This window comes from Pelodiscus sinensis, chromosome 22 (genome assembly GCF_052426305.1).
Source record: "Pelodiscus sinensis isolate ZL-2025 chromosome 22, ASM5242630v1, whole genome shotgun sequence".
Lineage (NCBI taxonomy): Eukaryota > Metazoa > Chordata > Testudines > Trionychidae > Pelodiscus > Pelodiscus sinensis.
Genome location: NC_143073.1, coordinates 11,395,116 through 11,499,801, shown reverse-complemented (window position 1 = coordinate 11,499,801; position 104,686 = coordinate 11,395,116). Strand labels below are relative to the sequence as shown.

The following is a 104,686-nucleotide window of genomic DNA, read 5'->3' as shown; positions in this document are numbered from 1 at the left end:
CCCCCCTCCATAAATCCAAGTCGGGAGACAGGAACCTACAACTTTGGAAGAACTGCAAGGAATGACAGCACAAGATTTGGTGGCACTAGATGGCTGAGCAGCCAAAGCCCCGGTGGACTTCTGGATACACTGCCTTCGCATTGGACACTGTCCAACCCTCTGACAGCGATTTCAGGGGGAAGGTGTGACAGACACCGCTCCATGCTTTACGAAATGGACTAATGGACATGAATATACATAACTCAAAGGTGCTTTGAACAAATTATTTCATGTAACCCAGTGATCTCCCCCGATGATCCAAAACACGTGGGGGTATAGCAGTGCCCCCCCCCCCAGAATGTAGATAGCACCGCCTATCCATATGCACGTCTTTGTATTTAGTCACCATTGCTGTGAGGCAGGGTGCCTCAGTTTCCCCTTCCAAACAGCCATGCAAGATAACTGTGCCTCTGCAGCTATGCCTAGCTCTAAGCCCATGCACAGTCAGTAGCTTAGAAGCTGCGTGATTCTGGGATCCTTTTACCCCTGTCCTGAGGCTAGACAGCAGGAGCAGCCCGTGGCTATTGGCGGACTTGGCCGCCACGTAGGGCGCCGTCGCCCAGGGCACCCGATGATGACATCACAGGGGTGCCCGCCGATGATGTCAGTCCATTGACGGCCCTGCAGGCGGGGGCACCAATCGTGCATTCCGCCTGAGGCGCCAGCTGCTGCAGCCGGCTTCAGGCCGCTCCTGCTAGACAGCCAAGAGAAAAATCACCCCTGTGTTCTATTCTGAAGCTCCCAGTTTTTAAGACAATCTTACGATTCTGGGGGCCTGCTCTTAAAACCCTTTTCCTCAGTTGAAGTAACAGTTTGAGGCTGCAAGCTAGTGAACAAACTAAACTCTTCCGATTGGCTAGAGAGATGCATAAGCCCGCCCACTTGCCATATTTAACTTCTGCGTTATCCTTGCAGAAGTATGCTGCTGAGCTGTTCCTTGGAGATGGGTCTGAACTCGCACGCTGCCTATCTTTCTGTCCCATGGACCAGCTACCTGTTTCTCCTGACAGCTGAATACTCCAGGGTGAACCCTACAATTATTCTCACAGGACCACAAGGTAGGAGCACCCCCGGCGGGTTGTCTGTGACTGCACCCCATCACATTCTCTTTTTTGATCAGTTTCTTAATTTTCACAGAGGCTTCTTCTCTTTCTCGACCTTAACATGGTTTTTTATTTCAGCTCCTTTTCAAGCGACACAAATAAAATTTAAGACGGCTGCTAATGCCCAGTCCCTGGGGAGACGCTGTAGCAGACGCTGTAGCAGACACTGTTCCTGCAGCAACACACATACTGAGCAGCTGAAATGCCTTGTAAAACAGTTAGCTTTCTGTTTGTTAGAGTTACCTGGCCTGCTTCTCTGTGCTAGTTTGGCGCTATGCAGAACATTTACTCCTCCATTCTCCTTGAGCAGGATCTGAGCCCCGAAGGCAAGAAAAAACCCTTAATACAAAGGAGCCGTGTTGCAGAGGAGGAAGCGTATGCAATGTTTCGGTGGAGCCCATGTGACTGTATAGAGCAGATTAGCTTTTACGGTGTCCCTTTCTGCCACACCCCCAGCTGCCTGGTTAACTTTGTATAGGAAGGCATTCACAGAAGGTGTGACAGCATTTCGGACTGATACATTATTCCACGCTATTTGCCTGAACCACACAGACAGCTGGGCTGGAAAGCTCTTGTCAGCCTGTGTGACAAGTAGCTTCTCTGTACAGGATACTTTTTCCCCTTTGTTGCGGGCACATTCGCCCCCAGCTCTGGCTTAGCTTGGCTGCTGTTCTTCGGCCGTGCAGCTCGGAAGCAGATGTTGAGGGCATTGGGGGAGGGCACCGAGACAGGGGAATATTCAGGCCTCAGAAACCTTTACATGGTTTTTTATTTCAGCCCCTTTTCAAGTTGCAAGGGTTTTCCACCTCCCTCCAAAGCCTCAAGCTGAAGCGAGGCTCAGGTGGTTCATGGGTGACCGGTGCGGTGAACTTCCTCTAGCGCAGATACAGGAAGTTGTAGAATTCTGGAGTGTTGCCAAATAGCCTCTCACTCAGAGATTTCGAACACCTTGTCACTCCCAGGCCCCCCCCCCATTGAGTGCAGAAGGAAGTGTCTTCAGGCGGTCTCTTGCTTTGCTTGCACAGAACTGAAGGCTACTCTGCCAGGCTATGCTTTAGGGTTAGGAACATTTGGCTCCCACACTGAGCTCCGGCGTATCAAATCAGACCTGGCTTTACCGCAGGGTAGGAGAGTAAGAGACCAGTGTGACTTCAGGCTGTGTGTGCAGAGGAGGGAGGAGGGAGGCACCTCGTCCACCACTCTGGAGGTGGCTGCACCTGGAGCCTGGCATTTCGGTCTGCGTGCTTCCAAGGCAGGGGCAGTCTGGAGAGAAAGCAAAGGGAAGCGATGCAAAGGGTGCACAATGGGGTTGGTCCTGCTTTGGGCTGGGGGCTGGACTCATGATTTCCAGAGGTCTCTTCCAGCCCTAGGCTCCTATGATTCTAAAGGCTGGCAAGCAAGCCTGCTGTTGGGTACCAGAGGCTTGGGGCCATGCTGCCTGTCTTCCCAGTGCTGGGGCTGGTGGATCAGCTGCGAGGAGGGGAGTTGTTTCCTGGTCAGGGATCTGGCCAGCATGCCCGGCCCAGGGAGGCTGGTGCTGCACCTTCCAGTTCTGGCTCTCCACTCTGGCGCTCCAGGGCCAGGGGAAGCTGGGGCCACACTGCCCACCAAAGCTCTGGGGTCAGGGCAGGCTGCAGTCATGGCACATGCTGGCTTTCCAGAGCCCCAAGGCAGGCTCCAGTTATGCTGCTCACCAGAGCACCAGGTAGGGTTGCCAACCGGGCCAGACAGAGCCATGGGCGAGCCGGGCAGCTGCCCAGGGTGCCAACCCACGGGGGGGGGCACCTGATGGCAGCTGTAAGGGGCGCGCGGTGTCCCTTGCAGCTGCCATCAGGAGCCGCGCGCCCGGCTCCTGCAGCGCCGGCCCCGCAGCGCCGGACAGCAGTGCCCTTGCCTCTACAGCTGCGGGGCCATGCATGGCCCGGCACGTGCGCTAGCAGCACTGGCTGGGCCGGGCTCGGCAGCACATGCGCCGTGCGCCCCGGGGGCGGGCCCGTGCATGCTGGGGGACGGGGACGGGCTCACACCTCACAGGTGGGCCTGCACATGTGCCCTGCGCCCGGGGGCCGGCCCTGGTTGCCAAGAGTCTGGTTTTGAACAGGACAGTCCAGTATTTGAGGGTTCTGTCCAGGAAACAAATTGAGAAAATACCAGACATAAAATGAGGCTGCAGCAGGCGAAATGCTCAACCTTGCCTGGGGACTCAGCTGTGCCCACCAGATATGCCTGGATTTGCATTGTCCAAGCACATGGACTAAGGGCATAAAACAGAACACAGTGGCTCCATGCTGTGTATAAGAAGCTGGATATGAGTCAACAACAGTGGGCCCTTATAGCCAAGAAGGCTTACGGCATATTAGGGTGCATTAGGAAGAATATTGCCAGTAGATCTAGGGAAGTGATTGTTCCCCTTTATTCGGCTCTGGTGAGGCCACATCTGGAGTGTTACAGCCAGTTCTGGAGCCCCCATTATAGTAAGGATGTGGACACATTCTTCCTTTTCTAATAAGGAAAGTGTGGGAGTTCACCTATAATGATGGGAGAACCTCTCACAGCCCTGATCTTGGCTGAAAATGTCCAATGCTCATGATAATGCATGGTTCTGCCACATATTTTCCCCCAGATCACGAAAATAACTAATCTCTCTGTGGTGTCTATAAACTAGGGGTGAGCGTAACAATTCTACCACCCGAGTGTTGTGAAGCTCAGGAATCCATGTATAAATCTTGTAACAAAGGGAAAAGTATTCTGTATTTTTTTAGCTTGTCTGTCTAGCAATGACCATCAGAGGTCAGCATGCCCTCAAGGGTCAATTTGCTCTACATCCATAAGTTCCATTGTGTTCAGTTTACATCTATTTTTACTGAAAATGCCCTGGATTTTACAAACAGCATTATTCTTTTTTTTCTGACTCCCACTCTACTTTTTATCATTCCAATAGATAAAAACTTGTTTTATTAGAAAAACACAATATATTGCATTATCAATGTATATTATGATCAGACATTAGTGGGTGTATATATGCAAAGCTGCCTGTTGAAGTAAGGCCTCAGAGGAGTAGCCGTGTTAGTTGGTATCTGCAAAACAATGAGCAGTCTTGTAGCACTGTAGAGACTAACAGATTTATTAGGGCATAAGCTTTGTGGATAAAACCCGTGTCATCAGATATGGGGTTTACCCATGACAACTTATTCCCTAGTAAATCAGTAAGGGTATGTCTACACTACCCCCCTAGTTTGAACTAGGGGGGGTAATGTAGTCATACGGAGTTGCAAATGAAGCCCGGGATTTGAATTTCCTGGGCTTCATTTGCATAAAGCCGTCCGGCACCATTTTTAAATGCCGGCTAGGTCGGACCCCGTGCCACGCGGCTACACGCGGCACGGACTAGCTAGTTCGGATTAGGCTTCCTATCCGAACTAGCTGTACGCCTCGTGGAATGAGGAACGTGGAACGAGGTGTACAGCTAGTTCGGATTAGGAAGCCTAATCCGAACTAGCTAGTCCGTGCTGCGTGTAGCCGCGTGGCACGGGGTCCGACCTAGCTGGCATTTAAAAATGGCGCCGGCCGGCTTTATGCAAATGAAGCCCGGGAAATTCAAATCCCGGGCTTCATTTGCAACTCTGTATGACTACATTACCCCCCCTAGTTTGAACTAGGGGGGTAGTGTAGACATACCCTAAGTCTTTAAGGTGCCACAGGACTCCCTGTTGTTTTTGTTGAAATAAGAGAAAGTGTAGTAGAAGATGCACACAATAAACAGACAAGCATGCACACAAACTCTGATATGTATGTGCATCTGAACAAACCGCTGAATCTCATGTCCTTCACGTACACATTTCAAACTAATAGCAGATAATGATGTAACACACTAAAATGGGAAGAAAATGAAAATCTGTGTTGGAATACGTTTCAGAACCCAAGGAAGCAGTGGGAAGAAGAAGTACGTCCTTTTGTTTGTTTACACCTGCTTCCTATTCATTTCATTGGGTGATCCTTGGTTCTTATGTTATGCAAAAGCACTTGCCCAACACTATTCCTGGTTTTATAGGCTTCTATCATATCCCCCCGTGATGACGTGTAGGGGTTCCCCAACACTGCACCCCCGTAGCAGCAAGAACAGACTCCGCCAGCTGGTAGAATAGAGGGGATTTATTGCTTCTCCAGGATTCAGCACAGCATAGACGTGATGAGTCTTCAGGAGTCTGGGCCAGGATGCCTCAGACCCCTTGAGAGGGGGTCCCTGGGGCCCTAGATTCCAGCCCCCTCCTTAGACTGGTTCCTTCATGATTCCAGCCCAAGACTGACCCTTCCCCTGAACACTCACTTCCCTAGTTTCCTGGCTGCCCCGACTCCTCTGACTGGTTGCGTCTTTGTCTACCTGACTAAGCAGCCCACCTGCTGGGCAGTGTTCACAGGCAGAGGCTGGTAGGGGTCATTCACAGCCCACAACCCAAGCACAGCAACCAGCAAGGTACTGACACTACATCACAACATGTGGGTGAGTCAGTGGGAATCACACCTCAAAGCACAGAGGGACCCCGGGTTACAGAGCAGACAGCACCCCCACTACGCCACACTCCCTTATTTATCTTTTCCAGGCTGAAAGGTCCCAGGTTTTTAAATCTTTTGTCATACAGAAACTGTTTCATACTGTGATGGAATGCACCTCTGTAGTCACACCCTACACACCACTGTAATAATCTTTTTACAGAGTATGCCTTGTGTGGTGTCACCTGAAAACTCATAACTGTCTGGTTAGTACTGACCGGGTGAAATGTATATAGCAACATGGTGTGTGAGGTAACATGATTCCCCTAAAGGATGTTATCAGGACATGTTCCAAAGCTCACTGCCCTGCCCAGGCAGAAGTTGGCAAACAGGTCTGTCCTAACAATATGTGTTTGCCGTAATTTGTATTTCAGCTGTAAACAGAGTCATCAAGTAGAAAGGGGGGAGGGAGGAAACAAAAGGATACCCTGCATGCCATACACAGGGGATAAAACCTATGGGTATGTCTACACTGCACGGCCATCCCGTGTCTACACAAGCCACCCATTATGTCAAAATATTTTTCAGAATAATGGGCGTGCTATTTTGGCATCCTGATAACTCACAATAATTCACAATAACTCACAATAATTTCACAATAAGCTATTTTAAAATAGATTTGAAATAAGATACGCAATTTGCATAGTGCAAATTGCGTATTTTATTTCACGTTTAGGGTACTCTACCAGGGTATTTCCTTCAACACAGCCTCTTTGTCTCCAGGTTCTTAGCTGGAAATATTTTTCAAGAAGGGGACTGCAACTATTAAAAGGAGGAACCAACATCCCTAAAACACCCCATGATTACTTTGCCCACCTCATTCTTTGTGTCTCAGACAACAAAAGAAGCAACCATTAGGCTGGGGGAGGGGTCCCAACTTGAAGAGTTTGGTCAGTAATGCTATTGGAAGCATGTGGTGAGAAACTTTGCTTTAAAGCTCATATATATCGTGTTAAGCACTAGAAAGCATTTTATTATGTTTCTTCTTGTTGTTCCTGACTCTTATGCCTTAGCGCTTGCACTCAAAAATCTCTTTGGGTATGTCTACACTACCCCGCTAGTTCGAACTAGCGGGGTAATGTATGCATACCGCACTTGCTAATGAAGCCCGGGATTTGAATTTCCCGGGCTTCATTAGCATAAGCGGGGAGCCGCCATTTTTAAATCCCCGCTGCTTCGAACCCCGTGTAGCGCGGCTACACGGGGCTCGAACTAGGTAGTTCGGACTAGGGTCCTATTCCGAACTACTGGTACACCTCGTTTCACGAGGAGTAACGGTAGTTCGGAATAGGACCCTAGTCCGAACTACCTAGTTCGAGCCCCGTGTAGCCGCGCTACACGGGGTTCGAAGCAGCGGGGATTTAAAAATGGCGGCTCCCCGCTTATGCTAATGAAGCCCGGGAAATTCAAATCCCGGGCTTCATTAGCAAGTGCGGTATGCATACATTACCCCGCTAGTTCGAACTAGCGGGGTAGTGTAGACATACCCATAGTAGTTAATAAACTTGTTTTATTGTTTTATCCAATCCAGCATGTTTAAGTTAATATGTCTGAGTAACTCCATTTAAGGTGGCAAGCTGGTGTACATTATTCCTTTAAAGGAATGGCAAACAATATATTTGGACTGTCGGAGAGGGCTACACAGTATAAGACCTTTATTTCTGTGGGAAAATCTGGCACTGGGAGCATGTTGTGACCCTCCTGTGGTATAACCAAGGCCGGTAAGAGCCAGTGTGTAACCCAGATGTGGAAGGCAGGTTTCAGTTACACACAGACACTCAGGCTACGTCTACACTGCAGGCTTCTTGAGCAAGAGTGCGTCCACGCTACAAAAGCACATCGGAAAAGCAATGCACTTTTGCGCAAGAGAACATCCAAACTGCATGGATGCTCTCTTGCAAGAAAGCTCTGATTGCCATTAACAGAATGGCTACCAAGGCACCTGTGCTTCTTCCGATAGGCAAAAAAACCCCGTTTCTTGCCCACACACATCTTTCTGCTCAAGAGCTCTTGTGCAAAAAGGAGTTATTCCTTGTAGAAAAAAGGAATACTTGTACCGCAATAACCCCTCTGTCCTGTCGAGTCACTGTAAAATTTTCTTCTGCAAAAATGCTCTTGAGGTGTGGACACTCCGTGGGTTTTTGTGCAAAACCCCTGTAGAGTAGACTTAGCCTGAGTGTGTGGCTTGAATGCAGGAAGGCTGTTTGTAACTAGCCCATATGGGAGGTATTGCAATAAGGTGCTGTAAAGCACTCAGGATTGCAGGGTGACACAATGCCTCACTGATCTATTGAGTCCTGGTACGTCACACTTACCCAGTGGTGCAAGTGGAATCCATTTCTTACTGGATGGGGGGTAGTAGCTAACGGGGGACATGTGACCTCTGCAAGTGATCCTTCATGTGACTCCTTCCTGCCCCCTACCCTGGGGCTTCCATGCTCTCCCCGTCCCCACCTCAATGATTCACCCCCCCCCCTTATCTGGGGAGGGGCAGCTCTGCCTTCCTCTTGCTGTGCTGGGGGTCTCTGAAATTGCAGCAGTGAAAGGAGCAAAACTCCCATCCACACTGCTTCTTTTTGCACAAAAACCGGGTGTGCAAAAAGAAATGGCAGAAAATATGCTAAGGAGATTGTGATTTATGCTAATGAGGGACTCGTTAACATATTTTCTACTGGAAGAACTCACTGTGAAGATGTAGTCAGAGAGGAAGACACACAATCAGACAAACTTTGTCAAATATATAGTAGATATTTTGAGGTGGGTGACTGGAACTGAAGACCGTGTTAAATCTTTCTATTTGTTCTTAATATTCTGTTAAGTTTCTTCACTCCTATGGCACATTTAGGGGGCGTTTTCAGATTCCAAAATCTGTTGTTTGAATGGTAGCAGCTAATTTAGACCTAATCATTGGTTATGTAGGGTTGGGATTATATTTTCCCATGTGCATCACTTTGCATTAATCATACTGAATTTCTTTTGCCATTTTGCTGTGCAGACTCGGTGAAGAGACTTTGGAGGAAGGGAAGGACTGGCACAAACAGCCAATCATGACAGGGCAGAGAAAATCCAGACAAAACAGCAGAAAGTTCTCTGAGGGTATGTCTACACTTCATTCCTCTTTCAAGAGGGGAATTCAAATGAAGACATCTGAAATTGCAAATGAAGCAAGGATTTAAATATCTCGCTCTTCATTTGCATAATCGTGTACAGTCACTATTTCGAAATAAGGTATTCTGAAATAGCGGCCGTACACAATTATGCAAATGAAGCACGGGATATTTCAATCCCTGCTTAATTTGCAATTTCGGATGTCTACATTTCCATTCCTCTCTTGAAAGAGGAATGAAGTGTAAACATTTGGCTGATTATACCAATTGGCTGATTCTCTGGCTGATTCCTTTGTGCAGTCCTCCCCACCCCCAAGATTACATTGTGGGGGAAAAGGAAAGACTTGCACACTTAGTATCTCGCTGGGTATTTATACACACTCACTGCTGTTATATGTACCTTACATATTTCTTTATGTGTTACATACACACACGCATACACACGCTTTTCCTGTGAATGTGAATTTGTGGTCCTGTCCAACATTCCCCAAGGACTCTCTCTACTTCTCCTAGGGCTTGTTACAGTCTCCCTTGCCAATATCTGAGTGTTTGCTTTGTGTTACATGGCAACAGCTAAAATACAGGCACACCATTTCCAAGCACATGTGAGGCCTCCCTCAGCACATACCCCAGAGACCTAGGGAATGCTCTCCAGTCTGTGAGATGAGTGAAGCTTCTCCCACAAGCACTGCGCAAAGAGCACGCAAGTCTCTGACTTGGACTGCACCAGCAAATGCTCCCACACAAAGCAGCATTTGTAAGCAAAATTCTCAGAGTTCCCTCGGTACTGGGGGATCAGCATTTTTATTTTGATTTGGAAAGATGGAGACAGAGGACTTGTCAAGAGTAGGACAGCAGGTGTGTTGTTAGCACCTGTCATCTAAAGTTTAGTGTACACTAGACAGTGTAGATTTTAACAAGTACTTACACGTAGGGTTCACCCTAGGCTTTAACTTGAGCAGTTTAGCTTGAGTCTCAAGTTTTTGAAAATCATGAGTCAGGCTGAAAAAGGCAGAAGAATGGCTTAAAAATCGTAAGATTTTTAAGATACGTTTTAAATTTGCCTTGTTTTCTAATAATTTATTTTCAAACTTTTCTCTGCAATTGTGATGACTAGAAACTTCCTTTTTCTAAAAAAGTGCTCCATGATACAACCTCAGAAGTTGGGGCTTTAAGAAGAACTTCATATCCTGAGAGTAGAGCTGGGTAAAAAAATTTCAGAGGAAATTTCTGTTGGAATATGCAGTTTTGTCCAAATCAAAATGTTTTTCAGAAATGTATTAAATTCCATTATATTTTCAATGTAAAATTCATGTCGAACCTCTCTAATCCAGCATTTTCTGGATTGGCAACATCCAGGGTTCTGGCATGATGTTAGTTAGCTGAATGTCTGTTTATCATGGGTGTGGCCAAGTTTCCCTTCAGTCCCATAAACTTTGTTTACAAGCACCAGTTCTGGCTCTGAGTGTTCTGTGCTGTTATTTAGCTCTAATTTACACCTAAAATGTCTTCTGACATCCCAGCAAGCAGCGACCTCCTGTGGTCTGGCAAATTCTCTGGTTCGGCCAAATTATTTCCCCATACCTATAAAATCTGCCCATAAATCCCTGACCTCATTGCCATGGTCTCTATATAGTATCTGTGTATGTGACATATTCAGTGTGTTAGGTTACATAAAGATGATTTGTCAAGATTGACACATTTCAAGGTTCCTGAAAAGAAACCTTTCCACTCCGCAGGTAACATTTCCTAAATGTCAAATTTCCTTCCCCAGGGGAGGGGAAATCTGTTTCTTTTGCACATGTGGTTACGCTGCTGCTGCTGCCACCTGGGATTTGTTTGCGTTGGCTGGCTCAGACCCGCTCTTGGCGTCTCGAATTGAGATAGGGTCAGACTGTAAGAAAGAGGGGCTTCTCTCCAACACCCAGATCACCCCTTCTCTCCCCCTCCCCTTCCGCCATCACAGAGAGGCAGAGAGAGGGGTTGGGCTTGGGAATGAGATTCCACAGGGGAGGAAAAAAATTAAAAATCAGCAATAGACTACAAGCACCTTAAAGACTAACAAAACATGTAGCTGGTATCATGAGCTTTTATGGGCATAGCCCACTTCTTCAGATGACAGGAGTGTTAGAAGTCCAGGGGGAGGAGTGAGTGCAGCAGAGCGAGATGTTGGGGCTGGGGAAGAAGGCTGGCCAGTGTGGTGCAGGATCACCTGCCCAGACAGCTAACTGGGCCACAGTGGAAGTGGGCAATGAGCCAGATTAGGGGACCTTGAGCTACAAGGGGATGCAAGGCCATGGGGGAGGTGGTTGCGGGCAAGATGAATGGGGTGACCAGTAGGATTACGAGCTAGGTGCAGGGCACTCTGGGGGGATGAGAGGGGCGGGGAAGAGAAGGTGGGTGCAGGGCACTGTGAGGGGGAATGAGCTGGTCGGGGGGAAGGGAGAAGGTGGGTGCAGGGTACTGTGGGGAGATGAGCTGGGTGGGGGGCGAAGGAGGGTGCAGGGCTCTGTGGGGCAATGAGCTGGGTGGGGGGAGAAGGAGGGTGCAGGGCTCTGTGGGGCAATGAGCTGGGTGGAGGGAGAAGGGGGGTGTAGGGCCCAGTGGGGGGAGGAGCTGGGTGGAGGGAGGGGGGGTGCAGGGCTCTGTGGGGGAAGGAGCTGGGTGGGGGAGAAGGAGGGTGCAGGGCTCTGTGGGGGAGGAGCTGGGTGGGGGAGAAGGAGGGTGCAGGGCTCTGTGGGGGAGGAGCTGGGTGGGGAAAAAGGTGGGTGCAGGGCTCTGTGGGGGAGGAGCTGGGTGGGGGAGAAGGGGGGTGCAGAGCTCTGTGGGGGGAGGAGCTGGGTGGGGGAGAAGGGGGTGCAGGGCTCTGTGGGGGAGGAGCTGGGTGGGGGAGAAGGGGGGTGCAGAGCACTGTGGGGGGAGGAGCTGGGGGGAGGGAGGGGTGCAGGGCTCTGTGGGGGAGGAGCTGGGTGGGGGAGAAGGGGGGTGCAGGGCCCAGTGGGGGGGAGGAGCTGGGGGTTGGTGCAGGACACTGTGTGTTGGGGGGATGAGCTGGGCTGGGGAGGGGGGGGCAGCTTTTTCCCACAGCCTCTCTGTCGTGGGGGCTCAGTCCCTGGTGCAGCCCCGCCCCCATAAGCGGCAGCGCTGAGCGGGGGTCGTGTCCTGTGGGACAGTTCAGTCCAATAGAGCAGAGGGAGGCCTCTGTCACCATGGCAACCGGAGAAGCAGGGCGTAGGCGAGTAAATTCAGGGGGCGAGGCTATAGGCTCCCAGTAGCCAATCAGGGTAGAGCTGCAGGCGCGAGAGCCAGTCATCGCACACGGTGAACGACCTCCTCTGTGAACCGCATTTGGAGTGGGGCGGGACCGCAGGGGGCGGGTGGGCGTGGGCCGGGATCCAATGGGGCTCCGGGGGCGGGGCCTCACCTGGGAAGGGGGCGGGGCCTCACCTGCGGGCGGTGGGCCGAGCCGGGCGGTGTCAGTGAGGCTCTGGCAGCGCCGGGTGGTGTTTCTCGGAGCTCGCTGGCACAGTTGGGAGCGCGGCGATGGCTGGTCTCGGCAAGTGGGGCCGGTGGCACCTCCTGCTGCTCAGCGCCGCTTCCTGTGAGTGCCGGGCCGGGGGGCAGTGAGACCGGGGGGGCGGGAATAGGAGGGCATAGAGATAGTGGGGGGGGTAAAGGAAGGGGGCTAGAGACAGGGACAATGAGCGGCGCCGCCCGGGCAGAGTGGCGGGTGGAGGAACCGTGGGACGGAGGGGAAGATGGGGCGGGGGGAGAAGGAGGGGGCAGGGGCGGGGAAAGGAGGGCGGTGGGGCTGGGGGGAGAAAGGAGGGGGCAGGGGCGGAGGGGGGGAAAGGAGGGGGCAGGGGCGGAGGGGGGGGAAAGGAAGGGGCAGGGGCAGTGGGACGGGTGGGGAATGGAGGGGGCAGGGGCGGAGGGGGAGAAAGGAGGGGGCAGGGGCAGTGGGACGGGTGGGGAATGGAGGGGGCAGGGGCGGAGGGGGAGAAAGGAGGGGGCAGGGGCAGTGGGGCGGGTGGGGAATGGAGGGGGCAGGGGCGGAGGGGGAGAAAGGAGGGGGCAGGGGCAGTGGGGCGGGTGGGGAATGGAGGGGGCAGGGGCAGTGGGGCAGGTGGGGAATGGAGGGGGCAGGGGCGGAGGGGGAGAAAGGAGGGGGCAAGGGCAGTGGGGCGGGGGGGAATGGAGGGGGCAGTGGGCGGGGGGGAGAAAGGAGGGGGCAGGGGCAGTGGGGCGGGTGGGGAGAAAGGGGGGGCAGGGGCAGTGGGGAGAAAGGAGGGGGCAAGGGCAGTGGGGGGGTGGCGCCCGGGGCAGCACGGCGCCTGGCCGGACACACAGCGGGGCGGGGGAGTGGACGAGACAGGGGCACTGGGAAGGGGTAGAGGACGGGGCGGGTCAGTGAGGCGGGCGGGGACGGAGAGGGCAGACGGGGAAGTGGCAGGAAGGGCGGGGTGCGGGAGAGGACAGTGCGGACGCGTGGAGGAGGGGCAGATCAGACACTTCTTTTGGTTGCGGGAAGTCGGGGTGTCTGCATTGTATGGTCGGGGGTGGTGGCGTTGGGGTCTCTACACGGAGCTGCCTGTCTCTGGTGCTGGGACCCCAATCTCTTGGGGCGGGCTGCCTTTGCTCGCGGGTCTCACTCCTTGCTTCACAGCTCGTTTGTTTTGTTGCGGAGCCTTTTCTCAGCTGAGACCCCCACCCTGGCTGGCCTGTGCTGCTGTTGCGCTTTGAACGTTACGCTAAGCATTTTGGAGCATTTAGTTTGAACCTGTGTAAAACACTCCTGGGCAGATAAACGGCCCGGGAGAGTAGAGGGGTGGATTTTAGCGATGCTTCATTCTGAATTTTTGCTTGGTCTGAAATGAGAGAAGAAGTTTCTTTCTGTGTGAATTAAACAGTCTGTAAAATACTAGTTCTTTCTTATCGTAATCACTCGGAGGGGCCTGTGCTAAGATACCCAGTGCAGAAGGTCCCTTATCATGATAGTCAGAGACCCGACAACACACAGATACCTCTAAGAAGTGTTAACAAGAACAGCCGGGATTCTGGAAACTGGAAGCTCTCTAAAAATCCAGTGCAGTCTTCACCCTTGAGGTTACTCACTTCTTGCAATTGAACAATGAAAATAGGGCGATTGGGTTGCAAGATTTGGTTTTTTTTTTATTGTAGCCTTTCTGTAATTGTTCCAGTGAGTTAATGCACTTCCTCATGTTTGGATTGCAGATACTGCTGGGGAAGCTTTGTTTATTTAAAACTGACCTGCTGGGAGGGGGTTGTTCCCTTTGTGCTGCTTTGTGATGTGTAACTGTAGCCTGAACATTTTAAGGTTTTATTTGCTTTCTGTTACCTTATAGTTAGGAATTTCAAGCTTGAGATGTGAATTTGGACAGAGGGAGACTGATCTGAAATACTGAGCTGGCAGCATAGATGGTAGTTGAACTTCTTTGCAATTTAGTTTACTTGGCTATAAGGTATAGATGAAGAGCCCTATACAACTTCCACAGAAAGATGGAGTGGGGATGAGGATTTTCAGAAAGACCTATTGATGGAGGATTAGAGATGTAGGAGAATCAGAAGAGAACAGTTCACTGCTGAGGAAAAGGGTTTTAACTCATGCTCACTAAGGCACAGCAATTTAGCTTTAAACTTGGGTTAGCAGTGCTAGCTCATCTGAGGCTGCCCTATAGATTTTAACAGTATACGAATAAGAGTTAAATGCTGTGTTGCTGTAAAATGCAGGACAATGTAGCACTTTAAAGACTAACAAGATGGTTTATTAGATGATGAGCTTTCGTGGGCCAGACCCACTTCCTCAGATCAAATAGTGGAAGAAAGTAGTCACAACCATATATATCAAAGGATACAATTTAAAAAAATGAACAAATATGAAAAGGACAAATCACATTGCAGAACAGAAGGAGGATGCGGGGGGGTGGGAAGGGGGAGGAAGGAAGGTAAGTGTCTGTGAATTGCTGATATTAAAGGTAGGGAGAGTGGGATGTTTGTGAGTTAATGGTATTACAGGTGATAATTGGGGAAACTGTCTTGATAATGGGTGAGAAAGTTCAAAGACTTGTTAAGTCCTTGTCGGTAAGTGTCGAATTTTAACATGAATGACAGTTCAGAGGATTCCCTTTCAAGTGCAGATGTAAAAGGTCTTTGTAGCAGAATGCAGGTGGCTAAGTCATTTAGAGAGTGTCCTTTCTGGTTAAAGTGGCAAGAAACTGTTTTCTCTTTGTGATCTTGTCTAATATCTGTTTTGTGGGCATTAATCCTTTGGCGAAGTGTCTGAGATGTTTGTCCAATGTACATAGCAGACGGACACTTTCGGCACATGATAGCGTAGATTATATTTCTGGATGCGCAGGAATATGTGTTCTTGATCTTATAACTCACTTGGTTAGGTCCAATAATGGTATCAGCAGAATGAATATGTGGACAAAGCTGGCAACGGGGTTTGTTGCAAGGGAAGGTACCAGGGTTGGTATTAGTGTGGTATGTCCTGTGGTGGTTGGTAAGAATCATCTTGAGGTTAGGTGGTTGTCTATAGGAGACTATGGGTCTGTCTCCCAGAGCCTCTTTGAGTATGGTATCCTGTTCCAATATAGGCTGTAGTTTCTTGATAATGTGTTGGACAGGTTTAAGTTGGGGGTTGTAGGTGATGACAAGTGGTGTTCTATTGTTGGTTTTCTTGGGTCTGTCTTGAAGTAGATGGTTTCTAGGTATTCGTCTGGCTCTTTCAATTTGCTTTTTTGTTTCTCTGGGTGGGTAGTTGAGATTTATAAATGCTTGGTAGAGATCCTGAAGCTTCTGGTCTCTGTCAGTGGGGTTAGAGCAGATGCGGTTGTATCGAAGGGCTTGGCTATAGACGATGGATCGTGTGGTGTGTTCTGGATGGGAGCTGGATGCATGTAGGTAACTGTATGAGTCAGTGGGTTTTCTGTAGAGAGTGGTGTCTAATTTTCCATTGTTGATTTGTACGGTGGTGTCCAGGAAGTGGATCTCTCGTGTAGAATGGTCCAGGCTGAGGTTGATGGTGGGGTGTAGGTTGTTGAAATCTCTGTGGAATATCTCCAGTGTTTCTTGGCCATGTGTCCAGATCATAAAGATGTCATCGATGTACCGTAGGTAGAGGAGGGGTGAAAGGGGACGGGAGTTGAGGAAACGTTGTTCTAGGTCAGCCATAAAGATGTTAGCATACTGTGGGGCCATGCGTGTACCCATGGCTGTGCCGCTGATCTGGAGGTATAAGTTGTTCTCAAACCGGAAATAATTGTGGGTGAGAACAAAGTTACATAGGTCTGCTATCAGGTTGGCAGTAGTGTCCTCTGGGATAGTGTTTCTAATTGCTTGTAATCCGTCTTCATGTGGGATGTTGGTATATAGAGCTTCTACATCCATGGTGGCAAGGATGGTATTATTGGGGAGGTTATCGATGTTTTGTAATTTCCTTAGGAAGTCAGTAGTGTCTCGGAGATAGCTGGGGGTATTGGTTACGAAGGGTTTGAGAAGAGTGTCTACATAGCTGGATAGACCAGTAGTGAGCGTGCCAATACCAGAGATGATGGGACGTCCGGGGTGCCCAGGTTTATGGATCTTGGGAAGTAGATAGAACAATCCTGGTCGGGGGTCAGAAGGTGATTCTGTGAGGATTTGTTCCCGAGTAGCTGTGGGGAGGCTTTTAAGGAGACAGTGTAGTTTCTTTTGGTAGTCCAAGGTGGGATCAGAGGGGAGAGGTTTGTAAAATGTGGTGTTCGAGAGTTGTCTGGTTGCCTCCTGGTTATAGTCGGCCTTATTCATAATGACCACAGCACCCCCTTTGTCAGCTGGTTTGATTACAATGTCCAGGTTGTTTTTGAGACTCTGGATGGCATGGTGTTCAGCGCGGCTAAGATTGTGATCTTCACTGTTTTGTCCTAAATTAGCTACCCTTGAGTTAAGCATACTTTTTTTATGTAGACATACCCAAGAGTGGTGAAAGGGCAGCTGGGATTGGAGGGATAGATGGAGAAGTTGAGTACTTCATGGAGAACAGGAGAGAATGAATTTGAAATGGAGGCAATCAGCCTGGTCATGAAGGTTTTGTCAGATCGCTACTGTTCTTGTATTGTGGACTGAGATGCTGGGGGGGGGGGGGGGGGCGGGGGGGAGGGAGGGAGAAGGGGGGGAGGAAGGAAAGTTGACAGGACAGATCTTCAAATGGGGGGGAGGGGGAGTCTAGGGTGGATAAGTGAAGGGAGGAGGGAATCAACTAGGAAAGGGCTGGAAGCAGATGACTGTCAGTAGTAATGAACAGGAAGTCCCGGAAAACAATATTTCCTTCCATTAGCTCTGGTTGATGTCAAAATCTAGTTAATTCTCTAGTGAGTCAGTGTGTTCAGCAAAAGCTCAAATCTCTCTCTCATGGAAAGGGGGGGGAGCAAAAACACAATTCAATTTAGGCCTTTTTTGTTTGTTCTTTAGAATGAACATGTCTTCCCCTGTTTGCAAGTTGCTTAAATCAAAAACCCTACCCGGTTCCATTGAATTTCTAAAAATCAATGGCAGATGTGACTTCTGGTTTTAAGTGTACATTTAGCTTTGAATACACTTTCTAATAATTCCAGAATGCGTGTGTAGCTCCTGCGATCAGGCTTTGGTTTCTACCTTCCTTTTTTACTTCTAGATGGCATTCTTGATAAGCCAGGTAAATTGACCACTTCTCTGTTCCAAAACATCTTGGTTCCTTTTAGCCATCTCTTTCCTGTCTTGACAAATCAAATATTTTTTCTTAGACTGTGAGCTCTCTGGGAAAGGGGTCTGTCAGAGTTGTTTGTACATTGTCTAGTACAATGGAGCCCTAATTCTGGTGGAGGTGCTTTGGGGCCCCCACAGTAGAAATGACAAATGCTGACTGCAGAAAGCTCTAGCCAGTCCATAAGGAGGATATTTCTATACAGATTGAACCCCCTAAAATCTGGGACTGTCTAGACCACAGATATTGCTGGACCAGAAAGCCTCGGTTGCCCAGTTTCTGAAGTGCATCCTGAGCTAGGCCGGTGGTGGTGAGCACAGTCCTGGCCAGGGCTGGTGGGTGGGAGCGCAGCCCAAACTGGGGCTAGAGGCAGCAGGACCCGCAGTCCTCGCTGGGGCTGGTGACAGAGAGCACAGCTCCGGCCAGTGCTGGAGTCAGTGGGGCTGGCCCCACAGAGGGTGCAGCCCTGGCTAGGGTTGGAGGCAGCGGAGCCAGCCACTGTCCACAGCTGCTGCGGTGAGGGACATAGCTTTGGCCAGGCTGGCACAGTGGGGGGCAGGAGGCTGTGACAGGGAGCACAGCTCCAGTCGGGAGCAGAGCCCTACACCTGGGTAGGAAGCCTTGATCTCCCCTTGTCTGGCAAACTCTGTGGTCCAGGTCTGGAGGGAGCCGAACAGGGGAGGTTCGACTTGGACCTCTGAATCCATGGACTGTGAACTGGCTGGATCAATGGACTGTGATCAGTTCAGTGGGTGTTGATTTGAGCCTGTACTAGACTCAATGACTCAGCCACTGATCAGTACTCTATTTGAATGTGACATGAAAGATGAGTCCATGGGAAAGCATCTCCTGTTGACACACACCACAATTTAAAGACGTGGCAGTAAGTAGATCTAAAGTTATGCAAATTCAGCTACGATATTAACCTAGCTGAAGTTGTGTGACTTAGATCTCCCCATGTAGTGCAGACCAACTAAAAGAATCAACAATAATTTAAAATTGGCTCCCAATACAGGTGTTTCTTTAAATGGGTTAAGCAGCAGTCATTTTTCCCATAAGTTGTATTTACAGATTTAATCTCTAATAAAATTAGTAGTAAGAGCAATATGTTTGATGTAATGGTATCTGTAGGGATTGAGCCAATTGTGCAAAGGGTAGGACTTGCAGAAGGATTCAAGAACCTCTGGGGAAGCTGCTGGTTTAAACTAAACTACTATTGACAAGGTCCTGTCAGAGCAGAGATCTTCCCTTTCTCTCTCTGAGCTTTTTAAAATCACCAGCGGGAACATGTCTCTTTCATAAGCCTGAACTCTTCATCCCTGAGGGATGCAATGACAAAGTGACTGCTGATCCAGATGCTGGAGGGAAAATCTCCTTTACTGGAAGCACAAAGATCCCAATAATGCAGGGCAGCAGGATAAGGCATCTGAATGGGAATGCGGAGACTTGAGTCAGTTCCTTATTTTGCCACAGGCTTCCAGTGTGACATTGGCAAGTCACTTAATCTTAGGGATGTAAAATAATTGGTTAACCAGTAAATCATGATGTTTAACTGATTTGGAGGGGGAGGGGCATGGCGCGGCACGGCACGGCAGATGAGCTACTCTGTCCATAAACAGGTGCTGCTCTGGCACCCCCACCCGCTGTGACTGGGTTGGAGAGGCCCCTGCCTACAAAGTTTCCAACCTCGCTGCAGATGGGGGCTGCTCTGTTACCCCCCCCTCCACTAACTCCTGCCTTTTATCTACTCCATCCCCCACCACTTAAACATCACCCTTCTTACCAGTTCTGGTTATCAGTTAACCTTTCATATCCCTCCTGAATCTACCCTGTGCCTCAAGTATCAGAGGGGTAGCCCTGCTAGTCTAAATCTGCAAAATCGGTGAGGAGTCCTGTGGCACCTTATAGACTTCAGTTAGTCTATAAGGTGCCACAGGACTCCTCGCCCCTGTGCCTCAGTTTGCTATCTATCAAATGAGGAATAATACCTATCTTCATAGCAGTGTGTGGTTAAAATCCCTTGGTATTTGAGGTGCTCAGCTATAACTACCTACAATGCTTTTGCTCGATAGGATGTTTGTGTTCAGGGTTATGGCTTTTGAAGAATCTCTGTAGTGAATCTGGGTTCCTAATACATAATAGCAAACAAGCACAACGTTGCTGTCCCCAATGTGGGATGGGGATGAATTGACTGAGATGCAATCCTAAATCGGTTTGCCTTTGTAAACGGATACATCTCATTTACCAGCATGGTTGTGCTAAGGTGTAAAATCTATTACTGGACTTTAACCTGCTGTTAAACATGGCCAGAAGAGTACCACAGACAGGTATAGACACAGATTGTTGTTGGAAAAAGGTGATCAGTTGAAGGGGCTATTTCTCTGGGATTTGTGTTTTCCGCTGAAAAGGGAGTGGGGGGAATACTGCTATGGCTAAGAAAATCCAGTTCCTTGTTGTGCTGATGGCTGTTATGTTTCATCATTCAACAAGTACCCAAACTTGCTTGAGTTCTGTCAGGATGTCCATTTGAGCTGGATGTTCTTAGTAATGCTCAGATGTTAATTTTGGTCCATCCGGATGCTGGAACAAACAGCAGGTGTGGAATTCTAACATGGAGACATCAAGTAATTTGGGACCCCTGTAGCAGAGGAAGAAGAATGTTGCTTTTTTGGGTGTGAAACCTTGACAACTTGCTGCTCTTGAAAGGAGCTCTTTCAATGCAAAAGGTACCATTAATGATTAGACCATTGTTGACTTGTGGCCGAATCCCAGTCTAGGGCAGGGGGAAGAGGAATACTCAAGAGCTCTGTGTAACAGTGGTTCTCATAGGTTGGTGTGGTCATAATGATTTGTTTGGGGATCAAGTGTGCAAAAGCTTTCAGTTGACAATCTAGTGACCCAAGTAGGGTTTGGCAGGGAGTTGGAAGGGTGTGTGGCTTTGTCTACACTTGCCTTCTTTGGGAAATCCACCTTTGCATCACTAGTCTTGGTAGCACTTGTATAGACCAGTCTTTAGTGCTTTTGCTGCCATGCTATCTAGACCTTTACTGAGCAGAGTTAGACAACAGTTTAACCAAGTGTTTAAAAGCCCTGTGACCAGCCCATGCTGATGTTGCACTGGTGTTTCTAATGGCATTAGCCCAACTGAGGCCCTTGTTTGCTGAACTATCAGAATTTAATTTTTCTGAAGATGAATTTTTGAGACAATCAAGTTATGACCCTGGGGAGTGAGGGGTGTGTGTGTGTGTGGGGGGGGGGAACGGCTCTGTGTGAAGTCATGATAATGGGACAGATTTCCCCATCTGTCCTGCAACAATCAAATGGGCACAACTATTATCACGTCCATACTATTATCTAGCCCAGTATATTGTCTTTCTACAGTGGGCAATGCCAAGTGCATCAGAGGGAATGAACAAAAAGCAAGGTGATCACTGAAGGATCCATCCGTTGGCTCCCATTCCAAGCTCCTGGCAACAGGGGGATGTTTCAGAGCAAGGTTTGCATCCCTGCCCATCCTGTGTAATGGCCATTAATGGACCTATCTTCCATAAACTTACTTGGTTTTCCTTTTGAACCCTGTTAGAGCCGGCATGCTGTGATATTTATGTTGCACTGTCCAAGAAGCCTTGACTATGTTTGTCTAACTGATATTTTCCTTTCTGCACACTTGAGGACGGAACTTGGCATTATTGCCTATCTCATCTTCCATAAGATAAGTATGACTTAGCTCTCAGTACTGCAAACTGGTGGCTCTTCTCTGAGTACCTTGCGGTTTGACAGTGTACGTTACTATGGAGAGGTCTCCAATGTGCCGAAGGGCTGCTTGCCCCAGTAGACAGAGGGAGAGACTGACTTGTTTACACAGGTTCTCAAATGACTCAGTCTTGTCTGGCTTCTGAATCTGTTTGGCATCCAAGCTGCTTTGCAACTTCTGAGCTATTCTGAGCTCTGCCTGCTGCTGTCCAGTGTCCAGAAGAGGTATCAACCCTCTCCAGTCAGGTCTGGCTATTGTAATGATCATTGGAATGGCTTTAGAATCCAGCAGAGCCAGACACGCTCTGGTGCGGCTTGGTTTGTGCCCTGAGTGCTCCCCTTTGTCCATGCTCTGGCCCTAGGCTGTGGCTGTATTCCTGTGAGTTCTCCATATGCATGCCATGCCCGAAACTGAGACACAGTAGCAGGGAGGCTGCTCCCAGAACAGTGCATGCCTGGACAAAGGTGAGTATGGGTGTTAGCCTTCAGTTAGAGCAACAGAAGGCTGTCTGCAGAAGCCTGCAGAAGTTGTGGCATTGCTTACACTCTGGCTATATTTTTATGGCTCTCTTAGAGGGCTTAGCACCATTAAATAAAAGGTGCATCACATGAATGGGTACCAGAGCCCATGGCATGTAACCGTGGGGGGAGTGTCTATGCCTCTATCCGGTTCTGAGCAGTGTGTTCCTTTTCTAATATAAATAGAAACCATGGGAAATGTCTTGCTAGTGGAGCACACCGTGGGCTTTGATATAGTTAGCAAACATGTCACTACTTATGGGGGGGGAGGGGAAGTGGGGCAGAGGTGACCCCTTACAAATCAGGTAACAGGACATAGCCAGATGAGGTTAGGGTTACCAGATGGCTTTAAAAAAAAAAAAAAACCAGACACAGCTGATCTCTGAACGGGAGGGGGATTGATCGAGGGGGGAGGGGGAAAGAACTGGCTGGCTGGGAGGGGGTCAGGGGAAGCAGGGCTGGTCTGGGGGGAGGGTGGGGAGGGCTGGCCACGAGGGGGTTGGGAGTAGCTGGGCTGGCCGGGGGAGATTGGGGGAAGGAACTGACTGGCAGGAAGCAAGGCTGGCCAGGAGGGAGTTGGTGGGAGTGGGGCTGACTCAGGTGCACCCAAATCCTGGGCAGGGGGCATGGGTGAGTCTGGCCCTGAGGATTCCATCCTGCCGCCCTCCTCTCTACTGTGTACTGCCTGGCTGGTAGACACGCTCATGCAGTACGCAACTACGTACTGATATTCATGATAACCATAAAACTTACTTAATTAGAAAATACGGAACATCTATATGTCCGGTATTTTCTCAATTTGTTTCCCAGGCAGAAAGCTCAAATACCGAACTGTCCGGTTCAAAACTGGACACCTGGCAACCCTAGATGAGGTATCCTGCTCGCTGCTAGTGCTTCACTTGCAGAGCATGTGGACAGGCTTTTGTGGATGTGGAAAGAGGCCCTAAACTTCTTGGACTCCCTGATACACCAGTTTTTAAGAGTGTCAAGGTTACTGTTCCATTGTGAGAAGACATCTGAGCCCCTTTTATTGCAGATTCTGTTAGCTACTGCAGGGAGGCAGCACAGCATAAGGTCCCTTAGTTTGCAGCCATGAGGGATCAATACTCGCAGTAAATGTGTTCCTGGCACCACTGAGATTGGTGATATCTGCAAACACTAGGGTGCAGTGGTTTCCAAACTCTCTGTGGCTCCCAGCCCCCGCCATTCCTAACAGGCCAGGAGATGGGTGGGGTGCAATGGGTGGGGATGGGAGAGACCTGTGAATATAATTTCACAAATTGTAAGGGGCTATTGTAGTTCTGTTAAGAACTGAAGAATAGTTTCTGAAGATGTGAATAACCGTGGCCCTTCCCATAGCAGGGATGCTTCCTCCTCTCTAAGTAAGAGCACTTATTTCTAAAATAGTTATGTTGGCACATGGGGAAGAGCTGGTTTTGTTAGCTCAGGGCACATAGGAGCCATAATCTGATCTGCTTTGGCCAGGGCTATGTGCAGAAGGCTTTGCCAGTGTAGCTGTGTTGGTGTTCTCTCTTGGCAAAGTGTTCCTCATGTTCATACAAAAGTGGGCTTATGTTGGTGTAGCTGTTTCTCCTTGAGTGAAATAGCTGTACCAGTAAAAGGGTAGTTGTACCAGTGTAACTGCTTTTGCTGGCCCAGCCTGAATTTGGTGCATGGCTCCAGGCAGTGGCCAGGATATAAAATCAGAAAACACTAGAACTGGAAGAGACCTTGAGAGATCAGTCCCCTGCCCTCACGGCAGGAGTAAGTAAGCATTGTCTAAAGTAAACCATCCCTGATAGATGTCTGTCTAATCTGCTCTTAAATATCTCCAGTGATAGAGATTGCACAGCCTCCCTAGGCAATTTATTCCAGTGTTTAACCACCCTCACAGTTAGGAACCACATGACACTTAAAGGGAGGAAAGAGCTTCTTAATGCATCTCTGTTGTTGTGAAATGCTGCTCATGGACTTGGGAGGGGAAGATAGGAGAGGTGGCTTTCTTAAGCTTCAAGGGAACAACTTGTCAGCTTGAAAGGTTGAGATGTCCTTCATGAGTCACCCAGGAGGAGAGCTGGTAGCTGGCAGGACAACTCCAGGCTTGAGTAGCTCTGAGGACTCTGCACTTCACCATTCAATACAGCAGTGGTCTCCAACCTTTTTAACCACAAGATCACTCTCAATTTTAGTGCAATGTAAGATCTACCTCAAACCCAAATACCCTTGCCCCGCTTCCTTCCCACCCTTTCTTTGAGGCCCTGCCCTTGCTCCATCCCTTCTCGGAGGCCTTCCCCTGCTCACTCCATCCCCCTTCCTCCACTACTCAAAGAACTACATGTTCATTTCTCTCTTATGCTTACATTATGAAATGCACCGATCAGTCAAAAAACCAAAATTAAACCACTTTGTAAGCAGTGGCAGAAGTAACCGCAACCCCCACCTGTGTGTTTGAGAGAATGACAGACACACACACAGTGTATGAGTGACAGATTTGCGTTGCCAAGCTCCCTCCACCCTTTCTGTGCCGAGATGGGGAGGAGGGACACCCTGACATCAGCATCCCCTTCTCCCTCCCACATCCTGCACAGCAAGTAGGAGGCTCCCAGGGGCAGCTCCAAGGCAGAGGGAAGGAGCAGCATGACAGTGGGTGAAGGAGCAGCTGAAATGCCAGCGCTTGATAGATTCCTGGCCAAACCAGTCAGGATCACCTGTCAGAGCTCCAAGACCTACAGGTAGATCCCCAACTGCTGGTTGGTGACTACAGTATCTGTATGCAGAGCACTTAAAAGGCAAAAATGTCTGACTAGTTATTCTCCCCCAAACTGTTCTTAGTGGGACTGTCCTAGAGTTGCAGGGAGTAGTGACATTTTTAGTAAGCTGCTTATCCCAACATCTTGGGTTAATATGTAGCTGCCCCTGGCCTCACTGGGCCAAAGTTCAGTTGTTCCTCTGAGGCTTTTAAATAGCTGCTCCATGATCAGGCTCTGGAGAAGGTGCTAGACTAGCTGTTGTAAAACTGTGGGCCATGACCCCAATTTAATGGAGTCACCAGGGCCCATGTTAGATGTGGAAACCTGAACTCTGCCATCTAGGCTGAAGCCAAAGCACAAGTGCTTCAGCCTTGGGCAGTAGGGCCTGGGCTATATTTCAGCCCTGCATGGGGTTCATGTAGTAACTTTTATTGTGAGGGAGGGGTTGTGGTGTGATGAACTTTGAACTGCTGAGCTAGAGCAAAGGACAGATAGGCCCCATCTACACCAACTGAAAACATTTTCCACTGCTGGTGATGGCACTAGACCTCTAGTGTAGATAGGTTGCTGAGGCTTTTAATACCATGTCAGTTATCTCTCCTCTGAGAGGATTCACAGAAACAAGCTGTGGAGCAGTTGCAATGGGAAGAAGTCTGGTAAAAAATATCCCTAATGTTCACAGGGGCCCCACAGCAAGCAGAGCAGCTGCTGCTGAACAGGGCAAAACCGAGGACTTCGGTAGGTAGAGGGAGCTGTATCTTGAAATCCTGACTGTTGGCAGAAGGTGGAAGTAGCTATTTGACTAGTGATCCTTTCTTTCCCTGTTGCAGTGATGCAACCCATAAGTGTTCTGGGGCGGAGGCGATTTCTTGCTGAAGGGGAAGAGGCTTGTAAATTGGCTCTGGTGGCTGATGAAAGAAGCCTAGGTTATTAAGTGTTTGGGACACTGCATTCCCTTAAATTCATGGAAACTGAATGCTGTGTTTGAAAGAGTTGATCATTTCAGGTGGGCACTTCTCACTCACCTTCAGTAACAAGGGGTAGCAGAGTTAGTCTGTTACCCCCCCCCCCAAAAAAACCCCAACAAATGGTCTAGAAGCCCTTTATTGACTAACAAAACATGTAGATGGTATCATGAGCTTTCGTAGGCACAGCCCACTTCTTCAGATGACCGGAATTACGAGTAGGGGATATGAAAACTCAAAATAAATAGGGAAGGGGAAGGAGGAGAAAAAGAAAAAAGGAAGGAGTGTGTGAGACAGAGCATCATTAAGTATCTGGAGAATGGGTACTTAAACCTAAGCAGATAGATTGCTAAGACAGGACGGATACATACCCCCACCTAATGGGCCTAGTGGGTTGCAGCTGTGCATGCTGTTTCTTGATGGCTGGCCTCTGCCCCTCCATCCCAGTAGAAGGCCTCCCACTTCCTCTCCAGGAAGTTGTGGAGAACACAACAGGCTGACACCTCCTCTGGAATGTTGTTCCCCCACATTGACATGGGTCAGGAGGCATCTGAACTGCACCTTCAGGCGCCCAAAGGCACATTCCATGTGGATATGGGCCCTGCTTAGGTGGACATTGAATTGGTCCCTGCTGGGGTCCAGGTGGCCGGTGTACGGGTTAATCAGCCACGGCATGAGAGGGTAGGCCGCATACCCCATGATGCACAGTGATATCTTCATGTCCCCACCCCGAAAGTCACAGTGGGGGAAGAATGTGCCAGCTTCTGGTACAGGCTGGAATTCCTGAAAATGCGGGCGTCGTGCGCCCTGCCCGACCACCCCACGAAAACGTCCGTGAAATGTCCACGGTGGCCGACCAGGGCCTGCAGCACTATCAAGAAATAGCCTTTGCATTTTATGTATTGGACCGCTCAAAGTTGTGGTGCGCGGATGGGAATATGGGTTCCATTGATGGCTCCCCCACAGTTGGGGAAGCCCGGGGAGGCAAATCCGGCCACGATGGGGTCCAGGTCTCCCAGGTGGATGACCCTGCACAGTAGAACAGAGTTGATGTCTTTTGCAGGTAGTGAGGGCCAAACACACAAAACAGAGAATGAGAGGGGGTGGGTGCCTGAACCCTTGGGAGGTCCCTGAGTAGTCCCTCCTTCCCCCAAACACCTCAGGAGCCACCCCTATGAGCACCTTTCTTTCCCTCCCCCCCTCGCAGGGCTGTGAGGGTGGGACAGCACAATGCCCTGGGGACAGGATTTCCCTCCCCACTCCCAGGGCAACCTCTGCACTCCCACCCCCCTTTCCACTACTTTCCATCCTGACTGCAGGCACTGCAGCCCGAGAGTGCCTTACCTTCATGAGGAGGGCCCTGATAGTGGACTTTCCCACGCCGAACTGGTTGCTCACAGATGAGTAACTATCTGGGCTGGGGGGCTTCCAGATGGCAATGGTGACCTGCTCCTCCAGGGGTTGGCAGATGGTATCTGGGTGTCCTGTTGTCAGAGGGCAGGGGCAAGCCAGGCACACAGCTCCATGGAGGTGGCCTTCCTCATGTGAAAGTTTTGGAGCCACTGCTGGTCATCCTACTGCTCCATGACCAGGCAGTCCCACCAGTCAGAACTGGTGTCCAGCCTCCAAAACTGTTTTTCCACTGTGGGGTGCAGTTGCAAGGCCTAGCTCGCACACAGGGAGAGGATCTCAGTGATGAGCTCGGAGTTGAGCTCATGCAGGGCCATGAAGGCAGCCTGCACAAACTGCTGCAGAAACTGCAGCTTGGCTGCAAGGGCAGTTTGGGATCCATAGTAGGGAGTGCTGTAGCATCCAAAAGCTGAGCAACCAGAGCATGTACTGCAAAAGCTTTGCTGTCCCTCGCAGAGGCAGGCAAGCCAGAAGCAGACAAAGGGCTGTCCAGGGGGCAGTGCCTTTAAGCACTGTCTCAGCTAGCCTTAGGCAACAGCACCCGGAAGCAACTGCTGATCTAATGCCCTGCCTGAACTGGTTCCAGGTGGCCTTAAATGCAAAATAGCATCCAGTCAGTGTGGACACTATTGTTCGAAAAAGCACCTCACTTTTTCGTTGTGCTTTTGCATCTGGATGCACTCTTTTGAAATAAGCTTGCAGTCTAGATGTAGCCTCGCTAGTGGGCTATGTGAGCGCAGGAGCCTTCGGCACCTGAATTCCAGTTCTGCCTCGGACAGATTCTTCTGGCCCTGACTGGAATCAGCCACTGATCAGTTTCAACAGCTGCTGAATCTGGATGCCAGTTCCAACTTACATACAGATTCAACTTAAGAACCCCAGGCGTCCCCAAGTCAGCTGCTGCTGAAACTGATCGGCGGCTGATTCCAGGAAGCCCGGGGCAGAGCAGCTCTGCCTCGGGCTCGGGCTTCCTGTAGTCAGCGCTGGTCAGTTTCAGCAGTGGCTGACTTGGGGACGCCTGGGGCAGAGCAGCTGGGGTGCTGCTGGGTTGGTCCAGTAGCGCCCAGAGTGGCACTGCGGGACCAACCGGCAGCGCCCCAGCTGCTCTACCACAGGCGTCCGGAGAAAAGCCTGGTCTGCTGGGGGGAGTGGGGGGGCGTACTAACTGTCCCCCCCCCCCCCGGAGACCAGGGAGATGCGGGCGGCGGACCAAGACGCACCACGGTCCCGCCGCCCGGGTCCTCCGCGGCTTTGCTCCGCGTCTCCCTGGTCTGCTGGAGACCAGCAGACCAGGGAGATGGGGAGCAAAGCCTCTGGGGACGCCGGCAGCGGGACAGCCCAGATGTGTCGCGGCTGTCCCTCTGCTGGCATCCTGAGAAGCTTTGCTCCCCGTCTCCCTGGTCTGCTGGTCTCCAGCAGACCAGGGAGACGGGGAGCAAACCCCGTTCGTAACTGCGGATCCGACGTAAGTCAGATCCGCGTAACTCGGGGACTGCCTGTATAAGTGCTAACCTGATGCCCTGCCGGCACTGGTTCCAGCCAGCCTTAACTTTGGTTCAGGGTCCACTTGTGTGGACGTGCTATTTTGAATTAGCAAAATGCTAATTCGAGTTAATTTTTAGGTCTAGATGCACTAGCTCGAATTAGCTTAGTTCGAATTAACTAATTCGATTTAAGTTAGTTCGAATTAGTGCTGTGGTGTAGACATACCCCTAAGTATTTTACAAAATTAAAATGAGTAGAAAACAGAGCTAATTCTAATCCATTAAGAAACTTGTTGCACACAAATTGTTAAATAAGAACAGTTGTTTAGGGTAAGGGCTAAGCTTCCAGTCAGAGTTGCTTTACTCTGAGTTGGGTCTGCAGCCTGCCTCAAAGCTATTTTGTATCCTCTTAGGGCAGTGGTCACCAACCAGTAGATCTTGGAGTCTGCGACATGTGATCCTGACTGGTTTGGCTAAGGAGCTATCAGGTGCTGGCACTTCAGTTGCCCCTCCACTCACTGTCATGCTGCTCCTGTCCTCTGCTCTGGAGCTGCCCCCTCTTCCCCAGGAGTCTCCTACTTGCTGTGCTGGGTGTGGGAGGGAGAATAGGGGTGCTGATGTCAGGGTGTCCTGGCTCCCACTCCTGTACCCGGTCTCCACATAGAGAAGGGGATGGAGGGAGCTTGGTAATGCAAATATCTGTATCACTCATACACTCTGTGTGTGTCTTCATTCTCATAAACATACACTTCCCTTCCCTCTCATCTCCTGACCCAACCTGTACATGGGGGGTTGTTACTACTTTTATTGCTTGCAAAGTGGGTTAGTTTTAGTTTTTGACTTGTCTGTGCATTTCATAACTTCCATTTCTCTTATGCTTAAATTTAATTTTTAAAATGCCTAACCTGTCATGACTGGAGTAATTATCCCTGTGGCAATTGTGCTCCTGGAGGTGGCTGGCATGTCCCTACAGCTCTGAGAGGGGCAGAGCAGGGGTGTCTCCATGTGCTGTCTTTGCCTGCCGGCACCACTTCCTACAGCTGCCATTGATCAATAACAGAATGGTGGCCAGTAGAAGCGGTGGGGTCAGTGCCTGTAGATGAGGGGCAGCACATGGAGCCACTGCTGTATGTGCCAGATGCTTTCAGAAGTGGTGCAGGACCAGGGCAGGAGTAAGCTTGTCTTAGCTCCACTGCTTCATCTCTGGGGCAGCTTGTGTTGGTTGTCTGGATGCTCCCAGAGTGGGTGGGACTCAAGCTCACCATCCTGTGTTCCTCAGGTGACTGCCCTATCTCTTAAGCTACACCAGAACCCACCCCACCTCCCTATCTTCAGGGAGTCCCTTATCCTGCCTTCCTAATTGTGGGAGCCTGAGCTCCTGTGCCTGGTCCTGCTCCTACAGCACACCATGACCCCGCCCCACCAAACCCCCCTTCCACAGCACCATCCCTTCCCCCCTTGTACCTCCCTCTCCCCAGCCCCTCTCTCCTCCTGGCCGTCCTCTCTCCCAGTCCCAAGAGCACCTATGCTCTGTTGTCCAGCCAACGGACAGTCGCCCCACCCGATCCCATGGCCATGGTGGACCCCAAACACGAGGCCCAAGCAGGAGACTGCGAGCAGGCAAGCACCGTGCAACCTGATCCCCTTCCCCCCTCCAGGTTTCAAGCACCCCCATCACCCCAGTTAAATAACAAGGATTGTGTTAAAGAAAATGTTTATTGTACATAGTTTGTCATGAAAGTATATTTTATACATCAAAAATCAACAAAAGCTTTTTTATGTTTGCAACGTTATACAATTTTTCAGTGACTGATATTTATAACAATAAAACAGAACTTATTCTTTTGAGACAAACCCTGGTGTTTATTATTTCTACCAGCAGGGTCAGGAGATGGGTTGAGGAGGGAAGCTTTTATTGGGCCAGGGCCCAGTCCCCAGGCAGAAGCCCCTCAGTAGAGTCAGTGGCCTCCAATTGAGAATCGCTCCCGTAGGGCCTCCCGTATGCAAACAGCAGACCGGTGAGCCTGGCAGATGGCAGCTGTCCGGGGCTGGGCAAAGTGCCTCTCCTGACCATCAGCACCTGTACCCCACCCCGGTAGGAAGGCCTCCCCTTTCCTCTCCACCAGGTTATGGAGAACGCAACACGCGGCCAACACCTCAGGGATGTTGTGCTCCCCCATGTCTAGCCGTGTGAGCAAGCACCGGAATCTCCCTTTTAAACGTCCAAACACACATTCCACCTGGTTGCGAGCCCAGTTAAGGTGAGCATTAAACTGCTCCTTGCTCGCATCCAGGTGGCGGGTGTAGGGCTTCATCAGCCACGGCATCAGGGGGTAGGCGGCATCAGCCACTATGCACACTGGCATGTGCACATCCCCAACCGCAAAGTCGTGATGCGGGAAAAATGTTCCTGCCTGAAGCCTCCAGTAGAGGTATGAGTTCCTGAAGATGCGGGCATCATGTGCCCGCCCTGACCACCCAACACAAATGTCAGAAAACTGGCCACGATGGTCGACCAGGGCCTGGAGGACCACAGAAAAGTAGCCCTTTCTGTTAATGAATTGGGCTGCTCGATGGGGCGGTGCATGGATTGGAATGTGTGTCCCATCGAGTGCCCCTCCACAATTTGGGAAGCCAAGGGCAGCAAAGCCGGCCATGACGCTGTCCAGATCTGCTAGACAGACGAGCCTGTTGAGCAGCTCAGAATTGATGGCCCTCACCACCTGCAGAAAGAGACAGACAACAAAATTTTAGAAGGGGTGCCTTATCTCTTAGGAGGAGAACCCACCTTCCCTCTCAAACACCCTGAGAATCCCCTCCTCAGAACTCCCCCCCTCCCCTCCCCCCAGCAGTTCAGGGTGAGTGGAGTAGCTCCCTCCCACTCACACTCCACTTTGCCCTTCCTGACAGTCTCCCTTCCTCCCACCCCAAACTGTGACTGTCCCCAGACATTGACTTACCTCCATCAGGATGTATCCAACAGAAGACCTGCCCACTCCAAATTGGTGTCCCATGGAGCGGTAGCTGTCGGGGGTGGCCAGCTTCCAGAGGGCAATAGCGACCCTCTTTTCCAGGGGGATAGCGGGCCGCAGGTGGGTGTCTTGCTGTTGCAGAGCTGGGGCGAGCCAGGTACACAGCTCCTGGAAAGTGGTCTTTCGCATCCGGAAGTTGCATAGCCACTCTTGGTCATCCCAGAGCTCCATAACGAGCCGGTCCCACCAGTCACAGCTGGTGTCAAGCCTCCAAAAATGCCTGTCCACAAAGAAGTTTGGAGGCAAGGGCAGTGGGGCTGCATGACGGACAATCCCTTCGTACCTCTGGTCTGGGTCCAGATGGGGAAGTAGCCTCATGACTGTGTCATGCAGATGCAGCAACACTTGCAGTATGATGACGTGGGGCCATCACCTGCCCAGAGGCAGCTCTGGCTCCATGCCAAAAAAACGGGTCTAAAACAGAAAAACCTCCAAACAAAAATCCTGCTGGGGTGTCCCAGGAAGCTGAGCACTCCAAACAAGCACTGCAATACCTTGCTTACCTCCTAGAGGGACAGCAAAGGCAGCTGCAGAAGCAGAGCAACGGGTGTTCAGGGGCGTCCCTTTAACCACGCGTTTCTGCAAAGGGCAGGCAGCAGCACCCGGAAGGAAATGCTGCCCCCATACCCTGGCAGAAGCGGTTCCGGGTGGCTTTTCCTTTCGAAAGAGCGTCCAGCAGTCAGGACGCTCTTTTTCGAAAAAGCGGATCGATTTTTCTGATCCGTGTATTGTAGTCTAGATGCTCTTTTTCGAAAGAGGCTTTTTCGAAAGTATCTTTCGAAAAGGCCTCTTTCGAAAGACGCTTGCAGTCTAGACGTAGCCAGGGTGTGTCAGGGAGTTTCAAAAGCCAGCTGGAGACCAAGGGGCCCATTGCTTAAATAGACTTCCTTCAGGGTAGTCTTTTGTTTGGCATCCCCCCTTCCCATGGAAAGATACCAGGTTCAAAATGGATTCCAGTACCAAGTGGCATGGTCACATGTCTTTATAGGACCAGCCACCGTTTGGGCTTATGGGAAAACAAGACTATTTACAGGTCGTTGAGTTGATCAGAGTCATTAAGCTTCCATGGGACAATAATGGATAAAATTGGCACATTTGGAACTATAAACAGGTCCACACTGGTTATTTTTAACTTCACATAAAGAATGATTAATGCACAAAACGAGGATATACAAATCCAGCAGATTGTAACATTAAAATCGATAGATTAAAGCAGGGGTGGGCAAAAGGGCCTGTGCGGGCTGGATCTGGTCCCAGGCCAATCGGGGCCTAGGGACTGGGGAACGTGCGGCACTTAGTCATCCCTGGTGGTTGACTCTTAAGTGCTGCATGCCTGAGGGCAGAGAGGGAGAGACTTCTTGCATTCCCCCCCACCCGCAAGCTCTGATTGGCCTGGAGGTGGGGGAGCGCACGAAGTCTCCTCCTGCCCTGCTAGGGGTGTGGCGATTTTAATCATTACGTGCTCCTTGCAGAAAGGAGACAGGGTGGGAGGAGATTTTGCATGCTTTCCCCCCATGTCCCCAAACCCTGATTTGCCAGGGGCTGTGGGATGCATGCAAAGTCTGTTCCCACCACTGCCAGAGGCACAGGCGCCTAGAGGGAACCGCTAGCTGTAGCTGGGTCAGGGAACCTGGTGCCTTTCACTTTGTGTTCAGAACAACAGCTGGTGGTTCTGTCTGCAGGAGGAAGGGGGCAAAGACTTTACGCGCTCTCCCACACCAATCAGGGTCTGTGGGTGGGGAAGCATGGAAGTGTCCTGGCTCCACCTCTTCCTGGGCAGCGCGGGGTGGCCCAGAGCCACTTGGCAAATTTCTGAAGTGGCCCTAGGTCAAAAATTATTGCTGACCCCTGGGTTAAAAGCATCTTTGGGTTATGCATATTCATAAGCCAGTTCTCATGGGAGTACAGTCACAAACCTTGCTAAGTGATTAGTATTTGGGTCAAGGGGTACAGGGAGGGAGAAAAGGAATGGGGACAGGACCAATATTCCTTCTGATTTTTCCATCTTTGTGTAGATTAGGTCCATCAAGGCATGTGCAAATGTGCACCACCAGCAGAAACAAAAAATCTCGTGGTGGGATGTAGGAAAGGAGGGAACCTACTGAAGACCAAAATTGAATGTGAAAGGTGGTGGAAATCTGGTATTCGCATACAAATTGTAAACTAGAGGGATCTTTTGGGGTAGTAGCTAAGAAGAAATGTGGGATAAACGTGGTGGAGGTGGGAGGTGTCTGGGTCAGGGAACCTGGCGCCTTTCACTTTGTGTTCAGAACAACAGTAATTAGAGAGCTTGGAAATGAATATAACACTGGGCTTTCAGCTATGTTCTATTGCCATGATGTCCAACCAGGTCTGAAGCAGTAGGCACTATAGTGGCTACTGCTGTAGCAAGCTAGCCACACTTAACCAGCCAAATAGCCACATGTGGCTAGCGTGTTGGATACCACAGTTCTATTACAACCACATGAGCAAGGAACAAAGCCTAGTTCTAGTTGCATGGGAATTTCGTCCTACCTCAAAGCTCTCAAAAAGGGTTTAAAAGCTAAGGCATTGCATCAGAGCAAGCTCTTACTGGGTGAAGCTGTCCTGAGGGCAGGACACTGTTACCTGGGAATGTCTGAAACCAGCTGGTACTTCCGGAGTGGATGTCATGAACATGTTGTGACCATCATATGCATGGTCCAGATCTTTAGCAACTGAAAATCATTCTCTTCCGCCAAATGTCCTTTGGGGACTTACTTAATGTGAAAAGATTTTGGTGCCTCAGGCAGGTTTCTAGTGGACAAGTGTCGACCTCAGGAAAACCCAGCACTACAACTGGCACAGCTTAATATCCTTAATGGAAGACTGAGTAGAGACAGAATTGGCCATGAAACCTGAACTTCCCTCTCCTCCGTTGAGGGAGAGGCCATCATGGTTGTATAGTAGTGGGGGGTCATACACTCTCACTGCCTGAATTGATTGCCCTTTCTTGCTGTGAGTAGAAGCCCACTATAGCTGTCATCTTGCATTTCTGCTCCTTAGCTGAAGTTCGTTGCCAAGCTTTTGCTTTTTACTAATTTCTGAGTGGATCAAACATGTCAAAACTTCTAGTTTTCCTGCCAAAACCACTTGTTCAAGAAGCAAGAAAATCACTTCCAGCCAATTCAAAGAGAGCGCTTTTCATTTCCATGTTGCCCAGGAGCAGTCTAGGCCTGTGTTCCAGAGATCATGCCATACGTGATTTGTTGTACGCCAAGTGGAAAGGACTTCCCCAGAATTTGTGTTTCTTCACAACTTCAATTCTGGTACAACTCTGTGCAGAGCTTGCAGACTTTTTTCCTCCCTACCACAAAGTTGTGACCATGCACTATGGGCATTTTGCTCTTGTCAAGTCCACTTAACCTATGCAGTTATTTCTAATAGCTTTTGGAGACTCATAAGTCCTTTTTAAAAATAGATAATTCACAAGTTTATAACATAAAAAACATGCATAAAATTCTGTTCCTCTTCAGAATAGAGCCAGGCCAATGTTTGTAATGAAACTAGAAAGCAAGACACTTGTAGACTGAGTCTGGGTTTCACAGCTGGCTTGGAGAAAGGAAAGTGGTCAGTGGTTTGAAAATCAAAGCCAAAATAAGGGGTAGTTCTTTGACTCATCTCTATTAACAGTATTATGTGGTAATACTAGGAGGCTAGTAAGCCATTTAAGCACTCTACAAACACGAAGGGCTTACCTACCATCTAAGTCAGGGGTGAGCAATAAACAGCCCATGGGGCTGATGTGGTTCACCAGGTTAGCTCCTGACAGTCTGCTAGTGCTTTATTTACCAGGCATGGCCGCTTGCAGCTGCTGGTGGCTATGGATTAGGAATGTTAAGAGGCGTGTAATTCGTTAATTGTGTAGTCGACAATTTTTGTCAACTACATGATTAAACAATAAGGACTGCAAGCACTCAGTCCCGACTCAAGCCGGGTCCCAGGAGTAGCTCTGCATACAAAGTAATTTAGGAGCCAACGGACAGGCAGCCAGGCTCAGTCCTGGGTGCTATGTGCACATTTTTGCAGAGCAGCAGTGAGGTATCTCCCAGGACCCCATGCGAGCCGGGACTCAGCCAGGCTGCCTGCCCACTGGCTTCTAAAGCACTTAGCCTGTAGACCTGCAGCTGGGGCAGCTCTCAGGACCTGGTGCAAGCAAGCCTGCTTAAAAATGTACTGGCAGAGCTGTGGGGGTGGAGTTGATGGAGAGGTGTGTGTAACTGGTAGCATTAAGCAGATGCTTATCAATTAATCATTTAACTAGCTACACTATTATATTCCTAACCTGGATTGCCATGGCCTGGGACACTGCTTCCCGCAGCTCCCATGGCGATCTGCTGGCAACGGGAAATGCAAGTGGCCATACCTACTGAAGTGCAGGTAAATAAAGTGCGGGTATTACCCACTCCCCTTGAGCTAACCTTGGTGCACTGCCTCCAACTTATTGCCCACCCCTGATCTAAGTGAATCCCAGTGAGATGACAAAGGTTGGCCTAGGTTCACCAGTAAAGTCATCCGCTTTCAACTCCTTCACCTGCTGCTCATCAGGGCAGCTCCTTTTCCCCATACAGCACCTCAGACCCTGTTCCTTTGGTGCCTTATTAGGTGGCCTATTCGTTCCCCCCACTCCAGTCTTCCATTCAGGTGCCTCCTTGAGAGACAGTCATTTCCCTATTAAGGTCTTTGGGGGTCACAGATAACTGCTTGCCACCTTGAGGCTGCCAAGAAGGTTCTTTGCTCCTGTCAAGCTTATAAGCAGGAGCGGCCCTAGACGAACTGCTGGCAACTGGCGCCCTAGGCGAAGCGTGCGATCGGCGCCCCCGCCTCTAAAGCCCTCAATGGCTGTTTATCTTGGCGCCCTATGCGACCACCAAGGTTGCTTGTATTCACAGGCCATCACTGCTTATAAGGAATCTTCCTGGATGACCCAAAGCTGGGTTGCCTACCCCCCCTCACTTTGGTTCAACCCACCAATTCAATATATTCATAAATTACATGGAAAAACAGGAAAATTGTGAGGTGGCAAAGTTTGCAAACAATAGTAAATTATTCTAGATGAAGTCCAAGGCTGACTGCCAAAAGTTACAGAAGGTTTCACTCAACTGGGTGGCTGGGCAAGAAAAGAAAATGGCAGATGGAAATTCAGCGTTGATAAATGCAAAGTAATGGGTGCTACAAAACCATAACCCCAGCGATACATACACAGAGGCTATGTCTACACTGCAGGGTTTTTGTGTAAGAACAGGTGTTCTTGCGCAAAAACATTCTGGGTGTCTACACTTTACTTGTGTAAGAATGCAAGTGCATTTATAGTACAGCATCGGGACAGAGGGCTTCTTCCGGAACAGTTATTCCTCTCCCCAGGAGGAATAAGCCCTCTTGAGCAAGAGCACTTCCACAAGAAGGCAGTGTAGATAGGCAACATGATTTTCTTTCACAAGAAACCCCTATGGCTAAAATGGCCATCAGAGCTTTCTTGCGCAAGACAGCATCTACACTGTCATGGACGCTCTTGCGCAAAAGCACGTGGCAGTGTGGACGTGCTCTTGTGGAAGACCTTTTGCACAAGAACTCTTGTGCAAGAAGCCTGCAGTGTAGACGTAGCCCAAGTGATAGGGTCTTCTAAATTAGCTGTTACTATTCAGGAAAGAGATCCTTAAAGTCATTATGGCTGAAAACATTTGGGCTGTGTCTAGACTGGCAAGTTTTTCCGGAAAATCAGCAGCTTTTCTGGAAAAACTTGTCAGCTGTCTACACTGGCCACTTGAATCTCATGTAAAATCATCAGTGCTTTTCTGGAAAAACTATGCTGCTCCCGTTCGGGCAAAAGTCTTTTTCCGAAAGACTTTTGCCCAAAAGGGCCAGTGTAGACAGCATAATACTGTTTTCCGCAAAAAAGCCCCGATCACGAAAATGGTGATCGGGGCTTTTTTGCGGAAAACCGCGTCTAGATTGGCCACAGACGCTTTTCCGCAAAAAGTGCTTTTCCGGAAAAGCATCCTGCCAATCTAGATGCGCTTTTCCGAAAATGCTTTTAACGGAAAACTTTTCCATTAAAAGCATTTTTGGAAATTCATGCCAGTGTAGACGTAGCCCCTCTGAATGTGTAGTAGCTGTCAAAAAATAGGAATCATTAGAGAAAAGGATAGTTTGTAAGATGGGAAATATAAGCTATTATACACATTTGTGATATTCCCCCCTCTTGAATGCTGAATGCAGTTCTGGTCTCCCATCTTATGTATACAATTTGGTACAGAAAAGTACAGAGAAGGGCAACAAAAAAATGAGCAGAGGTTTGGAACATCTCTGAGGAGTGACTGAAAAGGCTGTTCAGATTAGGGAAGAGACAACTAAGAGGGGGTTGGGGCGAACAGGATATCATGAATGATGTAAAGAAAGTGGATGGGGGGGTTATTTACAGGTCACTGGGATAGGCAGTCTTTTAGGGGAGGTTAAATTAGGAAAGTCAGAGGACTTTAGGGGGTGAAAAAGGAGGCTGATGACAGACTGGAAAGCCGGACTTGAGTCTAAAAAAGTGGGAAGAAAAAAGAAATGAGTTTCCTTCATAAACACTCAGGACTGGATTTTAATGGTGTTTTGCCTGTCACCCTACCCCTCCATGCCTGGCCAGCTGAACTTACAGATGACAGTCTGGCTGAGTACAGTTCGTGCCCCCAGAGGATTTTCCAACAAGCCTGTGGCATATTGACACTGTCCACCTCTCACCCTGCCCTCTGAGGCCTCCCTCTGAGCGTCACTTGGAATCCACACTTTGGAGGAGTATGCCTTCCCTTTCTGTCCCCTCTCCCCCCTGGCATGTCCTTATGGGCTCCACCAAAATGTTTGAAAACCTGGCTCCCCAGAGCAAGGCCTGCTGAAAGCACTGCTCCTCTTCTGTTCACACTGTCTTGTCTGAGAGAGGGCTGCGAGCAGGGCAGCGTGAGAGGCAGTCACTAAGGTTCGGGTCTGTTTGAAAATGGCTAGGTTTGTGTCATGATTGTGTCACACTATGGACAAGACCTAAACCTGTTCTGGAAACTTAGCGTTGCTGCACATTGCAGAGGCAAGTCATTGCAAGAAGATCAGCTGGGAGGGTGTTGCTCCCTGGGCGTAAAAAACAGGCCTTGTAATTAACTCACCCCACCTTTGCATGTCAACAATAATGTGCAGCAGTTATGGAAATCGTGTTCATCTGCATAATGGCTGCTCTGGAGAGGAGGCGGGGAAATGAAAATGGTTTAGTACTCCTTGTGTGAGCAGAAGAAATGCATTAGTGCAGTGGTCCCCAACCTTTTGAGGTTGTCGGGCGCCAGGGGGCGGGGACACTTGCGTGCCCGGCGGCGGCCCGCCCCCCATAGCCGCATGCCCGGAGGCGGGGCCCCTTCCAAGGGCTGCGCGCCCGGGGCCGGCATTCCCCCCCCCCCCCCCGCGCGCCCAGGGCCGGCGCTCCCCCTCCAAGGGCTGCGCGCCTGGGACCGGCGCTCCCCCCCCGCAAGCGCCGCACGCCCAAACTGGCGCTCCCCCTTCTCCCCCCGCAAGCGCCCGTGCTGGGGACCACGGCATTAGTGTCTTCCAGGACTCAAACGTAATCCCAGAGCATCCTGTTTCTGTCTGCAGAGATGCGACAGACACGTTATTAAGCCACACTTAATAATGGATAGTGGTGAAGACTGAGCTTGAAGGCAGTGTAGGGATGCAGAGAGAATCCTGGTACCAGGCTCTGGGGTAGGAAACATCTGCCAGAGCTTATCAACAGCATCGGCTGTGATTACGCTGGCAAAAACTTGCAATTCACCACTTGTACAACTCCAGGAGTGTTAACAGTAGCAGGAATCATTATCTCATGGTGGAAAAACTGCCTGTCCACAGTCTACAAAACAGCTGATGTCACTGCTTCAACATATGGTGAACTTGGAGGTACCAGGTAGGGTTGCCAGATGGTTGAAACAAAAATACTGACCCCCCCCCCCCCCCAAAAAAAACCCCAAACAAACCACCGGGTTTGTTTCAAAAAATTCTGTTGAAGGAAAAAAAAAGGGGGGGGGGGGGAGAGACCAAAGTTGTTGAGCCAAAAAAAAAGGACTCCAAGACTTATTAAGCAATAAAAATAAAACAGCATGTCCCCTTTAAGAGTGAGTGCAGGGATAGAAACAGGGGAAGAGTTGAGTACTAAGACCTGGGGGAAGCAAGCTTCCCCTTGGTCAGTAGCCATTTTGTGCTGGCAGCCTTGCGGAACCAGGTAACCCGGGGGGGAGGGCGGAGGCTGGGGATGTTGGGAGCCAGGGGAGCTCTCGGGGAGGGGGGGGAGGCTGGCACTGAGTGTGTCATAGGGTTGCCAGGTGCCTGGCATTTTCGTCTCCTGGCTGGGGGAAAAAAATCAGAAAATACCAGACATCTCAGGTGTCCGGTATTCTCTGAATTTTTTTTACCGGACAGGAGGTGAAAATATCGGACTGTCCGGGTGAATACTGGACACCTGGCAACCCTAAGACTTGTTTGTGCATCTGACAACTTACTTTGTACTCTCCTTTGCTGAATGTTGGCTTTTAACTGGGCCATCCGGCCATTCAAATGAACACCTTACTGGGGGAGGGAAGGGAGGTTTCATACCTTGGCTGCTATTTGGCTGGAGGAAGGGCTAGATACCAGTGTGCATTGTGTTTTTTTCCATTGCAAAGATGCAACATTCAAAAGGAGATGTGAATGTGTACAAAGTTCATTGCAGAGAAATCCTAAAATCACAGGATCTGACTTATCCCAGTGGTGGGATGTTCTTCTGGCTTTGCTTAGCTACGGATATATTTGGAAATGTCTCCTTCCTCCCACAATCCTCTGGAGAACATGAGAGAGAATTCCCTTCCTGGTAAAAATGGCTCCTCTCCTACCTGCTGATAGCTTTCGAAAAGGAAACCCCACTTTTTCCTTTTTAGAAAACAGGAGGCAGGAAGAAGGAGATACAGTAGTTTATCCAGCCCAGAAGAGCTCTGGATAAGCGCCGAAGTTTCTCACTTACTAACATAAATGATCTAACAAAAAATACTACCACACCCCTCGTGTCCCTCTTGTAAGAGGAAGCTTTTTTTTACCTTGACAAACTTGTCAGGGGAGTGACTTGTTGACCTTCGTTCTGTCTTTGTCAGCCACAAGCTTTAGTGCAGAGGCTGCTCCACTGCCTGGGACCTTGGGGTCTGTCCCCTCACTGCTGTGGATACCATCTACATCATGGGTTCCCAAACTGGGGGGCCTGCAGAAATTCTGGGGGAGGGGGGCGCAAGGCAACCTAGCCTCCCTTCCTTCCTCCCTCCCCCCCCCCAATCAAGTTTTGCTGTCCCGGTCAGTTCCTTTTTGCTCAACAACTTAGAGAGAGAAAGAGAGAGAATATTTTTCAAAAATCATAAAGGGGGTCTGATGCCGAAAAGTTTGTGAACCACAGATCTACATGTTTTGTTAGTCTTTAAAGTGCTACCAGACTATTTGTTGTTTTTTGAGTGAGTCATTCACTCACTGCTGGCTCCCTGGCTTTCAGCTATGAGTTATCAGCCAGTTATTTCTGCCATGCCCCACCCATCTCACCGGATTGGTAAATTCAAATAAACACTGGGAAGCATGTCAGGGCAGGATGAATAATTCTCATGTTTATCAGGTGGCCCTTCTGTGATGTCATGTAGGCAGAAATGCTTCCTCTCTGATTTAACCCCATGCATGTTCCTTCAGACTGCACACTTGACAAGAGCCATGTCATTGTGGGACAGATGAGATCCCTTGTCAGCAGATCCACAAAGGAGAGAGGGGAGAGCTGTAGCTCGTCAGATCTTATTAGGGCACCTGGCAAAGCTGCCTCCCTTATCTTCTGGACTGGAAGTCACAACTCCTGCATTCTAATCCTGGCTCTGCTACTGGTCTACTGTGTAACCTTGGGCAAGTCCTTTCCTGTGCCTGTAAATGGGGATGATACCTACACTTAGTATCTATCCAGCCCCCCTTTATAAGGTCTTACACTGCACTTTATCTGTAGACTGTAAGTGCTCAGTTGCTGGTTCCCCTCCCTTTGCACATCCTCTGTGGAAGTCTCTAATTCAGATCAGAATTGTATAGCAGTCCACCAGCACTCTTCAGGCTCAGTTTCGTTAGTGTTCTAAGTAAAATATAGCCATTAAATGGCACGTGGTGCTCTGATATGCCAAAGCCACATGTTCAAGCCTTGAGGATGTGCAGGTTTTGGTGGGGAGGGTTTCCAGATTGACTCTGTATTAGGCGGAGAATGAGTGACAAGTGCAGGAGGGTGTGGGAGTCTACCCCTGGAGTGGAGTTAGTCCAGCCCAAGGTGAGGGAAGATTATGCAGTCTTTGTCTCGTGTGATCAGTCCAATATTGAACTATTCCAGCTCCGCTTTTCAGAGGCACCTGCTGGAGCAACCCTGATCCTTCAAACACTTTCAGGGAGCGGTAACTAAGTCCATTTTAAACTCTTCTCTGAGACATGGGGCTGGCAATGCTGAGAACCCAACCATCCAAAAGCAATGGCTCAGGTCCCCCCGACCACAAGAGTGTGTTAAAATTAATCATTGGCGCGATCTTTATTGGCATTCTGGCTTTTGAAACTTGAGCTCTTCTCTGGACCACTATTGAGAACTGAAAGTGGAGGGTCCCTTGTAACCACCAGGCTGCAGGAGCTGGGGCTTTAAGACAAATAACAAAGCTCATGAGACTTGTGGTAAAATTGCAAGAGTCAGAGATACAAACCTTTTAATCCAAGGGCAGATCCCACAGTTCAGACCATGGGGGGGGGGGGTCGATTCTGTTGCCCCTTGAATGTGGAAACCAATTGGGCCGTGATATCACTGGCTGGTTCGGAGCAGTCACAAGAGCTGCTTGTGAAGTACAATCCAGGTGGGGTTTGGCATGATCCTCATGTTGAAATGTCTACAGGCTGGCCTGCTGTCTCCATGCACAGCTTGCTCTTTCCTTCCAGGTAGAAGTTTCTCTAGAATGGTGCCAGAGCAGCAGTAGTGTGGGCTTGAGTGTAAATATGTTGAATCTTGGCATTTGTTATGCTGCAGTGACTGATGGGAAAGTTAGACACTGGGCTGTAATCTCCTGTCCCTGGGACACTAAATAACACCTCAGTGCATAGGAGTGGTGCTGTGATGACATGCAGATAAACACAGCAGCTGTTTAATACTCTCCAAGCTGTCCTGTGTGCTGGCTGTCCCTGTGCAGTGGTGTACTCCCTCCTTCTACCAGCCCAATACTGTGTTTGAGCTGGTGTTACTGAGCGAGATTAGGATCTTAAATACATCTCTGTAGAATACACATGCCATCTATTGAATCGGATTTTATCTTCAGTGCAGAGTGTAGCAACCCAAAACAGTGTGTATTGTGCCAGTACATTATGAAGCTTACATCTCAGAGAAGGGGATTGGAGGGGGGTGGGGTGTGTGTGTGTGTGAGAGAGAGAGAGAGAGAAAAGAGCTTTGGCGCATGGAAAGTACCCAAGTCCAAAGTACTGTATTGGTGGTTGTCCCTCACCTTATCTAGAGGGGAATTCCACTCAGGATTCCTTTGTGGCTTGGAGTCCTTCCCAGCTTTTCCTCCAGCATTTCAGAAAGCAGCATGGCAACGGGTCTGGTTCCCTGGCTACCCACCTGCCTAGCTTGGAAATGAGTCTGGAAAGGTCCCAGGAGTCTCCTTTTGCTGCCCTTGCTGGGAAAGCATAGCTGCATTTTGTAGGTCTGTGTCCTTACTTCTGCTTGGCAATCATTTGGGGTGGAAAGTTAAATGACTGTGTGACCTGAAACCATGGCAGCTTTAATTTTTTCAGCATGGCCTTTTCATTATCTGCTATTTGTAGTTTTAGAGCAGAATGACTCACCTGACCCTTTTTGGCATAAATATTTGTGGCTGGACTCTGTTACCACCTGGAAGGTACGTCTCTCCCAGATGACCAAAAGCACCAGCTATTGGCACTGCCTGTGAACAAGCAAATACCATCCAATAGCTTGGAAGTGCTGTCATTTATCAGGTGTTTATAATCTCTCTCGTGGTGGAGCCTGTCTTGAATGTGTCATGTAAGTATGACAGTGGTATAAACAATAAAAAGCAACAGGTGTCTGGGAGGGAAGAGACAGCTGGCTACTTAGTTTTTAAGTGTATGAACCACATAGTCTAAGGATCAGAGCCCCAATGTGCTGGGTGCTGCACAAACAGCATAAGATGATGTGCCTTCTGCAAGAACTTTTAGAAGCATCTCTGATTCTGCGGCTGTCCGTCTGTGGCTATCATTAGCTCTCTGTTGCATGGTTTAATGACCATGAGTCTCTGGTCTCTGCACTCTTTCCTGCCTTAGTAAGCTCCACACCATCTCTTTCCAAAGCAAGTTGGCTTGGTTGATATGACTGGGCAATTGTTTTTTTATGCACTAATGTGTTGCAGAGAGATGTGTAATCAGTAGCACTGGGCAGGACGTGGAAGTTTTAAAACAGAGTGGGAGAGAAGTTTTCTTTCCTACTCCTATTGTAAAAGAAACTGGTTTCCCTGGCAGGTGTGTGCATTGAGGAAATTCATACTTTTGCTCTGAACAATTGTCCTCCATTTACAGCAATATGCATTCACTTGTCACTCAGCCTCACTAGTTTTTCACCTCCCTAGTGTGCCAACCGTGCTCCGGTTCTGGGATGATGCAGTGAGCACTGAGACACTGTGTAGGACAGAGGTTGGGTCCTAATTTTTTATTTTTTCCCTACCAAGAAACTGGGAAATTTGGCTGGGACTTCTGGTCCCAATTCTGCAGCTTCAAAGATTCCAATATTGAGCTGATTACAAAACCATCCCCTATCATGCTGCTCCTAAGGAGAAGCTTTCCCTGCCCCATGGCAAGAGGGTAGAGCATGTGATGAAAGATCACAGCAGTGGAATGGTAACAGCCATAAGGGAGACTGACCAAAGAAGACACATGTACCAGTGAGAGGGTTTTGCTGGAACAATCTAAAGCTGACACCGTGCCCTACAGAGTTGCTTGCCCATGGGACATGCATGAGTATTGCCCCACTAGTGTAAAGTTGCGGCAGCCTGCAGATTATGTTGTAGGACCTGGAGGTCCCTCTCGGGATGGGGGATGCATTGTACTAAGTGCAGTGCATGAGAGGTAGGCAGGAAATGGTTTTCCTGTTCTACAAAAACTGTTTGAGACTTTTTCTGTTCTGCATCCAGTCAAAACTGAGACCTTCCTTTTATAAGAGAGTGACTGATCCATTCCAGCCAGAATAGCCATTAGCCCGGTGGGCAGGGCACTTCCCCTGAAATGTACGAGACTCAGATTCACATCTTTGCTTTGCCATTCTCCCACATCCACAGTGAGTGCGCTAACCCCCAGGCTTTCGGGGCTTTTGTGTTTTGACCAGATATCCATCCTGGCCCTGGGAAACCTTTCCTATCTAAAGTTTCATCAAGACTTGTATGCTCCCACAATACGTTTATGGCAAATCAGAATATTTGCATTAGAAAACAAGTTTTATGGAAAATTCCAATCAGCTCTAAGGATGTAAAATCTGGTGTAATTGATTAACTGGTTAAACATATTTAATTGTTTGACTGATGGGGGGGGCGCCTGCTTGCAGGGCACCCCAACCTGCCAGGGACAGAGGCTGCACCTACCAGGATGGCGGAGCAGCCCCTACTTGCAGGGCAGGCTGGGGTGCCCCACAGGCACTCCCTGTCTGCAGCGCCCCCACCCCACCCCCCATGCTGCACGGTGCTGGCATAAGCACCTTTAACCACATCCCTCATCAGCTCTACTTTGCCTGAACTGATGTCTGGCCAGTAGTTGGCTGATTTGGCCTGAATTGCTGAGGGAATCATTTGCCATTGTGTGTTCTGCTCATGAGCTTGGTGTGGATGCATTCTTGTCCTCCCCTGCCGACTCCCCCAGATATGTCCCAGGCCAGGCTGTCAGTTGGTTCCATGTCATTAGTTCTTTTCAGAGGCTGTTAAACAGAGGTGGTAATTTGTGTCATTCATACCCTACTTGTGAGTTGAAATGGTGCCAGATTTAAACGTGCCAGGTAAGGATTAGGTGAGCATGCGAGCGCCAGGCATTTATCATACAGAGATGTCTGTCGCTGATGCTGAGTTGTTATAGCTGTTGTGCTGTATTACAAAGATGCCCGGAAGACTTCAGAGGTTTTCTCCAGCAGCTCTGTGTAATTCCCAGGGAATAGGCTCAAATATTTGCCTTTCAGAAACCGAAAATCCTGTTGGGTTGAATGAAACTCATGGCTGGCACAGAAGCAAAGCGCACAACCTACGCTCCTGACCGCCTAGTATTTAAAGGTCAAATCTGCTCAAGGGCACTTCCACTCTTCTGGAGCAGCTCTGACTTTCCAGCCCCTCCCGGGAACAGGTCAGTTTGTGATGCATATGAAGGGTGAGGTCTCTAGGAACTGGCTACTAGGAGTCCTTTCAGTTACTGAACAGTTAAACTCCCTGGTAAACACGGGGTCTAACATTGGAATGTGGGGAGGAAACTCTATGAAAAGCAGTTACTACAGTACTTGGCTTTTTTGTACTGCTGTAATGTCCAGCGGTCCCAACCAAAACTAGACCCCTCTTGTGTTAGGCACTGCGCATACAGAGTCTGCTCCAGTGAACTTAAAGTCTACACAAAAGGGATGGGAAATAGAGAAGGAAGGTAACTTGCTTGAGGTTTAGAGCAGGTCGGCAGCCCTGCCTACTATAACCATGGAGTTCTGATTTCCGTTTGAGTCGCTGTCTACTAGACCGTACTGCCTCAGAGCTAGTGCATCAACACATGTCCTGCAGAAATGCTGAAACCAAAACAGCTTGGGTACCTGGACTCCCTCCTTCCTGAACTCATTTGTGTCGCTGCTGCTGATCTGCAAGACATGGGGTTAAGTTGGCATTTCCTGGTTCAGCTAGCCTATTTGTGTTTAAAAGAAAAAAACAAAGACTATCCCAGTTTGCTGAGCAAACAATAAGACTTCCAGGGGGGCCTTCCTTTACACTTGCAAATCATGGCCTCTTGCATTATGCTTTCTCAGCAGGCTGCCTCTAATAAACTGGGCTACCCTTGATTGCTGAGAGAGATCTATCTTTGTGTGATTGGGGCTTGGTTCTTCCTGGGAAGTGCCTGAGGGGGGAGAGATTAATTGCAAAACAGGACTTTATTCTCTACCTTTGTATCAGCTGGAATCTGGATGCAGGAACTCTGAAGAACACCAAGTAAAATCTCAACTCCTTTATTTTCCTCCCTCTCCCTAGCTTGCTGAAGGATTGTCCCTTCACCCTGTACTGATTACCCTCCGTTCATGGTAACAGCTGACTTTTAATTAGCTGCCTCTTATTCTACATCCACAATCAATTCTTGGCACAGCTGTGTTGGCAGTTGCCTGGCTTGTGGGTGGAAATGAGTGTGCCTGCACTCAGTTAATCTTGTTTCTTCCAGGGAAAATTGGTTGAGGCCCCTTTGAAAATTTGCCGCTCTCCCTCCCCCCCCACAAGATCGTCATACCTGAAGGGATACAGCACGGTGGCAAGCTTTCATTTTCTCTCTTGAGTGACTTTTTAGGTGACTCTTTGTTCTCTTGTGCTGGAGGGACAGGGACTGCAGTTGTAGGCTATTTTAAACCTTGGAGTTTAAAATACCTACTTCCTGGAACCACAGGTTCAAATTCTTGTGATGGGGTCAGTGCAACCTCTTGTCCTTTCAAGATCCTTAGAGTTTCACTTGGACCTAGTGTTTCTTCACTCTCAGTGCAAGAGGAAGGACATATGCTGTCCATGCTGCAGTCTGTTATACTGTCACTATTGAGGTATTGTGAAACCTTTCTTGTAGAGCCAGACTTGAAATATCAAAGATCTCAATCATAAAAAAAAACCCTGCTGTTCTGAAAAGCAGTAACTTCTTTGTGCAGGGGAGTAGCAAGGGGCAAAAGCAAATCTCCTTTTTCACATCTCACCTTTAAAGTTGAGTTGTAGGTATACTGGTGGTAGAACAGAAGGTATAAAGAGCTGGTGGAAGTAACATGTCATGGTGCCTTAGTCAGTGCTGTCCTCTTCTGTCCTAGAAAGTTGCTGCATCTCCTAACTCACTAGGAATTGCACTCCAAGCTCATCACCAGCCTGTGCTTCCAGGATTAACCCCCCGGGAATGCTCAAATCAGTGTCCAAATGCATCCAGCGCTGTTCCATTTGCTTAGAGCAAGGCTCACTGCCATATGAATCTCTGCATTGGGTCACTTCATTGGCTACAGTGCTGGTGTAAATGGAAGATGCTAGCAGCACAGTTAAGTCCTTCCAGTTGGTTCTTCCAGTGCAGAGGTGGGCAATAATTTTTAACAGGGCCACTCCAAGAGTTTGGAAATTGTTTGAGGGCGGCACTCTTCTATAATATTAATGGAGGAAGTGCAGAGTCTGGGATGGAGGTTGGGTGAAGGAGGCAGTTGTGACCTAGGACGCAGTGGTCTAGATCAGTGATCCCCAACGCAGTGCCCGTGGGTGCCATGGCGCCTGCCAGGGCATTTATGTGTGTCTGCAGAGTGACCAGGGACGGCCCAAGTCATTCTTGCGCCCTGGGCACGCGGCTCATGCGCAGCCCCGCTCCTGGGCACATGAGCAGACCTGCCCCCGGCCGTGTGGTGCATGCGTGGCCCCACCCCCGGGCACATAGCACACAAGCGGGCCCGGCGCACGAGCGGCCCAGGCGCCCGGCAGCACCAAAAGATTGGGGACCACTGGTCTAGATTGTAACTTAGGGCAGGAGGGGATTGTGATGGATCTGGGAGGGGATATGGGTGCAGGAGTGGGGGAGGAGGCTTGGGTATGTGGAGGCAGGCTCTGGCCAGGAGACTTACTAGGGTGACTGCCTGCCTGCCCGCCCGCTCTGCCCCCGCACAGGCTGCGCGTGTGTGAATAACCAAGGCTCGAAAAACTATACAATCTACTCACCTGTGGCGAGTAGATTTCAGCCACGCGTCCTGTTCGCGGCATACGCAATGCGGTTCTTGCACATGCGCAGTACGGGGCTGGCGAGTGGTTTTCGCCACCGTTTGTCAAGCCCTGTGAATAACTATAAGCTGGAGGGGACAGGGCGTGGTGCCTGCGGCAGCCTGTTCAAACGGGCAGCACCCGTTGGCCAGTTTCTGGCCAAAAACCAGCCAACGGGATTGTACCGGGTGGGGGCAGCTCATGAAGCCTTTTCCCCCTCTTGGGACTCTTGAAAGAAAAATGGTTGACAGCTGGTTCTCTGAGTGGCATGTGGGTTGGGCGAGACAAGCAGGGAGCCTACCTGGGGCTCCCCACTAGGTCCGTGGGCCGGATCAGTGGCCTGGCGGGCCGCATTTTGCCTAGGCCTGTCCCAGTGCATTCATGCAATGCTCTTATACGCCCATCAGCGATCACCCCACATAGTCGCCTGTGCATGTGACTTGGGCTTCTGCAGCTTCTATAATTTTAAGTGCAATAGAATAGATGCAGTCTATTTAGCTTCTCAAAGAGGATGTTAAGTGGTAGCTGCATCACAGTGTATATGTGCCTGTCATTAACACTAGCCAGGCAGATGCTCTTTACTGTAACACCCCAAAGCAGAATGTGAGTTCTCATGACTAGAAAGTGAAGGTTGAAAAATTCACACTGGAAACAAGGGGCACACTTTCAACAGGGAGAGGCACCCCCTAAGCCACTGAACCAAGGAGTTTGTTCAGTTCCCCGTCACTTGAAATGTTTAAATCATGATTGAGTGTCTTTACAATCTATGCTGTCGCTTAGTTAGTGGTTACTGGACTTGAGGCAGGAATTGCTGAGTGAAATTCTAAGGCCTATTGTATGTTGGAGTAGTTGACCACACTGGGCCTTCCAGCACTTAAAAATCCAATGTCCAGCATCTTGGCTTTCAACGAATAAAGACTCTCTTTTATGCTAGACCGATTGCTCTTAATGTAGTAAGAGATCTGCTTTTGTGTACTCTGAAAAATTCCACTTCTGTGGTTCATGTTCCGAAATAGGCACAGTGCCAACCAGCCATGGATTTACCCCACATCTGTTTCTCTTGGGGAACTTTGGAGTAAGCCCAGCGCTCTGGTACCGCAGTCCTTGGAGGCTGTGTTCTATATCAATGTTTCTCAACCAGTGGTACGAGCACCCTCAGGGGTACTTAAGAGAAGTCTGCGGGGTATATCAACACAACTGAAATTTGAAGAGAACTGAATTTTTGTATTCAGTTTTACAGCGCTTTATTATTTTTGAACTTTTTACACCCAAAAATTTCATCTCCTGCCCGGCTACAATTAAGTTGTTGAAACAAATGTGTTGCAATGGTAGAAAAAAAATTGTCTGAAAACTGTAGGACAGGTATTGGGGGTACTTATTTTTTTTTTTTTTTTTTTTTTTTTTTTGGAAAAGGGGGTGCTTTATAAAAAAAAAAAAGGTTGCGAAACACTGTTCTATATGTTGTAATTGGGCTCTCAGCCATGGTGGTGCATCTTTACATGGTATTAGGGATGTAAACCCCCATTTAATTGGCTAACCAATTAAAGGGAGGGCTGGGTGGAGATGGCTGTGAGCGGGGAGGGGTGGGGGCCTCTCTGGTTAACCGTGGGTTAACTGATGGTTAACCATTACCCTTTCACATCCCTGCATGTTATAGCTGTTTAATTGCGAAGTGGTGTCTTCCTGTGGCTCTGTAGGCTTCAGACTACTGTTCAGTCTGAAACTCACTGACTCAGAGCTGTTAGCTGATTGAGTTTTCCATGTGACTAGTATTGCATATTACTGGCTTTCACTTAACTGACTCTAATCAATGACTAATTTGATTTGGCTCTTTTCCAACCTGTTGCTGCCACTTAGCCATTTTTTATGGGACTGCTGCTTAGTTCTTTTCTGTCTGGCTTGATTCATGGTCACAACATCCATTAGCACTTCAGATTTCAACTTCACACCTCACTTTTCCCTTTTCTTTCCTGCCTGGAAAAGTACCAGCATGCTCTCTCTCCTCCCTCCTCTTTGTCCCTGCAATATCACTACAGTTAAATTCATTTGACTTAAAGTAGAGCAAAGAACCAAGATAGCGAAATTTCATCATACAACCTTAAACTGTATTAACCATTGTCTTCTGCTTCCTCTGATCACTGTTCTGCCATGGACCTGAACGCTGCAAGAACCATAGTTAGTGGCAGCTGTGAAACATACAGCTTGACTTTGTGGTCAGGAAAAATAACAGGATACAGCTGTTATGGGGGGCTGTTTTAACCTACCATCTAAGAGGATTAAGTCATAATTTCTTAGCAAGACTGATATAGAAGGAAATGTCCAATGTGGGTGGCTCATCACAGATTTTTATGGCTGCTTAAATTGGTTATAAGGCCCTTTCTACAGAGCAGTCCTCTCATGGGTCCTGGTTACAACCTAGCTTTCCCTCAGAATAATCAAAGCATGGTTTGCATTTGGCATACAGCAGTGGTTCCCATACTTTTCGGCATCACGCCCTCTTTCTGATTTTGAAAAACCCTACCCCCCCCCCCCGCCTTAGCAGCAAAACTAATTGAGCCATCCTCCCACCCCCCCCAAGGAACTGACCAGGGCTGAAAAACAAAAATAGCAGCAAAACTTAGGGGGGCAGGATTGACTGGCGGGGGGGGGGGGGGGGGGGCTGGGTTGCCTCGCACCCCTCCCCCCCGGAATTTCTTCATGCACACACCCCAGTTTGGGAACACATGGCATACAGCAACTTTGGACGTTCCCCATGGGTTGCGTAAGAGCATTCAGATAGGGCTGAACCCTCAAAGACCCATCTCTATGACAAAGCTGTCACACCTGGTGGTGTTGTGAGGGCATTAGCTTGTGAACTTTTAGGGGAAGAAGCTGTCTTGTAAACCTTCCTCTTGTGAGAAGGGATTTGAATACTTACCGCTGGGGAAACTGAGACCCTTCAGTGAGTACCTCAAGGCAGAGCCAGGACTAGCTCTTGGTAGTCAAGCATTGAAGATGACTGCCACTGTAGAAGTCTCCTACCCATTTGAAGTTCACTCTAAATGCCTCAGGATTGAGGAGCACACAAGATCACTGGCAAATCTCAACTATTCAATGTGGCTGGCAGGTGGTAACTTGCCTGCCAGTTCTAGGCAGTGGTGCAGTGGGGATGTCATGCACACAGAGGCAAAAGCAAAATTTGCACCCCCCCAAGCATTTGCTCCCCCCCCCCAAACTCTGGAGCAGCTGGACAGTTATGTGGCTGTAGCCCTGGGAAGTCAGGGATAGCAAAGAGCTGACCTGCTGAGCCTTCCCCATCCTGTCCTCCACTCTCAGCAACAGCTCACCTTCCATCAGTATGCTGCTGCACAACTCTGCAAAGGAGGTGAGCAGGCAGAGAAAAGTTAACACAATTTTTAGCAGCTAAATTGGCTCCCCCCTAGTGTGGCACTTGTGGGTAACTGCCCTTCCCATCCCTCCTCGCTACGCCACTGGTCCTAAGTATCTGGGGAAAAACAACCCCACAAGGAAAATGTCTGTCTGGATCTGTGCAAGTGTTTTCACATGAAAAAACTTCCACAAGGAAAATGTAAAGTAAATGGGGAGGCAAGTATCATTAAAAACCTAGCAAAACAGCATGGGAAGGGAACTAAGAATTCCTAGATATGGGGCCCTCTATAAAGTCCTGCCTGGTGTAATCTGTTCTGAACAGAGCAGGAAATGAGGAGCCTGATGACTGACTACTGTGTATAGGAAGGGGGTGGTGCTAAGCTGAGAAACACCAAGCAAAGTTTCATTTGACTAATAGGGGGTCAGTTCCCTGTGAAACTCTTGAACAAAGAAGGGGTTGCGTGGGAGGTAGGGATGCAGAACAGGAAATTCCACTTGGCAGCTCATAGAAACTAAATGCAGGACAATGTAGCACTTTAAAGACTAACAAGATGGTTTATTAGATGATGAGCTTTCGTGGGCCAGACCCACTTCCTCAGATCAAATAGTGGAAGAAAGTAGTCACAACCATATATACCAAAGGATACAATTTAAAAAAATGAACAAATATGAAAAGGACAAATCACATTGCAGAACAGAAGGAGGATGCGGGGGGGTGGGAAGGGGGAGGAAGGAAGGTAAGTGTCTGTGAATTGCTGATATTAAAGGTAGGGAGAGTGGGATGTTTGTGAGTTAATGGTATTACAGGTGATAATTGGGGAAACTGTCTTGATAATGGGTGAGAAAGTTCAAAGACTTGTTAAGTCCCTGGTGGTAAGTGTCGAATTTTAACATGAATGACAGTTCAGAGGATTCCCTTTCAAGTGCAGATGTAAAAGGTCTTTGTAGCAGAATGCAGGTGGCTAAGTCATTTAGAGAGTGTCCTTTCTGGTTAAAGTGGCAAGAAACTGTTTTCTCTTTGTGATCTTGTCTAATATCTGTTTTGTGGGCATTAATCCTTTGGCGAAGTGTCTGAGATGTTTGTCCAATGTACATAGCAGACGGACACTTTCGGCACATGATAGCGTAGATTATATTTCTGGATGCGCAGGAATATGTGTTCTTGATCTTATAACTCACTTGGTTAGGTCCAATAATGGTATCAGCAGAATGAATATGTGGACAAAGCTGGCAACGGGAGAGCTCTCTTCCTTGTTCCCCTCCACTCCCTCCCTGCTGAGAGTGTAGCTGTCTCCTTGCAGATAACAGGTTTTGGTTCTGATAGTGTTCTTGCTCTTTCACTGACAGCTTTTTTTTTTTGGTCATTTTGTGGGGCCACTCCCTTCCTCTCTTTCGGTAACAGCTTTGCTGAATTGTTTTCTTGTGACAGAACAGTTGTGGAATGATGATGTCACACTTATTGGACTGTCTCCTACTGCAATATGTTCAAATTAGCTTCTCTATGCACCTTGTGCTGTGGATTGAAAATTAGCAGGGTAATGACTCTAGTGGGACAGACTCCTGGGTAATACTGATACGGACAGACACCTAGATAACTGTTTCAATGGGTGCCACTGGGGTGGGTCAGATCTCTAGAGAATTGTGTAGTTCAGCACAGGACTGGTGGCCTGTTGTATGGATGGTGTCTGGCTTTGTTACAAACTTGTTTGTGCAAGCTTAGGTAAGTCACATTGGTCTGGGATATTGGGGATCTGTTTTAGTAACGCCCCTAGGTGCTAAGCTCTGTACAGACTAGGGATGTTAAATATCAGTTAACTGAATAGTTGATAAACCTCATGAATTCTTCTTGGTTATTGGACTATATTCTATAGTATCCAGGGGTGGGACCCGCAGCCAGTGCTCTCCAGCCCGACTCCCAAGGAGCCCCCCACCACTCTGCTCTGCTGTCTCTGTATCAGATGCAGCAGCGCAGGCAGAAGCTGGTCCACAAGGGGAGCCAGTTTAAAAGACAGTCCCCTTTGCGGACCAGATGCCTGTCACCCCACACTGCTGCTGCCTCTGATACAGAGGCAGCAGTGCTCGGTGGCAGCAGCCCCCCTGTCCACGGTGGGTGTGAACTCCTGGACCCAGTGCGAGCCAGGCTGCTTGCCTGCCTAACACTTTAAATGCAGAACTGCAGAAGCAGTAGGTCCTTGACCTGGCATGAGTCAGGACTGAGCCAGGCTGCTGGCCAGCCTGCTAAAAAAATTTCTGATGCTGGGGGGTGGAGAGGAAATGTGTATAGTCTATAGCAGGGGTGTCCAAACTTTTTTCAAAGAGGGCCAGATTTGATGAAGTGAACATGCGTGAGGGCCGACCATTTTGCCTGACATTCTTTGAACCATTAAAATTAAATGCAAATTAACTATTTTATGCAAAGTTTATTGCAAACGGCATACTTTTCATTTTGTCACATGGATGACAAATCTAAACAGGTGTTAAATCACTCTGCCTTTCATATCTGAAGGCCAGATGAAAAAAAATCCAGGAAGCTGAAATATATGTCAGGAACATTGTAAAGTACATTACATATTATTGGTAATAAAGGTTGTCTGTCAACTTTTAAGTTAAAAAAATATGAACAGGAACATAACACCAAGTATACATGTTGTGTCCAAATATATTTATAACTGATTTAGACCAACTGACATTAACTGAGATTTTACAATGTATTCATATCAATACATATGGATTTGTTGGGGGCCATAAAAGATAGATATTGCCAAATAACCTGGGGGGCCGTATTAAACCGGAACACGGGCCACAATTGGCCCGCGGGCCGGACTTTGGACATGCCTGGTCTATAGCATTAACCTATTGGCTTTTGCTTTTTGGTTAAATGGTTAATTGACTACACTGTTACTTCTCCAGTACAAATATGGAAGAGACTATTCCTGCCCCAAACACCTGACGGTTGATGTACCTCTCTGCCTTCATTTCTGCCACTTGCTTACCCCATTCCAGTGGAGGTCCCCATCTCATTTGGCACTTGCTCGTCTTTGGAGCCAGAGACTCAGGCTCTCAGAGCATAATATAAAAGTGTGTGTGTGGGGGGGGGTGTTCCTGGCAAGACTCTGCCATTGGGGCTGGAAGCCATAATGCCCATCATACTGTATTTATAGCTCTGATTACTTTTCAAGGACAATAGGCACTATAAAGGTGCAGTAACACCTCTAGAAACTGTGATTGCATCAGCAAAAATGACCGGTACTATGACAAAGTGCAAAGATGACTGGGTGGAGCTATGGGCACAGAACAAACCTCCTCCCTGCTTTGCTATTCCTTGGAATATTTTATATCAGCCACCTCATGCTTCCTCAGTTAGGCTTCCTGCGTCTGCCTGCTGACTGAATAGGTCACTTCCAGAGATGGATTCCTGTTCTGTGCCTGGCGATGGTGCTTAGGCGAACAAGGACTCTGTTCCCTTTCAGAGGCAAAGAAGAGTCAGTGGGGCTTGCAGGGAAGCTAAATGGCAGCAGCCTCTGATACTTGGCCCAGTCAGGTCAGATGCCGGGCATGTTATCTGCTGCAGGAATGGAAAACCCTGCGAAATCTCAAAATTGAACTATTCTAAAAATAACTTGGAGTGGTCATAGTCGCAGGCCTGCGAGTTTCTTTGAGGCTCGAAATTCTTGCTGTTAGGAACTCTGACTAAGACACATTGTGTCACTTCATTCAGACACTCATTCTTCCAGAGATCAATCTGGCTTGTTGCTTAACCATGCCTCTGAAGCATTTGAGAAATCTGGGCTTGTGACACTCTTTTCTGTATGGCATATAAAGCAGGTCTGGAAAGATCTGTCTTCCTCCAACCCCCCCCTGCTTTGTACTTTTACCTTACTTAGTTGGGGATGTCAAGTATCGACCCCCTGCCCTCGGTTTTGCTGCAGGACTTTTAGAGGTCTCAGGCATTTGCTATGAGTTGTGTTAAGTGCAAGGCTAAGAATGTGGAACCTTTAACAGAGGCATCCTTTGTCCAAAATATTAGTCATAGATGCGGTGGGCCATGTGGTCTGCCTGCCTCCTGTCTTTGGAGATTCCCCTCCCTGAGGCAGAACCACTAGTTTGAAGACACTTCCGTTTGTTTGGGCTCTCTTTCCATGCATCGGAGATGAAAATCAGGGGTGGGCAAATTCCAGTCTGCAGGGTTATTCCCTGGCGGGCCACCGCTGCTTTGTTTACCTGCGGCTTTGCAGGTATCGGATGATTGTTGCTCTCGTTGGCTGCAAATCGCCATTCGCAGCCAATGCAAGTGTGGGAAGTGGTGCAAACTGGGTCGCCGCTTCCCACCACTCGCATTGGCTGCGGTTTGCAGACCGTGAGAGCTGCGATAGTCTGATACCTGCAGAGGCCCAGGGAAACGGAACGGAGGTGGCTCCCCAGGGACTAACTCTGGTGAACTGCCAGGGGTGAATTCTGGTATCTTGTCTTTCTGTTGTAACTGCTTTGGGGTGGGGATGTTAGCAGGTAAGATAAGCATCACCCTTCTGGTTAACCAGCGATGCAGCCTCCCCACCCCTGGGCCCTCAGTGCAGTGTGGTGGAGCCTGGCCTGGTGCAGTTGGTTCGGCTCTGCCGGGCCAGAACAGCTTCTGTTTGTCGGTAATGTGGTGGGCCTGGCCTGCGCAGCTCCCTGTAGGGTTGCCAGATGGTTTCAGCATACCAGACACACTTGTCATTACATCACAATCTACATTACATCTTATTTAGAAAATACCGGACATTTATATTTTCTCAACTTGTTTCCGGAACAGAGAGCTCAAATACTGGACTGTCCGGTTCAAAACCAGACACCTGGCAACCCTAGCTTCCTGCTCACAGCAGGGGGCTGCTGCAGCCCATCCAGGCTACACTGACCCTGGGCCCTGCCCACCCACTGTTTAAGCAGTTAATCGTAATATTTAACGGTTAACTGATTGAGATTTTACATCCCTACTTTGGGGCAGGGACTGTCTTCTGGACATGCATGGTGTCTGGTGTAGTGGAACTTTGCTCTGGCCTTAAGGCTACCGAATGCAAGCATTTAGCTTTTGTCTTAATAAAAGCCAAAGCTCAAAGCAGTCCGACTAAAAACCTCTTTCCCATAATTGCGTGTAGGCCCTTGACAGCTACTGTAAGCTTATGATTTTGAAGAAAATGAAGTAGAAAAGAATGTTTTGAAGTTGCTGCACTTTACTAGAAGATCTGAGGTTTAGCTTAACAGCTGGTCTGCTGGTTCTGGATCACGGGCTTACGTGGTTTGTAAACAAACATTTTAATGGCATGTTTTTTCCTTCTTCTAGGGTCCTTGATATCAGCCCAGATGAGCTCCAAAACCATTCAGGTCCCTGAGAATGAGGGTAAGTGGGGAGTGCTAAATTAATAGATTCATAGCTCTTCCCTGAATTAATTCCTGCTCAAACTAGAGCCAATCTTCTTTTAAAAAAAATCCGTTGACTTTAAAAATTGCCAGTGATAGAGAAGTTGTGTTGGTTGCTGCCCTGTGCAGTCAAGATGCAGTTTTGCCCATTGGGCTTTCCCAGTTGGAGAATGATCTCTGGATGAGAGCTGGTCAACACTGAACACTTTCCCCTGCTGTAGCTACAGCTCTCTGGGGGTGTGAAAATCCACTTTTCTGGAAGTCCTAGTTATGCCAACAGAAGTCCTGGTGTAGGCCCTTGATGGTTCCAATGATTAATCACTCTCTTAAAAACACACATACTGTGAACAGCTCTGGTTTTTTCAGCCATTGGTGCTTGTTCTGTCTTTCTTTCCCTTGAGTAAAGAACCATATATATATATATATATATATATATATATATATATATATATATATATATATATATATATATAAAAAATAAAAGAGAGAGATGTATGTATACACAATGCGCCAACATCTTGTCACCTCCCAAGTTTTCTCTTCCGTGAGTAAACCAGCTCTTTTAACCTTACACCGTTAGGCATTTTTTCCCAGCTTCAGGAATGATGATCCTATCATACTACCATGTAAATGGTTCTGGGTATATTGGAAACCAGACTCCAAGTCCCTTTTTAAAACAGATATATTAGTGCCTTAGCTCTGCTAGCTGTGGCAGCTTGTACCTTGGGGTGTTGTGCAAACGCTGACTTATTGCTGCTTCTTTCCAGGCGTTGAAATACCTTGTGATGCATACGTCTCACAAACCGGACCACCCAGAGTGGAGTGGAAGTTTGAAAAGGGTTCTTCAACTGTGCTGTTCTATTATGATGCCAAATTTACAGGTATGTGACTCCACTCTACTGCACCTCTGAGGCCCCTTGATGGTCTCTGGTTGTACCAGCTGGTTGCAGCATCTGCCACAAGCTGGGTTGCTTTAAATCAATGGTTCCCAAACTATTCGGCATCACGCCCCCTACTTGATTTTTGAGAAACCCTCACATCCCCCCTCCCAAAAAATAGCAGCAACACTTGGAGTGGGATTGACGGGGATGTGTGTGGCTGGATTGCCTCGCGCCCCCCCTTCAATTTCTTCACACTCCCTCCAGGGGAGGCATGCCCCCAGTTTGGGAACCCATGCTTTAAATCATCGATTTTTATCTTACTTGGAATTTGTACTTTTTTAGGTATTTTCTTTGGTGGGTTTAGCATGCGTAGATGGGTTCATTTGCACTCACAGAAATCACGAAACCAAGGGTGCAAAACCAGGGAAAATGTATTGTTTTGTAGCTGGTTGTGAATGGGAAGCCAAAGGGGGCCTGCCTTATGTCAATCCTGCAACGTCAGCTTCTGTGTCTCTGCTCCTGGTGCTGTGGCCTGGTGCATGGGATAGTGGCATGGCTCAGATTTTGCCTTGTCTAAGGGAGGAGCCAAACTTGAGTGATGCAAGAATTCACACACCAGGTCACAATACCTGGTGTAGGAAGCTGGGCTCATCCTTGTGGGACAGCAGTCACCACTGTGGGTAAGGTTGCCAGCTGTCTGGTTTTTGACCAGACCACCTGGTCGAAAAGGGACCCAGGTGGCTCCGGTCAGCACCACTGACTGTCCCATTAAATCTGACTGGCAGTGCAGTGCGGCTGGCTGACTCCCTGCCTGGCTCCGCAGTGTGGCTCTGGATGGCATGTCTTTCCAGCTCAGAGGCGGCCTTGCTGGCTCCCCAGCTCATTTTTAGCTAGGGACTGCAGCCAATGGAAACTGCAGGAGTGGTACTGCTGGTGAGGGACAGCACACACAGCCACCTGGCTGTCCCACAGGGGAAGGGACATGTTGGCTGCTGTCTGGTAGCTGCCTGAGCTGAGCCTCACCTGGAGCCTGCACCCTGAACCATCTCCCACTCCTTCCCAAGCCCCCTCCTGAAGCCCGCACCCCAGCCTTCTGCCTGAGCCCTGAATCCACTCCCATAACCTGAATGCCTCATTTCTGGTGCCACTCCCCAACCTCTTACCCCAACATGGAGCCCTCCTGCATCCAAATCCCCAGCCGTACCCAGGAGCCCACACTCCCAGCTGGAGCCCTATTCCCCCCCTGCATACCAACTGCCTGCCCCTGGCCAGTGAAAATGAGCGAGGGAGGGAGGGGGGATGGAGTGAGTGGGGCCACAGCCTCAGAGAAAGGGCTGGGCCTCAGGGCACAGGGTATGGCAGGAGTATTCAGTTTTCTGCCATTAGAAAGTTGGCCACCCTGGTTGTGGGGATGAGCGGGAGGCATCACCTGGGCCAGAGTTAAGGTTTCAGTGCTGGGGAAGGGGTGCTGCTACAGCTGGTTGGTGCCTCTTTAGCTTAGTATGGTTCACCCATTGAATTGGAGACTTAATCAGTATTCATTAAACATGTTCATTTGCAACTAACTCCAGCAAACCTAGGGTACAGGCAGTCCCCGGGTTACATGGATCCGACTTACATCAGATCCCTACTTACAAATGGGGTGAGGCAACCCTGCACTAGCTGCTTCTCCCCCAGCAGACCAGGGAGACGCGAAGCTAGCTATCCATATTTGGGTCCCGACCCATAGTTTGGGAAACCCTGCTCTAGATAAATAAGAAAAGTCTGAGAGTATGTTTTGCAGTAAAGTGTTGTGTAGTTCAGTGAATTGAACTGATTCGTTTGTGGTCACCATGGCTCTTACTCCATTTAAAATGCAGAGGTGCAGCATCCCAGACCAGCGTGAGCCAGGACTGCTTGGTCCCGGCTCGCGCCAAGTCTAGCAGCCCCTGTTCACGGCGCCCAGGGCTGGCTGCTGGCAGAGGTTGCTCAGCCTTGGCTGCTGTGAACAGAGGCTGGTCCGGCAGCAGCCCCTGTGCGCAGCCAGCCCTGGCTCCTGTGAACAGGGTTTGTTTGGCGGCAGCAGCCCCTATCTGTGTGGGTGCCCAGTTCCAAACTGGGACCCTTGCGGATAGGTGTTGCTATCAGAGCAGCCTCTGTCTGTGGCAAGCTTTGGCCTGCTGTGCGCAGAGGCTGCTTTGCAGCAGCTTCCCCCCTGCTGCCTCTGATGGAGGCGGGGGAGGAGCAGGTGGCACTGCTGACTCTTCCCAGCACCAGCTCCTGTTCCCCCTCCCCTTTGCTGCCTCTCATACAGAGGCAGCAAGGGGCAGGGAGGGGGGGGGAACGACAAGTAGTTGAGTACTCCACTCAGCTACTTGCTAACATCCCTAATTCAGATGAGATGATCTAGTTAATATACTGACTGAAATGGGGTGGGAGGGGGGAAGCTCTCTGCCTGTACTGAAGAAGCTACTGCTATCCACAGCTGATTTAGCATGTCAGTAATCTCTGGTTTCGGGGTCTTAGCCAGTGACCTCCACCAGTTCAGTGATCTAACTTTAAAACTTCAGCAGCGAACAGCCTGTTCATTCTGTAAGATTTAATTCAATTGATTTTAATGGACTACAGTAAGTTTGCCCTTAAATTTAAGTTGCAAGAATTTCAAGTTATTAAATAAGTCTACATCCAGTTTAAATGAAAAGCCTTTTTTAATCATTTATTTGTATCCACCCTGATCTGAAGTGAGCTCTTTAGCTCAGGTCCTTTTGAACCAGTTCAATATGGGCAGGAAGCAGTGGGCATTGGCAGCAGTTACACGGATTCATTTGCATCTTCCTGCAGTGCTTCACACCTGGAAATTAGCCAGAAACTCCTTCTCCTAGTAACAGCACTGGACCCTTTGGGGTAGAGGCTCCCAGAATCCCAGCATGCATTGCTGCAATCCTAGCTGAGCTGAACTGTATGGATATGCTACAGTATTATAAAAGCAATGAGAACAAATCAGCCATTTTGGGTCCCCTGTCCTGGCTTTGGCTTCCTCACATTCTGTAGACCTCTGTTGCTCAGACACGTTAACTGAACAGTTTGAGAACAGTGTTTTTTTTTAACGTGGCTGGTGTAACCTAGGCTCTGAGACACAGCGTTCTAGGTGTGTGTCTCTCGAATCAGCTCTGTCCCTGCTAACTCATTTCTTAAAAGCACTGAGCCAACAGCATAATGTAACCACCCACCCCTTAAACCCTGCAACAAACCCCTCTGTCCCCCAGCCAGCTCTGACTGGACTGGCTTGGCTACTGGGTATGGGGGGGTGCCTCTACCCTCTCCAGTGGTGAAACTTGTTGTTGTATTTGAACTGAACCCCATTAATCAGCTCTTTTTCTTACCCTGCTTTGAGGCTGGTTCTTGGGGCTTCCCTTCCTCTCCTTCACACTGACAGCCTGGTCTGATTCTTACTTGTGTTCCTCCACCTCCAAGTGCACTCAGCCTCTTGCTGTCTTCCCTCCCTCTGCAGACCCCTACAAAGGCCGTTGTCAGTACACGCCCACGGGGATTCGTTTCAATTCGGTGACTCGGAAGGACACAGGGAAGTACATCTGCGAGGTCCTCGTGGGCTCTGGTCAGCTAAGCAAGTCAGAAATTGACCTCATCGTCCAAGGTACTAATGCCTTCCTGTAATTACACCTTGGGGCCGGTTGTCATGGCTAAAAATTCCATGGCTTTTAGTCTTGACAAGGGGCCCCTTGAGGCCTGTTACCAACTGTAGGCAAAGGGTGTGGTTTCGCTAGTTTCAGATGAGAAGGGAGCACTATGAACTTCTAGCCCAGGGATGAGCAATCACCTGGCTTCTAAAATTCTCACCCACATCCCCGAGCATGGATCTGCAGGGCCAGAACAGCACATGAATGAAGCTGTAGGGCCTTCCTGAGAGCAGCATAATTCCTGCTGGAATAGAGCCGTGGAATAAGGCTGCTTTGGGCAATGGCAAGTATTCTGTAATCAGATCAGCTAACCAGGTTTGAAGCGGGGCAGCAGGTGGCTGGGGAAAGCCAAATGCCCAGATTATGCAAAGGTTTCCAAAGACTCCCCATGGCTCTGCATCGTCAGGAATGTTAAACACAGCCCGTTATCAAGGGATGCCTCCCACAGGTCAATACGTGGCCCGATATGTGTCAATAAAGAAACAATCGGAGCTGTACAAGGGCACTGTTATTTCCTTAACGTGTTCAGGATTCTGACACTTCAACTGTTCCCCTGCTGCTGATTGAGGGGTACGTGGGCAGGTCCATGCTGAGGTTGCATGACCTCCTAATGACATTTAAACAGAGGCCCCTTCAGGGAGGCACCAGTCTGAACCTTGGGTATGTTGTCTGCGCAGACCAATGGAGACTCACCATTCTCACCCCCAAAATGGTCCCTTTGTGGTTTGGCTGAAGCCCCAGCAAAGACTGGGGAGGAAGATGGCTCTGCTGTTACCGTGCTTGCTCTGTGGCTGTACCATTCACAACTGTTGTCAGTCTAGCACCTTGCAAAATCAGTTCCCAAAAGGGGGCCTGGTTTCAGACTAAACTGTTTCCTTCTTTCTGGTTCGCAGCAGATGCGGTCCGACATTTTGTGTTGACAAGCTGCTCTGTCAAAATGAGGAGGTTGACTCCCTCCCACAGCCAGCCTTGTATGTTTCCCCTGCCAGCCAAGATGGCTTCTGCCAGCAGCAGGGCGCGGTGTCAGAGCATTGATTTCCACACAGTGTTGCTCCTCCCCACAGACACTTGCCACTTATGTTGAATGCCATGAACCTCATTTACCTTCTCCTGCTCCTCTTACAGTTGTGTGCACCAGTGGTGTAAATGGCCACGCAGGGCAGTGGAAGATCTGGCCCAGTCAGTGCCATTAATCTTTTACTGAATTAAATGTCGCTAGTTCAGAACCCACATGGGGAAATGCTGCTTTCTGTGGAATGTGTCCCACGCAATCTGGGTGGATTTTAAAGAAAGGTCCAGTGATCGTTGCAGTTGTGCTGACATGAGTGTAATGAAGCTTCAGGGCAGCACAGGATCTAAGGGTCAGGGAGAAACTACTGTTCTCTCCTGTCCCTGCGCAATTAGAGGGGTGTGATCGGGGAGTGACAGTCACACAGGCCAAGACTTGGAACGTCACAGATCAGCTGTGGCGCAGGAAAGCCTTGCCAATGGAAGAGGGCCCAGCCGTTGACTTGGTCTGTCTCGTGAACTATCCAGCTGGATGTGGGCGCTGCTTACCATTTACATCCCTTACGATGATCTGGCCGTTGGTTTGCCGTCGTGTCGCTGAGCAGGCCCTCTAGTCTGATCTGCACAGTCATGGCTTAGTAAGCGCGACGTTGCAAATGACTATTTCTGGAGTGTATTTAGGGCAGGGTGGATCCCAAGCTCTGGATGGTCACCTGTAACATGTGCCTCTCTGCCTTCTCCGTTGGTAGTGCCTCCCTCCACACCTGTTGCCAAGGTGCCCACCGCCGTGACCATCGGCAACAAAGCTGTGCTGACATGCATGGAAACAGATGGCTCTCCACCCCCTACCTTCGAGTGGTACAGGAACAACATCCTGATGCCTTCCAATCCCAAGTTGAGTCCAAACTTCAAGAACTCCTCCTACACGATCGACCCCAAGACAGGAGTGCTGGTACGTGCTGGGCAGGCAGGGGTGGGAGGATGCTGACTGATACACGGGGCGTTCGTGCCTCACGCTTTCTTTCCCTCTCCAGACGATTGAGCCTGTCACCAGCTTCGACACTGGCGATTATTATTGTGAGGCTAAGAATGGCATCGGGACGGCTCAGAAATCGGAAGCCATCCATCTGGAAGCCAGTAAGGAACCGGTGGCTTGCAGAGTTTGCATGTGGGTGGGGGCATACGCACATCTGTACTGGGCTCTTTGAAAGTCACTTGCAGACTGACAGTGGCCAGTGCTGTCACCTCCATCCCTGGCCTCTGGTAGCTCCTCCTTGCGCTGGCTGGAAGAGATTGAAAACAGGACGGTGCCCAAGTGCCTGGACAGGAAAATGGGCATATGCTTTGCTGGAGGGGTGGGGAGAGCCTGCGGGAGCCAGTTGGGCTGCCATGCTAAGTGATCCAGCTTTGGATTTTCCTGAGGGCCAACAAGTGGCTCTTGGCATGTCCCACCGAGCCAGGCCCCAGAGGAGGCTCCCGCCCCAGGCTAGTGCCCCCTGGGATTGGGAGTGACTCGGTCTGGGGATAGGTGTGGCCAAGCTGGTCATGGAACGTTGCTGTTCTCAGACGTCGATCTTCCTGATAGATGGCAATAGCTAGGACCAAACTCTGACTTCAGTTGTGTGGCCGGGGCTGGTGACCGATAGGCCGGAAGAAATGGAAGTGGAGCAGGCTGGGAGCTGCCGGAGCATGAAGCGAGTCTCTCAGATCTGTCAGTGGGACAGCAGCAGGGTTAAAATGATAGAAACCTCCCTTGAGTTAACTAGCCCAGAGCTGCTCCGTCTGTGACCCATATCGTGCTGGCTGGGGAGCTGGTGGGTCCCTGGAGCAGGCTCCTCACTCCTGCCAACTTAAATCCATTAAAGGCAATTGGGGCAGGGTGATGGGCCCTTGAAGGAATCTCCCCGGTTATTGCACCTAGACAGACTAAATCGTCCGCTGGTGCAGTTCTCCCATGTTGCAGATATGAGAGCATTTGGGATCCTGTGGCTTGCAGGGGGGTCTGTGCGCATTAGATCGCCGCATGCCACACTGACACCCTTCTCTCACCCAGCTGAAGTCAACGTGGGCGGCATTGTGGCGGCTGTGGTCGTGCTGGTGATTGTGCTGGCGCTGATCGCCTTCGGCGTCTGGTTCGCCTACAGCCGTGGCTATTTCAACAGTAAGTATTAAGCTACCACTTGGGGTGAGGACGTGCCTCTCCCTGCCTTCCTCTTGTGCTCAGTCACTGTTGTGAGCCTAGGGGGTCCCTCTGAGCCCCTGCCAATTCCTTTGCGGAAGCTGGGCTGGGTCCTTGGCCGACAGCTGCTGGTTAATGAGCTCTGGCGGCGGCAGCTGAAGATGCGATTGGGATGAGCCATTGCATTGCAAGATGTCGCTCTTCCTGGCACCTTCTGTGTGAAGGGCATGTAAGCCGTGGGCTGGCTCTCCTGCTTGCCAGGGCTGCCTGTGATGCAGCAAACCTCCGCTGCCGTCCCCCTTTCCCTACTGAGATGCTGACCCAACTGTACAGCTCTCCGTCAAGCCGCATTTGACTCAAGATGGAGCAGTGCATGCTGGGGATTGTAGTTCCTGCCTGCTGGCTGTCTCTCTGAATTAAATGGGAGCCCCAGGCTGTGGTGCTGAGCTTGTGTGGCTACACCATGGTTATGTCTGTGGCTCCACCCGCATGAATCTCTCATGTATGGGATGGGGAGGCTTGTCTGCTCTTGGCACAGCCATCTGAATGCACTCTGAAAGCAGCATGGCCCTGCGGAAGTCTTGGTTGCTGCCTGCTGTAACTGTGTCAGGTGCTGCCTCTTGGAGAGAAATGTTGGCAGCTGAGCAACATGTTCTAACCATCCTGCTTCTTCTTTTTCCCTTCCAGAGAGAAGAGGGTGAGTGGAACCTTGTACTTGTTCTCTGTACCCCCTCTGAGCCTCTTCTATCCCTCTTGTGCCCCTGGCCTGCTGAGATCCTTCAAGCACTGCGATGTGGGTAGAGTATTCCCCAGGTCTAGCCAGGCTCCGACACCTGGAATCTCTTCCTTGCAGCAGGTAGAATGCAGGGTGCCAGTGTGTATGCCAGACGTGACCGCTCACCCTGCAGTGCCCCATCGGAGCTGCTGTGTAGCCTGTTGGTACCCTCCCGCCCCCAGGTGGGATCTCAGGCTCAGGAGCAATGGGGAGGTGTGTGAGACTTTGGCCTTTCCTCTTGGACTAGGCAGGGCACATGTTTCTGCTGTCCCCACCATCAGTTGCTCCTATCCCTAGGTCAGCAAAGCCCCCATCCCAGCCCAGCAGCATCCTCCCGCTGAAGACAGGACCAAGCCTACAGCAGTGGTTCCCAACCTTTCGGACCCCTTTTCAATCTATTCAGATTTCACGGACCCCCCTCCCTGGGGGAGGAAAAGAAAAGCCTAGAGGATAGTGTCCCTGCTTGTTATACTTGCCAACCCCCGCTTCTTCCCTCCCCCGGGGGTAGGCAACCCCAGCTCTCCTCCCTGCCACCGGGGTAGGCTGGGCTGGGTTGAGGCTGTACCAGCCCCAGCTCTTCTCCTCCCTCCTGCCTGGCTCAACTTGTGCCAGCCCCAGCTCTCCCCCCCTCCCCACCCACCCCATGCCAGGGCAAGGAGAGATGGAGCATGGAGCTCCATGGCCCACAGCCCATCCACCTGCTTTCATCCCTATCCCCACCTCCATCCCTACACCCCCCCATTCCCCTGCCTCCACTATCCTCCCTAACCCCCTCCCCGACCCCACAGTGCCTATCCCTACCCCCACCTCCTTCCTGCATTCCTACACCCCATCTTTCCCTAACCCCTCCTCCATACCCCCCACCACCCATCCCCCTGCCTCTATTGCTATATCCTCTTCACCCCCACCATCCCCCTTTACTGCACCACCCATCCCCACATACACCCGATCCTCCTTCCTGCCTCCCTATGCACACCCAGCCCACTCCCACGAATGGGCAACCTAACTAGCAAGGAAACAGCACCAGTGGTTGGCAGCTGCTTTGACCGCTGCTGGGCTGCCCCTTTGCTGTGGGTTCCTCCCAGATGGCTTGGGGTTGGGTTCAGCCGTGTGGAACGTAGCAGAGGATGGGGCAGCAGGTGGCAGGGGATGCAGGGCACCTCACCCTGCACTTGGCGCTTGCCAGGTTGAGAATAAAATAATTCACATCTACAAGCCTATTTCAACAGCAACATTTAACAACAGCCACTGGAATGATCAAAGGAGCCAAGGGAATTAAACACCCTACCATGCTTTTAATCGGTTCCGAACATCTAATTAATGTTCAGACAAACATCCCAAGCACTGGGGAAGCAGCACAGCTCTTGGCCCACTGCCCTTGTGGCCCACCGGGGAGGCAGCGGGATGGGGAGTGTTTTTTCTCCACGATCGAAGTTGGGGCTTTTTGCTCCCTCCCTCCGCATAGCGCAGTGGTCTCCAACCTTTTTACACCCAAGATCACTTTTTAAATGACAGACCAAGCCAAGATCTACCGCCCCGCCCCTTCCTTGAAGCCCCGCCCTCTCTATTCTCTTCCTCTCCATCACTTGCTATCCCCAATCCTTATACTGCTACTTTAAAAAAAAATTCCCACCATTTCTCGCAGCTACTCACCTGTGCTGTTGCTCGGTGAGTAGCTGCTCCTCAAATGAGGAAATCTAATGTAAATGCACTGCGCAGGCGCGCAGTTCAGAGAGGGCTCAAGAGCTACTCTTAGAGCCTCCGAGATCTACCGGTAGATCGCGATCTACTGGTTGGTGACCACGGGCATAGCGGGAAGCCAGCGACAGCGCTCCAACTGTATGCGGGTAGGAAAAGGGACGAAGCTGCCGCACCAGACAAGGGGGGCCTGGACTGCTCAGATCAGTGTTGCCAGGCCGCCCGCCTTGCAGAAGTGCCACTCATTGCTGCAGCTCCACACGTGGCTGGGCAGGAGGGAGCCAGTCTGGGCTTGGGGCTCAGCTCGGGGTGTGATGGAGGATGAAGTGGCACCTGCAGACCCCTCTACCTCATGTGTGAGGCAGGGAGCCTGTGCCTGTCACTCTGTCATTCCACAGGGAAAACTTTGATATAGGAGAGGGAGAGGTATGAACAGTGGGCCTGAGCCTTCCATTTTAATACTTTCCATGAACCCCCTGCAGTACCATCGTGGACCACCAGGGGTCTGTGGACCACAGGTTGGGAACCACTGGCCTAGAGCATGGGAGGTCAGCAGGTGGAAGTAGTGCAGCGTAATGTCTTCCCTTGTCCCCCAGATGGCAGTATTGTCTTGTACCCTCTCTCAGGCCTGGTGAACAAACGGCTGCCGGAGCGCGAGCAGGGCAGAATGCTATCTCAGCCTAGGCCATGCCTGGCATACTCTGCTTCTCCTTACCCAAAAGGGGTCAATATCTCAGCACTGGCAGGAGCTTGCAAACTCCCCCTCCACAGTTCTGCTCATGGACCTAATCCCCAGCCCTCATTTATCTGGCCCTGGGCTCCCCTTCCAGTTCTGCTAATACCCCTCTGTCCTCCTTTCTTTGCCAGCTCTGGCCCGATTGCAGCAAGTTACAAGCTAGTTCTCACGTGGGGACTTGTCACGGGGCTTGAGTCACTTCCACAGCACCTCCTGCCAGTTGTGCTCCCTCAACCCCCAGGGCACCCTATACTAGCCATGTCTCGCCGCCGTCCCTTCTCTTTTGCTCCCTCTCCGCCCATATCGGTCCTGATCCATGGCATCTGCCTTGGGAGCACAGCCCTCTGGCCGAGCCCTAGCCTACCCCTGGGGAGCAGCAACCCACTATCCTGTCACTCAGGGGCCCACTGCAGTCCTCAGTGTAGCCTCTTTCTCCAGAGGCAAACTGCAGTCTGTCCTGCCCACCACCTTCCATGGCGAATGGAGCGGGGAGGGGAAGCAGGCCTGCCCACTTCTCTGCACCCCATGCCAGGGACCCTTCAGCGGCAGCCTCTCACTGCGCCTCCTCCAACTCTGCCACCGCCGCTTTCCTGGGCCCCTGCCCCACACTCGAGCCTGCCAAACATAGCAAGGCCATTCCCAGAGCTATATATGCAGCCCTCTAGGAAGCTGACCTTCCCATCCGGCTCCTTGCATCAGACTCCCCTGCCTGGTCTGCAGCTGCCCTATCATCAGGATCAGCTGCACCCTTATTAGCAGCAGCCACACCTGTGGCTGCCTGCTCCTCAGCCTAATTATCTGCAGCTACATGCTTTGCCTTGCTAGGCTGGTTTTAACCCTTGTAGGGCCAGTGCAGGACAAATGCCCCATCACAGGACAGAAGAGATCATAGAAATCAACGTGTCACCCAAAGCAGACTGGGTATTGGGCTACACCTCTTAGCTGCCCTCCTCACGGTCCTATCTTTGGGTGTGGTGGATGTTGGGTGGAGAAATAGGGATGGCAGAAGAAAGGCCAGCACTGGGGTGAGGTGTGTGGTGACCCAGTTGGTGGGCGGGGTGAGAAGAGCGATCAGCCTTGTGCAGCATCTTAGTTTAATTCTCTCTCTCTCTCTCTTAGTGGCACCAACAAGCCGGTTATCTACAGCCAGCCCTCCAACCGGAGCGACGTAAGTAACCTCCAGCCCAGAAAGTCTCTTATCCCCAAAGAACTGACTTGGTTCCTGGCTTCCTTGGGTGAGAGGCTGGGATCCACGAGCCTGCAGGATGGGAGTGGTGTTTCCCCACACCTGAAAGGGGCAGGGTGTAACCCAGATGCAGCCTGGCTACAGCAGGGATCTGCCCACTGCTTGTGGGCTTTATGGAGCAACTGACACACACCTCATCCAAAGCCAGCCACTTCCTCGGAGGGGAGGGGAGGGCAGGTCGCCAGGTGGCATGTCTATCCATCATGCTCAGTTTCTTGGTTGGGCATAGCTGATGGCTTGAAGCTCACCCGCATGTTGCCCGCTGGGTGTCATTCCTGGTCAGTGGCCTGCACTGAGACTTTGACCTTGAAAAGAAGGGTGGCCCAGTGGTTTGGCACTAACCGGGGTTCAGCTCCCCACTCTGTCACGTGTAGGCACCTTGGACATGCTAATTAGTCGGTGTCTACACTTAAAACAGCTGCTGCTGTAGCCAGTCACCTTTCACGCTGATGACTCCATCTCCCCCGGGAGCTAGGCTGACCGTTGTCTTCCATAGCCCTAGTGCTGTTTACACAGGGTCAGCTTAACTATGTGGCTCCGGCTTAGACCCAGGCAGGCACTGAGGCTCTGAACTTCCACTGAAATGGAGCTTAAACACCTTGGTGGGTCCATGACTCAGTTCCCAATGCAATGGGGATAGTAGCACAGCCCTGCCCTCCACTGTGGGCTGGGAAGAGCCAGACTCCAAGTGGCTCAGATGCTCTTGACTTGTGCCAGCTCAATTACGTAGGTAATTCCTGTAACCACCGTATAAGTCAGGTGGGCAGATTCCCAGTGTCCCGGCCAGCAATCCTGAGCATGGCGGGTATTGGTGTTCCACTTTTCAGAGTCAGCCAGATTTGCTTGCAGAGCCTCTGCATCAGAGCCCCTTAGTCACTGTCAGACCTCGAAGACCTTCAGTTCAGTGTGCGTTTGATTCTCCCCAGTGCCCTTCCTCTAAAGCTTGTGCTGAAAACAGGGCATCACTAAACGAAAACGTGCCGGTCAGAAAGGAGTTCCAAGTGTCGGGAGCATTTGCCTCCCTAGTGCTGGGGGTGCGGCTGGCTCTTCAGTACAGAGACAGTGCTGGGAAGATTTCTCTTGCCCCAAGACTGTCTTTAGTTGCTCTGCTGTGTCCAATGCTGCAACACCACCATCCCCGCTCAGTTTGTTTTGAGCTGCTAGTCAGTCATGACCAGCCCAGGCTAGAGAAGAGTAAATGCCTCTCTCTTTAGTGCCTTCACCCACACGCCACCCAGTTAAAACCTGCTGAGCTGGCTGCGTAACTTTCACTCCTTTCGCAATATCGAGTCAGCCTTTGGTACCAAGCCAAATGTGCCCAAAGGGTCCGAGCTAGGCTTTGGTCACTGCTATGATAGACGAGTTGAGAGTCAGAGATGGAGGCCAGAAAAGACCGTTATGCTCATTTGCATAACGCAGGCGATCAAATTCACCCAGTGACCCCTGTGTCAAACCTGTAACTTCTGGATGAGCAAAAGCATAGTGCTACGAGCCTCCTTGAGGTTGCTAGGCAAGGTAGAATGATGTAGAGTATCATCCCGTATCCCCATCCTGCCCCCCGCGCGCACACACAAACACTAGAGAACTGATCTGTCTGGCCACTGTGGTGCAGCTTACCTATGTCACAAGGAATTAAAGACCAAAAGCCCCTGATTTTCTAAATCTAAACCATTGCCACAGACACACAACGTGGGGTAAGGTAGCTCCAGCGCATTGCTTGGCCATGCACCCATTTCATTAAGGACCTTTCAGTAAAGATCCAGACTCACCATGTTCCGGTGGTAAATAAGTGTCCAACAGAGAAATTCCAGTGCAGAAGTGAAATTGAATGACTAATCATTAGTGAGAAACTAGCATCTGGAGTGTAATTAACCAGTCAGCCAGAGGCCATTCAGAGAGTCGGGGTAGGCAGGAACGTGGGAAGTGGTGTCGGCACCACCTGAGTCCTTCGTCTGTCATCAGACTTTCAAAAGCACCAAAGTCACTTTTCATACCAGGACTTAGGTATTTAAGAGCCCACAGGCCAGATTTCTAAGGGATTTATGTGCCTAAAGACAGATATGTGCCATGATGCTTTTGGAAATCTCCCTTTGTGCCTATCTGCATTTTCCGGCACCTAAATGCTGTTTAAAAACCTGACCCAAAGCACTTCCACGCTCTTGAAAATGGGACTTAGGAGCCTCCTTGCCTGGAGTTTGTGCAGGAAAATGCCACCTTTGCTGAGAGCCCAGCACCATTCACTCAGGGAAAACAGGCATTACTGTGAGTGGTAAAAGCCAAAGTCAGGGTCTGGGAGTTAAAGGCTTTGTGGGTTCTTTTCCTAACTTGATCCCTTACACCTGTTGTGCCTCCACTTACCCATCTGTTAAATGTGCGTAATATGTCATCATGAGGATTAAGGTTCAGTTTTAACAGCTTGGGATCTTTGACTCAGTGTTACATAGACCCTACCTTGTGTTCTGTAAAGTGGTACAGCCGCTCCGGTGCACTGGAAAAGAGCGGCTTCCCCAGAACACAGATAGATTGTGCCTTGCGTGCCTCCAGTAGGCAGAGAAAGATGTACTTAACAAGGTCCAAACCCAGTGTGCTGGTGACATGGATTGATGTCAGATGGGCTGGGGGAAGATTTGTGATCACTTCCCCTGCGATCTAGTTTGTGCTTCTATGCAGAAAACCCAGTGCTCGCCCACAGAGTGGTGGTGTCAGACCTGCCCCTGATGTCAGGCACTGCCCACGCACACGGGACAGTCCCTCCCTGCAAGAGCTCCGTGTAGCCAGAGAAGCTAGGCATGCAGAGTGGGAGAGGAAACTCGCTGAGAGCGGAGCAGAGTGGGGACTGAGACCCAGAACTCCTGATTCTCACCCCAGTGAACTAGGGGCTGCCTGGCTCCCCAGGACCACGAGCTGTTCTCTGAGGGGCTGGGGAGAGGGAAAACAGGTTTGTTTTGAAGTATTCACTGTGCTCTGTGTACATGGGACTTCACTGTGACTTTCCTTCTCTTCCTCCAGGGCGAATTCAAACAGACCTCGTCCTTCCTCGTGTGACATTAACCCTGGATTGGTTCCACCCTCTCCTGCCAACGCCCTGCCCTTTGCCCCATGAACTGCTGTAAATGTTCTGTGTGAATTACTGTAACTCACTGCAATTTTAACTATTTTTTTAAAGTTACACTTAGTGCCTTTTTAGTCCCGTTCTAGACTCTCCCTGTTCTGTAGAGCCGTGGGGCTGGACTCTTGCCTGCTGTGCTGCAGGTGACTTTGCATAAACCGATCTTATTTTCCTAAGAGCGACAGACCCGCCTTGCAGCCTGGTTTCGCCAGGAGGGTGAAATGCAGCCCATGCAGTGGGTCACCTTAAAGCCTTTGCAGCACTGTCGAGGCGCCTAAGCCTGGGGATGGGCTCTATGCGGCCAGAAGTGGCAGCCCAAAGGAGCCTGGGTTATGCTAAAGCACTGAACAGAAGAAGTTCTGTGGCTGTAGAAATGTTGTGGTCCCACCCCCCAATAACCACTGTACTAGTGTCGGGAGTGTCATCTTCATGGTGCCCCAGAGCAGGAAGTGAATGTTGAGAAGGGCTTAGGCCAGGGGTGGGGAACCTACGGCCTAGGAATTGGGTGTGGCCCCCCAGCTTGCCTGGGTCTGGCCCCCGAACCTCAGGGGCTGGAGCACACACAATCTACTAGCCAGAACAACCCCCTAGCCCCCCAAGTCGCTGGTGTCTGCAGGGAATGTGGAGAATGTCTTTTTCTTCAGTTGGGGGCTGCCTCACTTTACTCCCCGACTTGCTTCTCACTTGTGTGTGGTCCCCGACTGATTTTTTTCTGTGGATCAGCGGCCCCCCGACCCGAAAAAGTTCCCTGCCCCTGGCTTAGGGGCATTGCGATGAGGGGCCAGGGGCCATGCTCATCAATCCCTGGGCTTCTGGTTTGGTTGTGAGGCACCAGAGAGAAAATCCAGTCCAGGAGCAAGGAGGCGCTTCTTCCCTGTGATACCAGGCTCCACTTGAACTCCATTTCTGCACGCTGAGGGGGAGGGCCAGGAGAGCCGTCCAGTGCGGTTGGACCAAACCTCAGTTGAAACCAGGTCTGCTGGGGTGGCGCGGAGATGGAGTTCACACCCGGCCTTGGGCCGTCTCCCAAAGGGGGGGCAGGCTCCTGCTGTTCAGTGTTATGGGTTGGATTTATCTGCCTCGAGGGGGAAGCTCAGGGCCCTCCCTCAAGGCAGGAACGCTCAGCGGCGCGGGGTTGTGTTGCCTTGTGCTGCTCTCTCCTCCCCTCCCGCCCCCATGCTCCCGAACTCTGGCTGGTGGCTGCTCACGCTTGGGAAGGAAGCTGCCGTCCGCATTGACATTGTTACTGATTCTTGGGCAACACTTTGCATGGAAGAGGCTCTAAGGGACGAATGGCTGTTCAGCCACTGACTGGGTTAGGGCGGGGCTGCATGTCGGGGCCTTGCTAGTCCCATTCACCTTAAGCCCCTGTTACGCTGCTGTGTGGTGTGAAGGGCCTTAGTGCAAAGGCGACTGACTTGTAGGGCTGCAGCCAGCAGGTGTGTGGCTAGACCCCTGAGCACTCAGCCTTTACAGTGCCTCCCCTAAGCACTGCCCTGGCCAGCACCCATGTCAGGGGGACCAAACGTCCTGAGAATATTAGGATTTGTCCCGGTATTAGAGATTTTGTCTTCGATATGCAGCTTCCTGCCCCGCCCCACAAGCTGTCCTGATTATTCCACTCCCTGGTCACCCCAACCTCGGAATGAATGGCAGAGCGCCCCCCGTCGGGACTCTTTGAGAAATGCCTGTAGGGAGTGAGCCTGGTGCGGTGGATCCAGAGCTGCCGCCTGCAGGGAGCAGGAAAGGGGCCGCTGCCAGGCTGTGGCCGACGGTGCCTCGTCCATGGACTCTGTGGTGGTTTCTCGCGGGGCTGCAGAGACGGGATCCATTTGCAGGACTAACGGAGGCTGGAATCCAACCCTGCTGTTTGTTGGGTCACAGTGCGCAGCAGCCACCCTGGCGAGTGCCCTGCAGCAGGCTGCCCTGCGAGCAGAGGCGGGAGGGCCACCTCTCCAACATCTGGACAGATGTAACTGTGACAGCTGCTTTTTATGACAGCTCAGCAAGAGAAACCTCACCAGCCCTTGACTGTAAAGCCGGAGACACTGTCATAGTCACTTTTGAAACTGCTTTAACACTGGTGTAATTTTATCTATTTGGACCTGGAAATAAACCCTTTGGTTGAGTTCAGTCTCTCTGGCCCTTGGAAAGGAGGAGGGCGGGGCTTGCTTGCTAGGAGGGGGAGTAGACTGCTGCTCTCCTGCCCCCTGCTGGTCAGTGGTGCAACAGGAAGGACTGCACAAGGGTGGTTCAAGGGTCACGTTTGAAAGCTTACGTCCTAAGGGGTGGGAATATTAGAGGTGATAATTGGGGAAGCTATCTTTGTAATGGGTAAGATAACTAGATCCTTTATTCAGACTCAGGTGTAAAGTGTCGAATTTTAGCATGAATAACAGTTCAGAGGATTGTGATAGAAATGTAGCCGTGTTAGTCTGGTGTAGCTGAAACAAAATACAGGACTATATAGCACTTTAAAGACTACCCATTACAAAGATAGCTTCCCCAATTATCACCTCTAATACTACTAACTCACAGACATCTACCCTTCCCCACCTCTAATATCATTAACTCACAGGCATTCACCTTCCTTCCCCCCCCCCCCCCGCATCCCCCTTCTGTTCTGAAATGTGATTTGTCCTTTTCATATTTGTTCATTTTTTTAATTTTATCCTTTGGTATATATGGGTGTGACTGTTTTCTTCCACTACTTGATCTGAGGAAGTGGGTCTGGCCCACGAAAGCTCATCATCTAATTAACCATCTTGTTAGTCTTTAAAGTGCTACATAGTCCTGTATTTTAGTTCAGAGGATTCTCTTTCAAGTGCAGTCTTAAAAGGCTTTTGAAGCAGGATGCAGGTAATTAAGTCGTTGAGACAATGTCCTTTCTGGTTGAAATGGCAAGAAACTGTTTTTTCTTTGTGATCCTGTCTAATATCTGTTTTGTGGGCATTGATCCTTTGGCGAAGTGTCTGAGACGTTTGTCCAATGTACAAAGCAGACGGACACTTTCGGCACATGATAGCATAAATTATATTTCTGGATGCGCAGGAATATGTGTTCTTGATCTTATAACTCACTTGGTTAGGTCCAATAATGGTATCAGCAGAGTGAATATGTGGACAAAGCTGGCAACGGGGTTTGTTGCAAGGGAAGGTACCAGGGTTGGTATTAGTGTGGTATGTCCTGTGGCTGTTGGTAAGAATCATCTTGAGGTTAGGTGGTTGTCTATAGGAGACTATTCCAAAATAGCTATTTCAAAATGAGGCCTGTGTAGACTCTCTACTGCAGCTATTTCAAAATAGCCCCTCACCGAGGCCATTCTAAGTTATTCCTTCCCGGTGCCTCCTGGAGCTCTAAATTGAGATAGCAGAAAAGCTTGTTTCAAAATAAGCTTGCAGTGTAGACGGACCCTCAGTCTCTAAGGTGCTCACTATAATTGAATGAGAGACACATCTACTTCTGCCTGCTGGTTAGACCCCCCACAGCCTCTTCTGTGTTAGCTATCCAGCTGTTCCCAGTGTGGACATAGGGACTTGAACCCCACCACCCTGTAGTCCCCAGGCAGCTGCCCTACCTATACTCTAGGCCACTCTACAGAGCCTATTTTTCTAGGTCGCAAGGAGAGTAAATCACTGACACCGCAGCCTGCTTCAGATTCTTTAATTGCATGGCAGACATCTGAGTTCAAAGCCAGCAAGCGCTGCTGGCTGGAAGGAAGCAGCATCCTTCACTGTGGCACGTCGGCCTTTCCGGACTCAGCGGTAGAAGAGCAGCACTGCGGATTCAAGCATCTCCTTGGATGTGCTCCAGCCCCGATGGGTTCCGTAGCTGTCCCAGGCTAAGGCAGTGAAATCGCCGCACTGCACTGGGTTCCCTTCTGGGAAGAACCCTCCTCCACCTATGCAGTGCTGGGGAGAGAACAGAGGAATTGCCAGAGGAGCAGAACAGGGACCCATCTAGCTGCTCCCCTGTCTCCAGGCCGGTGCCACCTACTTCAGAGGAAGTCACAAGAAACCCTACAATAGCCAGCTGGCAATGAATTTGCCGAACCAGCAAATTACCTCCTGACCTTCCACAGTCAGAACTCAGCTTGTGTCCTGAAGCATGAGGATTTAAATCCCCAACTCTTGGGACCTGAGTCTCCCTTGCCCTGGCTCTGGGGCAGTTGGTTACAGTGGTACAAAAAGGCCCCCAGCTGCCTGCGTTTGACGCTCCTTCAGCTCTGGTCTGAACACCTGCACAAGGGCCAGGAGACTTTGAGCCCTTGAGATTTTATTTTTAGTGCTTGATGGCTTTGAGCTTTGGCACCCTCAGCCCTGGTACAGGATTGCTGGTGCTAGGTGCTGGACCTGACTTGTCAGGGTTATTACGGTAGTGCCTAGAGGCCCCAGCCAGGACCCCATGAGACAGTCAGTGGTCCTACTCTTTCTGTTCTCCTACCTAGCCCGTCCTTGTTGGAATCCTGCTCAGAGGATAAACACAGACCAATCAAGTGGGCAGTCCGGGAAAGGCCAGGTTTTTTCCCCTCTTTTTGAAATGCATTATCTGGATTCAACTCAGCACCCCAAGCTCCTGCTTCTAGTTTGCCCATTAGAAAGGCCCTTTTCCCCTGCGACTGAAATGAGGTCTCAGGTTTCACATTCATACACTCTGCAGGCCTGATTTTCCCCTCAATACTCTTCCATCCTCCCCGAGGGGAAATGTGGCTCATAACCAGGACTGCTTGCTGCAGCCTGGACAGAGGTGCTAGGGCACAACACAATACACTACTTCAGGGTGCGCACACGTGTGCACACACCCACAGCAGCATCTTCTGACACCAGGGTTCATAGGAGCTGGCTTTCCCCTGATGAAATCCCAAAGGACAGAAATAACATTAGAACCCCCTGGCCTACTCTTGGGGAAGACTGCTTCCACGAGCACAGCTTGTGCCTGCTGGCACACTGGCCATAAACTGAATCTCCCCTGCACCAGTGTGAGAGGTAAGAGAGGCCTTATATAGCCAGCCAGGTTTCACTGTCTAACAAAACGTGTAGATGGTGGTATGAGCTTTCGTGGGCATAGCCCACTTCTTCAGATGACCGGAGTTTTGAGTTTAGGATGTGAAGACCCAAAATAAATAAGGGGGAAGGAAAAAAATGGAAGGGGGCAGGAAATAAGGAGCAGAGTGTATGAACCTATCAAAAGGAAAACCAAATAGGCAGATATAAGTACCTAAAGATTGAATAGAAAAAAGAAGCAGATAAGGATCAGAAGATAGCAGAGAGGAAGGGTACTAATGCAAGAATCTACACAGATTGAAAGACACCACGTTGTTTTCAGTCCAACAAAACATTGTGTCTGACCCGCCACAACTTTTTGGGGGGTTGTATCCATTGTGGGTTGATCTCCCAAAAACATTTGTTTCAAATTATTTCCTTTACTCCAGCTCTCGGCTTGTCCCTACTCCAACCCTCTCCCCTCTCCGGCCAGATACTCACATGCTCAGTGTTACAGCCAGTGACTTTCACCCCAGCACACAGAGCCATGGCCGCCTTCTCACGATTAAACACCTGGAAGTGGATGTAGCCAGGAACGAATTCAGCTGGTGACAGAAAAGGGGAGGTCAGGATGGTGGTTTGCCATGAGCAGGTGGGAAGAAGGGACAAAAGTTCTGATCTCAGCCAGGCCCTTTTGGTAAGTCCATATAGGAAAATTAGGAATGGTTAAGGATCAGGAACACTTGATTAGGTTGTCATGAGACTAAATGAATTCTTTGCATTGGTCTTCACAGCTGAGGACATGAGGGAGGTTCCCAAACCTGAGCCATTCTTTTTAGGTGACAGATCTGAGGAACTGTCCCAGATTGAGGTGTCAGAAGAGAAGATTTTGGAACAATTTGACAAACTAACCAGGAATAAGTCACCAGGGCCAGATGGCATCACCCAAGAGTTCTGAAGGAACCCAGATGTGAAACTGTAGAACCACCAGCTGTGCTTTGTAACCAATCCCTTACATCAGCGTCTGTACTGGAAGCCTGGAGGATAGCTAAGGTGACACCAATATTTAAAGTCTCCATACGCGATCCTGGCGATTGCAGGCTGGAAAATGGGACAGATCACTTGATGATTGTCTGATTAGCTTGTGATCCACTATGACCCCTACATCCCTTTCTGCAGTACTTCTTCCTAGACAGTGCCATCCCATTCTGTATGCATGGTTGTTCCTCCTTAAGTGGAGCACTTTGCATTTGTCCTTATTGAATTTCATCCTATTTGTCTCAGACTAAACCAGAGCCCTTTTGTGTTGTGTTGCCAGGTAGCATGTGAAAGTGGAGAACACACACCGTGCTCTCTCCTGAGGATTTTCCATTTGTTTTCCCTCTATTTGAAACAAAGATAACTCAGAGTGGGAGGACAAGGTTGATCTATGAGGGTGGGAAGGGAAAACACGTGAACTCGCTACCCAAACTTATTTCTGCCACTTGGAGAGTAGTAGCTGGTAGTTTGCTGGGCATCACCATAGTCACAGACAATGGGCATGGAGGGGCCATTGTTGGTCAGGCAGTTGCCGGCACCGTATTTCACTGGGTATTTCTGAAAGACAAGTGCAGCGAGCAGCCAAGGTTAGTTTCTGTCCCTATGGCAGGGAAGCTCAAGCGCAGACAGGGCAGCGTTGATTAAGATCTCCTTACTGGGTGATTTATACAGTCAATGCCACTTCCGGTGCCAGCCACATACCAGTAAGTGTGACCCTAGTGGTGGGCAGAGGAATCTGGCTTGTCAAGGTGCCATGTGGGCTGGATTCTTCCGAGACTGGGGCAGGGACTGTTGTTCTCTTCTAGGACCGTGCAGCACCTAGCGCCGTGGTTCTGCGTGGGGCCAGCACGTGTCTGGCAATGTTTCTCCCCGGCCCTCATCCTGAGATGATCTTGTCAGGATGCCTAATGCCCGAAGCCGGGGCTCACAGGTGGCTCAAGGGCTTGGCTTAACTCCAAAGCATCTCTGTCCAGCAGCCTTCCATCTCCAGGGCCGGGGATAGTCGGTCTCCATGGGCCGTTCAGCCTCTCTGCTGAGTCTGCCAGCACATCAGTGCCATGGGGGTGGCTGGGTTGGGATTTGCACACCAGCAATTGGGTGAGACCAGCCAGATCATCTCACAGCGAGGTCATGGTACGATTCCAATGGGTTGCATGCAGGGGAAGGCTCCATGTCCCATTATCAGCCCGGCCTGGAGCATCTGTAACATGTTGAGGATTTATCTGTCCCAGCTTCTGCATGTACACGGGGGCCAGCAGAGCCATCCAGTCCCTCCTCCACACGCCCCTCCACAGCCCCCAGCTCAGCACCCTCACCTGAAGAGGTTCCCCCCCTCGGATGACAGGAAACCAGTCCTGGTGTGGTACCGCAGGATGGACCTTGTCTTCCATTCTGCCAGGGGCACCTTGTTGGTTACGTGCCACACGGACAGGTCCTGGGCTTGCAGGTCATAATAACCAGGGTTCTGAAAAGCAAAGACCCTGCTGAAACCTCAGCCACAGCCCGGCTACTTACCCAGCCACCTCCCACATCCTCCACACATCTGGGCACCTCACCAGCTGTGGTGTATTTATCCCGTCACCTACCCTGCAAGGCAGAGAAGCAGCATCCCCATTGTATGGCGGGAGGGGAGGTAAAGTGATGGACAGAGTTGGGGAGTTGCCCTCGATCACACATGGGGCCTGTGGCAAGGCGGGGAATAGAATCCAGGACAGCCAATCCCTACGCTAGCGCCTTGACCCCTGGGCCCTCCCTCCCATCCAACCCCCATTCCTATGTCCCCCACCGGCCCACGTGCATTCAACCACATTCTGAGGTACCCTCTCCCCAGCCATGGCCATGGGGGAGGGGCCCACCTTGTAGTCGTCGCTGGTGGCGCCCACCGCGGAGCCGAAGGTGTTGTAATTGGCCCAGTTGCCGTCTCCCTCGGGGTAGTTGGCATTGCTCCCCTGCTGGCTGGACCAGCGGTCGCCCTCCGTGCACTTCCCGTAGATGTTGTTCTCGTGCATGCTGGCCACCAGGGAGCTCCAGGAAGGTGTCCCTCCTCATCCTGAAGTTCTGGGTCCACTGTCGGTCTTCCCAGCGCTCCAGGACGATGTGGTCCCACCAGTCGCTGCTGGTGTCCAGACGCCAGATGCGGCGGGGCACGCCGGTGCTGGGGCGCCGCCGCGGCTCCTTCACGGCCCCCAGGGCGGCCAGGCAGAGAGGCAGGGGGCTGACGTGCACCAGGTGGTGCCAGGGAGCCTCGAGCCATTGCTGGCAGGCTTGCAGCAGCAAGTCCAGAAAGTGCACCAGAAGGTGCAGGGCGAGCTCTGGCTCCATGTTGCCACCTGCGGCGGCATCCCCGAAGGGAAGCACCGACACAGATGGGCACAGAGACCAACGCTTTGCTGTCCCTCGGCGAGGTTGGCAAGCAAGCAGGAAAAGCTGAGAACCGGCTGTCCAGGGGGATGCCTTTAAGCACGAGCCTCAGATAGCCTCAGACAGCAGCCACACAACGCAATTACTGACCTGATGCCCTGCCAGAACCAGTTTCAGCTGCCCTTAAATGCGCCCCTGCGTCCAATCAGTGTGGATGCGCTAGTTCGAATTAGCAAAACGCTAATTCGAACTAGTTTTTAGTTCTAGATGCGTTAGTTCGAATTAGCTTAGTTCGAATTAACTAATTCGAACTAAGTTAGTTTGAATTAGCGCTGTAGTGTAGACGTACCCAGTGTAGCCCCTGAGGACAAGGCCAGGACTCACCTGGCCTGTCGTTCCCTGGTCTGAGATTTCCACCTGTGGATTTCAGCTGAAGCAGCTTCTTTACGGAGGGAGACAGAGCTGTTCCTCTGGTGCACCCTCCTCCCACCCTTAAATAAGGCACCGAGAATGAATTTTACCTTTTAACTGCAAACACAACTAACAAGCACCTGCATTATCCACACACCCAGGAGCTGGGGGGACGGGTTTCAAGGGAACACCTAGAGCAGGTCAAACCTTGTTCATCTTTCACCTTCATGCCCCATTGCAACTTCTGCCATCCAGCCAGGGAACCCATGTTTACACATGAACACATGGCAGGCCTGGCCTTATCAACTGATCACCGATTGCTTGCATGTGGCCGCTGAGTGTTGATTCAGACGGTGGAGATGAATGGTCCCAGTGAAGCCATGAAGGATGTCTGAGCTCAGTAGATCTTCCCAGGCTATAATAAGGAAGCAGATGAAAGCGGGAACTGTGTTAATTAGGTTTCATTCGAACAGCACCTCTGCCCTTAGAATTCAGAAATTATTCTGGCCACCAAATCAGTCAAGGGGCAAGAGCAATTTATTTAATTTTGTTCTGTCTTTCACAAATGGTTCGCTCTTGCAGAGCATGTGTTAGCTACAGAGCTCCCTGCATTTTCCAAAAGACATCAGTGTCTGCCTATTTGCAGAGGAAGGGCTGTGGGGTTTGGAAATCTTATGTTCCAAACCCCACTACCCTGGCAAACATGTCTGCCCTAAACAAAGGAACAGGAGCTCTGCTTAATAAACAAAGTCACCAAGCAGAAGGGGCTAACAGAGCTCAGGAGATGGAAAAAGCAGCAGGGACTATCCTTCCATAAAGATTCTTTTTTCCTAGCGCCCAACTGCAAGGCTGTGTCTAGACTGCACCCCTTTTGCGGAAAAGGGATGCAGATTAGACACAGCGCAATTGCAAATGAAGCAGGGATTTAAATCTTCCCCGCTTCATTTGCATGAACATGGCTGCCGCTTTTTTCCGGCTCGGGGCTTTGCCGGCAAAAAGCACCAGTCTAGACGGGGATCTTTCAGAAAATAAAGCCTTTTCCGAAAGATCCCTTATTCCTGATTTTAAGAGGAATAAGGGATCTTTCGGAAAAGGCTTTATTTTCCGAAAGATCCCCATCTAGACTGGCGCTTTTTGCGGGCACAGCCCCGAGCCGGAAAAAAGCGGCAGCCATGTTCATGCAAATGAAGCGGGGAAGATTTAAATCCCTGCTTCATTTGCAATTGCGCTGTGTCTAATCTGCATCCCTTTTCCGCAAAAGGGGTGCAGTCTAGACACAGCCCAAATGTTTTTCAAGAAGGGTGCTGAAATTATAACAAATATGTACAAATACCCCCAAATGACCCCTGTATCTCCCTGGCTAATACAGTCACTGTATAGGCCATCCTCGCTATAAGTCCAAAAAACTTGGACTTATAGCAAAACAACTTAAAGCAGGGAATTTTTTTTCCCACAGCTGACTTCCACTTGTGTGACGTATGAGTGGGGAATGGGAGGACTTGTAACACCTTAGTTCCTACAAGCGTCAACAACTTTAGTGTGGAATGGATGTACACCTGGACGACTTATAGCGGGGAGGCTCTGTACGTAAAGTAAAAAAGGAAGCGAGTGTTAGACTCTGGTGGAGAGGTTCTAATCTGAGAGTTTGGTCAGTAACACTGCTGAAAATATGTGGTGAGACATTGTGCTTCCCGCTAGCATAGTTTCTTCTATCCCACAAGGGTTCTATCACATCAAGAGTGTTTGTTCACATGAACTGGGATCATTCTGGATATTCTAGTTGTGCATATGAATGGTCAGTCTTCAATCACGGCCTGGGGGCGAGGAAGCTGCACAAAGCTTCCTTCACCCTGCCCTGGCCTTGCAAGGAGCACGCGGCACTTCAAATTTTTTTGAAGTGACCCCCAGCTAAAAATTATTGCCCACCCCTAACCTAGGCAAAAAGCTGGATGAATGGATGCTCCCCTGGAAGAGCTCTGCGTACCCCCAATTGAGAACTACTGCCTTGGAGGTCCAAGGCCACTGTAGTTCGTTTCTACCTCCCCCGATCTCCTACCTCATGTCTCATGCGTGGACTGGATGCGGGGCATGGTCAGGGTTCTTTTCCTAACGCACCCTGGGGGTGGGGCATGGTTGTGTGGCAGTGCTGTGACGGGGCTGGGTGCTCAGCCCCATGGACACTCACTCCTGCTGGGGCCACAATGGGAGGGGCAACCAGCCAACGTAGGAACAGGGAACCAAGGAAGTGAAAGGAAACATCCCAGCCGGGCCATGGGCCTCTCTTCCTGCAGACGGGCCTTGATCGGGCCTCAGGCTGGCTCGCAGTCCATGAGTGGCAGCCAAAGGAATATGATTCCGCTCGCCTTGGCCGCGGGCAGCATGGACCTGCTGCAGAGGAGGGAGCATGCTCCGTGGGATCTCCGCTCCTCGCAGAACTGGGCCCAGGCCATGGCTAGACTACGTGTTGTGGCACTGTCCAGTCACTGCAGGAATGCTGCTCCCCCAGCCGCTGCCTGGGTTGGAGGAAGCAACCCTACGCCAGCCTCGCTGTGTGGTCATTGGGGGCCAGCTCGGCCTGACCGCGGCTCTCGGAAGAGATTCACCCCCCCCCCCCAGCGATGTCGCTGTGTCAAGATGGAGTCCAGGTATAGACCAGGCTCCTTCTCCCCCCTGTCCTCCCCATCCTGCCATGATGTACATGGCCTGGGGGCTCCAGGCCAGAGCTACTGCTTAGCCCTGTCCTGCCTGGGGAAAGTTTCCTCTGAACCCCTGGGTGCAGATGAGCAATGAACAAGGTGGCTCGCCACACGGCCGCTGACATCACATAAGAAGGCTCCGGCAGCCAATGAGCCTCTGGCTACAAGCTGTGATCATGTGTCCATGGCAGCCCCCTCTCCCCTCCCACAGACACACCTGGGGGGTAAGAGGCTGGTGACCCTGGGGCAGATCCAGGGACAGAAGCCAGCCCGGTGTGAATGGGAATAAGCTGCTCTGAGCTGGGAGCAAAAGCCGGTTCTCTGGTGTATTAATCAACCCTGGCCAGAGCCATCTCTGCACCCCCAGCTTTCTGGGGAGGGCAGGTGGGTGGGGAAGTAGAGGAGCTGGGAGTGGGGAACCTGGGGTCAATGTACATCTATGAGTGGAGTAGGGTTTAGTGGTTAGAGCACAGGGTCGAGGAGGCTAGGTCAATACCCAGCTCTCAGGTGGCAGTGGGATCTAGTGGTTAGCGTTGCAGGGGGACTCTTCCCTTCAGCTCTGTAGCTGTCAGAACAAAGGATCTTTCTTCAGTCCATCCCTCAGCTTCCTTCTTCTCTCAAGTCGGCTGGGAGTCACCAACTTCTTCCTTGATTGGGCTCCCCGTTCTGTGATACTGGCCTTGGCGAAAGGTTCCTGCTTGCTCGTTAGCTGTCACATGGTTAAGGCCCTACCAAATTCATGGTCCCGTGTTGACAATTTTACAGTCATAAGACTTACAAAAATCAGGAATTTCACGGTTTCAGATATTTACATCTAACATTTCATGGTGTCGTAACCATGGGGGTCCTGAGCCAAAATTAGCCTGGGCGGGTTCAGAAGGCAGTGGTAGGGGTGGCCTTCACTTCTGCACCACTGAGGGCAGCAGCGCTGCCTTTAGAGCTGGGCAGCCAGGCAGCCACGGCTGCTGGCCACGCACTCATCCGGGAAGGCAGCACTGCCACCAGCAGCAGCGTGGATATAAGGAAGCTTGGTTTGGTATTGCCCCCCTTAGTTCAATGTGTCTCCAGAGCTGGGCACATTGTCAGCAGCTGCTGCTCTCCAACCCACCAGCTCCAAAGGCAATGCAGACGTAAGATGGCTGTACTGCAACCTCCCTGCAATAGCCCTGCAACACAACACCCCCCCACACACACACGTGCACACACAACCCCCTTTTGGGCCAGGACCTCCAGTTTGAGAAATGCTGAAATCTGTATCGTGCAGGGTAAAAGTGCACAAAAGATCAGATTTCAGGGGGAGGGAGAGCAGATTTCACAGTCAGTGTCACATTTTTCATGGCTGCACATTTTAATGAATGGAGATGCCTGTCTCCTAGGACTGGAAGGGACCTTGAAAGGTCACCAAGTCCAGTCCCCTGCCTTCACAGCAGGTCCAAGTACCATCCCTGACAAATTTTGCCCCAGATCCCTAAATGGCCTCCTCAAGGATTGAACTCACAACCGTGGGTTTACCAGACCAATGCACAAACCACTGAGCTATCTAATCCCCTCAATTTGATAGGGTCATACTCAGACAACCTCCTACCCATGGGCTCCACTACTGCTCTTGCTTCAAGCCCACATCTTCCCCCTCCCAGAAAGCCCACGCTGGTGTCTTATGCTCTGGGAAGCAAGAGGGGAGGCCAGATGGAGGCTGGGTGGGGGGGTCCCAGAAGAGCAGAGGTCTGGGAGCTGGGGAGCAGCAGGAGCTGTAATAGCCCAGGCCAGGGTGGGAATCTCAGCTGGGGGGCAGGGCGGATTTCTGGAAGGTCAGAGGGGTGAGGGCTGCCATTAGCCAGGGCAGAGAAAATGGAGGCTGAGATAAGGCTGGGTCCCTGGGAGGAGCTGCCCAAAGACAAAGACTAGATGGAGCAGTTCAGCATTGCCAGGAACTCACACAAGAACTGGCCTTTCCCTCTTGTAAGGCAGGGGCTGCAGCAGCTTGCTGGAGCCAGCATGGCATCACAGAGCAGTGGGGACATCATCAAGCTGTCAAAGGAGGAGCTGGAGGCCCTGAAAGCTGCCTTTGAGGAGGGGAACCTCGCCGGAGTGGCCTCCAGGCTGCAGGAGATGCTGGAGTCACTGGAGAATGTCCCGCTGGACGTGGGGGTCACAGGCGAGACCGGCTCTGGGAAGTCATCCTTCGTCAATGCCCTTCGGGGCCTGGGAGATGAGGATGCAGGCGCCGCCCGCACTGGTGTGGTGGAGACCACCAGGGAGCCCAATCCCTACCAGCACCCCCGGTATCCCAACGTGACCATCTGGGACCTGCCGGGGATCGGCACACCAGATTTCCACCCCGACACCTACCTGGAGCAGGTCGGCTTCTCGCGCTATGACATCTTCTTCATCATCACCTCGCAGCGCTTCACTGCCAACCACGCCGCGCTGGCCCGCCACATCCAGGACATGGACAAGAGCTTCTACTTTGTCCGCTCCAAGGTGGATGTGGACCTGGATTCCTCCCTCAGGCGCCGGCCATCCAGCTACAGCGAGGTTGGGGTGCTGCAGGAGATCCGGCAGAACTGCCTGGAGGGTCTGCGGGCCCAAGGCATCAGCTCGCCGCGCGTCTTCCTCCTCTCGGCCTTTGATCTCAGCAAGTTCGACTTCCAGCTCCTGGAGGAGACACTGGAGAGGGAGCTGAGCCACCACAAGCGGCATGCCTTCCTGATGGCCCTGCCCAACATCTCCCTGCACATCCTGGAGAAGAAGAAGGCTGCCATGTTGGAGCACATGTGGCTGGTCTCCACTGTGGCCTGTGGTGTCCATGCCGCACCCATCCCAGGGCTCCTGATCTCCTGCAATGTGGACATCCTGGCCAGGACCTTGCAAGGTTATTGCAAGGGCTTTGGCTTGGACGAAGACTCTTTGGAGAAGCTGGCAGCAAAAATGGGGCAGCCAGTGGAGCAGCTGAAGGCCGTGATCAAGTCACCACTGGCCATGGAGATCTCCAACATGCTGGTGGTGCAGCTGTTGATGCAGGCAGGCAGTGAGACGCCTAAATTAGCCAAGGAGGTGCTAAGCTCTGTCCCTCTGCTGGGCTCACTGGCCTCCGGAGCACTGTCCTTTGCCACCACCTACAAGATGCTGAGGAGCTTTGTGAACGAGGTGGCTGCTGATGCCCAGGGGGTGCTGATCAAAGCCTTCAAACTGGATGCTAAGAAGTGAGCCAGAAAGGGGGAGGAGCAAGATCAAGATACTTTCTATGAGGCAAAGGACCAAAATCCAGTGCCAGGTGGAGACAGGACTGTGGCATCCCCCGGAAATCCCCTGAACTTCCCATCTGATGTCAGAATTTCGTTCCTGAGTTGGATATAAAACCAATGAGTGAATTTGTAAAGTTTCTGCTGCATTTGTTACTTGGCTATTTAAACACCAATTATCAGGTCTGATTTTGCTTTGCTTTGCACATTGGTGCCCATTGGGTGAGTGTGTTGTGTACCAGGAGTAAACCTGTTGTAAATACTTCACCGTAAACCAGAAGTAAATCCATCTTCAATGTGTCATCATAAACTGTGAGTAATTCCATTATAAACAGATAATTTTCATGTAGACTGTCATAACTCTGCTATGAATACACCACTGTGAACCAGGTGTAACTCAGAGGCCAATAATCTGGGGCAAGCCAAGGGTAAACATAAAGTACACCAGGAGTAATGCTGATGTGAATCAGGAGTGACTCTGGAGTGAAGCAGAACGAAAAGCCAAAATCTTGGAACTTTCTCCTGGAACAGAAATATTCCAAAATATTTTGTGTTAGCCTTGTAGAATCGTTTTGCTTGTCTGCAGTTGAAACATTTCATTACCATTTTGATTTTTGTTAGAACTTGTAACGTGATGACGATAAAAGGCAACATATTATTAAATTATGAATTCTAACAATTTTCACAAAATTCAAAATGATAAAAGTTTGGCACTGATGACCATGAAACGTTTCAAAAACTGCCCGTAGAAAAAGTGGATAATACTGCTATGGTCCTGTGAAATGTTTAGATTTTGTCCAATCAGTGTTTTCCCAAAAGTGTCTTAGCTGTGGCTCACCTGTTTGCCAGGGAAGGTGCTCAGATGCTACAGGGCAGGGACTGTTCTGTATGTGTACAGCCCCTAGCACCATGAGGTCCTGCGCCATGACTGGAGCTCTTAGGTGCCAGCATAATACACATGGTGATGGGAAGCACTACAGATGCCTTACATCGTGTAAACCTAGCCCTTTCTTTGTCTTTGTGGTCTCTGGAGAAACCAGATTAAACTAGCCTCTGGAGCCTCACCAGGTGGTAGGAGTACCTCTCTGGAGGTGTGACAACCTCACCCCGGCCCCCTATTGTTCTTAGCTCCTGGGGGAAGCTGTCACCCCCCTCCCCCATGGAATTACACACAGTCTGGTACCAGCTTTGTCCACATATTTACTCTGCTGACACCATTATTGGACCTAACCATGCCAGTTACAAGATCAAGAACACATATTCCTATTCATCCAGACATATAATTTATGCCATCATGTGCCTAAAGTGTCCGTCTGCTATGTACATTGGACAAACGTCTCAGACACTTCGCCAAAGAATCAATGCACACAAAAGAGACATAAGACTCGCACAGAGAGAAAGCTGTTGCCTGCCATTTCAGCCAGACTGATCATTCCCTCAATGATCTTAAAACATGCATATTGCTTCAAAGAGACTTTAACTCCAGACTTCAACGAGCAGCTTCAGAATTGTCATTCATGCTTAAATTTGACACTTTATGTGTGGGTTTAAACAAAGACTCTAATTATCGCACCCGTTACAAAGATAGCTTCTCCAGTTATCACCCCAATGTCATTACCTCACAGAAACTAACCTTCCCCCCTCACCTCCACTCTGTTCTAAAATTTGATTTGTCAATTTCACATGCATTCATTTTTGTGATTGTATCACTTTGGCATATACGGTTGTGCCAATTTTCTTCCACATATTGATCTGAGGAAGTGGGTCTGGCCCACGAAAGCTCATCACCTAATAAACCATCTTGTTAGTCTTTAAAGTGCTACATAGTCCTGTCTTGTTTCAGCTACACCAGACTAACATGGCTGCATCTCTATCACTGTGACCCACAACGCTACACAAAGAGCTCACAATGGTAGCACAGAAAAGCATCGTACCTGTCTCAGTTAGAATCAGAACTTCATGAAAATCAGAATTTCACCTCCCATCGTGAACCTTTTGCCCTGAAAAATCAAAATATCGACATTTTCTGGGGAAACTGCATGATTCAACGTGCCCAGATCAAAATGATTCCTTTCCGCTGAGCTGACTCACAGGGATTCATTTGGAGTCAGTTTGATATTGAACATCATTTGCTGAGGGCATATTGTGGAAGTTGTAGTTTACGGATCTTGTCTTGACCTCATTCTCCCAGGTGGGCAATAGATTAGGAACAGACACGTCCCTTTGCTGATTTTTGATGTCTGGAGGATGAGGAGGGCCTAAAACAGAAGCCCATGTATCACAGGCTGCCTGGCATGAGGCCTGAGGCCTAAGCAACCATGGTCAAGACTTTGCTAATATAAAGCAGAGTCAAGCTGTGAGCAAGAGGCAGGCCTAGCTCACAGAACATGGCAAGAACAAGGCTGATATTGGAGAAACACTCGTACCTCAGAGGCACTAGGCACAAGTCGTAAGCACATTCCAGAGGGATGGTAACAGACCATTTGGTGCCCATACTCTCCTCAGATAACAGGGACACGCCAGCCCCGCTTCAGGCCAGCGTCCAGCTTGACAGCAGGATGGATAGCCATGTTTTGATCGAACCACCATGTACAAGGTAATGGGTGGTAGCTAGGTACGTCAGAGGGAGGCAGCCTGATACGTTAGGAGCGATGCGTCGTAGCTGTGTGAGAAAATGTATCTTATGGGGGCTGTCCTTGTCCATGGTGCTCAGGAGCTGGGAGTCTGAAGCTAGGGGCAATTTTCTGATGAAAACAAAACATTTCTCATGTCAGTAATTAGTTTTGCAGAAGGAAACTTTTGTCTGAGCATCAGCCCAGGGGGAAATCCTCACCAGCTCCAGACTGCAGCCTTCATGGCTGCAGAAAAAACCTTCTAACATGGCCTGGAAACCAGCAGCCTTCTACAGGGATTCGATATTATTAGTTTTTTAAAAAAAAATAAATCTCATGGTTTCTGGCTAATCTCATGAGTTTTAAAATGTCTGACGAGCCATTAGTGCCTGGGGTGGGTGATATGCAAATGAATTATTGACAGCTGAACTCTCGTTCAAGACCATGAGAATGGTCCCCTGCCCCGTAAGCTCTGTATTCATACACTACCCTTGCCCCTTCTATCCCAGTCCTTTGGACAAGCCCCTCATGTTAGCAAATGAGCCTGTAATTCTTCATACGCTGATTCCTCCCCCACCCCCCGCCGCTTTCCTTACACTCTTTTCCGAAAATGCTTTTAACGGAAAACTTTTCCGTTAAAAGCATTTCCGGAAAATCATGCCAGTCTAGACATAGCCAAAGGTTGGTATGCTCTGAGTTAGCACCCATTGAAATGCATGGCACATTTACCCCGAGTTACTGCTTCAGGCTCTCGGCAGAGCCAGGCAGATGTCCCCACACTGGGTACACACTTGGGTCATGTTATCCAGGTTCTCTGCAAAGCCAGAACAGCAGGAGGCTGTTAGTTCAAAGACTTTGCAGAACAGTTCTCTGCATCTTCCAGCCGTTGGCCTCTAAGGCCCTGAGGTGGATGTGACATGCCGGGGTACAATCTAGATTAATGTGGAACTGTGTCACCCCTGCCCTGAAACTCCTGGTGCTTTCCAATGCCTTGGTGAAATAGTTCTCACCTTGGCCTCTCACAAACAGCTTTCCAGCCTGCAGGCCATCTCTGTCTTTCAATAAGAACAGTTTTTTCTTGCATAACCCATCTTACCCACAGATGGCCCTGCACTTCCCAAAAGGGATCAGCATCATCACCCCAATATACAGAGAAAAACCAATGCACCTAGAAAGGAAGAAACTTCTGTAATTGCAGCCTGTCAGCTGCACTTGGGTTACACTCTGTCTCTCACTAGCCATGGTTAAACCTCAGTGACCCCAGGGTACCTCCAGTCCCATATATCTCCCCAGAAATGTATGTATGGTACTGCCAAGCCCTCTCCAGGGCAGTGCACAAATATTTTAAGTCTGTTATTCCTTAAAGGGCTTGTCGTTTCAAATAGCTATTCAGACATTTCCATTTAAACACAATAAATTAGATAAAAACAGGAAAACAAGTGTATTGACTACAAAGAGATGGATTTTAATTGACTGCGAAGAATGAGGCATAAAAGACATAAGTGGTTACAAGAAAACATAAAGATAAAATGTTGATTAATGTCCAACATAACAAGCTATTTCCCATTCAAAGCACAATTTCTCAGCACATGATTTCAGCAGTGTTAGGGTACATCCACACTGAAACGCTATTTCAGGACACCAGAGTATCCTGAAATAGCTATCCCATGTCTTCACAGCAAGCCTATCATTTCAGGCTCGTTATTCCGATGTCCCTGTAAACCTCATTCTGAGAGGTAAATTTAAAATTTACCATTTATTCCTACCCTTTGTTAAAAGACAGGAAACAAAGGGTAGGAATAAATGGTAAATTTTCAGAATGGAGAGGGGTAACTAGTGGTGTCCCCCAAGGGTCAGTCCTAGGACCAATCCCATTCAATTTATTCATAAATGATCTAGAGAAAGGGGCAAGCAGTGAGTTAGTAAAGTTTCCGAATGATACTAAACTGTTTAAGATAGTCAAGACAGAAGCAGACTGTGAAGAACTTCAAAAAGATCTCACAAAACTGAGTGATTGGGCAACAAAATGGCAAATGAAGTTTAATGTGGATAAGTGTAAAGTAATGCACATTGGAAAAAATAACCCCAACTATACATATAATATGATGGGGGCTAATTTGGCTACGACAAATCAGGAAAGAGATTTTGGAGTTATCGTGGATAGCTCTCTGAAAACTTCCACACAGTGTGCTGTGGCGGTCAAAATGGCAAATAGAATGTAAGGAATTATTAAGAAAGCGACAGAAAATAAGACACAGAATATCTTACTGCCCCTGTATAAAACTAGGGTATGCCCACCTCTTGAGTAGTGTGTACAGATGTGGTCTCCTCACCTCAAAAAGATATTTTGGCCTTGGAAAGGGTTCAGAAAAGGGCAACTAAAATGATCAGGGGTTTGGAACAGGTCCCATATGAGGAGAGGCTAAAGCGACTGGGACTTTTCAGTTTGGAAAAGAGGAGACTGAGGGGGGATATGATAGAGGTCTATAAAATCATGAGTGGGGTGGAGAGGGTGGAGAGGGTGAATAAAGAAAAGTTATTCATTAGTTCCCATAATATAAGGACTAGAGGACACCAAATGTAATTAATGGGAAGCAGGTTTAAAACTAATAAGCGAAAGTTCTTCTTCACACAGCGCATAGTCAACCTGTGGAACTCCTTGCCAGAGGAGGCTATGAAGGCTAGAACTATAACAGTGTTTGAAGAGAAGCTAGATAAATTCATGGAGGTTAGGTCCATAAAAGGCTATTAGCCCGGGGATAGGAATGGTGTCCCTGGCCTCTGTCAGAGTCTGGAGACAGATAGCACGAGACAAATCGCTTGATCATTGTCTTCAGTCCACCCCCTCCGGGGAACCTAGCACTGGCCACTGTCGGCAGACAGGCTACTGGGCTAGATGGACCTTTGGTCTGACCCAGTACGGCCGTTCTTATGTTCTTATATGAGGAGTAAGGGACATTTTGGAACAGATCTTGTGTAGATAGCGCCAAAGTACGAAATAAGCTATTTTGAAATAGCATCAAAATAAGATACACAAATTTGTGTAGCTCAAATGGTGTCCCTTATTTTGAGTTCCGGTGCAGTGTAGACACACTCTTACTGACCAAACTCTCTGGTCAGGACCCGTCCACCAGAGTCCAGCACTTGCTTCCATTTTTCTCTTCTGGTGCAGTGAATGCAGTAGCTGGGCTGACGGTGGGGCTCCCTTACTATGTTTGTCCATCCTTCTTATAGTTTCAGGCCCTCCCTTGAAAACCACTTCCCACTGAGCACTAAATGACGAAGAGTCTGGGTGGAAGGATGTTCCCAGCTGCCTTTTTCACTTGTTAGAACTTTTTGTTTTCCTTCCCCGTTTGATGACTCTGTTTACTTACCCCTTCAATGCAAATGTAGGACAGACTGATGTTCCAGTTTCTGTCTGAGCAGTGCTGTGGGGTTTGGAACATGGGTTAATAACACCATACAGGGCAATCTTACCCACATATCTATGCTGACCTACAGACTGTGAGTTTTCAAATTGTTCATGACAGGCAGATGACTGGATTTGATGACGTCTCTAGCTCCTTTCCAGTTCCAGTGTTCTATGATTCTGTGCCTTATGCCAAATTTGTACAGTAGCATGAAGGGGTGAACGTGGGGACATACTCTGTCACATGGGGCACTGACACATCCCATTCATTGAGAAACCCTGGATGAAGGGATGCTGGTAAACAGCTGGAGGACTCACGGAGAAAGGGTGTGGTGCTGCAGAAAGGAGGTATTATGGCCCAGTGATGGAGCGGGAATGAGGAGAATCGGGTCTAACAACATTGGGAAAGTTTCTTCCCTTCTTGCTGCATTGATTTTTGTATTCTGTAAATTGGAGTCATAACGCTGATCCCTTTTGGAAGGAGCAAATGCTAAGAAACGGTGTCCAAGAGCGAACTGTTCATGAAAGGGGGAAAATATGAAATGAATGGTTCTCATCCCTTCATTGTTCATTGTCTGGCTGGAGTCATTTCTGCATTCGAAGGCACGGGTGCAGTTTCAGTGAAATTTAAACAACAAAGTTCCTGCTTTCATCTGCTTCCTTATTATAGCCTGGGAAGATCTACTGAGCTCCAACATCCTTCATGGCTTCACTGGGACCATTCATCTCCACCGTCTGAGTCAACACTCAGTGGCCACGTGCAAGCAATCGGTGATCAGTTGATAAGGCCAGGTCTGCCATGTGTTCATGTGTAAACATGGGTTCCCTGGCTGGATGGCAAAAGTTGCACTGGGGCATGAAGATGAAAGATGAACAAGGTTTGACCTGCTGTAGGTGTTCACTTGAAACCCGCCCCTGGGTGTGTGGATAATGCAGGTGCTTGTTACTTGTGTTTGCTGTCAAAAGGTCATGTTCATTCTTGGTGCCTTATTTAAGGGCGGGGGGTGGGTACACCAGAGGAACAGCTCTGTCTCTCGGTGCAAAGAAGCTGCTTCAGCTGAAATCCACAGGTGGAAACCTCAGACCTGGGAACTACAGGCCAGGTGAGTCCTGGCCTTGTCCTCAGGGGCTACACTGTGACGTGCGTGGAGGCTGTAATACGTTCCCTTGGAAAAGAGGAACGTTAACAAGCCCAGGATGTTTCTGGCTTCCTCGCACCTGTAAGATGAGGATAATGCTCCTAAGCTGCTATGAGATCTACTCATGAACAGCACTGGGCATTGCTATTGCTACATGGCATCCGCGTGATCCATCTAGCTCCCCGGCACACATGAGCCTCAATGGGTTTATCCTCAGAGCCCCCTGGGGAGGTAGGGATGGTTCTCGCCCTGTTGGACAGCTGGGGAGCTGAGCCCAGAGAGAGCACATCACCTGCCTAGTGAGTCCCTGGCAGAGGGGGGTTGAAGGCAGCTCTCCTGAATCAGAGGCTCAACCACAAGAGCCCCTCAACTAGCCTTTAGCCCTGGGTAGCTGTGCTGCAGGGCGCGTTGGCTGGGCGCAGGAGGCTGTGCCCGTTCAGCGCACAGACAGATACCGTGGCATGAGTGGAATGTGCTGATGTTAGTTCTGCTGCAAAGCCAGGAGAGAGACACCCAGAAAGGGTCTGAGAAGGGCCAGTGGGTACTGATCCCCTCCGTTCTCTGCTCTGGACCTGATGCTAGGGCAGACTGGAGCCAGTGGCTGCATTCCTTTGACTTGAATGGCTTTAGGTGAGGCCCTCTGCTGCTTCAGTTTCCCCATCTGTAAAATGGGTAAAATGAGACCTGTGTACTCCCCGTGATGATGTGAGGCTCAGTTAGCAGAGGGAGAGCAGGGAGAGGGCTCTCTGTGTGTACATGACACCACTTGGTTTCCTCCCAGAGCCCCATGCCAGCACCATGGTCCCCAGTGCTGCCCTCCCAGCCTGTCTCTCTGATCTTCCTACCCCACAAGCCCTTCACTGAGCCTTGAGTGGGCTCTGAAGTTGGAAACTGCTCTAAGGATGTCACTGCAAGGCCACCTCCTCCCCACTCAGGCAAACCCCACTGAACTCAAGGGCTGGAGGGTGCTCGTGTCATGGGCAGGTTATGCAGAGAGCCAGCACAGCCCTGGGAGCAGGAGGGCTGGGGAGGAGCCCTGCCACCCCCTAGCCTGGCTATTAACCAGCTGATCCCCTATTTTCCCTGCTGCAAAGTCAACAATGAAACAACTCGCTCTCCTGCTGCTCCTCTTCCCCCTGACCAGGGCGGCCCCTTGCGGTAAGTGTCTCTTTTTCCTTTCTTCTTCCGGGAAACCATTCTCCCAACCCTAAGGCAGCCTCCTGCCACCCAGAGCTCCCCCTGAGTCACTGCAAAGATTTTCTTCAGTCCAAGTTCCAGGGCCAAGATTTTCAAAGCTGGGTGCCTGAGGGATTATTATTATTGTGGAAACACCTAGTCCTGGAGCACCACCACCCCGCACCAATGCTAGGCACTGTCGTTATCTATTAGGTGTATTACGGTAATGCTTTGGTCCTCCTGTTCAAGCGTTTTGTGCAACCCATCCCCTCTCCGCGATTCCCAAACTTACCTGGATCTCCCAATAGAGAGTTAGGGATGTGGAGTAGTTCGGAAATCTTCCTCTTCTTAGAAGCCTGAGTTCTGCTTCAAATACAGACAGGTGTGTGTCTGTGTCTGTGTGTGAGTGTGTGTGTGTGTGTGTCTGTGTCTGTGTGTGAGTGTGTGTGTGTGTGTGTCTGTGTCTGTGTGTGTGTGTGTGTGTGTGTCTGTGTCTGTGTGTGAGTGTGTGTGTGTGTGTGTGTGTGTGTGTGTGTCTTTTTGTGATTGCAGGGAGCGGGGAGGTTTGTGCATTTGTGATTCTCGGTGGCTTCGTGTGGCAACGTAAGGCTGCCTCTGGTTGTCCGTCTTGCTGTGTTTCTGTGTTGTGTATGACGGAAGGTGTCTGAGGGTACGTCTACACTACAGCGCTAGTTCGAACTAACTTAGTTCGAATTAGTTAATTCGAACTAAGCTAGTTCGAACTAACGCATCTAGAACTAAAAACTAGTTCGAACTAGCGTTTTGCTAGTTCGAACTAGCAAGTCCACATTGAGTGGACTCTGAACAGGGCTTAAGGATGGCCGGAAGCAGTGCCGGCAGGGCATAAAAGGAGGACTTAGAGCATGGAGATGCTGTCTCAGGCTAGCCGAGGGCTGCTCTTAAAGGGTCCCGACCCCCACCCCGGACAGACAGTTCTCAGGGGTTCCCCACTTGCAAAGAAGTTCTGGCTTGGAGTGCCCGGAGTACCCACACTGGGCACATCACAGCACTCGGCCATCAGCCCGGCTGCACTTGCCGCAGGCTGCCATCTGGGGAGAGGGGGCAATCGGGGGTCTGCAGGAGAGCTTCCACCCCCAGAAGCCCGCAGAGCCAGCCCAGTCCTCCCCATCGGGGGCTCGTACCCCATTCCTCCCTCACCTCCTTCCACTTACCCTTCCCTAGCCCCCCTTCTTATTGATGTACAAAATAAAGATAACGTTTCTTCCAACATTGACTCTGTCTTTATTGAACAAAACTGGGGGAGACTGGGAAAAGGAGGTGGGAGAGGGGAAGAGAAAGGCTGGGAGAGGGGAGGGCAACTAAAATTATCAGGGGTTGGGAACAGGTCCCAGATGAAGAGAGGCTACAGAGACTGGGACTGTCCAGCTTAGAAAAGAGGAGATGGAGCGGGGACAGGATAGAGGTCTCTAAAAGCAGGGGTTGAGTGGAGAGGGTGCACACAGAAAAGTTCTTCCTGAGTTCCCATAAAGAAGGACTAGAGGACACCAAAGGAAAGGAATGGGTAGCAGGCTTCAAACTAGTAAGAGAAAGTTGTTCTTCAGAAAGCAAAGAGTTAACCTGCGGAACTCCTTGCTGCAGGAGGCTGTGAAGGCTACAACTAGAACAGAGTTTAAAGGGAAGTGAGATCAAGTCATGGAGGTTGGGTTCATGGAGTGGTCTTAGCCAGGGGGTAGACCACTCCATGTCCCTGCCCAAAGTTTGTGGAAGTCTGGAGAGGGATGGCACGAGACAAATGGCTTGGTCACTGTCTTCAGTCCATCCCCTCCAGGGTCCCTAGGGTTGGCCGCTGTCGGCAGACAGGCTACTGGGCTAGATGGACCTTTGGTCTGACCCAGGACGGCCATTGTAAGCTCAGGGCTCAGTGTCGGGGGTCTCAGTGGACCCCCTTGATTTTCATGCACACCTGCTCCTGGGTGGCCAGGCTGGCAGCTCTTCTGCCCTAGATGGCCACTTTCCTGTGCCTAGTGCGGAGATCGTGGACGAGGTCCACGATGTCCGCACTAGCCCAGGAAGGTGCCCGCCTCTTGCGGTCCAGGGCAAGCTCCCGGGAGCCGCCAGCCTGGTCCCGGCAAGAGGGGGTGGGCTGGGGGGCATCGGGTGGGTGGCTCTGTGCCGTGCCAGGTGCAGGGTCTGCTAGCTGGGTGCTGGCAGGCTTGCACCTGGCACGGGCACCGTAGTCAGCCCGTGCCCCTTTAAGGGGTCCGGGGCCGGGAGGGGGGCATAGAGTTTCCCTGGTGTTGGCCAGAGTGGCCACCAGGGAAACCTGGGGAGGGCTAGCCTCCCACTAGTTCGAACTAAAGGGCTACACAGCCCTTAGTTCGAACTAGCTAGTTCGAACTAGGCGTTAGTCCTCGTAAAATGAGGTTTACCTAGTTCGAACTAAGCGCTCCGCTAGTTCGATTCAAATTCGAACTAGCGGAGCACTAGTGTAGCACCTATTAAAGTTAGTTCGAACTAACGTCTGTTAGTTCGAACTAACTTTGTAGTGTAGACATACCCTGAGTGTTTTCCAGTGGTTGTGCTCAGTTGTGTGATTGTGTCCCTGTGCTTGTGTGGCTGGGTGGGCTGTTGGTGCAGGTACAGTCACTCCACCCAAGTCTTTCCCATGACTCGGGGACTGAGGGCTCTGCCAACCTGGCTCCGTACATAGTAACGGATGACAACTCCGAACCCGACCTATCCCTGCCGTGCAGATGGGAGTGGAGGGGCGGCTGCGTTGAAACTCGCCATCACTGACCTGCTGGACCAGTGGAAGGACACGAACATCAGCCCGAGCCCCCAGGGCAACCAGAGCTCCCAGAGCCTGCTCCGCAGCTGCAAGCAAATTAAAGCCGCCCAGGTCGGAGCTGGAGGTGAGTCCGGAGGCGGCATCCCCAGACCCCAGTGGCTGCTTCAGACCCAGGGTCAAGTTCAGTCACAGCTGGCTCAAGTTGGGTCAATATTCCCTGGGCCATCTCTGTGCTGGGGCAGAGACACCTGCCTGCCCGTGGACATGGAGGGGAATCTCTTCACCAGGCCAGGCTCCTTCTGAGCACACCCGGGGGCTGGATCCTGTAGGGCTGGGACTGACGATGAGCTGGGGCCCTTTGGTTGGGGTTAAGCAGGGGGTGTGCTGTGCACGAAGGCCTGTGAAGGGGCCCCTCAGCTCTGGGCCAGCGCCCTGCTGCTTAGGCCCAGGCCCAGCAGCTGCTGGCAGAGAAAAGCTCACGGGGGCATCTGCTGGTCTCCCCTGACAGAATTTGAGGCAGCAGTGACACAAAACCCCTTTGCCAGAGCAGGTCTCTGAAATCTCCCCTCCTGCTGCTCTTGGGCTGAGCCCCTCAGCACCAGCGCTTGTCCAGGCCGGGAGGGTGCTCAGCACCTTTGACAATGAGGTGTAGCCAGTGGGTGGCAGATTCTGTCCCTGGCTCTGTCCCACCCGTCGTGCGGCCCCCCAGACTGAGTCAGCGCAGGCTGCAGCCCAAAGAGGGACACAGGGTGGGGACACAGGCAGCAGGAGGGGCAGGGGGATCTAAACAAGTCCTGGGGCCTTGCCATGGTACAAATTGCCCCCTGGCCTGATTCTCGGTTGCACTTAGGCCTGGTCTGCGCATGGCGACTGTCCCGGTGTCACTGGGCGGGGTCGGGGAAGGTTTCCTTGCCACACGGATACCAATCCAGCCCCAGTGTGATCCCAGCTACACTGGGACAAAGGTGCCTGAGACAGGGGCAGCCTCGTCCCCTTCCCCTTGTGGCAATGGCCATCCCAGTACACGGCCCATTCAAACCAGTCTCAGCTGCGTTTGCACTGGGGGGCTGTGGCGCTTTAACAGCCCCGGTATCATTAAGGTGCCACAGATTGTGTGTGGAAAGGCTCAGGCCCTGACGCCCCGTCCTGGGGGAGTCCCTGTGATTACACTGGCTCTCTGCTGCCAAGGGGGCTTCAGTGTCCTTGGGACTCTGGTTGCTCTGCTCCCGGGTGCAGGGTCCCGTCCTGCTCCAGCCACTCCGGGTTGTGCCCTGCTGCAGCCACTAGAAGCTCCTCCCCGGGGCCTGTGTCCCGTTTAGTGGCTGGCTCTGAGAGGGCCCTTCCCCTTTCCCTGGCCCTGGCTGACCAGCTCAGTTCTCCCGCCTTCCCTCCCTCCCCCCAGATGGGATTTACACCCTGCGCACCAAGGATGGCGAGACCTACCAGACCTTCTGTGACATGACCACCAATGGGGGCGGCTGGACCCTGGTGGCCAGCGTGCACGAGAACAACATCTACGGGAAGTGCACGGAGGGCGACCGCTGGTCCAGCCAGCAGGGGAGCAACGCCAACTACCCTGAGGGAGAGGGCAACTGGGCCAATTACAACACCTTCGGCTCCGCGGTGGGCGCCACCAGCGACGACTACAAGGTGGGCCCCTCCCCCATGGCCACGGCTGGGGAGAGGGTGCCTCAGAATGTGGTTGAATGCACCTGGCAGGTGGGGGACACAGGAATGGGGGTTGGATGGGAGGGAGGGCCCAGGGGTCAAGGCGCTAGCGTAGGGATTGGCTGTCCTGGATTCTATTCCCCGCCTTGTCACAGGCCCCGTACGTGATCGAGGGCAACTCCCCAACTCTGTCCGTCACTTTACCTCCCCTCCCGCGATGCAATGGGGATGCTGCTTCTCTGCCTTGCAGGGTGGGTGACGGGATAAATACACCACAGCTGGTGAGGTGCCCAGACGTGTGGGGGATGTGGGAGGTGGCTGGGTAAGTAGCCAGGCTGTGGCTGAGGTTTCAGCAGGGTCTTTGCTTTTCAGAACCCTGGTTATTATGACCTGCAAGCCCAGGACCTGTCCGTGTGGCACGTAACCAACAAGGTGCCCCTGGCGGAATGGAAGACCAGGTCCATCCTGCGGTACCACACCAGGACTGGTTTCCTGTCCTCCGAGGGGGGGAACCTCTTCAAACTCTACCAGGTGAGGGTGCTGGGTTGGGGGCTGTGGAGGAGGGACTGGGTGGCTCTGCTGGCCCCTGTGTACATGGGGGAGCTGGGACAGATAAATCCTCAACACGGTACAGATGCTCCAGGCCGGGGGCTCAGGAGCTGATAATGGGACATGGAGCCTTCCCCTGCATGCAGCCCATTGGAATCTGACCATGACCTTGGTGGGAGATGAGCTGGCTGCTCTCAGCCAATTGCTGGTGTGCACATCCCAACCCAGCCACCCCCATGGCACTGATATGCTGGCAGACTCAGCAGAGAGGCTGAACGTCCCATGGAGACTGACCCTACACCCGGCCCTGGAGATGGAAGGCTGCTGGACAGAGATGTTTTGGCGCTAAGCCAAGCCCGTGACCCACCTGTGAGCCCCAGCTTCGGGCATCAGGCCTCCTGACAAGATCATCTCAGGACAAGGGCCAGGGAGAAACATGCCAGACACGTCCCTAGCAGGCCCCACGCAGCACCACGGCGCTAGGTGGTGCACGGGCCCCGGAAAGAACAACAGTCCCTGCCCCAAACAGTCTCTGATAAATCCAGGCCACGTGGCACCTTGACAAGCCAGATTCCTCTGCCCGCTGCTAGGGTCACAGTTACAGCCTAGCAGTGGCTGGCACAGGAAGTGGCATTGACTGAATAAATCAACCAGTAAGCAGGTTTTAATCAACGCTGCCCTGTCTGCGCTGGAGCTGTCCTGCTGCAAGGACAGAAACTAAATCTGGCTGCTCGCTGCACTTGTCTTTCAGAAATATCCAGTGAAATACGGTGCCGGCAACTGCCTGACCAACAATGGCCCCTCCGTGCCCGTCGTCTATGACTATGGTGATGCCCAGCAAACTGCCAGTTACTACTCTCCAAGTGGCAGACGTAAGTTTGGGTAACGAGTGCACGTGTTTTCCCTTCCCACCCTCATAGATCAACCTTGTCCTCCCACTCTGAGTTATCTTTGTTTTAAATAGAGGGAAAACAAATGGAAAATCCTCAGGAGAGAGCACAGTGTGTGTTCTCCACTTTCACATGCTACCTGGCAACACAACACAAAAGGGCTCTGGTTTAGTCTGAGACAAATAGGATGAAATTCAATAAGGACAAATGCAAAGTGCTCCGCTTAAGGAGGAACAACCATGCATACAGAATGGGATGGCACTGTCTAGGAAGAAGTACTGCAGAAAGGGATCTAGGGGCATAGTGGATCACAAGCTAATCAGACAATCATCAAGTGATCTGTCCCATTTTCCAGCCTGCAATTGCCAGGATCGCGTATGGAGACTTTAAAAATTGGCGTCACATTAGCTATCCTCCAGGCTTCCAGTACAGACACTGATGTAAGGGATGGGTTACAAAGCACAGCTGGTGGTTCTACAGTTTCACATCTGGGTTCCTTCAGAACTCTTGGGCGATGCCATCTGGTCCTGGTGACTTATTCCTGGTTAGTTTGTCAGATTGTTCCAAAATCTTCTCTTCTGACACCTCAATCTGGGACAGTTCCTCAGATCTGTCACGTAAAAAAAATGGCTCAGGTTTGGGAACCTTCCTCAAGTCCTCAGCCGTGAAGACTGATGCAAAGAATTCATTTAGTCTCATGACAACCTAATCAAGTGTTCCTGATCCTTAACCATTCCTAGTTCACCTACATGGACTTACCAAAAGGGCCTGGCTGGGATCCCTTTTCTCCACCTGCTCATGGCAAACAACCATCCTGACCTCCCCTTTTCTGTCACCAGCTGAATTCGTTCCTGGCTACGTCCACTTCCGGGTGTTTAATCGTGAGAAGGCGGCCATGGCTCTGTGTGCTGGGGTGAAAGTCACCGGCTGTAACACTGAGCATGTGAGTATCTGGCCGGAGAGGGGTGAGGGTTGGAGTAGGGACAAGCCGAGAGCTGGAGTAGAGGAAATAATTTGAAACAAATGTTTTTGGGAGATCAACCCACAATGGATACAACCCCCCAAAAAGTTGTGGCAGGTCAGACACAATGTTTTGTTGGACTGAAAACAACTTGGTGTCTTTCAATCTGTGTAGATTCTTGCATTAGTACCCTTCCTCTCTGCTATCTTCTGATCCTTATCTGCTTCTTTTTTCTATTCAATCTTTAGGTACTTATAGATTACCAGATCTGCCTCTTTGGTTTTCCTTTTGATAGGTTCATACGCTCTGTTCCTTGTTTCCCGGCCCCTTCCATTTTTTTCCTTCCCCCTTGTTCATTTTGGGTCTGCACATCCTAAACTCAAAACTCCGGTCATCTGAAGAAGTGGGCTATGCCCATGAAAGCTCATGCCACCATCTACATGTTTTGTTAGACTGTCAAACCTGGCTGGCTGTATAAGGCCTCTCTTACCTCTTACACTGGTGCAGGGGAGATTCAGTTTATGGCCAGTGTGCCAGCAGGCACAAGCTGTGCTCGTGGAAGCAGTCTTCCCCAAGAGTAGGCCAGGGGGTTCTAATGTTATTTGTGTCCTTTGGGGATATCAGGGGAAAGCCAGCTCCTATGAACCCTGGTGTCAGAAGATGCTGCTGTGGGTGTGTGCACCCTGAGTTAGTGTATTGTGTTGTGCCCTAGCACCTCTGTCCAGGCTGCAGCAAGCAGTCCTGGTTATGAGCCACATTTCCCCTCTGGGAGGATGGAAGAGTATTGAGGGGAAAACCAGACCTGCCGAGTGTTTGAATGTGAAACCTGAGACCTCATTTCAGTCGCAGGGGAAAAGGGCCGTTCGAATGGGCAAACTAGACGCAGCAGCTTGGGGGGCTGAATTGAATGCAGATAATGCAGTTCAAAGAGAGGGAAAAACCTGGCCTTTCCCTGACTACCCATTTCATTGGTCTGTGTTTATCCTCTGAGCAGGATTCCAACAAGGACGGGCTAGGTAGGAGAACAGAGAGAGTTGGACCACTGACTATCTCATGGGATCCTGGTCCTCTAGGCACTACCGTAATAATCCTGACAAGTCAGGTCCAGCACCTAGCACCAGCGATCCTGTACCAGGGCTGAGGGTGCCAAAGCTCAAAGCAAACAAGCACTAAAAATAAAATCCCAAGGGCCCAAAGCCTCCTGGCCCTTGTGCAGGTGTTCAGACCAGAGCTGAAGGAGTGTCAAACGCAGGCAGCTGGGGCCTTTTTGCACCACTGTAACCAACTGCCCGAGCCAGGGCAAGGGACACTCAGGTCCCAAGAGTTGGGGATTTAAATCCTCATGCTTCAGGACACAAGCTGACATCTGACTGTGGAAGGTCAGGAGGTAACTTGCTGTGTTGGCAAATTCATTGCCAGCTGGCTATTGCAGGGTTTCTTGTGCCTTCTCCTGAAGTAGGTGGCACCGGCCTGGAGACAGGGGAGCAGCTAGATGGGTCCCTGTTCTGCTCCTCTGGCAATTCCTCTGTTCTCTCCCCAGCACTGCATAGGTGGAGGAGGGTTCTTCCCAGAAGGGAACCCAGTGCAGTGCGGCGATTTCACTGCCTTTGCCTGGGACGGCTACGGAACCCATCAGGGCTATAGCGTATCCAAGGAGATGCTTGAATCCGCAGTGCTGCTCTTCTACCGCTGAGTCCGGAAAGGCCGACGTGCCGCAGTGAAGGATGCTGCTTCCTTCCAGCCAGCAGCGCTTGCTGGCTTTGAACTCAGATGTCTGCCATGCAAATAAAGAATCTGAAGCAGGCTGGGGTGTCAGTGATTTACTCCCCTTGTGACCTAGAAAAATAGGCTCTGTAGAGTGGCCTAGAGTATAGGTAGGGCAGCTGCCTGGGGGCTACAGGGTGGTGGGGTTCAAGTCCCTATGCCCACACTGGGAACAGCTGGATAGTTAACACAGAAGAGGCTGTGGGAGTCTAAGCAGCAGGCAGAAGTAGATGTGTCTCTCATTCAGTTATAATTAGCAGTGATAGGAGCACTGGATGTTATTGGTGGATGAAGATCATTACATTTTACAAAGCATGGCAGTAGCATTGTTTCCATTTTAGATGGGGAAACTGAGGCACTGAGCAGCAAAATGATTTGCCCAAGGTCATCCAGCAGGTCAGTAGCAGAGTGGGGAATAGAATGCAGGTCTTCTGAGTCTAGTCCAATTGGCTCCTGTGGCTAGGAT

At 50.4% G+C, this 104,686-nt stretch overlaps 4 protein-coding genes across 7 annotated transcripts; 3 read left to right on the top strand and 1 right to left on the bottom strand.

Moving 5' to 3' along the window:
• The first annotated feature begins 968 nt into the window (after positions 1-968).
• Positions 969-74,680, top strand: F11R (F11 receptor). Of its 2 annotated transcripts, XM_006115220.4 has the most exons (10): positions 969-1,097; positions 57,167-57,223; positions 58,011-58,124; positions 61,615-61,758; positions 63,559-63,761; positions 63,844-63,946; positions 64,863-64,970; positions 65,676-65,685; positions 69,317-69,365; positions 72,453-74,680. In XM_006115220.4, the coding sequence occupies exons 1-10, from the start codon at positions 983-985 to the stop codon at positions 72,486-72,488; spliced, it is 939 nt and encodes a 312-aa protein (XP_006115282.4). In that variant the 5' UTR covers positions 969-982; the 3' UTR covers positions 72,489-74,680. The 2 variants fall into 2 exon arrangements, 1 of the variants encoding a protein (XP_006115282.4); XR_016347693.1 differs by lacking the exon at positions 969-1,097 and adding an exon at positions 12,245-12,401 and having other exon boundaries at positions 64,863-69,365.
• A 1,646-nt stretch (positions 74,681-76,326) lies between these two features.
• On the bottom strand, positions 76,327-81,263 carry LOC102461615 (intelectin-1-like). The gene is made up of 4 exons (XM_089772285.1): positions 80,429-81,263; positions 79,889-80,037; positions 78,036-78,139; positions 76,327-76,463 (listed from the first exon to the last, which is right to left on the bottom strand). Exons 1-3 carry the CDS (start codon positions 80,579-80,581, stop codon positions 78,136-78,138), a joined length of 306 nt encoding a protein of 101 aa, XP_089628411.1. The 5' UTR covers positions 80,582-81,263; the 3' UTR covers positions 76,327-76,463; positions 78,036-78,135.
• Positions 81,264-84,244: 2,981 nt separating this feature from the next.
• On the top strand, positions 84,245-87,411 carry LOC102461863 (interferon-inducible GTPase 5-like). Of its 3 annotated transcripts, none has more exons than XM_025180768.3 (2): positions 84,245-84,264; positions 86,005-87,411. In XM_025180768.3, exon 2 carries the CDS (start codon positions 86,036-86,038, stop codon positions 87,245-87,247), a length of 1,212 nt encoding a protein of 403 aa, XP_025036553.1. In that variant the 5' UTR covers positions 84,245-84,264; positions 86,005-86,035; the 3' UTR covers positions 87,248-87,411. The 3 variants fall into 3 exon arrangements, with proteins under 3 accessions (XP_025036553.1, XP_006115318.1, XP_025036552.1); XM_006115256.4 differs by lacking the exon at positions 84,245-84,264 and adding an exon at positions 84,271-84,424 and having other exon boundaries at positions 86,009-87,411; XM_025180767.3 differs by lacking the exon at positions 84,245-84,264 and adding an exon at positions 84,271-84,424.
• Positions 87,412-95,542: 8,131 nt separating this feature from the next.
• LOC102462083 (intelectin-1a-like) lies at positions 95,543-104,260 on the top strand. Its single transcript, XM_089772655.1, has 7 exons — positions 95,543-95,600; positions 98,354-98,512; positions 99,791-100,038; positions 100,429-100,587; positions 101,357-101,477; positions 102,335-102,438; positions 103,997-104,260. Exons 1-7 carry the CDS (start codon positions 95,543-95,545, stop codon positions 104,147-104,149), a joined length of 1,002 nt encoding a protein of 333 aa, XP_089628781.1. The 3' UTR covers positions 104,150-104,260.
• The last annotated feature ends 426 nt before the right edge of the window (positions 104,261-104,686 follow it).

Bases quoted from the DNA above. Each gene is read 5' to 3' on its own strand.
- F11R (XM_006115220.4), top strand. From the start codon at position 983: ATGGGTCTGAACTCGCACGCTGCCTATCTTTCTGTCCCATGGACCAGC. The intron at 61,759-63,558 runs GTACTAATGCCT...CTCCGTTGGTAG, and splicing joins AATTGACCTCATCGTCCAAG to TGCCTCCCTCCACACCTGTT. The intron at 69,366-72,452 runs GTAAGTAACCTC...CTCTTCCTCCAG, and splicing joins AGCCCTCCAACCGGAGCGAC to GGCGAATTCAAACAGACCTC.
- LOC102461863 (XM_025180768.3), top strand. From the start codon at position 86,036: ATGGCATCACAGAGCAGTGGGGACATCATCAAGCTGTCAAAGGAGGAG.
- LOC102461615 (XM_089772285.1), bottom strand. From the start codon at position 80,581: ATGCACGAGAACAACATCTACGGGAAGTGCACGGAGGGCGACCGCTGG. The intron at 80,038-80,428 runs GTGGGCCCCTCC...TTTGCTTTTCAG, and splicing joins CCACCAGCGACGACTACAAG to AACCCTGGTTATTATGACCT.
- LOC102462083 (XM_089772655.1), top strand. From the start codon at position 95,543: ATGAAACAACTCGCTCTCCTGCTGCTCCTCTTCCCCCTGACCAGGGCG. The intron at 95,601-98,353 runs GTAAGTGTCTCT...CCTGCCGTGCAG, and splicing joins GACCAGGGCGGCCCCTTGCG to ATGGGAGTGGAGGGGCGGCT. The intron at 102,439-103,996 runs GTGAGTATCTGG...TTCTCTCCCCAG, and splicing joins CCGGCTGTAACACTGAGCAT to CACTGCATAGGTGGAGGAGG.